This window comes from Dermacentor silvarum, chromosome 3 (assembly GCF_013339745.2).
Source record: "Dermacentor silvarum isolate Dsil-2018 chromosome 3, BIME_Dsil_1.4, whole genome shotgun sequence".
In the NCBI taxonomy this organism is placed as follows: Eukaryota; Metazoa; Arthropoda; class Arachnida; order Ixodida; family Ixodidae; genus Dermacentor; species Dermacentor silvarum.
The window spans coordinates 193,465,186-193,609,364 of record NC_051156.1 but is presented as its reverse complement, the minus strand read 5'-3'; the positions used below and the strand labels follow the sequence as shown (position 1 = coordinate 193,609,364).

Genomic DNA, 144,179 nt, shown 5'->3' with positions numbered 1-144,179 from the left:
AAAAAGTGACGTCAGGGCCTCTCCTGTTTTGTTTCCTTCCTCCATGGCGCGTCGGGAACGAACGCTCTTGTGCACCGCAGCGCCCCTAGCTACGGATGAGAGAGAGAAAGAGAGAGAGAGCGCGTCGGGAACGAACGCCATTGTGCACCGCAGCGCCCTTAGCTACGGACGAGAGAGAGAGAGAGCGTCGGAAACGAGAGAAAAAGAGAAAGAGACCACAGCAGCGCAACTAGCGGGAGCGGCGAGTACTAGCGTGGCTACAACGGCGCGACGACGGCGGACAAGGCTTGACCCTAAGGAGCTTCCCCCTAAAATGAAAATTAGCCTTCACTTATCGAGATGCGAGCTGCTGCAGCGTCGGCGCTAGCATAAACTTGTGTCGTCGCCTGCCGGTAGCTGTGGAAAGCAGCCGGTCAGGGAGGTTTGTCGCTTGTTCCCAGCATAAACTTTTGTCGCCGCCTGCCGGTAGCTGTGGAAAGCAGCCGGTCAGGGAGGTTTCTCGCTTGTTCCCAGAACAAGCGACAAACCTCCCTGATCGGCTGTTTCTCTCATCTGTTTCTTTCGCCGTGCGTGTGCTTCTGCAATACTGTGTAAATAATGTCATACCAACTAACCCACCAGCCTGTCCTTTTGAATCCGCAATGCTCCCCGATCATGATTACCCTGAAAAGATGAGCGACTCGCGGCTAGTCTTCTACACGACAGGATATGTTTCACGCAAATCAACCCTAAAGTCTGTGTGCAAGGAATGCTTTGACGAGCTCCTTGTTTCTGTCGACGAAGCCAACGAACAGGTGGCGATGTTCACCAAGTTCTGTGACAATGGGAGCCTCATTTAAAGCCCTTGAAACCAATTTTTTCGACGTGGTTCAGTTACAACGAGCTGCAGCTTGGAAGAGCTTGTCTCCTGCCTCCACAAAAATTCACAGGCCTGCGCGGCACACGCAGCACAGTCACAAGGTAAGCTGGTAGCGGCTCAAGTAGCTCCAATTTCGGCACCACGCACACCAGGGTCTTCGCGACGAAGTATCTTCGCCTCGTTTTGACGAGAACGATCTGAACTGTTCGCCCGGCGTCGCGACGGCGCCGGGCTTCGGCTTGTAATGCTCTTTGCACAGCAGTCTGCTGAGCCCGATGATGCCTCGTTGTAGCCACGCACGTAGCTCTACGATTCGCTTCTTCAGCTGCGGTTCGTACCTTGCGAGGAGACGCCATAACGTGTACACCGAAGAGGTATCCAGAATACGTGGCGCACATCTCGTCGTCTGCGCCTGCACACGCTGCGTTTGCAGGCACCTTAACTAGATGGCGCCACCACACTGGCGATGGCTGGGTGGGGATCGCGTTCTTTTTTTTTTTTTTTTATTGCGCGCCTTGATCGTCTGAATGCCATCTCGTCGTCTGCGCCTGCGCATGGACTAAGAATGGCTTGTTTTACGCGGATTGTGAGCCACTCTTTGTGCTCACAATCTGTTTGTGAGTACAAAGCTCATTGTGCTGATGGTCATGTATGTTTACGTAAACAATGTGTCAAAATAAAATGTTTGCTTCCGAGTTACCACTGGGAATTTTCTTGCTTTGCGTTCGATAAGGTGTCAGCTGGAGTAAATTGGCTAAAGCAAGCTACAAAGTCTACCATCGACGCGCGCTCAATCGGATTGTTACCTTGGTGCCTTTCAATTCCGAAACAGCTAGAATAGCTACTCTATCGCCATTTGCCGCCATGCACGATCGAGAATACGTGTTACGAACTTTTTTTTTTTTTTTTGCATGTTGGGGTGCGCGCACGTATGATCGCATTCCACACACCGCGCTTGCACTGCGGCTGCTAGCCGCCTATGTGTAAGCGTGTGGCAGCGCCACCTGGCAGTTTCCTCCCAAAGCGCCACGCGCGTGCCGCCGCGTTCAACACACTTCAGAAGTGAGCAGTGGTACTTTTGGGGAGGGAGGAAGCCAGTTCACTCTCGTTCAGTGAGCCGTGCCGAACCGTTCCGTCAGAGCCGGGTCTTCTGCTGGGTTTCGTGTTTTCGTTTTCTGGCCGACGAGTGGTGGCCGGGGTGGGCATATACGCGCTACTCGTACTCGCTCGCTGTGTGCGGTGTGCGCGGCAGTCCCTTTGGTTTTATGTGCGTCGTATAGTGTGCGACCTGATGCCACCAAAGGGAGAAGAAGACTTGATTAGCAAAGGATGGCGCCGTTCGTTGCCTACTGCTGTTCGAACGTTGTCTCTCACGACTCTCACCGATCGCGCAGCGTGCGCTGGTGCAACACTCCGAAGACGAAGTTTTCCATGTCTTTTAAAGACAACACGTGTACGTACAGTTTACGTCCTGGTCTTCATTTGTGCTAATGCGTGTAGTCGTGAAAATTTCGCCCATGTCATCCACGTCTGTGCATTTTCTGAGCTTGTATCATTAGCACGTCAGTAATACGAGCCCAATGATCTGTTGTGCTGTAATAGGACTTCTTTTTTTTTTTTTTGTCTTGGCGCATGATCGCCAGTATCGCGCGAGCGCTCAAGAGAAAAAAGAAAAACGAGAGGTACGCGCGGCAGTTTTGTGGATCTATAGCCTACGATTTTTGTATTGCACTTAAAGAAATTATTTCGGCATTCACTTTGAATGGCGTTACAGCTCACTCATATTATAGTGAGCATGTGTATGTGAATAAATGGATAAAGTTGAAATATAATTTACAATTGTTGCTCTTATTTTGACCAAAGTTGATTTTAAAGTACCACAAAAATATAAAAGTTCCTGTAATGACGATGAAGTTATCTTATTTTCTAAAAAAATACATCGCACTATGTCTGTTACAATATCATAAGCATTTTATCACCAATATCAGAAAAGAAAGGTTCATTACAACTAAAAATTCGCGCTTTTAAAATAAGTAATTGATAAATATTGCCCAAACATAGTGAAAATACATATAACACAGTTATTCTACTAATGCATAAATCTTTTTTTTTAAGCCAAATAACTGGACTATGCATAACACAGGTTAACGATTTAAGTGAACCGGTGAGCCGTTCAATTGAACCGGTTCATTTCAGTAAGCTAAGCCGTTCCGAGCCGCTCACTGAAGTGAGCCGTTTTGCCCATCCCTAGTGGGTCGGCGTCGACGCTGCGGTTTTTTCTGTTCTCAAAAAGCGTGTTCTTGCCAAATATGAACTTCAACATCGTGTTTGTTCTCTTTAAGGGCTTTGCATGCAAAGTATTGAGCTAAGAGGCTTACGTTGCTACCGAAGCTGTTCGCGAACACTGTTCTGCTTTTATCGTTTATCAGACAATGACGAAGTATTTGTCAGAAACCTGCAAAGATTCCCAGAGTGACTGCCGTGGTTATTAGCGATAACATCTAATCTTGTGCAGGTGCACTTCGGCTCCATTAGCAGTGAGGTAGTGGAAATCGGATTTCGAGATAGTGGGATCGAACCCCTGAGGCCGCATGCAAAGCAGCTCGATGTCCAAACCGTATGCATGTTTCTCTCGTGCCGACGCCAACTACAGTCGAGCACCTCCACAACGAACGCCCCCAGAACGGAATGACCTGTATAATGAAGAAACAACTCTGTCCCGCTTCTTGTGTGAGCTGCGCAGTGCGCGTAAAGGACGCGCACTGCGCGTAAAGGTCGCGCAGGTTGCCTGTATATAACGAAGGATTTCGGAGGTCGAAGCACTTCGTTCTAAAGAAGTTCGACTGCATTACACTTCTCTGACACGCCACCGGCACGTATACGTCACGTCCAACGTAGCACGACTAGAGTACTTGTGTGCGCGCAAGCTTACATTCGGCCACAGACTTCACTTTGTTCCTTGCGTCAGGAGCGAGAGCGTGTCAGTTTGTCCCATTTTCGCCTCGTGGCAGCTCACGGTTTGGGACGCTTTGTGAAAAGGTAAACCCCCGTCTTCGGGATCGGCCCTCATTTCCCAGTCCTTTCCTCGTAGCAGAACGCTACAATGACGCTGAAAAACATTGTGCCACCTTCCGGTTAGGAGGAGGTGCTACTGTGTCTTTCTGGAGTAAAAAAAAAAAAAAAAAAGAAGAAGAAGAAGAATCAGGCAAGTTTGCACTCGGTCGCGCAAAGCTTAGGCACAGCGAAGCTTGCTGGCTGCTCCTGCTAGCTATATATGAACTTGGTTGCTGCTAGGTCTTCACTTGCTTTAACTTAACTACGCATGTAGGAAGGTATTCTCGAGCGATCATTTTCGGAGGTACCTTCCCTTTCGCGACATTTCGCGTGACTAGTGCTGGACGCGTGGGCGCCTACGAGCAACAGCGCTCCTGGCATGCCACAAACGCAGGAAGGCTAACCAAGTTTGGTACAGTGCCAAGAACGCTGTCGCTTGCCGAGGCCGAACGCGTTGGCGACATTTCACGTGACTAGCGCTGGACGCGTCGGCGCCTACGAGCAACAGCGCTCCTGGCATGCGACAAACGCAGGCAGGCTAACCAAGTTCGGTACAGTGCTAAGAACGCTGTCGCTTGCCTAGGCCGAACGCGTTGGCGACATTTCGCGTGACTAGCGCTGGACGCGTCGGCGCCTACGAGCGACGGCGTTCCTGGCATGTCACAAACGCAGGCAGGCTAGCCAAGGTTGGCACTGTGCCAAGAACGCTGCTGCTTGCGGACGCCGAACGCGTTGGCGGCTAGCCGCTCGAAATCGATCGGCCAGCTTCGCTGTGTCTTGAGCTTTGCGCGTCCTAGTGCAAGCTTTCGCTTTTTAGGGGCGAAGCTCCTTAGGGTGTGGGTCTGTCCCTCCTCTGTAGTAGTAGTCGTCGTAGTAGGTAGCCACGTCTACTTTTATGAGAAAAAAAATTCCGAGAGTTGTGGCCGTAGCGGAATCGAACCAGGGACCCCTCGCTTCTGAACGCGTGGCGCTAACCACTACGCCACGAAGCGCACATGGACAGACGCACCTAGATGGCAATAAATACCCAACATTAACGAAAGACTGCGCGTTTCTAACGCGTTTGTGCTAGCGCGTTACGGCCCGTGCAAGAAGCTGGTGTAAGACGCCGTGGCCTCTCCGCCTTACCCCCGTATTCATAAACGCTGATGGCGTCGGCAAACGCGGTGCACGTTCCGGCATGTGTAAACGGCTGCGTAAGACGCTGTGGCCTCTTCCCCTTAGAGTACTGCACGTTTCTAACGCGTTTGTGCTAGCGTCCCCTTAAGCGGGAGATGGTGCAATTATAATGAAGGGCGCTGTTATAAAATAGGAATGACGTCACATATGGCGCGTGTCATTGGTGGAAGTCAATCGTTCGATTTAGTGCGGCGAGACTGGGCGAATTACACGGAAGATTCACGGTTTACCGATGATTCCCTCCGGAGCTTCGCCCACTCATCATCATTCACCCCGTGGATATGCGGTGTCTTTTTTTTTTTTTTTTTTTTTTGCTCCTGGCTCAGCGCGCCGCGGAGAGAAGAGGCAGGGAGCTGGCGAGGAAGAGACCGCGTGCGCATGTACGCGGTCTCCTCCTCGCCCGGGTTGCCATGGCTACCACGGCTACGCACCACAAATTACGGCTGGCTTAAACAGCTTCGCTGTTAAAAAAAGTTCAGAGCCCATTCACTACTGTGAAGATGGAAGCCGGCGAAGCTGTGTCTATGGTGGGTCTGAAGTAGTGACTATTGCTATAGTGAATTTATATATTATCATTGTTGATTAGATTCCTTTCGTCGTAGCAGAACGCTACGAATATGCTGCGAGACAGTGTGCCGCCTTCGGGTTAGATCCAGATTCAAACATTTTTTTTTTTCTGGACTAGAAAAAAAAAACTGTCGTAATGTCGTCTCCGTCATTGAGAAGCCTGCGAATACACGCAAAGTGCCTCGAGCGGCCAGTCGCGCGTCAATTTTGCATGTATTCAAGCACGACCTCTCATTGGTCTCCTCCTCCCCCCAGCGCGCGCCATCTCATTGGTCGTCTCCTCCCCCAGCGCTTATCTCCTCCTCTGCTGGCCAATTGACCTGCCCTCCCCCGGCGCGGCTGTCATCCTCTCCTGGTCACGTGACCTGCGTGATACCGGACAGACGGCGAAGGCTCGACTAAGAACAGCTCCGCTGTTAAAACACAGCACGTGCTCGATCGTCTCATCACAGTTGCGCGAGTCACAGATCGGTGTGCCGGGCATGCTAACAAGGAATGAGTAGACTTTCGTCAAAGCCACCTCTAACCAGAGGCGGCAAAATGAAGTTGCATCACGGCGGGAGAACTTCGATGGAATCTGCAGCTTCAGTGTAGGATCCAGCCGGTGGCGACAGAGTTCGAGAAAATCAGGGTGTTCCATGAAGTTTCAGTCTTGGTTTGAGCGACTAAACGAAGACGCCTCGCAGCGTGTGTCCTTGATAAGGGTGTAGGAACTGTCAGGGTTTCCTTATGGGCTGACCGGGTGGCATCATCATCAAGGTCATATACCGACGATGCCAGTGCCCCGGCAGCCATTGAAAGATGATGTCACGTCCGTTCATGAGGGCTTGAAGGAGAACTTATCTGGTCTCAAACACCAGTTGTTCATTGGTCTTGTGTCGTGAGGCTCACTGCAGACTCTGCAGGGCTGCCTTGGAGTCCCAAAAAATGACCCATTTTCGAGGTTTTGCTTGTGCGATGTAATTTACAGCGGCACGTAGGGCGACAAGTTCTGTTGCCGTAGAGGTCGTTATATGGGACACCTTCAACTTGATTCTGACTTGTAAGCCCGGGATGACAACAGCACCTCAGTAGTTGGTGGCGGAGACAGATTCATCGGTGTAAATGTGAGAAGCAGACAGACAGCCATCCGTCCGCCAGAACGCCTGCTTTACTTCTGCCTCTTCTCCTCTCTGTCCGCGCCCGCAGTTCGAGCGCGCGAACCTAGGTGCGTCTTTTATTGGACACTCCATTTATATGGACACTACAAGCGCATTTTTGCCGTCGCCGTCATCGTCGTCGCCGTGAGGTTCCGTATAGAATTCCAATGGCAATAAAACGGTCGCCGCGCGCTGTACGCTGTGTGTGCGAGTGAAAGCATGCGAGGGTGAGCCGGCCACCACAGCTTAATCTCGCGCACGCGAGAGAGGAAGGTTGCCGGAAGCGCGCGCTTTTCGTTCGCTCGCGGGGCACGAGGAGGAGGCGACGGAGACGGTAGGGGGGGGGGGGGGGGGGGGCGTTTTGCTCTTGCGGCTGCTGCTGAGGGAGCTTCCGCGCGGGCACCGCATCATGAAAGCGATCTGCTATGTTGCCGAAGTGTGTGCCCGCGGGGAACTCATCTTCAAGGCGATCTGTGATGGGTACAAAGTGCAAAAGTGCATGCGCCGAGTGCCGGTAGCTTCGCATGCGCTGTGCTTTCGACGTTTAGTTCGCGTTGAAGCGAGACGCGAGACAGCGCGAAGGTCAATTTGCCCGCTGCTGCTGGCGCACTTTCGCATTCCATCGTTACAGTTTCCGCGATCATCGAGCGAGATGTGTTCATGTTTACCTGTTCGCGCGTGTCACCGTACTTGTTTATTTAGTTAGTAAGAGAATATTTACACCTTTATACGGCCGTTCTTGATGCGCAGGCGGGCGACCTGTCGACCTTCTTCGGCACGCTGCAAATAGGTTGCAACGTCGAGATTTTCTTCGTCGGTGACGTCCGGTAGCATGGCGTCAAGCTTCGTTGCCGGGTTCCTTCCGTAGACCAGGTTGAACGGCGCCATGTGCGTCGTTTCTTGCACGGCCGTGTTGTATGCCAAGGTCACGTACGGAAGGATGGCATCCCACGTCTTATGTTCGAAGTCGACGTACATTTCCAGCATGTCGGCGAGGGTCTTGTTAAGCCGCTCGGTGAGGCTATTCGTCTGCGGGTGGTAGGCGGTGGTCCGGCGACGGCTTGTCTGGCTGTATCGCAGGATGGCTTGAGTTAGTTCTGCCGTAAAGGCCGTACCTCTGTTGGTGATGAGGACTTCTGGAGCACCGTGCTGCAGGAGGATGTTCTCAACGAAGAATCGGGCTACATCGGTGGCACTGCCTTTGGGCAAGGCTTTTGTTTCGGCGTAGCGGGTGAGGTAGTCCGTAGCTACGGCGATCCATTTATTCCCGCACGTCGACGTCGGAAAAGGCCCCAGTAAGTCCATCCCGATCTGCTGGAACGGTCGGCGAGGTGGTTCGATCGGCTGTAGAAGTCCGGCTGGCCTTGTCGGCGGTGTTTTGCGTCGCTGACATTCTCGGCATGTCCTTACATAATGGGCGACGTCGGCAGAGAGGCGAGGCTAATAGTATTTTTCTTGTATCCTCGCGAGCGTGCGGGAAAAACCGAGGTGTCCAGCCGTTGGGTCGTCATGGAGAGCTTGCAGTACCTCTGGACGCAATGCTAAGGGTACCACGAGGAGGTAGTTGGCTCGGAGAGGCGAGAAGTTCTTCTTTAGAAGGATGTCGTTTTGCAAGATAAACGACGCCAATCCTCGCATGAACGCCTTCGGCACAATGACGGTCTTGCCTTCCAGGTGGTCTACAAGGCTCCTTAGTTCCGGGTCGGCTTGCTGTTGTTCGGCGAAATCGTTGGCACTGGTGGGTCCCAAGAAAGTGTCGTCATCCTGGTCGTCCTGTGGCGGCGGTTCAACGGAGATGACGACGCCTTCAAGTTAGCTAGCCAACACAAGGCGTGGTGGTCGCTCACAACCTTGAAGGGCCTGCCATAGAGGTAGGGGCGAAATTTTGACGTAGTCCAGATGATGGCGAGGCACTCCTTTTCTGTTGTGGAATAATTTGCTTCCGCCTTCGATAGCGACCGGCCAGCGTAACTTACAACCCTTTCTAGTCCGTCAGTCCTCTGAACAAGCACGGCGCGGAGTCCTACGCTACTTGCGTCGGTGTGGACTTCGGTATCGGCGTTTTCGTCGAAATGCGCAAGTATTGGCGGCGATTGCAGGCGTCGCTTTAGTTCTTCAAATGTTTCGACTTGCGGCGTCTCCCACTTAAACTCGACGTCGGCCTTTGTGAGGTACGTCTATGGCTCGGCGATCCGTGAAAAGTCCTTGACGAAGCGCCTGTAATAGGTGCTCCAGAAATCTACGCACTGCCTTCTTGTCGGTGGGCGGAGGAAAGTCAGTGATGGCAGCTGTTTTCTTTGGGTCAAGGCACACCGCCGACTTGCTGATGACGTGGCCCAAAAACAAGAGCTCCTCGTATGCGAAGCAGCACTTTTCTGGCTTCAACATGAGTCCGGAGGTCTTGATTGCTTGAAGAACTGTTTCAAGGCGCCGGAGGTGTTCCTCGAAGCTTGAGGCAAACACAACGACGTCGTCCAAATAGACCGAGGCAAGTCTGCAACTTCAAGCCGGCCAGTACTGTATCCATGACGCGTTGGACAGTCGCACGTGCCGAGTAAAGACCAAATGGCATGACCTTGAACTCGAACAGTCCGGCTGGTGTTATAAAGGCAGTCTTCTCCCGGTCCCTCTCATCGACTTCGATTTGCCAGTAGCCGGTTTTGAGGTCCATTGGCAAAAAATACTTTGCGTTGTAGAGCCGATCCAAGGCGTCGTCAATCCGTGGGAGAGGGTATACGTCCTTGTTCGTGATATTGTTGAGGCGACGATAATCGACGCACAAACGTACGGTTCCATCCTTCTCCTTCACTAACACCATAGGGGACGCCCATGGACTCTTGGATGGCTGGATGATTTCGTCGCGTAGCATTTCGTCGACTTGTTGCCTTATGGCCTCGCGTTCGCACGACGGAGTGGGCGGACATATTCGTCGGTTATGATGCGATGTTTGACGACAGGGGTTTGTCGAGCTTTTGACGACGACGAGAAGCAGTCCTTGTATTGCAGGAGCAGAGCTTTTAGCTGTTCTTTCTTATACCTGGGAAGGTTCTGATTGACGTCGAAAGTTGGTTCAGGTACTACAGTCGTCGTTGCAGGTGCATTAGAATCCGTGAAGGCGAAATCACTGCTGGCTTATACTATTTCGTCGACGTAGGCGACCGTGGTACCTTTGTTAATGTGCTTGTATTCTGGGCTGAAGTTCGTGAGCATTACTCTTGCTTTCTCTTCACGTAGCTCAGCTATGCCTCTAGGGACGCAAATTTCACGGTCGAGCAGTAAGTGATGATCGCCCTCGATGACGCCCTCCATGTTTGCAGGCATTTCGGTACCGACGGAATTCATTATGCTGGAGCGAGGCGGAACTGTGACTTGTTCTTCTAGCAGATTCAAGGCACGGTAACTGATGTTTGTATCTGGTGGTATCGCGTTGTGCGTTGAAAGCGTTATCGACTTGGACCTTAAGTCAATGACTGCATCGTGTTGGCTTAGAAAGTCCATGCCTAGGATGATATCCCTGGAGCATTGATGCAAGATTACGAAGCTAGCCAGGTAAGTGCGGTTGTTTACCGTGACTCGCGCTGTGCAGATTCCAGCCGGCGTTATTATATGTGGCCTCCCGCTGTCCGGATATCGGGTCCTTGCCAGGCCGTCTTCAACTTCTTCAACTTGGCGGCGAACTGGCCACTGAAGACTGAATAGTCAGCTCCAGTGTCGACGAGAGCGGTGACGTTATGACCATCGATTAGCACGTCTAGGTCGGTAGACCGTCGTCTGGCGTTACGGTTAAGTCGCGGCGTCGGATCACGGCCGCGTCGGCTTACTCTGCTGCTGCTACGTCGCGTCGGAAAGTCGTCTTTCGGCGGCGAAGTGTTGTCGTCAAGGCTCTTGCCAGGCGGTGTACTGATACCTCGTCGTGGCGATTCGTGGCGATTCGGCATTGCGTCGTACAGCAACCGCACCTCCATTGGTTGTTGCTTTTAGTTTCCCGGGTAAGGGCTGGGAGATTGGCCCCGGGTGGGACCGGTGTACTGACGGCGATGCGGCGAAATGTAGCGGCCTGGTGACGGCAAGCGTGAGGGTCGTCGTGGTTGCCACTGGGCTCCAGCAAGGTAGTGGGCTATGTCGCGCGGTCGTTCACCTCGCACTGGAAGCGGCGCGTTACGGCGAACCCTCATAGGCCCATCTCGCGGTATGGGCATCGGCGGTAGACATGGCCGGCTTCCCCGCAGTGATTGCAGAGCGGGCGGTGGTCGGGGGCGCGCCAAATGTCCGTCTTGCTCTGGTAGCTGCGCTGGGCGGGCGTGCTGGCGGCAGCGGCGGTGGACGACGGAACTGCGGCGTTACGGGACCCTGGCGCGAGCGCGGAGGGGATCCTTGAAGACGGGCGACGACGGCGTACGTCATCGCTTCCGGCTGTGGTTGAGGCGATGCCGGAACTTCTGGCACTTCCACTGACCGCTGAACCTCTTCTTTAACTATGTAAGCGATCGAGGCCACCTGCGGCTTCGACCTTGGAGATAACTTTTGCAACTCTTCGCGTACGACCATTCTGATCGTCTCTCGCAGGTCGTCGGCGCTTAGCGCTTAAACTTCGGCATAGTTGGTCAGGGCACGGCGATTGTACTGTCTGGCGCGCATTTCAAGCGTCTTCTCGATCTTTGTGGCATCTGAAAGAAACTCTGCGATAGTCTTGGGCGGCTTGCGCATCAATCCGGCGAATAGTTGCTCTTTGACACCCCGCATCAAGAACCGAACTTTCTTATCTTCAGACATGTCGGGGTCGGCGTGGCGGATGAGGCGAGTCATCTCCTCAGTGAAGAACGCGATGCTCTCGTTCGACAATTGAACTCTGGTTTCTAGGAGAACTTTAGCCCTTTCCTTTCGTATGACACTTGTGAAGGTTCGCACGAAGTTCTCACGAAATAGGTCCCAAGTCACCAGGGTGTGGTCTCTCTGTTCCCAAACCAGGTTCGAGCAGCGTCATCCAATGAAAAATAGACATGGCGCAGCTTGTCGTCATCGCTCCATTTGTTGAACGTTGCGGTCCTCTCGTCTCCAGCCAGGTTTCAGGGTCTTCAGCCGATGATCTACGGAAGGTCGGTGGCTCCCGAGGTTGTTGTAGTAGGATGGGGGACGCTGGGGCTGCCATTGGGGTCGTTGACTTGGCCTTGATCGCTGTGGTCTTCTCGGGAAGAAGTCCGTACTCCGGCAGAAGTCCTTGCTGCCTGGAGATAGCTCGCTGGCCCTTGGCGACGTTGGTGTTGTCCTCCGGTTTCGGGCTTGGATCGCGGCTTTGCGGGGGCGCTCGCTACATGAACGCACTAGCACATCCACCAGATGTCCCGTAGTAGTGACGCTGAAGAAAACAGTCAACAGTCGTAAAACCGTGTATGACGAAACTGATTCTTTATTGGGTGAACCTGTGCCCACAAAAGCAAGCTACTCTCAAAGCACAACGATAGCGGCGAACGCTGTCGGCGATCGTCGAAATCTGATCAGCGGCGACACGCGTCGGCATTTATACATGAGTCATCGAAGGTTCCAGATTATTCCCTGGTGCCTGCGTATCTTCCAGAAAGTTCTAGACCATTCGCGTCGGTCATACGACGCGAATGTTCAGATTACGTAAGCGTCGGTGACAACAGTCAACGAATAGAAGCATCGATAACGTTCGAGAAACTTCGGAAACCTGCAGGCGCGTCCTGTGCCTAGCGATAACGTTTAACATTTGGTGAAAAGTGGTCACCGGTGAAAGATAAACATGTACACGTGTCACTATGGTCTGTAGACGCTCTTCCTTTAATGCTACCCAAAAAATGAGGCGTGGGAACTACGTCCAAGCGGCGACGACGGACTTGTACGTGCGGTCATCTTCTAGCAGATTCAAGGCATGGTAACTGATGTTTGTATCCGGTGGTATCGCGTTGTGCGTTGAAAGCGTTATCGACTTGGACCTTAAGTCGATGACTGCATCGTGTTGGCTTAGGAAGTCCATGCCTAGGATGACATCCCTGGAGCATTGCTGCAGGATTACGAAGCTCGCTGGGTAAGTGCGGTTGTTTACCGTGACTCGCGCTGTGCAGATTCCAGCTGGAATTATTAGGTGGCCTCCCGCTGCCCGGATATCGGGTCCTTGCCAGGCCGTCTTCACCTTCTTCAACTTGGCGGCGAACTGGCCACTGAAGACTGAATAGTCGGCTCCAGTGTCGACGAGAGCGGTGACGTTATGACCATCGATTAGCACGTCTAGGTCGGTAGACCGTCGTCTGGCGTTACGGTTAAGTCGTGGCGTCGGATCACGGCCGCGTTGGCTTACTCTGCTGCTGCTACGTCGCGTCGGAAAGTCGTCTTTCGGCGGCGAAGTGTTGTCGTCAAGGCTCTTGCCAGGCGGTGCCTTGACAGGCGCATGCAGGCGCGTCCTGTGCCTAGCGATAACGTTTAACATTTGTTAGTCGGTGAAAAGCGGTCACCGGTGAAAGATAAACATGTACACGTGTCACTATGGTCTGTATATAGACGCTCTTCTTTTAATGCGACCCAAAAAGTGAGGCGGGAGAACTACGTCCAAGCGCCGACGATGGACTTAAACGTGCGGTCATCTTTGTTTATTTTTTATCGGTTTAGTAATAACTGCATGACTGGTTGGACCATGTACAGGGAAGGTGAATTCGCCTTGTGGCACAACTAAAAATCTATTTTGCATATTTATCACAATGCATGTGCTACTCAACTAGAGATAACGAAGGTGCTAGCGTATATACAAAAACACCACTATAGTTTCTCGCCCCGCGGCTCGTTTTGAAAGGTTTTAATATAAAGTCAAGCTATATTGCATATACGATGCGACGCATTGCTTGCGTCGGATGCACGCAAAGCCGACGGAAGCGCGGATCCGCTTGACCTCGGCTGCGCCACTTTTTGAATTGCGAGTGCATTGAATGAGCCCTCGTTAGGAAGAAAAATAACAGCCCTCGGGAACTCTAGAAAGCGGTAAAGAAATAACGCAAGAATAATTCGGAGCGTGATAACTTTTCATCATTCCCTCTCGCAGTCATTTAGATCGTTTCTAGAGTGTGGGTCAAGTATAGAGTAGTACGGGAACTTCGCCTACTAAATTCGCTCTAATGGGGCATAATCTACTCTCGTAGGACCGTTTTATGAATGCGGGGCAGCATTTAAGGGCGACCTTTATTACGGTTGTGGTTATCAGACGGGGACAGTCGTTTATTCCTTTATAGAATAAACCCAAAAGATCCACACGAGGTCGGGATAGCCAACCTGGTTGACGAGCCCGATAGCATGGTCGACGTGCGCCTTAATTGGAATGCGACGAAGAGTGGTTGTGTTCGAAGAATTTTACCAATAGCTTATTGACCAATTAATGGTCTGTATCTAATAGCACCCAATCGCCGTAGCTGCCATGTCACAATGGCGGGTATACTGCATTTAAAGAGGAGTAGTATGATGATGATGCTTGTTGCTGGCTGATTTAACTGATTCTGATAGCAGGAGGTTGGAAATTGCGGCAATTGCCTGCAGTTGCTCCATACCAGAGTTTACGAAAACTGAAATTATGAAAGTTATGTCACCCAGTGCGTCATCATTGTGAGTGAAGTGAGAGACTGGCGAACAAGACGGCGAGCACTGCGATGCAGAAAAGCGCTCAAAGTGCCCCCTCCTCTTACCACGCGCACGTCTCCCCACGTCTCCCCACAAACCCCCTTGCTCGCGTGAGAATACGGTGCTCTCCATCGCCGCTTTCCTCCTTCGCGAGCGCGAGAAGACACCGCCGCATTAAGCCACCATCCTTCTCGGCTCACCTTCGCAAGCTCACTTGCACCTACAGCATGAACTTAAAGTATAACTGCGATGTCTTGGTAGTGGCATTTTGCACGGAACATCAGGGCGACGGCGACGACGGCGGCGGAAATTCGCCGGGAGCGTCCATATAATTGTTATCGCAATGAAATCCCGCGGGTTGGCTCGGTCGCTATATAGGCACGCGGCCTCCAGGAGCACTTTTCCATCGTTGTGTACAAGGCAGCCTGCACCAGGACACCGACTGCTTGTATCGGTACATCTTGTCGACCAACGTGACGCATGTGACATCTACCATAACCCCTGCGTCATCTCCACCTATCAGTTCATCTTTATTGCTGAAGAAGAACGCCGCGACGTTTCTTTTGCAATCACTGATCGACCGTTTCAAATCTGCGCCTACCGAAATGTTATTGCGGATGTTCGTCCCCTCTTGATGGTGCGTTACATCCCCGTCATGTTTAATCCCTGACGGCCCTGACCTTCTTCTCGTTGCGGCTAAACACCTGAGCTCGACCGTTCTGCATCTGGTTCACGACGTATACCAACTGCTGGGCATATCGGTGTATCTCGTAAACACCGCCGCGATTTACAGGAACAACTAGCACTCTAATTCTCCTTCATTTTTATTTTCCGAGATTAGCGACGGTATTTCAGCTATATTAGTGGACACGCTGCTTGACACGTTGGTATACTAACTTAGACGCATATTACCCAGCGCCAAACAAGAGCCGTAGAAAAGGCGCCAGTGACTTTATCTTATGTGCATCTCGTTATTCTGATTGTGTTTTCGCGTAGCATAAAATGTAGGCATTAAAAATTAACTATGCGGCGGAGTTTCTGCGATCCTTTCCCACACTTCACCCGAATGCCGAGTTTATCTACGCAAAACATCGTTCTTTCTGTACCACTTGAGGCTGTGCAGCGCAGCTGAGCAGTCTAGCGGGCATCTTAGGCGCGCTTTTTCTGAATGTTTCAGTGCCATGGAGATGTCTCACTTCGACGCATCTGTAGTGCGACAGGTTTGGTCGACGAAAGTGGTTTGGTGGTGCACCTCTCACAAACGAATTCCGGGAAATGCTTGTCTCTTTATTTTTCTCCTTTTTCCAACGTTGCTTGAGAGAGAATGTTTGACTTCGTCCTGAATTTAATGTACTCGGAACATTTTCAAAAGAATTTCCTTCGATAACTTCACTGGCTATTTCATATTCTATTTCTTCTTCTTCCTTTTGTCATTCAGCCGTACAGGCCTCAGCAGGAAGAAGCGCATGCAAAGAGAGAGAGAGAAATGTATGCGCAAAACTCCGAACACATCAAGTGCACCTGCGCCAGCCCCCTTTTAAATCCACAAGGATGCGCATTTGCGTACGCTTGCGTGCCACCTAACGCCTATATGCGAGCCATTTAGCACAGCACACTGCAGCGGCTGCGTTAAAATGTTCTTAAACAAGTGACTTCAACTCCATTCCTTTGTATCTTATCAATCTACTTTAAAGGCACGCGCTGCACATAGCTACTTGGCACAGACAGATGGGGAAAATACCTTACTGCGACAAGAGACCATTATTAGAACTAACTTCAAAATACATCTGCGCTGGTGATTGCTTTTGCGCTAAGTTCATTTCCTGCTATCCACTCATATGCGAGATAGACTGCTTGACTTATACGTTCCGTGTACTTTCCCCTTTTTTTCCCTTCCGTCATCTCTGCACACTCTTCCCCATTCTCTTCATATAGGTTAGCAAACCGGATCTCACGAGTAAAAGGTAACACACGTTGGCCAAGGTAATGAAATTAATAAGCATAATAAATACTTGACGTTTGGCCAGCACAGGCGCGAATTCCGAGTTCTTGTTTATTGTGAACAAGGCTTCCGTGCGAGCATGCTCAAGCGTAAAGCAGTTAACATTAAAAAAATTTTCTTCACCTTAAACGGCGTCTGTATAGTTCTTTAAGGATTGTTCCCGATTCTACGACATTTCGTCCGACTCTCGGCTTCGCAAACCAGATCTCGCTTGACGTCCCTGACAAAACGAGACCGCACGCCTTCAACAGTTGACAATAGTTGTAAATGGGGCTGCGCGGTTATGTCGAGACAAATGCTTTTGAACAACATTACCAAGTCTCTATATAATCTCTCCATCTCACTCGCGACCGGGTAACTAAGCCTTCGGTCGCAGCGCACCTACCTATATCCGGCTGCTGCTTCATCATGGTCAGTCACCCCGTTTGACTTTTCCTTCGCATTTTAGTGAAGCCTAGTGAAACGGCGTGAGCCTAACGCTGTGAATGCGTAATGCTTCGCTTGGCGCGAAGCTCCAGGCTGTGGCGTCACCTTCCGCGGTTCTTTATTTCCTATCTATTACCTTCCCAAGAGCAATTCGCTTTCCGCACAATGCCCGAGAATCCGAGAAAGGCTGTTTTGTTCCACGCGATAGCGGCTAGGGAGGACTAGTTCTGCATATTTAACCAGCGGCGCACCATGTGATTACGGCCATTGTTTATTAAATAAAGCGAGGCGATCTTTGAGGAAAGGCGTTGTTTGCCGAGCGAAAAGCGTATATATACCATATATACCAGAATCATACCTTCAGCACCATCACGACGTTTATCGTCTCGTTCCTGGACATTTTGTCGTCGGCTCAGCTCCTGTGCTTTATCTGACAACAAACAAATAAACAACTTGCCATAGCTTGTGAGAAAGCTTTGCGGGGAACTGAGAGTGAATATAGTGTTCCCGCGTTGGTGTTTTTGGACAAAAATGCTCTAGTGTTCAAGGAGTGGCTGGCTCGTAATCTCCAGCCAAGAGCTAGTGTTCTATTCAGCGGGGCCAACAGCTAGGGCAGTATAAACGCGGCAACGTACGACCCCCTTGACGCAATGCGCGAAATGCCGCAATTCGCTGGCATCTCTGCAGGTTTTCAAGGCACGCTGGCCATTACATAAATTCCTGATGAGAGCACCGCTTGTTCCGGTTTTCATCTCCGTGAGACTGGAAGGTCTGCTTCCTTGCATGGTAAATTCTGTCGACCACGTGGACTAAAACGCGAACAAGCAGACTTTTATGAAGGAACATTAAAAAAAAGCTAACACTTTCGCCATAAGGGCGAAGCAATGAATGCAATAGCGATATGTTAGAATATTACACGAAGTGTAGCACTTGTAGCTGTGTGGCAGTATGAATCGAAGTAAACGTACGCTGACTAGGTAAAAACGAGTTGTTGTGCTAGGGGTTCTCTGTATGAATGCTGCTATCGGACAATTTCGTTTATGTTTGTTAATAAAGCCAATGTCTTTCTTAGCAACTTTACCACCACTTTTTCGTATCGGGTATGTTTCAAACCGTTTCCTTGGCGCGATCCCGGAGGTAATACGCAGTCGCGCCCAAAAATTTACATCATTTTCTGTTTTGAGCTCTGTTATTGTTTCGCACTTTTAATAATAAAGTCTGAGAAGATTTAAGATAAAAGGCGCGCCTTGTCTGTGTTTTGTTTCATGACATTTGTTTGCGGGCTGCCAATCTCAACTTTCTTAGGAATAATTTTGTCAAGAATGTAAGACCTGGCATGAGAAACTTTAGTGATAGAACGTTGCTGCAATATAACCGGCCTATACCGCATGTCATATAGCAGGGCGTGGCAAATAGCATACACATGCCTAAATATATGCGGAACCTCACGGCGACGACGACGGCAAAAGTACGCTTAGAGTGTCCATATAATTGCTCTCGCGATATGAAGTAACGTTTTATTGAATATTATACCAGGATGCAATATGTATTGTGTAGCAAAGAAGAGAGACGCTAGTGGGTTCAGCGCTACTGGATCACAACGCTAGTGTGTCGAGCGCTCTTGCTCGGCTACGGCTCTCGTGCTTGGAAGCTGTGACTCCCTTATCGTTGACGTTGAGCTGCTCCGAGCTCTGCCAAGTAAAGACCTTTATAGAATTGTCATGAAGGAGGATATATTGTCGATTCTTCCTTCTGAGGTTTTACGTGCCAAAACCAGTTCTGACTGTGAGGCACGCCATAGTGGAAGGCTCCGGATTAATTTTAACTACCTGGGGTTCTTTAACCTGCAATGCAACGCAAGCACACGGTTTTTTTTTCTGTTTTTTTTCATTTCGCCTCCATCGAAATGCGGCCACGCCGCGGCCGGGATTCGATCCCACGACCTCGTGCTCAGCAATATATAGTCGATGTTGCCCAAATGATGAAAATACATTCACTCTTTGATATGATGAGCGTGTCTTTTATTCTTGACTTATGGTGCTAATAACCCGTGGCTAAAGAAAACAAATTACACTTCCAAAGTTTCCCGGTATCGGCGCAACCCACTTGTCCGGTCTTTGCTGCCGCTGCCTTTGTCGAAGCTCTCTTTGCATCTTCTTCCGATTTTGCGTGGATGGCTGTTTGGCCGAGTAGACTGGGTAGATCCCGCTGACAACGTAATCAAAGATGGTCACTCGGTTGGTCGGTACTTATTAACACTGAACAATGTGGGTCTTCTCGCGAGGATTTTACCGTTATTTGTAACACAGGTCGATCTCGCAGGCAGTGTTATTTTACATCAGCCACATGCCTCATAACATTAACCAGTAGGTTTGGTGTCTAAAACGTGGCGTCTGTGACGCGTTCCCGGCTCTCGAATTGGTTCCGGCGCAGTGCACCCAGCCTCCAAATTCAATTGCGTCCTCAAAACTAGATTAGTTAAGGCCTCATTGGGTATCTATATCTTATTTCCAGCTTTTTGTACAAAAGCCTTATATATGTTCGCGAACACTAGCCTTAATTCATCTGCTTTTACCCTGATTGCTTCTAAATTGACCTTCTTTGTTCTTTTTTTATCAAATGAAGAGCAATCATTGACCTGACTAATCTGTAATCACAGCTTTTTACCCTTCCTAATATTCCTACACCTTGCACAATGCATGCGTCGGGACTTGGTATGAAATCAGTTTCATTTCTTGTTTCAGCGTTAGGGCTTTTCCAATCCATTTGCTGTTATTACGCTTCCCAAATGAAATTGTTAATTATTCGCAATCGATTCCCTTCCGCGAATTCTACCAGCCTATCTCCTAGAATCGATGGCATAGTAGCCAACTGCCTCTGCCTCAGCTTGTTTCTAACCGACTTTCGCATTCAAGTCGCCCAGTGGCCACAGTATATTGAGTTTTCACCTTTCTCAGCTGCTAATTCAACGTCCTCATAGAACAGTTTCACTTCTTCTTCATCATGACTAGTCGTTGGTGCGTAGGCTTGTGCTAACGTTTATTAATGTATCCGATATACCTTTATTACTATCACTGTTACCATTTCATTATAGCTGTAGAATGTTGCCCGCAATCACCTTACTCTGTCCTACATGTAAGGCCTTTGTAGCAGGGAACGTTGGCCTTACTGAGCACTGTATAAGACTTACCAGTTATACTAACCGCACTAAGCCCAATGATTGTCAATGACTGGCAATGCCTCAATAAGCCCTGTTAAGATAGCTTTACTCGAGAGGGTTCGCGTGTAGAACGTTACCAAGTTCAGTTTCCAGGTGCCAGCCTGCCCGCATCCAGAGATTCTTAGCACCCTTTGCTACGTCGTGGCTCTGACCGCCGCCTTGGTTAGGTGTTCCGCAGCCGCTGGGAACTGAAGGTCAGGGGTCAATTGTAAGTTTCAAGGAAAGCCTATAGATGGCGTCAAAGCTGTTCTAGATTGAGGTTGAAAGGCTCCTAACTTTACCGAGCATCGAAGTTCTTAGGAGTTAAGCCACCCTCAGCCTTATACGAGCCTCAGTCTCATGGAATCATCTTGTCTCAGTGAGCAAGTTTATGTCACAGTGTAAGCGAACCTAGATTTTCTTTAGAAGTTACACACCTACTTGGCCAGCCGTATATTCCTGCGCAGGCGCTCCTGTATGTGCATAGGTGTACCCGGGCGCCTATTCCAGAAAGTGCCCATACCCGTACTAATCAACAAACTTGGGTTGAGGTGATCGTATATCGCGTACTTTTTTATCATCCCAATTTTACAGATGCACCTATGAATGAGTCTTGTAAGTATCTGTATATATTTTTTCGAACCAGAGGTAGAGACGCTTGGACTTATCTTACTGTTTTTAACTTCCTGATGTGTCTTATCTCGTTCCTCAACATTCAAGTTAAGTGGGTAGATTCGTGGAATCCAAATATTTTTGTACGCTCAGCTAAAGCAGTGTAAGATGTACCATTCCCTTACCTCTATGCTCTCGTGTACCACAAATCCCCTCCAGGTGTCTCTCACTACCCTCCCCGTCAGATCTGCATCAGCCTTTCGCGCGTCACCTTCGCGAAGCCACCGTAGTGACCCTGGTTCAGTGCATTGCCCTCGTAAGGCAGAAGTCGGAAAGCTGAAGACACGCAAGTCGAGCCACCGTCATCGATTTTATGGCGGTGCCTCGGCGCACAAAGAGGCGACCTTGTGCGGGATAAAACGTATCACTGAACGTCGAAAGATGGCGAGATACGAGCCAAGGTCGAGGCGCACCGGTGGCGGTGCTTCGCGAAATCCTACAGCGCGTGCGAATCGGTGGCAGCGCATATCAAAGAGCATTGCGTACAGGATAGGGGAACACTCGGGACGTCGGAATTAAGACGCCAACACGCGTTGGAGCAAAGCAAATGCGCTTTCTTGCAGTTTAGGAAAACTGTATGGCTGCGCGATTACCAATATTCGACACTAGAGAGAGCAAGTACTTACCAGTTGAGCTCTGTCTCTCGTGATCTGTCTTACTGCAAAAGCGTGAGGTGGGACTAAACCTTGTGTCCAAGCTAACGCTAGCCAAGCCGTTCGAGGAAAAAAAATATATTAACACACAGGGTGCAAGATACAATTCTAAGAACGGCTGTGTTCAATCATTAGATGTCTGACGACCGAACACGGTGGGTTATAAAATGGTCTCTTGCACAATATTTTTAATCCATTTCATTCCGTTGAACAGCTTGGCCAAAGTTAGCATGGGACACCCTATCGAAGCAGTTTGTTTTTCATGTGCGAGCACTGCCATCAATGCTAGTATGTCAAACGTGTTCGTACGATTAGCTTTGATGCGTATGAATTGCTTCAAAGCGTTGCCTGAATTGCCTGTTCATGGTGTTATCGCAGTATATTTCCGTGTTATAATACATGTGTATTGATGATGCCCGATAATAACATTTGTACATAGTTGCAGCCTACTGCTTTAGCGATGCTTATCCAGTTCAGCATGTCCGAATTCCACTTGAACCGTCCCTACAAAGTCAGCGCGTTGGGAAGCGTCTCAAATGTCACAACGCTTTGCCGGCACTCGTATCGGCTGTTGCAGTGCGAGCTTGTCAGTACGACATCGTAAAGTAAAGTAGCAACTCAAGCACAAACACAAGGCACGAAAAGAAGCACATCGCTCGTGTGAATGCGATACTATACCGAACTGAATTTTTCGAACGCTATCGTAGCGTTACATGCTGGGACGTATACGTGTTGCATCTCCTGTAACATGGGCAACATTTCCGGACCTCCTGACTGTAATCCGAACGAGCGGGTACACCAACTGGCACGAGAACTCACATTCCGCGTCTGCGGTCCGCCCCCTCGCTTCAACCCAGCTTGCAGGGATCTAGACAACAAAGACCCGCTCGTATCATACCACGAAATCACTTCAAATCATAGGTTAGCACGAAGAATTCTTCCTCCTCCTCACCAAAACCTCAAAAAAGCACACGCCGTCACTTACAGGCAGTTGCAGACTAGGACATACATTACACCAACAACACTAAGCAGGATCAACCCTGACCTTCCTACTGCATGCCCACACTGCGGCCAGGAATACCACAACTTCGAACACATGCTCTGGCTGTGCCCTGCCAACGCGGGCACGGACTTTTCTGACCAGTCCTCCTGGGACTCAGCGCTCAGAAGTACAGAGCTCATCGCTCAGCTCAAGGCTGTCCAGAGGGCTCGGGCCGTCGCCGAAGGACTCTGTCTACCGGCCCCGACCTGGGTGGAGCCACCGGATTGATTGGCGGGGCCTCCGGCCCCGCTTTAATTCTTTCTCCTCAGGACCTCAATAAAGTTCGTACTCACTCACTCACTCTCCTGTAATGTTTATCTCATAGCTCCTCATTTTTATCCTGCGAGAAAGAGTAGGCGGCACCGTTCACCCAACATTTCCTTACCTTTCGTGGCAGTAAACGAAGAGGTCATAGCCCCTCTCTCCTCCAGGGAATCTTGTCATGAAAGGCATGACGCTCTCACCACCTCCATGCTCTGCGCCATTTCATCGTCATTTCGGTACTAAATGAAAGCGCCGGTGCGTGCCATCAATAGCGCAGAATCTTCGTTTGCGCATCTATTAGGGTAAATATGCGGTTCAAGCAAACAAGTAAAAGACAGAGTGCGAATCAGAAGCCGTCGCCCCGCCTCCGCTAAATCAATTTTCCCTACCAAACCTCTTCAATCCGACGAGATAGATGCTCGAGCAGGCAGCTCGGATGCGAGCTCATCTATATATGGCCGCCTATATTTATCTACGTGCACGCTTTCTACACTGGACAAAAGTGCTGCAGGCCTCCTGAGCCTCAGACGATTGCACAGTTTTTTTTTTTTTTTTTTTTAATGACTAAGTGCAACCTTTCCCGTATTTGCCTGCACATAAGTGACACAGCTTCTGCGTAAAAGAAAACTATAACTCGGCGGATTCAAACGATGCTTTCGTGCAACGATATAAGAAATGTCGTTTCGATGCCACGACCATTAAGCTTTCTGAATCGCGAGACGCTTTTGTTCTTGGTAATTCCGATTGCTCGAGGGCTGTTCAAGGACGTTCTTTCATTGAAGTCCTTGCAGACCAGGATACTTAGATATTACGCATCTCGCCCTATACGGTCGATCTCTTCCCATTCTTACCACCTTTCAATATATTTTTGAGCAGCGATAAGAGAAGCGGTGTAGCCCGCGTATGCAATCAACTGAAGTGCTCCGTAAGCGCTGCATTATTTAGGATGAACGAAGATGCCGGTTACGAAGACGGATCATTTGCTTGATTCACAGGGATAGGGGAAAAAAAAGCGCTCGACGTCTGCGCGGTAAACGTCTCACAATGCAACAATGACCGAGACGGAAGATTTCAGTCCTCCGTTGTTTGTGTTTCGCGTAATACCGGCTGATCGCGTTTTTTATCGCTCGAAACAGCATCGCAGGCGAGGGGCCTTCCAAGTTTCGCAATACCAATATTCATCCCTGGGCGCAGATGAAAGGAACCTCGAGCTATCCCGCCATCCATTATCGGAGAGAGAAATACAAACACGAGAGGAGTTTCCGTGGTCATTAGCGAGTGACTGACTGCATGGTTATTACGCCACAGAGCTACTTTCACGCTTTGAGGAACGACGTCGTCGAAGGCTGCCGATTAATTTCGGCCAGCATACCTCCTTTAATCCCTCCTGGTCCAATGGTTTGCGAGAGAAACGCAAGGCTTTGCAACAAATATCCTACATGGAGAAATACAAACAACAGAAGTAATCTAAAAATTTGGGCGTTGGCAACTCGGAATGCATAATTTGGTCTATTTGGTGCCACAGAGAAACGCGGTTCTCCGATATTTCGCAAATATTCGCGCGACGCATCACGCTGAGGCTCTTTACTGTATCGTTAGAACATGCAGCCCAAGGCGTATCGCTTGTCCCGTATGGCACATAAATGGTCAAAATATTTTATGGTCATAGTTCCCACAGTTAACATTATGAGATAAAAAGTTAAAAAGAAAACGCTGCCCGCAACAGCTTGATTCGCTAGCAGAAAACTGCGCTAACAAATCTTTTTTCAAGCGAAGCACGTATTGGCCCACACGTTTCGGTGGCGTTGTAGTAACGCAAAAACTCCCGTGTGGAGCATACCCGCATTGCATATGCGGGTATGAGGCAGGGATATTTGGGTATGAGCCAGGGACAAGAAAGAAAGAAGGAATTAAAGAAAGAAAGAAAGAAAGAAAGAGCAGGGGAGGGGAAAGCTGCGCCGTAGCCGGGTCTCGTGACGCCCGCGACCAATGAGGGTCGTTTGGTGTGCCGCGGGGAGGGAAATGGAAGGAAAGGGGGTTGGCGTGCGCTCCGCCGGGCTTCCCTCGACTCAGATCAGTATGGGCGCCCGGTTGGGAAGGCTGCGCGTGGTGCGTTCCCCCGAGAAGCAGGCTGCGTTTGAGCAACGGAGCCGGGACCACGCTTGGGAAGGACAACGGTGGTGCACGCCTCGGCAATGCTAGCGCCAACTTTCCCGGTGCGACGGCCAGGTTTCAACGCGAGTTTTTCAACCGGAACTTCGGAGCCAACTGCAGTGCGTGTGACCGGTTGTGGTTCGAGCACAACGTGGTACTCGTCAGTGCAATTCGTTCCGAGGAACACCAAAGAAACTCACGACAAGCTTCGCTTACCCCCATTTTCTCTACAGATGAGGGGCTACTGATTTTTTTTTTAGTTTTGACTCTTTTTGTGTCATTCAGATGCACGAAGTGCGAATTTCTCACTTCACTGATGAACCTCAAGTCAGAAAAAAGGGTGAACACGCAAAATTTTCGGGAGACCACTGTTCTTGCAATACACTTGCATCGCGATACTGCCGCGAAACTGAACCAAGGGTGTAATGTTGAGCAGTCGGCGAGTCATCGGTTTTTGGTTAGCATGTGGGCAACTATACAAGCACCAGTAACCGCGAGACATACCGGATGTTAAAAATTAAGCTTTACGGAATTTTTAAAAACCGCCTGTGGCAGGTAGCATAATTCTTATCACTGAGCTGGGTTATTGGAAGAGGCGGACATTAGTAGCATCAGAAATGGAAACGCATATTGAACTAATTAACATACATTGACTAATGAACGTCTTAGTTAATTACTTTACGGTACATATTGGAATTTACGAATTCTAACCGGTGAGATTGCAAGACGCATCCACTTGAAATGAATTTCCAGGATGACGCGTTACGAGATTTTTGCCCAAAGTGTGGGACGAAATACATTGGCGTTCCAGTTAATTTTGTGCTTCAATGTATAAAACAGCATTTTGGTGAAAAAGTAAGTGGAACAACAGTGCACTTTAACGGCGAGTTTATGGCGCATATCTCCAAACTGGTGTCATGCTGGAAATTCATTCCAAGTGGATACGCCTGACAAGCTCACCGGCTACAATTCGTAAATTGCAATACGTGCCGTAAAGTAATTAACTAAGAATTTAATCAGTTGAATATGTGTCGATTTCTCGTGCTACAAATGTGCGCCTTTTCGAATAACCCAGCTCAATGATAAGAATTATGCTACCTGCGACAGGCGATTTCTAAATATTTCATAAAACTTAAAAATGAACACCCTGTATAGTTGAACCGATTTTAGAGGAAGCGAGATACTAATTGTCATCGGGCAGTGGCTCCTCAAGAACAGCCAGAAAAGAAACGGAGACAAACAAACACAACGTAAAGAGAACCAAGGATAAAAGGCAGTGGTACTGTACAGCCATCTTTCTTTCTTTCTTTACAAAAGAACGTCATTCAGAAATAAAAGAAGAAAAATCATTCGCGCAATGACGTTTTCTTCTCGATGCCACTCTTCCTCCAATGTCCCTGCGTAGCTTCAGGATACACGCGATTTCGACATGAAGTTTGAATGAAAGCTCACGCGTATGTACAAGAGTCAATGCATTCGGGTGTGGTATGGAGCTACGGGCCACTTGAGGAGAGAGAGAGATGGTTTGTAGAAGCTGGCGGGGGATTCCTTTTTCTTCGTCTCGTTCTTCGCTTGTCCCCAGCCGCCTCCTGACGACTTGATTCTGTTACGCAGTCACTGGCTCCGCCGCCTACAAGGTCCTGGAACGAAAGTCGTCCGGACCCCGAAGTAGCCATGGATTCCCAGTGACGAGAGTCGTTCACCACAGGATGCACTTGTGAGTCAGGTTCATGGGTGTTCCCTCCGGGCATCCAAAGGCGTGCGAAAACTCGACCAAGTTGCCCATGGGGATGTTAACCCTGCAACAGAAACAGCGCGTATAGCAATGAACAATTTTGCCAGAGAGAGAGAGAGGGAGATGAAACGAAATGAAAGACAGGGAAGTTGGCTACCCTGTACCGGGGAAGGGGGAAAGATAAGAGTAAGAAACATTAGGAGCCCTTCCATTACTGTGAAGATGGAAGCGAGCGAAGCTGTGACTGTGGTGGGTCTGCTGTAGTGAATATTGTTATACTTAGTATTTACATTATCATTATTGACTGTACTGAGCGTCTTCGGCATGCTCGTCAAAGAGCAAGGACACCGGCGTCTTGTTTTCGCCCGGCGCGATGGCCAAATAGTGCGTTTGCTGCGCCAAGTCCGCCCCATCGTCATAGATTAGCGTATGAGCCACAGTGGTCATAGCCGCGGTACATTGCATGGCATCGTCAGGATCCTGGAAGATGTAGTTAAACGAGCGTCCGTCCCATGGCGAGTCCACAGGCCAGCTGCTGATAACCGCGCTAGTGCGATCTCCACGTCACGAGACAAAGGGGCACAACGATTGGTGGGACGTGCCGCCGCCGAGTATCGCGACACTTGTGTAAGAGGCATCGGCGGTGGCGAGAGGTATAATAATGGGCCATCCATCATCTATTTTGACACATGTGCTAAGGCAAAACTGGCGGAAAACCGCCACGCACATAAAGCCAAAGCTAATCCTGATGATGATAGTTTTTGTTTCTACTCGCGGACACGATCCTGGGGAACCTAGCCCTTAACAGCTTCGCTGTAAATCAGAAGTTAGGAGAGGTTAACCCTTGCTGGTTCGAGCTTTGTTTTCATAGTAATACATTTATGTTTTGCACATCTGAACCAGCGAAGAAAGGAAATAGTACGAGAAAGCAGTTTCTAGCGCAGTTGTACAGAATAATTTCGAACCTTTTTCCATGTATCAGCACATACCAGAGAGCTATATAGCGCTTCGGAATTAGAAGTTTGTCACCATTAGTGCCTAAACAAGGGCTACATATTATTGCGAAACTATTAACAAGCCGCTTGAAACATGATATACGGATTATAGGTGGCAGGCAGGCTCTAAAGACGTGGTAAACCACGGGCAAAATCTCATCGTACTGCAAAGTATGGACGTTTCACGAAATTTGCCTCAACAAATATTTTGTATTTAACAAATCTACCTAAAATACTCTATTAAACTTGGTGGCGCCCTTGTTTCTCACATTATACGTGTGTCTTTCGTTCTCCCCTGCGTCAAATACTCTTTCCAACACATCACGATATTCTATATACATGAATCAGTGGACCAGGAAAAGTTCGAACAGTTTCCGCAACACACACTTTTTTTTTTTAACGGAGCCACTACACAGCGAACGGAGTTGAAGCGAACTCCTAGTAAGCCCCATCGCTTGCGCGCACCCATGACCACTCCGAATGAAAACCTAAACGCCTGCTCCGGAACAGCACAATTCCCAAGTGCAACTAGCTCGCCTGTCAGTGATGGATTGGGCCTGCGCGGCACACTTCGGCCGGATCCGGGCTCCAAAATTTTTTCACGCTCTAGATCGATAATTCCCCTTTCTTTCTCTCTCTCTCTCTCACGCGCACACGTACCAAAGCTCCCTGCGCGGTGTCAAGCAAACGAACTCGCACACGACTTTCGAAGGAAATGTCGCCAAGCTAAACAATTAGCTTCTCATTAAGTGGCCGCTCATAAGAACTTATTCGCCCACAACGGCAAATAAGTCCTCTGAGCTAACCATTAGCGGCAGTAACCTTGTAATGCTCAGCGTAATTTCACTTGCCGTGCGAGATTATGAGCTAACTCGCTGGGGTTACGACGCTGGCGATAAGTAAAGATCTGGGAACGAACCGAGGGTTTCTATCCTTAATTTCATCACCGGCGTCTCGACTGACAGCGTAATTCTGCTAACTGATGCTGACTTTACCATTCGAGTAGAGCATAACACGTCTGATGCGTAGAATAAGAAAGTATGCAACGGTCAAGCCGATGGAACTGTCTCTTTTTTTTTTTTTTTTTTTTTTGCGGACTGTCTTGGCAACTCGGCAAGCTGACTGCGTGGCACGTACGTCAGGCCTATTACTCCTTCAGTGCTGCATACATTCTGGTGGGGCAGTGTGGCTTCGAAGAGGTGAAGGCCTCAAGCGCACAAAGCAGGAGTAAGAGAACAAGACCCGCTATTCGCTCTTGGGCGACGAGTTTCCGCAATTACTCGAATGCAGCCCGATACATAAAAAAAAAAGACAGATGTACGAAAAGTCAGGGGTCGGCTTATATAGAGGATGCGCTTTGGCCGCATTCACGAAACGCTTCACGTCATCTCGCAGCGACAATATTTTGAGGCGAAAGCCCTACATGTCCCGTTTTGAGGTGACCTTGAAAAAGTGGAACCAGAATTCGGACAAGAAATCTGGTGAGAAATATGTACAAGAAATCGATTACTCAATAATGTCATTATAAACACCATAACACTATATATCAATCGATAGGTAATTACATGACGAATATAAATATCGATAGGTGATCGTATAGTCATTAAACTAATTATGATAATTGTCATAATAAAGGGGGAAAATGGGTCGAAAAAGCCGGCAAGTGGTCAGGAACCGAGCATTAATGATAGTAATGGGTAATGTTGGTAATGATAATGATTAAAAAATTGCTTTACAGAGAGGTGAATTAGGTGAATTAAGAGTGAATTGATGGTGAATGAAAGGGGTTTAGCTGGGTGATAGTAGTCAAACGAAAAGTTTTGATTAGATAGAGTGAGGCAAGATACTGAAGAGTAAATGAGAGTGAATTAAGAGCGAATGAAAGTGAATCGAGTGAAGATGGGGAGTAACATAGCAAACCAATTGTGATGGAAGTAAAACCGAGATTATATAGTGAATGAAGGTGAACCAAGCCGTGATGAGGTGAATCAAGAGTGAATAAAGTGTGAATTAAGAGTGAATTAAGGGGTTATGGAGTAGGGGAGTTACATTGAAAAAAAATATATGCGAGATTTGAGGGTCCAAATGGGAGTGACTCAGCAAAAAAGGTGCTGAGTCATGGTTCGAGTTCGGTGAAATAAGGATGACTTGCAAAATTGACTTTGCAAAATATGTGTTCGGAGTGAAGAGGACTAAGAAAAAAAAAGTGGTCGTTATATTTCATTGAGTTAGCGGCGCTCGGGCTTTCGCTTTCAAGTCGTCTTAGTCGTAGCATAAGGGACCCCCAGTAACCTTTATGGAGGCACTACATTGCAGCATAGCCTCTGAAAAATGGCGGCGCGCTATTTGATCTCGGAGGCCACGATCGCAGCTGATAGGTCGGCGCGCACCATTGCACTTGAGCATAGTCTCTAGTCGTTCCGAGCAGCCGTGTTTGCATGCGTCGCGCCGTTTGACCTCGTGAAACACTCGCGGCTTTAAAGCGGAAGGTCGTTCCGCTAGCGGACAGCGAAAACAAAAAGACAAGAAAAAAAGTACTTAAATCTCTAAGCCCAGCGCGAGTTTCATTCCGATGAAAAGCACGTGCGTCGATGGCGGAAGACAAAAAACAAAACGAAAGGCCCTAGATGTATGCGTGAAAACGACTACGAGTGAACCTTGCCCAAGCTTGCGACAAACCTCTAAAAGCGTAATAGAATGCCATGTTTATATATGCATAACATTTCATAAACAGCTTATATCTGACGGAGTCTCTTGTTTGTTTGACCAGGAATTTAGAGTGTCGGCCAAGAATCAAGGTTGGCCTAGGTTCTAGTAAATACAGTATCAAGTTTTAAGAGGAAGCGTCTCCTCGGCAGCTCCTATCTTAAATAATTTTGAGGTTTTACGTTCCAAAACCACGACAGGAAGTACGAGGCACGCCGTTGTGCGGAAGGTAGGGTGGGAGTCCGGATTAATTTTGACCACCTGGGTATTTTTTAACGTGCACCCAAATTGCATGGTTGCTTGGTTACGGTGTTTATTACAGACGGTGCCAAGTGTACACGAGTCCTTTTGCATTCTGCCCCCATCGGAATGAGGCCGCCGTGGCAAGGAGGCGAACCCGCGACCTCGTGCTTAGCAGCGGGCTCCTATATCTAATACAACGGAACGGAGAAATTGATTTGCTATGCACACACGAATTCGAATAAGTTTGCTGCGTGTAAAAGGAAAAGCGGAAATACCTACTGCAGGGAGTATGTGTTTACTTGAGGCCTTCGGAATATTAAAAAAAAAATTCTTGAGAATTTCAAAATATTAGAATTCTAAGACGAAGCTTGCAACTCCCACTAAAGTATATATATATATATATATATATATATATATATATATATATATGTGCGACATCACATTTCTATAAACTGCACCTATTGTGACATCTAAAGCTGACAAATTGTTGTGTTATATGCACCGCTGTGAATTCTGCCACAAATCTGTCATTTCCGAAAATCGCCGTGAAAATTGTAACACTGTCACGTAATCTGGACACATATATATCGTGTTGGTCCGCTTTAGATGCTCGAACCAAGCATAGAGAATCGCGATATCTGTTTTTAGCACCATGCTACGGATCTGTAAACAGATAGCTTGAGTTTTTCTCATGTTGACCAATATCTCAATTATTGCAAAAGCAACTGACGCCCCACGTTATTATTCTACTTACTACAGTGTGTAGAACTCAGCTTTATCTCTGAACTGCAATAAATTGCATTCAAATTTTTTTCGTGTGGTTGTTTAATTATAATTTCTGCCTTTCACGTGTGTTTTACTAGGGAAATTGAAGCTTACCCGAAAGGCTTCCTCTTAAGCTTTAAATCACGATATACTCGAGTTCTAGGGTCGCACTTTTGCTGAAGGGCCTCGTAAGGGAAAAAAAAAGGGGGGGGGGGGGGAGGGGAGGGCTGTGTTTTTCAACTGGGTGGAAAACTTTGCATTGTATTCACAATAGACCGCAATGGCGTAAGGCACACAGCAACACTCCGAGTGCGTCGAGTGCCTTCTTAAAGCGAAATTAAGGGCCCCGTGTCACAGAAATTCCGGTGTCGGTGTCCGTGAGCGACAATTTCCTTATATATTTAGGTATATGTATATGTCGCGCCTTACTATATGACATACGGTGTATGCGGGTTACATTGCTACACCATTCTATCTCGAATGTTGCTCATACCTTGTGGTCATTCTTGACAAAGTTATTTCTCGGAATTCTGAGAATGATAGCCCACAAACTAATGTCACGAAACAAAACACCGACAGTGCATGTCTTTTATCTTAAATATTCTGAGAGTTAAATATTAAAAGTGCGAAACACTACCAGAAGCCGCAAAATGGTGTAATTTTTTGGCCGCGGCTGTGCACTACCTCCAGGATCGGCCCACGCAAACGGCCGCGTTTCTACCTGAAAGCTCGCCTTCTTGCATAGCGTTTGCCGCCAGCGTTTTTCGGTAAACTTAACAGTTAGATAAGCTACAGTTGTCGGGAAGCGTGAGCAGCAGTCAGGGATCTTTGAATGCTATCTCGCTCCACTATTAAAGGCAAAGCTTAAGCGTCCTTCAATTTTAGGAGCTCTGTCACGTACTCTTGCTCTCAATTTCGCCAGCACGGCGAATTGCCCACCGATGTTGTGTACTAAGTGCGAATTTCGTCATTTGCACTGTTCGGCGCAGACGGAACCTGTCGGCGGAGCTAACAGTTGTAGTGCGTCTGTGACGTTGGACCATGCCAGATGCCCGCGGGAAGAACTACCCAACGCGAGACGATAGAATAAAGATACAGGGAAACAGAAACGCTGAGAAAGTAGCTGGGATGGTTTAGACAAGGAAAACAAAAGCTGAGACGGAAGTTGTGCTGGCTTAGTTAATCACACGGCGTTCGCTGATAGCCGGTTTAACGGTTGAATGACTCTGCGAATACACTGAACGAAGCTTATACGCTATTTTCGTATATCCTAACGCGCATCTTTGTGTTTCTTTCTTATACAGCTCGTCGTTTCGTGCACCGTCGTATAGACAGTAGCGTTACACATCACGCAATGCCGGGAGGTCGGGAGCACCCCGACCTGGGGTGCTCCCAAAGACGGCGCAATGTCACGTAGCCTGTCAAAGCGCTTGCTGCCCCATGCGGAAGGAAGGAGGCATGCGCCAACCCCCAGGTACGCAAAACGTTATTAGCATGTTATAAGTTGTACTTGGTAAGCCTAGCTGAACGCCTGGCATATTACCCGAGGTGCCGGGCGATGTGATCACATAAACACACAAACAGCTAGCACATATAATCAAACACGCACTCGCGTACGCAATAGAAATATTTGAAAAGTTAACAAGGAGCCCTATTATATGGAGACGAGGGGGCACTTCATATTAAACTGTGGCAGCGCAGGAAGAAAGTGGATAACACGAGGCTCAAGATCCTCTAATTCGGAGCGGAACGTTCACGCGACCTTCAGAACTTGAAACTGATCACACGTACAAACCGAGCACGTGACAATTCAGACATTATTTGAGATGTTGCATTTTGGTTTGCTTGTATTTTCCTCTGCGATCACCTTAAAGCTTATAGATTGTGTTATCGCTTTCATATATAGGTAAGCGCGCGGTAGTTCTCGACATAAAATCTCGTCAGAGTCAACGCTCCCGTTTATTCTTTCTTAAGCTTCGGTTTGTTGCTGTCCGCCGTGTAAATAGAAGACGAAATAACAAGAAATTGCAATGTGTGTTAAATTTTAAACAAGGTGTTAATTCTAATTTCTTCCTACGTAACTAAAATAGTTGTCAAAACGAAAATGAAACAGTGGGGATGCCAGACACTGCCTGAACGTACAGTTGTATAGAGAGCATGAGAATCACTGTGGTGGTTACCTGTATTTCGATGGACTGTGTGTGTCGTACTGGATGTCGTTCTTAAGTTCTTGCGTTCTCATGTTGGTGCACCAGGCCTGCAGAGAGAGAGAGAGAGAGGGAGAAAATAAAATAAACGCCGTGGATAATAAATTTCATATAAATACGCATAACACGCATTGATAGTATGATACGGGGCTGACGCTGCGTCGAACAATCGCTTGTGTATGCTTAAGAAACTGCAATTGTGGAATACATACAAAAGGAAGAAGAGCAAATTTACAACAAATGAAAATATGCAGTAATACTAAAGCTATTCTCACACAACATTCAACTTATAAACAGCACAGGATTGCCATGGAACAAAACGCGGGAAGATTCCAAAACGGGGTTGTGTGTTTGCATTTTCGGTCAAAACAGGAGTAGGCAGATTCTGGCACGGCTTTACGTTGTTTCTGACTCTGACAAAACTGGGAAGAGACTAGCTTCGCATTCAAGTTTCAGTAAGCTTGACATAATCGAAACAGGAACACTTAAAGGTATTCTAGCAAAGATTGGAGTCGACGTACAGTTTGATACGCTTTGATTGACATGGAATTCCAAATTCACTTTGGTACAGGTAAATGTCTGTAGACTGACATAGTGATGCCGCGAAAAAGCCTTTGCGCTGATCGCTTTAAACACAAATTGCACGTACCGTTGCCGTGGAAATGAAGAACACCTGGTCGCTGGTGAAGCGCTCGAGACCCGGCAGGGCCACGCCGTTTGGCTTTCCCAGTTTGGCCAAGCTGATTCGATAGGCCTGTCAGAGAGACAACCAGGTCCATTAACAGAGGAGAAAGGGAGATAAATATCTGTCATGTAATGGGGCAATTGTGTTACACTATAAAACACCGGAAATATTGGTTTTGAAACAGTGCATTTCCATATTGTTCTTTTTTCTCAGTTTAGAAGTGTTGTTCGTTCATTTCTTGTTTGATAGATGCTACATGCATGAGTGATAAGGACACCTTAGATTCTGTCATCCCGAGGCAGAGTTAATAAAACATCGCTTCCCAGCATACGTCCCCTCCTTCGCGTCCTCTAATGAAAACACAAATGTGTTTTTAAAGCTGTCGTGTTAAACAAAGCACCAACACACTAGCGTACCAAACCTCCACAAAATAAAAAAAAAAATGTATGGCTGGTATCGAGCTAATTTCACAGAAGAGGACGGCATAGAAATAACGAGGTTTCCTTAGGACTAGATACTCGGATTCTGATGAAACTGTAACGAGCTGCGGTGGTACACCGAAAACATTATGTTGGTAAACTACGAGAACCTTTCGTAAACTACATGGCAGGCAATTCATATTTAGCCCATTACCATATTACAAGCTGTTGTTTGACAAGTTTAGGGTTTTCAAACTTACACTAGTGATCCCCGTTAGATACTATATGATTAAGTTTGTCCACCTTAAATGGCGTAATGGCTCCAACTGCTATACCAGGAATTTTTTTTTCAGTGCTCCGAATATAAATTCCAATTCTTCGTTCGTGTTTTTTCGTTAAAAACAAAAATAAAAAGGACGAAATCGTTCACAATACAAGAAAACTACACTTGCCTGATAACATTTCGGCCGCTGGTATGGAAGCAAATTCGTTTACAACACACAACTACAAACTGAGGGTTCGGCGTTGTACCCAAAAGGATAAATATTTAAGAGATTCTTCGCAATCGTTCAAGAAGTCGCGTGTCTTCCTACAGATCTCACTCACCCGGAAAGCTTCCCGAATGCCACCGTTATCAGCGATGTTCTCCCCTTGCGTGTTGATGCCATTGAGCTGCGAAAATGAAGCAAAAAAGAAGAGAGAGGGGCTCTCTAATGTATCCTGGAGTGGTTTTGCCTGGCAGAATGTCTAGCGCGCCACTTCACATAAAAGGACAAAAAATTAAACGATGTGCACAGTCGACAACATAGATACACAAAACACAACACTACTAAATCGTGTCATTGAGACCAGTGTCTCCAAGGAAACACAAAGGTGCCCTCGTTGCGCGAGATGCACAGGTAGCTCTTGTCGATGGGCCGAGGCCGTGTCATTACCCAAGGGATGACAGTCTTTGCAGACTGTTGAGCGCGGACATTATGGCCGTTCTTGGTGGTGTAAATATATCCTGCAAGTGCAGATTAGGTATGGGACAAAAAAAAATCTATATTCGTAAACTACATCGCTAGCGATAATACTGCAGTTGTGTGCACAACAGTGTTGACGACGACACTCTTTGATGACGTCCCTGTCAAACAGTCATTGTCCAGTCGTGGTTCTATGGGATAACGCTGTTTGCCTTGTAATAATTGAGAGGGCTATGTACATCAGTACCAACTCAGATTTTCGCATTCAGATATATATGTAAAGCGCAAAAATGTTCTGATCAGACAATCGCTGAACCAAGTTGAATGAAATTTGTTGCATCTGAGGAAGAAAAACCAAGATTCTACCGATCGTGGAAAGCAGAATTTTTACTCAGAGACTCATAGTTTATGCAAAATTTGCCGAATATCAGTAAGTTGAACTAGAAGAAAACTGCTGGCTTTCCCGTAACCGAGAGTAGATTTAAGCATGAGATGGCTACCGGCAAAGCATACTGGTTGGAGATGATACTAGCCACAATCTTAAAATGGGTGTAGTGCATGTTCGCAACGGCACATCCCACCACATCACACCGCACCAGCGCCATACTGTGCACTGGTCCATATGAACGCAATTGTTTCCTGTCACAGACAGTGACAGGAAGCAATTGCGGTCATAATGGCGTCTTTGCTGCCTGTGGTGCCGCCACCTTCAACCGCTTTCTTCTGCCAACAGTGCAGCGCGCTCAGCGTCTGTCGCTACTTTTTCCTTTGGCGTCAAAGTGGCCGGCTGCAAATGTGCGGCCTTAGGTAGGTGGCTGCGGTCCATGGCGGTGTTGTCACCTTCGCGAACGGCCGCATAATCCTGGCGTTGTCAGCACAGTCGAGCAGTCTTCTGCCCTGGCGTATAACTCGCTAAGCGATCGGTTTTCGGAAGAAGCTTCCTACTTCTCCTTTCATTGCACTGCGTTGCTCGGCTTAAGCATTTGTGACGTCGGCCTCATTGAAATGAACCGATGCAGAAGCGTATGCGGCCACGACGCGACGCAGGCCTGAAAGCTTACTGAGCCGGAATGAACCTGTTTTGAAGCTGAACCTCACTGCAAGTCTCGTCTCGGCCAAACAACCATCCGCGGCGCGCCGGACGCTGCCGGCTTGGTCACGCAGCGTGGCGCCATCTCTCGAGGTGGTGCAAAACCCGCGCCGCGGAACTCACGGACCGCTGGCGTTGAAAAGAGCACAGGCAATCCTGTCTCAGCGCCAAAAGATGACAATTAACTGTATGGGGCACTGTACCTGCCTTTTGAACGTCGCCATTGAAAATTACAAGTTAAACTTCAGCGTACTAGAAGTTACAGCTTGATTGATAGTGAACAAACATTAGGAAGAAATCGGAAGCAATTTTTTTGTAACTTGTTTGGGCAGTAACTAGCGTATGTAATGCGGTCCTGTACAAAGGGTTGGGGGCCAGAGACCGCATTTTCTGAAGTTTTGACTTGTTGCCTGGATAATCTCATTTTGTTCTCGCAACGATGCCCTGGATGTTCTCGTTTCATTCTCGTCTTGAGTGCCCGGGTAACGGCTCTATCTTCTCGCTCAAGGTCTGTTGAAGGTCGCTAACAACGGCAGCTAAAAGCACTTCATTCTTAAAAATACTAAACAACGAAGCCTTCAAATCCGTGAATCTGCATCAAAACAAATTTGGCAGTTCTGTAAACTGCACCTGTTAGGGCATCTAGAGATGTGGCATGTAAGAGTTAAAGCTTACGTGACATTGTTATAATGCTTACGAGGGTTTTGCAAAAGCCCTACTGACGAATTACTGGTACTTCCGGAGAGTTGTATAATAAATCAATTTGGTCCGCTTTAGATGCCTAAAATTTTTAAAGAAATGTGATATTTTTTATTTTTATTACACATTTATCAACACGAATCGTCCGTTTGTGTCAATTTTGCAATTTATAGAGATTTTTTTTCACACTTGGTGAATTAATTTCCAGATATATTCATGCAACCAGGAGATTTAACATCTATTTTTAATACAAGAAACCTTATTAAAATGAAGGTCTAGAAAATGCCGAGAAAAACAATTTCTCAACTTCCATGTATCTGGATGAAAATTTTGAAGTAAAGGCTCCTGTTAAACAGGGCAGAAGTTTTCTGCTAATATGTGCTTTCAGATTGCACTGAGCAGTGTACACACGGCGGCTGTTACCGTTATGAAGGCTTGAAGTTGGAAGTTTGTTTATTTCCGGACAATCATGTACAGATTTTCCGGGGACGCTGGCGAAAAGGCAAATAAATGCCTGACAAAGCGCCAGCTACCCAAAGCACAAACACTCAGTGAGATTAACAAAAAAAGCTAAGAATCATCACTGGATACAAAAGCAAAAAAAAACGGCAATTCTTAGTGTAAAAAGTTAAGAAGTGGTGTAAACTACAGATAGCACAATATGGAAACCACAAGGATAACACAATATATGTAAGATATGTTGGCTTCAAGAGTAGCTATACAAACACTAGACGATATAATGAACAATATTGAAAACATGACAACAACAATTCCGTACCACAAAGGTGATCATTTGCTTACCCAGTCCGTATCCTGCTGAATTGAAGGTAGAAGATATCAGCACTAAACATTAGTACAGTATTGATGATGCATGGTATTTTTTGGCGCAAGGGCCAGGGATGGCCATAATACAGTATTGAAATGCAATGCAACCTATTGGCAAACAAGAAGACAAATGCTAAGATGAAGCCATTCAAGAGGCTGTATCTCCAAACTTAAGCAACTCACTATGTTTATTCGTTAGTCTTGCAACAAACATCTGCAATAAGGAAATAGCGTCTTTTCCTCGAGGTCATCGTTTGCGCATAATGAAGCCTTTAGCTCGAAATGCTTCCCTGTAGCAATGACGTTCTTTGAAAAAAAAAAGAAGAAAAAAAAGGGAAAGCAATGTATTCTTGGGAGCTGTCGTTTGTTATTCAGCATTATGAAAACTTCTCTGTTAGGATTACTGGTCTCGAGAAAATGCGAGAAAGTGAGTAAAATTTGAAGTCCACCCTGTATATTGAACAGTGCGACGTGCTGGTCATGGTTACTGCCCAAAGTGTCAGCGACATGGAATTTCAGTTTATGGCTCCCAGCAACTATTTCAAGCCTATAGGCAACAGTGCTTCTACATGAGAAATGACATGAGTCTTTTATATGCTCTTGACGCTCAAGGACAGTAGCTCGTGCATGTCCTAGGTCATTGCATGCGATGTCTCTTATTTGCATGTTTTCACCGAATAAAAATTCAGTCAGTAGCGCAGGGTTTTCTCCTCTTCATAGCGTTGGTGCCTCCGTGCGTCTCTCTGGTGTGCCTTTTGTGACAAGGATCACCGCGTTCTGTGAGCTTAGGTGCACCGAGCTATCGTTGTTACAGGGGAGTTGATGTAAACCAATAGAGAGTTGTACCTACATTCATAAACGTATTACAGTATATGTAATACTGTAATGTAGAATACCACAACACAGAAGACATCAATGACAGCAGCTGCACTGTATTACAACACAGAAGACATCAATGACAGCAGCTGCACTGTTAGCGTCAGATTGCCCCACTCACATATTTAATCAATTACAACGTTCAGAAACGTTGTCTTGCGTTATTTTTTCGCAGAAGGGCAAAGATATATAGGCTAATGGATGTTGTTGTCAACGCCTGTGCACCGAGAGAGGTAAAATGTCGCTCCATTTAGAGCTCTCAGTGCTCTATGTATAGTTTGCGTGAGCGACACAAGATACACCAGAGCGACTGCGCCCGTCTTTGGTGTACCTGTATTTCTTAACGTGTAAGAGCAATTCTACGGCCCGGTTAAAACTGCTTTAAATACTTCTAAACGTAACGAATTATCTCTCATTAAATACCGGTTTTCGCATGTGATGTGCGCAAGTGTATCTTGTTTTTATTGTGTTTTAAAAGCGTTGAAACTGAAATTATTGGCGTTCGAGCCGCTTGCCCTATTCAGCACCCGGCATGGGCGGTAACCGTAAAGCGATATTACGCAGCCATAAGATGTTTCCTTGCGAACTGCCATCTTGAAAGCTACTCGTACTTGCTCCTGAACGCACCTTCCGCGGGAGTTACGGCGGATGCTTTCAGCACAGAAAGTTCTAACGCCGATTCGCTATCGTGGCGTACGTCTTGAATCGACAGAGGTATTCGTGTGAGTTTCCCTAATATTCGGAATGGGGACATACGTTCATGCCTGCTTGCGGATCGACGATGCTGCCGTACTGCTCGATGAAGCACTTGGCACGGTCGAGGAACTTTTGCCTGGTGTCGTGTGTCCACCAGTTCCGGAGGTTGCCTTCGAAGTCGAACTGGCTGCCTGCACGACACGGAAAGAGCAAAGCCCCGCTGAGGAGAGTACACTGACAAGATCAAATGCTTTGCGAAATAAAATATCCCCAGAGAATAAAGGACAATCCTTGTTTCATGCATTGACGTTCCCTCTAGTACTTGGCGCTGCAGCCTGCTTTTTTTTTTTTTTTACGAGTGGACAATGTTCAACTGTCAGATGTTCGCGTACCAATGTGTGGGTATTTAGAATACTGCGATTGGACTGTCTTATTCGAGCAAGAAAAAGCCAGTGATAATTTGAATATGACGGTCTCTTGTGAAAGTATTACGTACCTGTCTAAAAGAACGAGCTGAAATAGTTTCGGATGTCTTAAAAGCGTCCGCTTGGAGCAGGCGCATCGATATCGAAAGACGTAGCTGCAGATGTTGCCAAGTTAGGAACCATTAGGTTAGGTTGGTTAGGTTAGGTCAGTCGACTTTCTACCGAATGTCGTCGGCGCTTAGGCAATTGTCGTGCACGCAATGGACATACTCCCCTTGAGCACCATATTTTAAATGATTAATGAGCTACGCCAGCGTGACAGCGGTGGCCAAAAAAAGTGGCGAAAGTTTGCTTCTTGTGTAAGTATACGCAACCACATTCGGGGAATTCCATATCCGTGGTTCGTTTTCTTGCAGTTGTATTGATACATACATGGAGAAAAAAAAATCCGGTCAAGATCAGACGATGCACAGGGGCTTCAGACTTTGTAAGAACTCCATTTTCCTGTGACCTTTTGTCACCCCTATATATCACCATTGCTTTTCTTTCTCCATCGAACTGCACTAATCGGTAGTCAGCTACAGAAATACTTTACTCTTAGAGATGAAGCACAGATGAAGCACAACAGAGTCCTTGTGTTGATACTCGAAAAGCATTTGACCACTTGCATAATCTCGTCAGCTGTAAGTGCCCGTATTGCGGCCATGATTTTCACAAAGACAAAATTGAGGTAAGCCACGTGGAGGAAGCAATCCTCACCTGCGTCGTCAAAACCGTGAGTGATTTCGTGGCCAATAATGGAGCCGATTGCACCCATGTTTACAGAGCTGAAAGACCAAGAAATAAACATGAAGACGACTGCAATAAGAAATGCACGTGAACAAGATCCGTAAAACAATCGCTCCATCGTTGGTGAAAACAGATCGGAAACTGTACCTCGGCTGATTTATTTAACTGGGATTCCCTGGTAGGCAATTCTTTGGCTAAAATTGCGCTATGGCGTCTGCTGAATTCAAGGGCCTACAGATACTCATCTTACTCTTGCTCTGAAAGCCCGAATTCTGAACAAACACAACGGTTATATAGGAGTTTCATTTGTAAATATACCCGCTCTTTCACTGTGGCTAGGGTTATTTGATTAGATATTCAAAGGTCATTTTTCTCTAAAATATCGATTAGATTAGATTCGGAAATTTGACAATTCTAACAACCTTGTAGGTAACCAAAAGTGATGTTTTATTACTTCTTAATAATAAAGCATTATTCGTTCCTATTTACAAAAAAGGGGGGAAAAAGAAGAAAAGAACTACTGACTGTTTATGAACAGTAAACCAAAATTTGGTTTCTGAGCCCCTTTGGTGAATAAACCAGTAACACGAAATGCACTCACGGAGGCAGGCCGTATCCGTAGAAGGGACTCTGAAGGATTCCCGCAGGAAACGCTGAAACAAGAAACCAATGACTATTAAGACGAAAAAAAAAGTTTATTTTTAATTTCTGTGGTCATTATATCCGACAAAATGACGCAGTTATAGGCGCAGTTTTGAGAATATGTTAGGCGAAGCGATACCTTTGGGTTCTTTATCTGTTTATGTTTCGCTTGCCTGGGTGCTATGTGACGCTTGTAAGCTAGCTTGGCGCGAGCATATTCACTCCGAGGAGGCGCGACTGCATTAAGCAATTATTAAAATGCAATTCTTTCTTTAACGTATATTCTTCACGGCTAGTAACTCACAATACACGGGAAGCAATGACACCCAATACCACTAAAGCATGCTGCGCACGTTTGTACAGGTAGCATCAATGTGAAACGGAGCACTTGAACGACGGTTAAAGAACGATTACTCCTGGAGCTCGAGTTCGAAATTGACTTTCCGGTGTGTGCTAAATAGTTTTCGTGCTCGCTGAAACAATGATGCGGTAATTTTTTGTTCCTATGTAAAAAGTCATCGGCGTTTAATGGGTTTCAAATACGTTGTTCCATTCGACACAAGTCGGCGGTCTGCACGGAACGCCACCCTTTCTCGTTACAGCTACTTAGAAGTGCTTCACCGAACAAGCATCGAAAAACCACCAGTTATTCTTTTGACGTTAATCCATGGTTCGAACCCAATTAACGTGCGTTTATTTGGGTACTTACCTATAGAATTGGCCACACGATTGTAGAAGGCATTCACTACTGCCGATCCAACATATCTGCAAAAGGAGCATACGATTGACTGATTAATTGATTGACGCGATTCAGTGAATAATTAATTGATTGATTGAGTCATTCGTCGATTTATTGATTATTTGATTCCTTCATTCATTCATTCGTTGATTCATTGATTGATTCCTTCCTTCAAACATTCGTTGATTGACTGATTGATTCCTTCCTTCATTCGTTGATTGATTGATTGATTGATTGATTGATTGATTGATTAATTTTATATGCATTTAACGCCCCTAAACAACTGAAATACAACAACCGTAGCAGTGGGACGCTCATTCGATGATTGTCGCCTGTATCGCTTTCTTCACGTTCACCTAAATCTAAGTATCCGGCCGCTTTTGCACGCCGCCCGCATCAGAGTGCGGCCACACAAGATGTGAATCGATCCTATGGCTTCAAGCTGAACAGCACAATGCTGTGTAGCCTCTAAGCCATCAGCCCCGAAGAAGCGTTCGTCCACGTTGGGCCATCAGGCCAGCCACTTGTTTGTGTTAGTTTTCTGGAAACCCCCTGTCGAGTGTCAAGTGAGCTCCTGAACAACACTTTGAAATGTGGTGAACGCTGTTCAAATCATGCATCCAGGGCCTCAAAGAAGCGCGACGTAATGCTAACACATTTATGTCACAGTGACTGCTAAATCGCCACAAAATTTTCTTTTCAGATCTACATTTTGCGATTATCTCGTTTGTGTTACATTGGTAGTTACTACTATTCAGGTTGTAAGCTAAAGCGCGAGAGAAAACTAGATTTTTAGCGTAACATGATCCGGGAAAGTGGCAATAGTTGTCGTTCAACATGTTTTCAAGACGTCACAGCAATGGTTACACCATCATGATTGCATAAGTGTGTTCTTGTGACGCATCGTTTTCTGCCACTTGGCTCTCAACTTCCGCCGCGCCAGTTGGACAATTCTTGCAATTATGTAGGTGAGATGCCTCTTCAGTAACGAAGCGTCCAATATATGACAAGCAATTTAAGTTAAATAAAACGCATATGCTATTCCCGTCACGGTTTCCCTTTCATCGCCGTAAATACCGAAAAAAGTAAACAAAATATGGCTTACTCCTCACTTCTGTTGTAGTTCGTCCGTAGTTTCTCCAGCCTCTTGACCATTCCGTTATACCGAACGTTCAGGTAGACATTCAGGAAAGGTGTTCCTGGCGTGATTGGCTTAATCTGAAGTAAAGAAAAAATTGGGTTTGATAAGAGAAACCAGCGTCATTTTGGCATCAACACGGCGACGCATTCCCGACGGTGATGCGCGAATCAGTTGAACAAAAGGAGCGCGCGTCGATGGACAACATGCACTTTCTGAAGCCTCGGAACGATGTGCGTCGCTGGATATATTAACTGGTCACAGAATATTTTGAATATATTATAAAGCTTATGAAAAGCACCTACAGCTATCCAGTTACATATCAAGGCTTTGTTATTCCGTAGCTGACGTCTGTGTAACCTGTTTTCTGTCAATCCATGCGTGATCAGCGAACAATTTCACAACCAGTTTGTTGATTCACATAAAACAACATCACTACTGAGAAAATCTCGCCAAGAAATTATGCTCACAATGTCGTAGCGGCTGTTGAGGTGCGTGTTGTTCTTCAGCCAACTCGGATAGCCAATGTTGTCCACTATGGCGTTTAGCTGAAAAAGAAAAAGAAAAGGACACGAAATCAGTTATCACTGCTTTGTAAGCACGGAGGCTTCAGAGCGAACACGGATACATTTGTCCACGTATTCAACAACGTAGCAATAGACACTAAGTCTTGGGTTGTGGTGATGTGTGGCGATGTAAACCAAGAAGCTGAAAAAAGTGACTAGACATTGCTCAACAATAGATAAAAAAAGAAAAAAAAAAACACTTTCCAAGCTTCTGCAGCATTCTTTCAGTCTAATCATAGCCCTTGTCTACTTAGGTATTCTTACATAAACCGATTTATGCATTTAACCTTTCGGAAAGTTCAATTTGCCCGTCATATACAAGAAAAATAACATCCAGACTTACGCATTAATTTAAAGTGGCACTTAACAAGCGTAATCGATCTCCTCAGTATGCTAGCATGTGTTTCGGATTCTGTTGCGTATTTTCGTTCATTACCATTATTGTGCAATTAAGAACATAGCTGTGTTTACTATTTCCCTCTATATAAGACTTACGCGCATTTATTCTATGGTAGGTATATGTTGCTCCAATGTCAAGGCTAAAAAGAAGGCAAGGACTTCCAAAAGCGTCTTGGTAGCGTTCGTAACGTAACAAGTTGGTCAGAATGTATTAATGATATTTCCGGTATTAATTGTCGTTGATTAAACATATTTGTTCAGCGTTCTGTTCCACTCACGGGACGTGCTGATTATGCATTCCTGAAATATGAATGCAACAATCTTCCATGGGAACACTATCGTGTCCCAGCTAAGCACACCAGAAAAGTGGGAACATTTCCATGATCATAAGCCCAATCCACACAAATGGGCGAAAATGACACGTTCTTGCATGGCACCAGATAAAAGAAGCACTAAGATGTCTACCTTGTTGGCAGCTTGGTCCTTTGTGTAACCGTCCATCCAATCGTTCTGTTGGAGGAGTGCACTAAAGGCAACTTTGAGATCTGCGACGAGTGAGTCCATCTAAAGAGAAAGAACATACAGGTCGTCTTTCAGAGTACCGATAGTCAAATATTGAATTTATTAATCAATAAGCTCGTCAGACGCAATACAGCACTTTTGCCTATAGGGCCGGCAATCATTCCAGTTTTGTTATCAGTATGTGAAGAGCCTACAAGTTAATGTCGCCATCACGGGCCAGCTTTCTTACAGTTTTCTGCTTCTTTTCACATTCAGATTAAGGCGTGCGCTGTGTCCCATTGAACTGGAGGCCCTGTTTCGCTAGCGTCAGAGTTGAGACAAGGCTCCGCAGCGTGTTCGGCCTCCAGTTCAATGCAAGACCCGGTATGCTGCATTGAACTGGAGGCCGACAGCGCTGCAAAGCCTTGCCTCAACTGTGACGTTAAGGAGACGAGATTGACGAACCTCTAATTTAATCCACTCAGTTCTGTGAATGCACATCGCGAAATATGCGCAATAAATGTAACACTAATGTTATTAGGTGTGAATTTTTAGTACAGAAACCTGACGCTTGAAGAGTGCGTCGGTGGCGCTACAGTGCTCCTTAATAGAAATCTGTCTTCGTGTGTTGATGTAATCACTGCTACTTACGCTATCACGCGAGCAATGGTAGTTCAAAACGAATGCTGGAGTGCAATGAAGTATGAATACACAAGTGTACAAAGGAAGCTAGCATGGACAAGTGTTGAAAAGAGACACTAGAAGTGTTATTTTGTGCACTTCTGCTCTCCTACGTCACTAACATTTCTATTAAGTCCCCATGTGCTGCAGAAATGGAGTCCGACTTGTAGAATTGAACGGGCGGGTCTGACGGATGCTCACTGGAGCGGGTACCTGTCCTTGCATAAAGTGACTGTCGATACCCTAAACTAAAAAGTGCGGTTAGACGATCACGTACTGACGATCACGTTTGCAGGGTAAATAGTCCGTCAATGTGAGTTGCAAGAAAAATCTCGAAACTCACACGAAACCCATCGAAATGCGACCTCTAGAAACGGGGCTGGTGCTTGTCAAGTTCCATCCAACGTACAGCGAAAACGTTTAGATGCGTGTTGGTGAGCGGCTCTTTAAACCACTTCTGACCAGAGACGTCAATACTGCACTCACGTCGTCTTTCGCCTGTGGGCTGAATTCTCTATCGATGTAAAGCCTTCCCATGGGGTGATCGAGTATCGCGCTGATACTGCCGATGCAACGCTGCCATATCGGCAGGATCTTCTCAACTCCCTGCACCACGCGCACGAACTCGAATTCCAACTTGCGCAGAAGCTTGGACGAAGTTGGCCCAAAGTTCTGCATCAGTCGCCATCCGACGTAGTTGTAGATGGTGGACCTGCAGGAAGGCATCCGGTAAGGAGCTAACGATTATGTAGTTAGGAATAACGATTATGTTTAACACAAGCAGTATAAGTTAGCCGACATTTAGTGAACGAACCAGGCGCTACTCGACACCAATTCAAACACGAGAAAATCGTCGTAGAGACATTCCTTCATGTGTATTACATTAAATTGGCAACAAAACCGTATGGTCACTGAAAACTGCATTACTGCAACGGGCAAAAGTTTTTAAGCAGCTGTCACATGTTGTATTCGCACTCACCTTTCGACCGTCTTGAGAAAGTCGAGCGTGGAATTGTAGTATTCAGGCTCCCTCATGACAACACCTTCTTCCTCCGTCATAGTTAGGTTGATCGGCTCAAAAATTCTGTTTAGTATAGTTAGCCAGTCCACCTAGAAGCAACAACATACCGGACACGATTGTGATTTCCGTGCGAAATGCAAAGCTTGCTAGCGTTACTAATGTACGTACCGTAAGCCTAGCATGAGCGGCGTCAAATCATGCAGCTGTGTGCGTGTCAGAAAAGGGACACATACTCGTGTGTATTGCATGGAACAACGCTTCCTTTCATTGGGACCATTGTGTTAAGAATGAAGCGTACGACTACTGTTCCAACATCTAACTTCCCCGACAACGTCAGCGTATTATAATTTTTGTTTAAAAATTTCTCACTACACAAACGATAACCTTTGACTCTTGGTCAGGCTTTTTTGTAAGCAGCAGTTACGCATTCTCTTTTAGACACATAACCAAGGTACACCTCACAGCTTTCGGTACACCTCACACAAAATACAGTTGGTTCTGAGTGTCTTCATCTTGATTTCCGCTCAGAACAGCGTGACTACTTTGGGCTTATAGATAATTTAGTGATATTAGGAAAATTGCAGGCTTAAGATATTTACGTGGGACAAATGGACGTATAGTTAGATATCTTATATCACTAAAATGTAAAAAAGAAAGAAAAGACGTACGCGAGTCTAGCACTGTAGGCCTTTATGGCCTAAGTGCCTACACGCCGTAAACTATCACCTAATGTGTGCAGTCGTGCACAAACGAGGTCGTCATTCGAAGCCCATTTTCATGAAAACTTGAAGATAAAAAAAGCCAACAGGACGCTCTTAAGTTCATTCTACACGTTACACACACATCAGGGCTAAAATTCGAGATAATCAAACGTGCGCAAGGCGATGTTTACGAATCAAGCCAATTTTCTTGCTCAGCGTTTCACCAATCGACGATGACTCCCCCCCGCGCTTCAGCAAGCGAAACGCGAAACGATTATGCCTTGCGTAACGCTTATTGCTTGCGATTTCTTTCGACGCATTCTTCGTGGCCGCCCGAAGCATGCAAAGGTGCGCAAGCGAAGAACAACACCGCAGGCAACGTATACCCGGCGTTTTTGTGGCATTATGCGAACTACCCAGACTTATGAGAAATGAACTTGCCTGCGGAAACTCTGCGCTCAAGTTGGCAATCGTCCGGCGGTTGTACATGGAGTCGAATACTCGTCGATCTTCTGGAGACCTCGTGCGCTGCAAGAGAAATGAGAAAAATGTCGTGCGTTATGATTCTTCGCATGAAACCACGATTGAGTAGCGGTGTTGTTTTCTTTCTATACCTTCTCTGTTTTCGGTTTTTATGTTCGCGCAGCAGGATTCCGGAAGAAGGCTCGTGCAATGTACTAGCATATCCTTTAAGTCGAAATTAGTTGCTTTTGTTATGTTTCATTTTTTTTTCTATGGTAGCTAAGTTCATGACTCAGCTGGCTCCTACATGCACTTCCTTCTCGTGAGCAAGCTGGAGCGATGCGGAAAAAAAAGATATACGTCTGACCGGGCACCGGGGTCAAGGCTTCAGCAACTATTACGCGTCTCGTGAGCACGCCGTTCTTCACGTTTTGTGTGCCAAGCTCGTGCTGATAACTTATTCTAAGCCGAAAAATATTATCATGCTTATAATAAATTGAACGATTCCGAATTGTGCTGAGCTCCTTTTCCGCGTGTTGTGAGCCACCGATTCTCTACGGGAGACCTTTTTGATCCTTAGAATGATATAGGACCGATGGCCCACGATCTAGCCCGCGCTATAATTGTTCTAGTTTGTTAGCGTTCGGCGCAGCCAGCTGCGCAGGGTACGGGAAAAAAAAATATGCACACAGATGCACTACATTTCACGGCACACCGCGCAATGCATCTGTCGTCTACATGACGCCTGTCTCGTCGCATTCATTGCTTTTCATGCTGTCTTTCTGTGCGTGCAAGTGAAAGTTACTGGCACAACGGCCGCTCAAGCTAACCTGCGGCAAGGCAATTAAGTAATGCGGAGGTCATTTATGGGCCATTTTCAATCTTCCGTGGTCATACCTGGCACAGATTTTACCTATGCCAGCCTGTAGGCTCTAAAAAGATGAAAACTTTGTCAAAGTGGACTAAGTGTTTCTTTTTATTGAGTAATTGGGCTGCGTGAAGTGGAAAGGACCGTCGGCGAATCGGTCTCATGTGCTAGCTCCTGCCCTGTTGATCGAGTTTCGAAGTTTCTCTGAGAGAATGTGTGACACTTGCGAACAGGCGCGTGCTTACCTTGGCGAGATTCGCCTCGAAGGTGATGATGTCCTCGACGGCGGCGTCGACTGCGCTTTCGCTGAGGCTCGGTTGTATGAAGCGTATCGACCCCGCCATGTACTTCTTGTATGCCCTGACGATGGGCTCGTTGTTGGGAGTGGTCATGTTGATCAGCTGGTTGCGGCCGATCCCGAAGCCGGGTTGATCGAACTGGAACGGGAGTGGGGGGAAAGTTCGAGGTTCGGTTATACGTCGTGTTTTTTTACTACTTTCGATTGTTTCAGAGTACCTCTGTTAAGCTGAAGCAGCTGGTAGTGGAACAATGATGTCGCGCTTTTTTATCAAGTCGGATGACCGTAGCAAACCGGGTGCAGGAGAGGATAGCAGTTAGACTTCAAGCGCCCCTAGTAATCGGAGGTTATTTCTTATGATCGATGCACGTACCGTAAACAGGGTCCATGTTCGTATAGTAGTAGGTGGCGTTCTCCAAAAAGAAAAAAGAAAGACTTACCCTATAATTTGGAAAAAGGTCTCTCGCCTGTATGACACCGATTCGGTGAGCGATTCAAGACATTTACTTGTGCTAGAATCACACTGAGAATTTATTTCCGGCACAGATGGCTATACATAACGTGCCTGAAACAACCATTCACAGCCACCAGTATCTATTCTTTGTCGATATTGCAGAACATCTAATTTGCTACGTTTGCGCCGTCTTCATCTCTAATCAAAGGCGTACGAGATAACTGACTGAGGCAATTGTTGCTGCCTTCGCCATATTTCAAGATAATCTGGTGAAAATATGTTTACCGTTCTCGTGCTCTCCGGGACTAATATGTATGCCGTGCTCTCATTCGCAAGAAATATTTCCGCGCGCTGTAACTGGCGTGGATACCAGCCAGTCGGGGCGTCAGACATAATATTAATGAAGGTGGCTGGACAATGGTAAACTGCACTGAAGAAACGAAAAGCTTTGGGAATGAATTTCAAGGACCTGCATTCACAAAAATAAAAAGAATGTTCTATGCTATTATGTATGTATACTAGTATGTGGTATGCATGATAGTATAACAATAAAAGCAGGCTTCATTTAATCGCGATAGTGTACGTATCACAACGATAGTGGACATAACGCTTCAAAACATAAGCTGACATGCGCGCACTTCTGGCGATAGTTGGCGCCCCGCAGAAACCGCTGGAACGAGTTTATCAGTACGGCTCGTATATACCGGGACGTGTAGTCAGAAAAACCTCTTAGGCTGTAATTGTTCGTAAGAGCAAATTACAGCCAATCATGAAGCTGCCCACATTAGAGAAGGACACCGGCCAATGGCAAAGAGCACTTAAGAAAGAAAATCTTCGTAAATCCGGATAACAATCTTTTACATCTCGCGCACCATTTTAGCGTTTTGAGATGAAGCGCACCTAATCTCGACCCCGTGGCGAACGGTATTCGAAGACCACGCTCGGTTGTGGGTTGGAACACTGGCGATGAGCAACTCGGCAAGAACAGACTGCGCATTATCGCGTTTTTTTCTTTCTTGCCGGGTTCTACAGCCCCCCCTGCAAATGGTGGCTGCCCACCCTAGAAGCGCTGCACGTTCTGGTCTATGTACTCACACTGATGACGTAGACGGAAGTGTTCTTGAGATCGACGCCCACACCGGTGGCCATGATGAAGCTGAGCCCGGTCTTGGTGTAGGCCTGGACGAACAGCTCCTCCCAAGATGGCGCCTCCTGCCAACCAACGGGCCGAGGCCAATCGTGGATGCCGACGCTGCTGAGCATGGTACGCAGGGCAGCGTACTTGGTCTCCTCACTGATGGCTGCGCGAGGGCGGAACTTGGTTAGTCGAGGAGAGAGAGAGAGAATAGAGGAAAGGCAGCGAGGTTAAGGAGACGCACGTCCGGTTTGCTACCCTGCGCTGCCAGAAGGGGATATAGGAAAGGGCAAATTAAACCGCTTGAGATTCGTGTATAAGGAAACAGGCGATAGAGGGGCGACAAATAATAAGATGGGCGGTGCTGCGAGGTACCTATATGAGTGGGTGATGTCCTGAATCAAGCTTCAGCTTGCTTCAGAAGCACCGTGATCAAATCACGTGGCTTTAAAAAAAAGTAAGGAAGCAGCGGAATGTATATAAACGAAACGGCAGTAAGAGTGCGCGCGAAGTTTTGAAACACCGGACGTGTCGTAGCGATGACGCGTACAGGCGCTGCGGGTTCGGCGCGAAATTCATGAACTTAAACGTTGGCCTTCATATCTATTTTGTGACAATCAACTTACTATTACAAAATTAACGACACTATAGTTCTCAAACAAAAATATGCTGATCACACGACTGTGAGAATCGATGTAAGCGGAGCTTTCGATGCTGTTTGCTTTGATTGACGATAATTATTGTCCTGCTTGTCGCTTCTGGTCGTGGTGCTCACGACGCTCGTCGCCTTTCACGGCCGCCACGCGTCGTTGCATTGCCTCACGTCTTCGAGTCAGCATACATTCGCTGCCTGCAGCCAAGCAGGTCTAAAAAAAAAAAAAACTTTTCCGCGCGACGCTTCCTTCGGGCCTGGGTGTCCTCGACGCTTAGTGCACGCTTCGGAGCCATTTTGCTGGCGTGTGTTTACGTGCTCCTTCTGCATACGTGGCCAGCACGCTGTTGAGACGCTAGCTCCCATCACTCTCTTCAGGCTATGGACGATTGTAAGGTTTACACTTTCACAGCCCAGCACATGCATTTGGTCGCATAGGAACGCAAGCACAGCACGTGCCATACGCACGAACTGTGAAACGCTGCCGTGGCAGCACCGGCGGCTACGCGCGGAGGCAAGCGCCATCTGGGAGTGTTGCAAGAAACCCAGCGGTACGTGCGAGCAAGACCATAACTAGGGAGCCTACATGCAAGCGCCGTTAACGGCGCTTGCATGTAGGCTTCCCTAACCATAACATCAGCAGCAGCGCCCGCAAAGTTGGGAGAAGAGGCAAAGAACGCTTCGCTTTAAATACATTGTCAGTCTAAACTTAAGTGCTTTGCTTTAGTGTCCCTTTAAGGCTCCCTAACACGCGAGTGTTTCGAGGCGCGCCCAGCTCTGCGGGGCGGCTGTTCTTCCTGTCAACGACAGCATTTCGCTGTCTGAAAGCGCAGCAACTTCTCTGCTTCTGCGCGAGTAGCAAAGGCGTCCGGTTAAAGGACGAGCGTTGCAATCAACGCAGTGTATCACCACTTGTCATGCTTTATTGTTCTGCCTACTATTGAAGGAGCACTTAGTAGACACTGCGTGCGTACCTACAGCCACTATTGAGGCTAAGCGAGAAGGCAGCGAGGCGACAACGCGTGATGACAATTGGTTTCGGAAAGTTTGCATCAATCGTTGTGGTTGGCCCAGTGTGTGGTTAAATAACAAAACTCCGTAGAAATTTTGCTCGAATGCACTGCACTTCCCTTTTCGACATCGGCTACTGTACCGTCGTTGTGCTTAACAAAAAGAGAAAAAAAAAAGAAAAAAACATATCAAAAATGAATTCCCGTTGCTATCTCGGAATGCGTTGAACATGCTTTAGGAGCAAGTTACCTGTAGCGCTACCTTGCACAATCTCTGTCAACACGTGTTACGGGTGGTGCTCCCTGTTACCACCGAGCCTTACCAGTACACGGGCATCAACCGGTACTTCGACCGCCACTTTCTTTCAGACCAGTTCTGAACTGCGTTCAGCGTCTGTGACCGCCTCTGGTCGCACTCCATGACCAGCGAGGTGGTAATAGTGGAGCCGCAGAACCATGGCAAGCAAACAAAATTTCATAATTATAATATTCATCATTATTATTATTATTATTATTATTATTATTATTATTATTATTATTATTATTATTATTATTATTATTATTATTATTATTATTAAAATGTATCCACTGCAGCAATATACTATATTTATACTGCCATGCCAACATCTCATTTGTAGTGAAGGAAAAGAAAAACTGGCGCCTATAGTCGGTGACAACTTAACAATTACGCTCAAGCTCCACCTAGACAAAACACGTTGCACCGGCCCTTCATCTCTGAAAAAGAGCCGAGCCAACTGGCACAGCTTAATGACTTTGCTCTGCTGATGTTATTGCTCGGCTAATTGGAAAATAAAAGCTCGCCGTTTCAAGCTCAACTATTTTTGTCTTTGGTTGAGCCCTGATATCAGGATAACCCATAAAATTTGCATTTACGTTTCATCTTGAAGCCGGTGACCCAAAGACAGATCTGTACAGAAGCAAAAAGAACAAAAAAAAAAACAACGCAATTCAGGGCTTACAGTGACAATGATCGAAGGAGATATACGCTGATGGCTGAATTACTCTCTATGGTCTTGTTCTACGTTTGTTACGCCACAAAAGGTCTGTCAATAATAGAAAAAAATTCACGGTTGAGAGCCGATCGTGCCGAATAGCGGTGGCTATCAAGTATTTCATGACGTCATAGTTACCGCGTTCTCCTGGTCTCGTGGAATAAAGTTGAATGTCATTGAATTCTGGTTCCAGTGGAGCTGGCATTCTTTCGCTGGAAACAACTTACTTTCGAAAGCTCCTTTTATGATTCAACAGCAATCTAGCCGCACGCACAGTCACTGTTTCGACCAGTCACGGAAGAGCGTAAATCTGCGGCAGTTGTATGATGGCGACGGTCCCGTGTATGACTTTTCCGCCAACTTCTAGTATACGATGACTCTGGCCTTCATAGAAGAGAGACACCTGCTACATCAGAAATGTTATCTATGAAATACGAAAAAAAGAATAATTACACCCTTTGTCATATTTGTACACATCCTTTACACATGTTGTCCGCAATAGTCATCGTCAGCCTTGCTTGCCTTTCCTTCCTTTGAAATTCTGCGTCCTGTCAAAACCTTTCCTGTCAAGAATGCTATGTCGCGGTGATAACGCGAATGGCGTTAGTGACCGTGAAGTAAAAAAATTCACCGACGATTACGATACTCCGTAATGCGAATTTTGAGCTCAGCTGTTCAGGTGTTTTGAATTGGCGATATATTGTACAACGCAAAGAATTTGATTCTGAACGACAGGGTCCTCTCGGCGGTGGCGCTGAGCCTCTGCTCGGGCAGCTCGTTTAACAGCAGCGACGGACGAAGTATTTCCACCGGTTTTGTCGCTCATGGTTCCGAAAGAAAGCGTGAACACGGGAACGCGTGGCTCGCGCGCAGCGCATTCTCTAGCAGCAGCAGCAGCGCAAGCGAAGTAGCGCAGGCGCAGTGTGTCGAAAGTCCACGCCAGCGCTTTGTTTCCATATATGGTATCGGTGGACGCGCACGCCGCATGCCTGGTCGCCGCCGTTGAGCTCGTCTCGAGCGGCACTCAGCCTTCCGCCTCACCCTTTCTCCATACTCTCCTCCTCATGCTTCCGCGGCACCCTCCTCCTCCGCTTTCTTCCCTCGCGCTCGCTTCGCTATCGCCGTCTTTCATCCCCCGCTGCATTCCGCGTTCGCTCTTTCATCCTTAGCTCTGCTCGTTCGCTCGGTTACGCCGAGGGACGCCGATGCTCAACACAGGAACGGGCGCCTATGAGCTGCGCTCTAAAAGAAAGGCAAGATGCGCAACGTGTAGGCTACGATTATCGTTGAGGACCAGATAAGTTTCCAAAGGCTGCAATCTTTTCTTAGTGTGGGTAGCTAAGATGTATATTTCACTTGCGCGTCTGTTTGTTTTTGTGCACGCAGGAATCGACGCGAGCGCTGAAAATAGGCTCACATTCATTCGTGCAGCAGTGATAGGCGAGCACCACTTGGTCGGTGACGTTCTGGTCGTCCACCTTGTACGGCGCCTTCTCCAGGATGTCTGCGTGTAAAGAAGTGTTTATGAGACACGATGTTGTAGACTATTTCCCGCATGCTATCAAAACGTAAGCGCTACATTAACAATTTCAGATGTCATTCCAACGACGACTAGCGCCCTCTGCACGTCACTTGTCACTCTCTTCAACCGCACCCATTTACCACAGCCTTTTCTTTTTATGTCGATAGTAGAAAAACGACGCATTTTGGTAAGTTTGTGGATATCAAGTCTACGCGAGCCGAAAGTCAGAGTTAAAGCTGCACAAGCTACAAACTAGCAAGTGCTAACCATTTTCAGAAAACGTTTTGTTGTTATCAGATCTGCCCTATGACTCAGTGCCGTCTGATACACCTGTATGGCAACGGCAGCGCTCATAGGTTAGTTTAACTACTTCCCAAAATTGGAGGACGCTTAAGCTTCGCCTTTAAGCTAAGAACGCGATAGCGTTATCGGGACCCGTTCGCATCGCATCGTTCGCATACGGCAAGTAGGCTTCGTTTCACTGCAACACTCAACGTGGGAAAGCCAGCTTACAAAGACCAAGCTTACACCGATCCCCTTAAAGTCGGCGTCACTTTTAAACTGAAATGCATTGGTGGAAAGACGTTTTTCCAGGGCAATATAAGTGGTCTTATATTAAAATGTGAAGGCCCTAGCACCTTTTTTTATTTTTTATTAATTGTTTGCTATTGCCCCGACGCGCGCAGGTCTGGTAGAAATGCTGGAAAAGGGGTTTGTGTTTCAGTTTCCTCGTAGCAGAATTAGGTTTTCTCGTACATTCAAATTACAATCCGACGCCGATTGGTAAACAATCCGACGGCGAATCCGACGCCGAATGGTAAAGTCGTACTTTACCATTTTTCTGACGGATTTCACTGTGAGAAATTAAATTTTTGTTCACCAAAACCTTGCACCACGTGGAGGGCCTGCGCGGTTGATATGGTTGGATGATTGTTTCCGCCACCCGCGATCACACGCCAGTTGCCGACGCCAGATTTTCTGCGACATGGGGCCCTAAATGCTATCGCGTTAAATATTTCCTGGTGTCTTGAGACCCAAGTTGATTCCGAGATTGTGGGAGATGCCGTAGTTGTAAAGGTCCTTGGGTCAATCTTAAGCGTACACGTTTTTTAACGCAGAAATATCGGAAATGGCTTTAGAATGCGGCCACTTGCGCTGTAAAATGAACCCGTGACCTCCCTTTGAGCGGAAGTGTGGTATAAGTGCACTTCTTCAGCCACACTCCGGTGTCAGCGTCTGATCGTACTGCCGCCTTGTTAAAGAGAACGAGACTATATGTCCTGGTGAGCTTATCTGCGCAGCAATGCTGGAACATACTGAAGTGTGCGACATCTTTCAATATCCTAAAATATTGCAAAAAAGACACGCTCTGGAGGCAAAGTTCAGGGAGCAATAAAACAAGAAAAGGGGTCAAGTAATTCGCTCTCGTAATTTTTGAAGAAAACGGTATACGGTACGGGGTGGGGCGTTGGAAAGGAACACATTAGGTAGGCAGCCTTCATACACGCAGATGCTGAAGGGCTTAGGCGTGCGTACGAGCCCTGCTGTAAAACCCCCGTATTCCCCATAACTCCTATATCCAATGACATCATATGACATATCGGGAAAACGGGTTTTTGTATGGGATCCTATATGTTTCATATCGGATTATTCGATATGGTTGTTATGGGGCATATGGATTTCTCAGTAGGGACGGCAGCCTGACTGATTGTGACGGTTGTTCTTCGTGTCAACGAAAACCGCTCGCTATCTGAAGACATCCATTTATCTGCTTCTTCTCAAGTATAAAAGGCGTCCGGTTAAAAGACGAGCGTTGAGAGCAACGTAATGTATCACCACTTTTTATGCTTCTTGTTCTCGCTGTTACTGAAGGGACACTTGATCGACACCATGAGCGTAATGGTAGCCACTGGGGAGGCTAAGTGAGAAGGCAGACCGGCGACACTCCACTACCACCGTTTGTCTTAAGCAATACTGGGCGTTGACAACACACGAGGCAAGTTGCTAAATGTTTGCTGCAAATGTTCTTCAATTATGTAATGTTAATCAAACGTCGCAAATAAGAGCATGTAAGTAGTGCGACAGTCGTGCTAAATACACGCTTTCAAGTGAAAGTCCAGTCAGCAATAAACCAAGAAAAGGCGTCCAGTTAAACATGTTGGTTTTGATAGTTGGCCTTTGTAGCCGTTTATATATACTAGTGAATACAGCGTCACTATAAAAATATCTTGCCTCTGAGTTGGTGAAGCACCTTCAACCGCAGTCGATCGAACTTGCTGAACCTGCAAAGAACCAAATAAAGGTTTCATAACTACATCCTCAATAGTGCGAAACCTGTTTCAAGCCGCATCTGACGCGAAAATGCCTGTATTATGTTGAATATTCGTTACAAGCGCGCGCTTCTTGCATATGCTGATATTGAGAAGAAACGTTTTAGATAACTTCGTTATATCCGATGATTCCTTACATATGTGTTCGTTATATCATGCTTTGACGGCGTCCCATTACATGCCCAAGTAAACAGCAGTGCCTCAAGCTCAGCGTCTGGATATCGTTTGCACAAAATACTTGTCTTGCGAGTTATCCATGAGGTGCGATACACAGTTTACTCCCCTATTAAACTCTTTAGACAGTGATAACTTTCCTCTTATATTGACCGTGCAAATGACAAAAAATTGTACTTGCTTTTTAATAATACGATCTCATTACCAAGGCCTCTGCGTTATGAAATAGAGTTTATGAGATTTCCAGCGCCGCCCTATTCGACGACAAATTTTTAAATAAGTCTCCCTTGGAATGCAAGAGCATATATGCCTCTCACTCGACTTTTCTGTGTATCGCCATCTATTTGATCACCTGTAGTTTGAAATAGAATAGAGTAATGATTGTATTGCTCATCATCTATCGGAAAGAAGGAGAATTTTTTTTTATTCTGAAGTTTTGCGCTGTTTCATTGAAACCATAGCTCGCTTTAAAAGGAAGCTTCGTGGAAACGCAACAGCTTCACTCCCGGTTTGTATGGAGAAAATATAGACAGACGTTTACATTTACAATCAGCTGGATACGTTAGCTTGACAGAGGGCGTGGCACGTGACTTCATGCGTTCGATGAGGAATGTGACAAGCACTGGAATCACATAAATACCCAAACGGTGCATACGCCAACAAGGGGGTGCCCCGACATACAGGCTAAAGTCTCAATTCACTAAGACTCATTGAGACCCCACCCCGTACAGCCCACATGAAAAAGAACAGCCGCACGACGTATTCGCAGAAACATTCTTACGCTATGCGACTGTTCGTAAGAGCAGACGTCATGGCCATTATTAGCCAAACCGGCCGGCCAATGGGAATTACCGCTTCAGAACGAAACGCTTTGCGCATATCGCCACCGTACATGTGCTCACGCTCCACCAGAGCACAACGTACCGCGGTTAAAAGATGTCGTGTTGGCAACACATTTTTCGAACGAAACGACAATCGGCCGCACGACCCAGCCCCATTCGAGTAATACAGCATTGATCTTGTGATGCGCTTCGTACAACTGAGTAAAACTACTAACAGCCACGAAACGCACCAGACAAGGACGACAGACCGCAGAACATCGAACGGCCCCGTTGGTGGTTAGCGCTCCGCGCCCTTGTCTGACGTGTCCTATCGTGGTTACTATTTTTACTCAGTTGAGTTCCGCCGCGCATTAGGAGGTGAACAAAGAGCAGCTATGCCAATTTCTCGCTTTACTCAACCCGGCTTTCTTCATAAGAGCGAATTTGTGAAGGGAAAAAGATAATCAAGAACAAGTAGAAGACTGAGGTCTGCCTTTGCCCAAGCGGAATCTTGTGGCGATCACAGGCCGAAGAACAAAATGTAGAAAGAAGTTGTAAAAACCACACTAGCACCAACAGAAGCGACAACAGCATTAGCACCCCTGACTCGGGATAACCCAGACTCCATAACGTAAGCGAAGAAAGCCAGTCACGCCAGAGGCCCGTACAGAATCGCTCGTTATCCTCGGCCTTGACAGCTTCGCCACGCTGTTCGCGAAAGGAAAGCCAATTAGCGTATCGCAGGAAGCGCGCGATCCGTGCTGCTTTGTCGTACGGGTGCAAATTAATTTAATCGCTCCTTCTCTTCCATAGAGGATGACGACGCCAACGGCGCGAGAAAGCGACCGACTCCTCTTTGTATGCAACTCCGTGTCTATATAACGTTGATTCTCTCTCTCTCACTCTGACCTCTGACCACGCGCAGCCGCAAATCGCGACGCGAAGAGCCATCAATCTTATCGGTGGGCATTCGCGCGCGCTTTTCACGGCTTGAGTCATCGCCGAGTATTCGTGTACCTCATTCTTCCCAGGCTACCGTGTCTAGGTGCTAATGGCGATGCCGTTAACGATGCCTTACCTTCACCACGACACCGACTTGGATCTCCTCAAAGAAGACTCGGTTCCCCTCAGTGAAGCTTACTTCTTTTTACCAGTTACATATTTTTTTAGCATTTTACGTCTATGCGTCGCATCAACTACGTCTTTGTCTTTTTTTTTTTTTGTCATGAAGTTTATGATAGGTTGAAGTTACTTCGGTTCAAATACTAATTAGAATATTCTGTCTAACACAACCATAATCCACGCTAATCTCAGAATTTCACTCTCAGCAAGCACGAGTTTGAGAGGTTTTCCCACTGACGGTAATAATAACGACGGTTATTTTACAGTACACACTCCGCTTAACGCCCTTAATAATTACGGCAGCAATAATAAGGACATTTGAACCCGAGGAAATATATTTCAAAACATGGCTTTGGGATAGCTGGTGATCATCAAGATTGGATGCATATTGAGCGCTCAGGAATCACCAGTACGGACGCCAATGCGGTTGCTCTGTGGTGTCGCTTCCGCGCTCAACGTGTCCAGTTGTGAACCCTAAAGAGTTCCTTCGAGTGCATGTTACAAGTTTTTATTCCAGACCAGAAACCCTCTCGACCGCTCATCGTGGCTGTAAAATTAAGTGAACACGAACAGACGGAGTCCGTATAGACTGCTTTTGTTCCGTTAACACGCCCCCGTTTCAGCTGCTTTTCAACATCGCGGTCGTATGGCTTCGCTGACCTTCCCCAGACATTTTATATTGCTTAAAATGTGTCTAAAACAACTATCACACGTGGAACGTGTGCGTTCATAAGTGCTTTAAGTGGTATAGCCTCTGCGCAAACTGAGATCGTAGCGACGGAATGCACGCTTCATTACTGAACAGAGCGTTGGCTTTCATGTGAAACCACACTTGGGTATCGAGAAAAATAATGGCAAGCGGTTTCAGCAACGCCTTTACCGCGGCGCATTGCCCTATTTCAACGCGTGTTTACCGCTTGCAAGTACGTTCACCTATAGTAGGGTGCTTCGGTTTAGTAGGCACGAAAGCAGCACATGAGTTAGTTGCCAGGAATGTAAATGGCCATCCACGTGGCTCCAAATCTGTCATTTTATACTACACGAACGTGAGCTTACCGCTTCGCAACGCGCACATTGTTTATTAACGCCTACTCAATGTTCCCGAGCACGTCGGTCAGAAGCACATCTCGCCTATATTTCCTTGATTGCACACACGTGATCTGAAGCCTTAAGGCATTTCAGTATTGCGGTATTTCCTCAAAACTCGAAATCCATTGGAGCCCCCCTTTTTTCTTTCTTTTTTTTACTATCCGCCGGTCCATTGAGCTGATTACGTCTGACAGCACAAACAGGAAAACGCGCGTTCGCGCAATTAAAACGTACTAAAATATGACACAGTACCGCGCTACGTACTATGGCCTACGCACATCGTCCTGTTTATTTGCCGGGGCCACCACAGGCCACTCGGAGAAACCAATCGCTTCTTTGAGCCACAACTTCATCGTTTTCTTGGCGCAGACGCGTCGCCAGTTACGTCACACAGGCACAGGCCAACGCCTGCATCAGCTTTCCTATCCGAGAATGCCATGCAGTTGCACTTTTTTTTTCAGTTTAAGGCAATGACGCCATACGCAAAAGCCGAAAACATTCATTCGAGGTCCTCACAGTCACCTGCCCTTTCTCCCTGTTTGTGCCACCACGTGCTTGTCACATGGCCACTCTTGGTCTCCTCTTTTGTATAGTCCAGTATACGGGGGGATCATTTTTATAAGTTTCCCGAAATTTTTAAATATTGCCTATCGCAGAGAGCTTAATTCTCGTCCTTTAGCTGGATTGTTCGAAGAGGCGGACATTAACTAGCGCGAGAAATGGAAACACATATTCAAATAATCAACAAGAATTCACTAATTACCTTATTATTGATTAACTTGCGGCTCCTATTGCAATCTACGATTTGTAGCCGCTGATTTTGCAAGATGTATCCACTTGAAATGAATCTCCAGGATGACACCAATTTCGAGATATTATTCCCATAGTGTGGGACGAAATACATAGGCGGTCCTGTTACTTTTGTGCTTTAATGCATAAAGATCGGTTGGTAAAATAGTAAGTGAAACAACAGTGCATTTTTACGGCGAGTTTGATAGCATATCTCCAAACTCGTGTCATTCTGGAAATTCACTCCAAGTGGATTCGCCTTGTAAACTCACCGGCTACAATTCGTAAATAGCAATATGGGCTGTAATCTTAATAATTAGGAAGTTAATTATTGTATTCTTTATTTAGTTGAATATGTCTTTCGATTTCTCGTGCAAGTAATGTCCGCTTCCCAGAATAATCCAGTTCAAGGACTAGAACTATGTTAGCTGCAACTGGCGATATTTAAAAATCCCGGAATTCTTAAAAATGATCACCCGTATAGCGATATAACATTGCGAAATCGTATGGCGACAAATTCGGTGACATAATCAATGGATGTTGAAATTGGAGCTTTCCCTATGTTTCTAAAGACGCTATAATAGCGCAAACTGCTATGCTTAATAAAGTACATTTATACCCGACGTGAGTCGGTTGCGTCGTCTTAAGTTCGTGCTCCGACAGTCTTAAAATTCAGACAGCGTCACGCGGCACGATTTCGTGTGACGGGCACCAAATGTTAACAATACAGCACGTGACTTAATTACGTAGGAGCTCGATGCTGTGTTTTCAATGTCTTCGTCTCTCAACTGACCTCAACCCTAACCTTTCACCCTCTACTTTCCCTCGCCTTTTTTGTCATGGAACGGCTCGCTCCTTACGCCACCGTATAGACGCAGAGCGTCTGCTTTTCAGATAAGCAGACGACGCAATCGAAAGCAACCAGAAGTTCAAGAAAGTGTCACCGCCCCGAGCGATGCCTGCCGATGAGCGCACGTGCTGGGGTACCCCGGTCGACTTTGCGTCAGGATCGCCCATGTGCGACCGGTGTGACGCAGCTATCGGGGCGCCTGACCGGTCGCTGGTTTCCTTCGGCGTCGCGCTTGTCTTTGACGGCGACGGCGGCAGTGGCGGTATACGAGACGGCGACGCGGCGCGTTCAAGGTTAGCGGAAGCTGTGGTCACAGAATGGGCGGCTGGTGCGTTGGCTGCGCTGAGGTGTGTCGTCTGTTCTTGCGAAGTTGGCCAGACGGAGGAGACACGGATTGGATCTTGTTCTCCGTCGCCTCTTCTTCGTCGAGACCCTCCTATGTGTAGTTGTTCGTGATCGCGATGCTAATGAGCGACGGAGATTTAGACTGTCGGCCGGGATGCTGCGGAAAGGCAATACTAGCAAAGATAGATGCGTGCCGAAAAAAAAAAAAGAAGAAGAAAGGACCGTAAGTGAAGATAAACGATAAATGGCGGATGCTTGGGGCGATGGGGCAAGTGCGCTTATTGCTCTCTGTTTGGTGGGATTTCAACATTATTTTTCTATCGGCTAGAAAGCTCGTGATCTGCGCGATATGGCGTATAAAGCGTTTGTTTGTTTTTGGATCGAAGGCGGCCGATGATGACGTCTCTGATAACTGGATTTCTGTTTTCGAATGTGTCCCCGTTCGAGCTTTAGCACCATTAATCGCGACGTCGTGGCCTGGCGTCGTCACGAAAGTATCGTCTGCGCGAATAATTTGGACGCGGCTGCAGTTGCGTCTGTTTTCATCGCTCCTGTTTAATGAAGCGAGACTGATGGAAGTGATTTCGCTGGAAGTAAATCGTTTATTATGAAGCCTTTGAAAACGATAGGCGAGCATGAGCGCTGACAGAAAAAGCTATTTCTTTAAATAATTAGTTTTGACGTTGTCTCAACACACAACACGAAGCCCACGATATTAGTTTCAGGCGTAGCAAAGCACTGCTGTTCTCTTTTTGACAGTTTACTCGCACTGTTTTTTTTTCTTAAAGACCTCAACCGGTTAAAATTCCACGCAATAATACGCATAGAAGTTATACGACGCAGTCATCATCCTTCATCCTGAGTTACTAGTTTTAATTTTACATTACCGCCGTCATTAGCATGAACATTATTAACGGAGCGGCGCTAGGTAATCCCTTTCTGAATACAATATTCTAATTTCCTGTACAAAGCCATTGTAATAGGTTATAGTGAATTAACTGATCACACTTATCATCGTTGTATCATCATTGCCCTCCAAATTACGGCACTATATACAGGAAAAGAAGGTCCCCTCGTAGAATTATCGAATGATTCCTATCTTGCAGCAACCAAGCCCGAGGCATACCCGCAATTTACCGAATTTATAGTGCATCAATGTCAATCTCTGCCATCATGCACTGCCGTCCTACACAACACTGAAATCCATTCTGCACCCCTTATCCATTCTAAGCCCTGAGCCGCCTGTCCAATTTCACTTCATTCTGTTAAGAACATCAAACCGGTGGTGCGTCCTAATCAACACTTCCGCCTTCTCATTTCTCAGCGTCACCGAATTTTGTCGAGTCATCATATTTCCTCGGAACAAGATTGCGTACCTGCAGGCGTTTACTCTGCACTCTCCTAAGCCCATGTTCACAAATGAGGAAAAAAACGAAAGAAAAAAGTTTTTACACCAGAACTGCTTACATAAGGGAAAGCCCGCAGCAAACCGTGATGATGGACATATCAACGAAGCTGGCCGGCGAAAGACTGTACCGAACCAAAACTTTGCTAGTTCGGCCCCTGAACTGCTAATTTTGTCATGACGAAAGAGCATACATACGAAAAAACTTTCGCGACTTCAGCAAAAACAACACGAAGTTATTGCAACGTGCGCTAAAGAGAGAGAGAGAAGAGACATTATGCCTCGCAAGTCTGCGCATGCGTGTAGTCTCGGGCCCACTACCACGTGCGCTATCAAAGCCTGTTCCGTATGCGAGAGGAGAAGTGTGGGTTTTATAAACGTGGGGTGCACGTAACTCTAACCCATGCTCTTCTTTAATTCAGCGCGCGTCTTAATAATAAGGAAACCCGAGAAGCGGCTGAGTTACGCACGCTTTGAGCAGTCCGTTGTCGCTGTTGTTCGCGTTGTATAAGGAGGGACAAAGTTACACTCGGGGACGGCGCTGTATATAGTAAATCTGTCTCTTGGCGGGTGTTGAAAGCAAACCCGCAAACATAAACTTTCGCGCAAACGATCGGAGACTTGAAAGGAAAGCTGAATACAACGCTAAAGACGAGGAAGCGGAAACTGACAGGCGAGAGTGTAAGATGTAGAAAGAAACAAAAACAAAAGTGACGCGAGCTGGCGAAAAAAAAAAAGAGTTAATGCGCTTCCGGCGGAAATTGAGACGCAGAAACGGGGGCGGGCGCATGTTTTCATCTGCACCACGCGGCGCCCCCGACAGGCATTCAGGAAGCATCATTATCATCATGTCCACCGCAGTATACGGAGTAATCTCGAAGTGGTTTCGAAGTACCTTGCGTCAGCCAACGCCTTAGTAAGCCTCGAAATTTTCCAGTTTTATCGCAGCAACCTAATTCTCTGCACTAAAAGTGTCGCTTTATAGTTCGTTTTGCCGGTCGTAGGTGGCGAGACAGTCAGTAGACTCTCCGGCTCTCGCTACTGGGCGCTCACTGTGCCCGGGGTTGAAACAATGTACCTACGGGTAGTTTCGCCACTGGTACGTGATTGATCTCGAACTAGTCTATTAGAGTTTCAAAATGGGTGCCAAGGAAATGGAAGCGCAGTTGAGGAGGGCCGAGAAATAGTTGGTGCGAAGAAATTAGGAAATATCCAGGCATAACTGGAATCAGCTAGCGTAAGACAGGGGTAATACGAGATCGCTGCGAGACGACTTTATCCTGCAGTGGACATAAACATAGGCTCACGACGATGATTTGATTGAAGAGCTCTAGTATTGAGTGCGCTTAACCAGTGTAATGCTTAACCCGCACGCTCGCTGGCCGTTGCATTTGTATTTCGTGTCGGCGGGTCTTACCTGGCCCGTTCGTCCGGTATAGGGTTGTTGCGCATCCAGTTGTTGCACACGAAACCGTAGAAATCCTGGCACGGGTCGACGCTCTCGTCCATCGACTGCAGAATCAGTTGTGCTGCAAAGAACGCAATCGGGAAAGACAAATTTTTGATGAACAGCGTATGTGCAGATCCAAAACAATAGTCCGAACTTAATTTGTCTTGCACGTTTTTCCTTGCTTCCAGCTGGCAAGCTTGTTCACCTTGTTTCAAGGGGTAAGCTGAAAACCTCGTATTGCCTGTGGAATTGCTCTGACTATCCTAATGGCCGCAGCTGTTTAATAATGTACTACTTAGGCAATCTGTCTATATCCTTCGTGCTGACTACTTAGCATTTTTTTATTGCTATAGAGACGAAGATGCATGAAGAAACCGTAACCGTGTGCTGTCGAAGGCTTCTCCTTCTCACTCGGTTATTAAATTATATAAGATAAGAATCTCAAGCAAAATACATGAATTCTTGCACTATATTTAATACAAAAATAAAACGGAAGAAATATTAAGAGTTCTAGTTTATTATAGAATTGTCCCTTTGACAGTAATATCATTCAGTCTGTAATGAAAGAAGCTAACAAGCTCATTTTATTTTTATTTTTTCTGTATTATGGTTTATAGTCTGTTGGGGGTAGGGGAGCCAAACGTTGTATAGAGAGAAAGTGAGAGAGGCATAAAGGAGAGGTGCCTCAACTTGCACCAGTAAGGTATTGCAAGTATAAGATAATTAAGTATGGACAGTCTAATAGCATTAGACTGTCATTAGACAGCAGTCAATAGGAAAAGTTTTTTTTTTCAACTCGTAAGCACACCGTCTTGTCTTGCGCTGTTCGCTCGCTTATGTAGAGACAGCTGTCCCTCGGCACAATAACTTCTACAATAAGAAAAATTAAAAAAAAAAGGTTTCGCTCGAACAATTTACTACGTGGAAGTTATATACCGGAAAACAATACGGGAGAATAAATTACCAAGGTCAATGGTAACGGCAGGCACTTAAGGTAAACTGCTTTCGTTGAGCACCGCACCATATTTCCTCATGGCCCTATCCGCTGCATACTGGTGAATTTCAGCGCAGATGTACACAAGGACTGAAGAAACCAGACGACAGACGAGCGCTCCTGCGTCGTCTCGTTTCTTCTGTCCTTGTGTATATATGCGCTGAAATTCGCCAGTATGTCGTTGCCCGACCAGCCATGTTACCTATCACTGCAATTGAATTGATTCGATCTTCGATTCTTCGATGAGCCTAAGCGCTTGTACGCGCGCTTCGCGTCCGTATTTTTGATTGGCGTGCGTATTCAAAATACGGCCAACCGCTGACGAATAAGAACAGCTGACCTGGCGCTGGGCCGCGGTATAGGACATAGTCGCCGGGTCATCGACGCTGGTCAACAAGTTTCGACGGACATTGCGAAATGTTCATTTGTCTTCTGTGAGCAAAGCGGTTCGTTTATTCGTTTTTATCCTCAAGTGGGCAGCCTCGATACCCATTGAGCAGTAGAATTCGGATCAAAATATCAAAGTTCGTCCCTGCTGATGTAGAGCGGTTTCTTCTCAAAAAAAGTACAAGTTATCGCAAAAAGACGTTCAAAAGCAAATATTTGAAATCGAAACTGATCAACTGACAGTTATAACATTAATCGCTGCGACGATCAGTGATCCAGCCCGCGTGACAATAGTATTGCAATAGATGCAACACTCTTTCCACCTCCGTCAGAATGGGCCGCTGCCTTAAGATATCGTATATAAACAAACGCTATAGCTGTAGCTCTTTTATTTTTATTTTTCATTTTCTTGCCGTTTTATATCATTATGCTTTGAAGTTATTAAAAATAAGTGTTCAGCAGTCTAACTAGAGCGCACATTGATGTTGTATCCTTATAAAAATTGCACGTCATTTTGCCTCTAAAATTTCGCTTTTGCATTTCGAAACAACGCAGTAACAGAATAGCTAACCATTGGCAAAAAGCTTTCTATACAGCTATGTTGTGGAAATAATATCGAATCATCTGCAAGGGGAGTCAGCTTCTGGCTTCAACAACCTTTTGAACTTTAAAACGTTTGAGATATCGTTCATCTACACGGCAGTGAGAAACGAAAGTTTACTTGACAAGATAGGAAGGAAGGTTAGCCTGAGATAAACAGTATGGTTCACTCATTATTGGATCACCTAATAATACTCGCCATCATTTACAGCTTAGCTATGCGTTGAAAGGCTGGGATTACTTTTTTTCGCATCAATATATCTGCCTAGTTGTTCATGTCAGACACTTTTTCGCGACACGCATCTGTTTTAAACAGTTTGAAGTTGTCTTTAATAACAGTGGACGGTAACGGATGCACAGTCATGTTCAATACGAGCTGCAACACGTGGTCCTTGGTCGAATGCACTTCATGACTGCGCGGCGGCGTACGACACATAAAGAGAAGTTTGAATAAGTACTAGTCATTGCAACGATGTCTAGTTCTCGCGTTTTTCGTATGTCGGCGCCACCGTACAGTCTTGGGGGCCCCTTAGACTATGGGCATCATGCTGCAGTTCATATTAAACGCGACTGCGCTTCTAGCCAGCTACTATGCTCTGGTGCAAAGTGAAAATAGAAAGAAAGGAGAAAAGGATGGTAGAGGACGAGGAAGAGGTAATAGGCGAGGCGTAGAACTAGGGGATTATTCAAACATTGTACACCCCAAATATTCATTCTAAATAAGCAATAAAGCAAAGCAAGGTAGTTGATGTGTGAAGTACCAACTTACCTCGCTCATGACAAACCGTTGAGTTGCAGACCTCTGTAGATAGCTCCTGGCTTCCTTTTTTAAACGCTGCAAAGCAAACGTACAGAACGCGATGTTATTTATTGTCCTCTCAACTAGCCGTGCAGTCAAAGTCACTCCTTAGTCGGCAGCTTGAGGTGAAGTTTGTGCTCCGTATAAATTATTTTCGTGCAAGAAAATGACATGACACTATGCACGCCGTGCACACAATGCTTCTTTGACATGTGTGCCTACCCGTGATTGGTCATAGCCTGTGTTTAGAAAACTGTCTTGAGGCAAGTGTGTTTAGGAAACTGTCTTGAGGCAAGTGTTTTTAGGCAACTGTCTTTAGGCAACTGTCTTTAGGCAACTGTCTTTAGGCAACTGTCTTTAGGCAACTGTCTTTAGGCAACTGTCTTTAGGCAACTGTCTTTAGGCAACTGTCTTTAGGCAACTGTCTTTAGGCAACTGTCTTTAGGCAGCTGTCTTTAGGCAGCTGTCTTTAGGCAGCTGTCTTTAGGCAGCTGTCTTTAGGCAGCTGTCTTTAGGCAGCTGTCTTTGGGCAGCTGTCTTTAGGGCAGCTGTCTTTCGGCAGCTGTCTTTCGGTAGCTGTCTTTCGGTAGCTGTCTTTCGGTAGCTGTCTTTCGGTAGCTGTCTTTCGGTAACTGTCTTTCGGTAGCTGTCTTTCGGTAGCTGTCTTTCGGTAGCTGTCTTCGGTACTGTCTTTCGGTAACTGTCTTTGGTAACTGTCTTTTGGTAACTGTCTTTTGGTAACTGTCTTTTGGTAACTGTCTTTTGGTAACCGTCTTTTGGTAACCGTCTTTAGGTAACTGTCTTTAGGTAACCGTCTTTAGGTAACCGTCTTTAGGTAACCGTCTTTAGGTAACCATCTTTATTTTAAATGTCTTAACTGTACTTAGGCGCCAACAGAAATTTGCACAAATAAATAAAAATTGGTGGCTAAAATTCTTCCCACTCTGCAATGTAAGGAATCTGGCCCAAACTTTCCCTCCTTAGAATCCTAATACATAGCCATAGCGATTGTATCTTTATTACGCCGATAGCTATCATAACTGCTGGGTGCCCGAAGGCTAACCAATAAAGAAACGCCATTTCACCGGAGAAGTATTGTGAATACCGCTCCAGTACACCTGTTGTGTTCAGGAAGTGCAGCATTATTTCCAGGGTTAATTACAGCAGCTATTTCAGGTTTAACGAGCTTTTATCGTTATCGTCGCAGTTTACGCTGAGCACGAAGGGGCACTTTGCTACACTAAATCTTTGTCGGTTGGAAACTTGGACAGTTGTGTGCACAATGTAGATTCTTTCCCAAGGTTCGGCTATTTCTCTCTTCCCAGCGGCGTATACGTGTAAACAGGCAATTAGCAGAGGTTGCAAATTGTAATTTTTGACAGAGCTAAAAGTGAATTACTTGTCACAGGACACCAAGAAAGGGCCGCTGTGGTAGGGTACACGGTGAATCTATATGCTTATTTGTGGGAACTGTCTCCGGAGCTCAGGTTACTTGCGTTTAATCAGTAACTCGAGAGTGCGTAAGTTACGCCGCAGGCCATGAATACAAGCAGGCGTTATTGGCTTTCAATAGCTTAAAAGTGAAACGCGACAGTGCGACTGAGTCGTTACATCCGTTGGTATTTCTATGATCACAAAGTTAGAAACGCTCAAAGAAAAAAACACTGCTTGAGACAGTTGTCTTTTGGCAACTGTCTTTTAGAAAACTATCTTAGAAAACTATCTATAGAAAACTATCTATAGAAAACTATCTATAAAAAACTCTTGAGCAATATTTTTACAAAACTGACGTGAAGTATACATGCAGCTCTTGTTTATCTCTATACCGCTTTTTGGGAAGTCCAACTTTTTCCTGCATCAGAATAAAGAGTTTCTGTGTCGCTTTTTTACTAATGGTTCCTTCCGCAAACACAGCTACGAATGAGTTAGCTGAAAAACCTGTCTCCACTTGCATTGATATGAGGCGCCGTGTCAATTTGGCCACTGTTCAAACGCCCCGTCTCGAGCCTTCTGCTTTGTATGCAATGAGGCGAAAGAACGCAGAAGGATTCACGTCTTCCTGGAGTGTTCATATTGCAATTGCAACGTTTGCTTTCATTTTAATGAGGCCTTTGTCTTAGACGCTCAACTCTCTTACTCTTTGTATTTCGGCTGCAAGTGCATGAAGACGACACAATCTGGACAGGCTTTGGACAAGACAGAAAAGGGACTGGATGGGCGTGCCGTAACCGCGTTCAAAAAGATATTTAATTAGCCATCGTTATTCAGTCGTGGATCAGCATTATAAACAACATAAAGTGGTCTTCGGAAGCTGGAATTTTTAAGTGATTAGCATTTTTCGAAAAAGGGAAGCCTCGTTCCTCGTGTGAAAGCCATGTGAACAGTGTTTATCGACTCTCTGTAATCTTGTTTGAAGATAAGCACCTGGATTTCAGCGAACCTTTTCCACCTCTGCAGTTACAACAAACTCCAACTATGTCTTCTGTGGCATTTAGCGCATACTATGTGACGGCCGCGGTTGCAAGGATGTTCCACGTCTACCGATGTGACCGCGCGAGGCGCTGACTAACACTCCCACCGCTAGCATAAGCACACAAATAACGAAGGAAGTGGACAAATGCTTGGCGGAACGTCACAAACGTAATGCAGCAGAACTGAGTTCGGCTCCCGCTTGCAGCGAATGGTCTTTTCGTCCAATTTCATTTCATTTTCCTTTATAACTTATACATTTGAGTTACCACATAATTAGTTTCCCCTTTGTCATTTTCTGGCTCCATCATTTCTTTTCTTCATACGACTCTAACTAACAGACTATCGAGCCCTCAGGAATTCCTTTCTCGCTTATTGCCGCAGAAACTGAAGATTATAAAAGGCAAAGAGACAGCCGATTGCGCGTAGTTTCCGACTAATTAGATTCGACTAATTATTTGACTAATATATGGCTAATACGAATAATTAATTCGACCAATTAGACTAAAGCAGATTTCGACTAATTGTTTCAGAGCACTTCGGCAACGCTATAAGGGGAGAATAATACAAGTCCTAAAATTACCTTTCAGGTTACGCGGGTTCCAGTAACGATATTGAAGTGTTATAATCGCTACTAAAGCTTCCTAGATTTATCGATACATCTATTACGCTGTCTTACGCGGCCTTGCAGTCTTGCCTGAGCACCGTGAAATGACCTGTCAGGAGACCCCTTAACTGTTGCAAGTGCTTGTGCGTATACTACGTGCTTGTGTACTACGTATGAATGTGAAAGTTCACAGGTCACCCTCGTCACCTGGAGTACCAGGCTTCTAGCCAGGAAAACATCTCCAGAGTCTATTAAAGAATGTCTTGGTCTCTCTCTTTGTCCCGATGTATCATTGTGTCTATATACACCCAAATAAAAGAGAAAAAGAAAGACGCTCCATACAGCGATCCGGATGATCTCCGCGTTTTCCTCAGTAGTATCTGTCGACGACGGTGCAATATTGCAGTGAGTTCCATCAACGTACACTTAGGCAGCGTGCTTAGCAGCTCGTTTTCTCGTACTTCGGTTTCTGAGCGCGCTTGGCGCTGAGCGCTCGTCTGCTTTCACCGATCGCTTAGATAGTTCCGTCTGCGCGCCGGCGGCCATTGCTTAAATGCCGATCGAGAAATGCCGCAAGCGCCAGAATTAAGTCGTGCACAACCAGCGAGCCGTGCAGCTGTCTGGCGAATAGTTGCACCGTTGTCTGCACGCACGCTCGCGGATTTTGCAAAATTTCCGGTTTTTGCGTCGCCGGCACATTATCTGTTCGCTTCGGGAAACGAGGGTCAAAGAGGAGGTCACGGATCCATTACGATCGCCAGCTTGGTAGCGAGCGTCGTGCCAAGGTCTTCGCTGATGAATGCGAGGCATAAACGGAACGGTATACACCGCCTAAAGCGGGATATCCCCAGTGATATCCATTTAGTTACGTAACCTAACACTCCAGAGTATTGCTAGGCTATCTGCCATTACTTTTTTTTTTTACCGGTACATACCACCTTACGCGTATGGATCCCCTTTATATGCAGAGTCTTAGTGCAGAGACACTTCGGCGTTATCGTTTCCCTCTGTAGCCCGTCTCACTATTTAGTCCGTGTCATTATAAGAGGGAACACTAGATTCTCCATTTTAAAGCCAGATATTTGTCTTGTCCCATCGTTAAAGTCAAACAAAACGTTGCATCTTGGGGATTGTTTTCGGGCTTGCAAACGTTCGCGGTAATCGTTGCTTGAACACACAGTAAGTGTCCCCTTTTGAAATTGTCGCCGGCTGCAACGCTCTTTGATTCTACTGTAATTCAGGTCTCAACGTTGAGCATAGCCAACCTGAGGTTACCTGGCAACAAATTCAAAATGCGGTCCAAATGGAACCAAAGGATCACATGAGTCGTTCACACTGATCTGGTAATTGTGAATTCCTTCAACCTAACTATGGCATGGAAACGAGGGTGTTACACGTGTACACATTAGCTCCGGAAAGACAAATGTTTTGAGTTTTGAGAAGGCCATCAAGTCCCTATCGTGCAAAAACATGACAGTTTAGGAGAATTGTAGTATGACTCGTCCGTTTGGAGACATAACTATTTGACGTTGATGCTGAAAGTAGGAGAGCCGCATATTAGCCAAATATTTTGTAGTGAGTGGGCCCCATAGTAGCCAATTTGGCACAAAGCAGCCAAACCTGGCAACTGGCGTAAGCAACCTAGACGCACTTACAACAAGCCGATGTGTTTACATTTTCTACACTGTAGTCCCCCCCTGTTTGTCTTGTTATAACGCCTTTCATGTCTTCGCGCCGCGTTTCCGTGATCTCGAGTGTATTCAAACTTGTTTTCTGCCTAACGCGTACATTTATTAGCGCCAATCTCGGTACGGAACTGACAATACAAGTATTGAGAGTGAGTGAGAAAACGTTGGCACGCACCCGAAAGTAACACGAAGCTGAAATATTGCCCACTTTCCTTTTTTTCTTAGCCTGTCTTTCCAGCTCGCGCATTTACAAGGAAATCAAACGGTTAATAGATGTTCCAGAGCTTCGAGTTGTCGATTAGCTCGCCCTCGCCCCACCAACTGCTAGTCTTCCAGTCAGCCGAGTTGGCAGAGCGATCGTCACGGAACGATCGATGACGATCGTCACGGAGCGATCGCTTAGGGTTGCCAGACCCAGGAAGAATTTTCCTTAAACTGCGAAGCTTTTCTCTCCTAAGAACCTGTTGAGTGGTTTTCTTCGTGGCTTCAGTCTATCTTCAAGTAAACGCTTCTCTTTTTATTTTATTTTTTTCACAGACCTACCTGCAGGTGTAGGTTTTCACAAAACTCGTTAGTTTAACCGTGACCGCCACTATCATGGCGGCGCGCTAGGACTTTCGGCGTGCACGGTGATCTCGGACGCCGGGTTTAATACAGCTTATCGAAAACTTCGAAGCACGACTGTCCCGCAAAGTATTTTGAGAAAGGTCAGTTCCGCATCATCTACCGATCGTTCAGAGGACGTCACCGGAGCAGGTCTTTACACGTGTTTGCGTTCGAGTGGCGTGTATCGCACCTTTAGGCTTGGCCATGGCCAGCGTTGTGGTCGCGATGAGGACGATGGCGATGACGATGAGGAACCCAACGCTGAACAGCAGGCACCGTTCCATCTTCGTCCGCCGGTTCCACCAGGAACGGCCACTGCAAGTGCGCAAAGTCAGTATGAGTTTATGACGCTGCATGTGTTGAGCACAAGTGGTGATGAAACTGAGAACTAGCACCAAGAAGTAGTTGCTATAAACGCCTCTTAGATAAAGTAAGGTGGACAATTCAGGAACCATAGCGTCACGATGTCGGTGCGGTAGTCCATGCATTCAAAAGGCAGTTCGAACAAGCGAATGACGGTTGTTATCGCGATAATAAACCTGTTTTTAGGCAGTATACGCGCTTTTCTTTGGAAACGGTCGGTCCGTTGTCCTTTAGGTTACATTTTCCTTTAACCGAAGAAACTAGAGACTTCAAGTCAGTGAAGTTAGACGCTTCAGCTCCCAGCCTTATTGACCCTTTGTCGCCTAAAAGAAGCCTCTGTAAAGCTATTCATGCTCGGTTTAATAAATTTGTATCGCCCATCGCACCTATTGTTAAGTCTTGTCGATAACGTGCCTGGTGAGCCACACTAGATGTCACTGATGAAGCGTAAGAACTAGTCATGATAGATTTTATTTTGAATTATTATTGATATATCTTTATCAAACTGGCCACGAACATTACTGCACAAAGCGCAACACATGGCACAGAAAGGAGAATAAAGAAATGAAACCAAAGAGAGAGAGAAAGAAATATAGAGAGAGAGAGTAAATAGATAAACGAAAGGCAGGAGGTTCACCAGGACTGAGCCCGGTTGGCTACCCTACTCGGAAGAATGGAAAAATGGGAGAAAAAGGTCAATAAAAGAATAGAAAATCCCCTATTGATATCGTTGACGTAGTGATAGTTATCTGCTTTATATTTATATAGACAGTCATTCTGCCTGGTAGCATTCAAAAATCGCAGTAGCGCTTTTGTGGCCTTTTGTAGCTGCAACAACGCGAAAATTAGTGCGCGAAACAATACACACAAATTCCATGAACTCGCAGCAAAGGCATTCCTCGAAAGCATAAGCAAATGCAAGCACCATAATTTCTAGCCTTGTGGAAATAATGCATCCTATAAGGAATGCGGCAGAGTTCGCCGCCCATTCGCCTACGTGACATCGAATCCCTAGGCAGGCTGCTAATAGAAGTGTGAAGTCAATCACTCACCTAATTCTCATTAACGAGAGAGGAAGGAACAGCAACATGAACCAGAAGAAAAACAGCTACAATAATAAATTGCCAACCTAACGGAGCACAGGACATGACTCTATATACACTCAGTGACCTGTCCCGGTTGGTCCTGTCTTCTGTGCTAATTTCTGATCTCCAATGAGGTAAAATGAATGCTCAGAAAGTTATGACGTACAGGAGACAGCAGACAAAGGAAACTCGCTTAAACTTAAATGCCGGATAAACGAAACATTGGTATCAATTGTGATTGGCCGCCCATAGTGTTCGCAAGCTTGGGTCAAACAAAACCCAGACTTTTTTTTATTTTTTTTTTGTGAACTTCGGTGCAAGAGACCTTTAAGCAAAACTACCACCTACATCATCGGCTTATGGACCAGGAAAAATTCGACATACATGTCAAAGTGTGATGCTATAAATAGTGAAGAAAATCCAATCCATGAGGCGGTTGCAGGAAAGTTGTTGCAAATTAACGCGCTCGAAGTAGCAAAGGTCTTTCCTTGATGAGGACTTCGCTCGGTGACTAATGATCCTTGAGGGGCAGAAGAGCACTAGACGGAGTAGGCATTAGGCTACCAACTTCAGCTTCATTCACACCGCTAGGAATAAGAGACCTCAGATAACGTTTTCATTACCTGCTCTGAGGAGGCAGCTGAAATATGTAAAGCTCGTGGCGAAGAGTCATTCTATAATCGAATACAATGGTATCACTGTCCTAGAGCGCACTAGTGTTTTGGACCACATGGCAATAGGTGCAGTTGAAAATATGAGGCGCAATTTTGAACGCGAGGATTGCCCAGAATAATATTTTTTTTTGCGCACGGACACAACCTTGCACTAAACAAGCTACAATGTTAGAAGCACAGTGGATTATTTTTACCACAGTGATATAAAAAACGCTGGTACACTTTTTGAGTAAAGCGATTCTTAGCGGTTCTTGTGTGATTCGCTTAAATGAAACTTCGAATAATATCTACACATTTCTCTGTGCCGTCCAGTTCCCTTTAAGCCACGTCTATGGTATAACGAGTAAGTGACTGTGAGGCTCACTTGCATTCTGCTTGCTAGCACGAAGAACATATCAAGCTTACTTAGGACGAACTGGTGGGCTAGTTGGTTAATCATGATGAATATGGCAGCTCTCGTGTTTGTTCGCGCTTTGTTGCGTCCTTGTTTTGAAGTGCGCTGCCACATTCCATCATATCAAGCTTAACAATTAATTACAGCCTTTGCCAAACGTACACGGGCAACTCCGCGCCATCAGCACATATGTCGTTCTAGTGTGGGGTTTGGTTACGGTGTGGTACGACACTGCAAACTTCTAGATGATGAGTACGAAAATTGGTTTCGCAGTCCCTAGGGTTTTATTAACTTAAGGTATACCATAGAAACACCCTTAAAGAACTTGTAGTAAACCTAGTCCGTATAGTTCTTATCTTTTGTTTTGTTTATACATATAAAATCGTCTACATAATTTTCTGTGTGACATTATTGGTCCATGTGCATTTTTTTTTCAATTATGAAAATAAAACTCATTTATGATTGGTTACTAATATATAGAAATTAATTAATTGAACTCACGACACTGTGCAGTAGTTCTGCAACATTTTTGATCACTTACAAGAATGCTTCTAGCATGATGCTTACATTCAAAGTATTTTGCTTGCCAGGGAATTTATCATTGGCCATTTAATTTCGCTGACAACATATGTTCGCTTTTACGATTGGCCGGCACATGTTAAGAAATGTTGTAAGTTACGAACTCCTTTGTGAATACGAACCGAATATTGGCAAAATCGCTATCGCTCACGTTTCACAAATGGCAGAATACAAGAGGACGGTAACCTACAAGGAAAACAATTTTTTTTCCCGAATAGGAATGCTACAAAGAGGCGGTTGCATGATGCAAATAGTGACGTTGGTCAAGCTTCATCCACCATAGCGTGTTTTCAAAACAAAGATAAATAAATAAATAAATAAAATTTGAAGGTCAAACACCGAGGAAACGTTTTCCTCACACTTAGGCCCGCACATGGATGGTCGAACGCCACTCAGGATGTTTTCGAATAGATGTTTTTTATCGGGCGTCGATTGCTCCGCAGAAAAGCAAAGACGTACCGGAAACTTTCTTTTGACTGATCTATCGGTCTTCCTCGCTGCCTATTGGCGCAAGCGTTTGGTGTGTATCTAACACAGTTCAGCAATGAAAAAGAAGAAAAAAAAAAGTTACGAAAAATGTGCCGCAAGGTTTCCGGGCTTACTTTCGTAAGATATGGCCTCTCGCGAGTACATCCCAACGTTTACAAATCCGCCGTCTCATGCGCAAGTGTTCTTTTTTTTGCCATTTTGATGGAGCACCACCACATTTCGCTGGGCAAGCTGAAAGTAGCGCCTCAACCGTTCACCTCCCAGTCGCGCTGTTTCCGAAACACGGATTCGGCGCCATCTCAGACCTCGAGTTGCGTCAACTCAGAGTGGCGTTACACACGGAGAGAATCTTTACCTGAGCAACGTTAACAATACTTTCGGAGAATTGGTGCAGTGTAGAACTAGCCCTTACGTTTCACAGCTGCTGCTGCTGTTCCTTATGTATTTTGTTGATTTCACTACTGCATTCCGCACGGCTCTGCTCATAGCTTGCACTGTAGTTTGCGAGCAACCTTCTTATATTCGTTTCTGTTTTACATGTTGCAACATCCAAATAAAGAATCGACAGTATTTATTTCAAGTGTGTTCCTTGTTTGCAATGTTTCTTTTCTTTCTTTCTTTCTTTTTTTTTCTGTTTGCAGTTCGCGCCACTGCTCAGATAACAGCCTGGCTAACAACAATAGTAACATCTGGAAAGTCGGAGTTGTTACTTCGTATGTTCAGGTCTGGTAGGAGGTCTATTCTACTTTGCTGCAGCGCTGTTGAAGTGTTTCTCGTGGTGAAAACATCTGCGCAGCTTTGTAAAGTGAAGCACGAGAAGGTACAGTCCGGCACAGAAGATCACGGGACGCGGTATTCGCGAAGGAGTTGAATTGTCGCGAAGCCTAAACAGATATCCTCGAATCAGCGTCTTTCTCTCCCCCTCCCCCTCTCTACGTGTAGGGTATCATGCTGTACAAACTCTAGTCAAGCTACCTGCCTTTTTCTTTTTTTCATCTATCTCTCATCAGTGTGCAGTAAGTGGCCTTTGCAAGAACAAGGCACGATGTATTAAACTAGAAGCGACGTGTTTTAGCAGAGCAGAAATTCACAGTTTGCTGCGTCACCCACATTCCGTACACTTTTGTGGCCGTATATAAACATTTGAAGACTACAGAGTGCACGAGCAGCTTCGAAACATTGTATCACGACAAAGTTGGGACGAGAAGCAATGGCATTTTCTCGTATTTTCCAAGGATCAGTGATGTTTGATTTTCTCATAACGATCCACTTAGTAGGCCATGGCGGCCGCATTTCGATGGGGCCGAAATGCGAAAACACCCGCGTACTTAGATTTAGGTCCACGTTAAAGAACCCCAGATGGTCAAAATTGCGGAGTCCCCCACTACGGCGTGCCTCATAATCAGAACTGGTTTTGGCACGTAAAACCCTATCATACTTTTTTTTTTTTGTAGTCCAAGCACTACAACAGCGAATGTCGGTCAATCCGGAGACATGCAGCCAGTGAAGCGAGTCACACACTTGAATTCGCGCGTTGCGCGCAAATATATTTCTCGGAGCCCAAAATGTTTAGAGAAATACAATTTCATTCCCGTAATTTGACGGCGTGAACATATTCGGAAAGAAAGTGTAAATGACGCCAGAATGCGTATAAGCTTGCTAATTCCGTCGTTACAATAAGTTTCTTGTCAACGTGGACCCTTGATGTCCAAGCAGGTGTATCTCTTGCATTTTGTCCGGGTGCAGCGTGTCGGGATTTTCAGCGCCGGATAGTTTAAAATTGTAAGCGACGATGATAAAATTGTAAGCGACCATGAAAACGCTTTAGCGGAGTCCCCGAGCCGGCGTCTCATTTCAGCATCTTCCGAAAGTGTGTACCCGGCGGCTGAAGGAGACGTGTTTGCATATCTTTTCCCAGTGGACGTGTGTAAACTCACCAATGATTTTGTGCAAAATGGAGCTCATGCTCTGAGACGTGAAACCGTCTCGGCACACACTCGGCTGAGTTGCGCGACTTTATATTTAGACTATCGACTGCTGCTCAATCACGGGGCACGCAGCGGTATATAGCTGAAGAGCCAACTCCGGCGAATACTGATTTTGGGAAGTGCCTATCATCAATAGCCAAACTAAAAAAAAAAAAAAGGATGGATTCAGTATTTGCGAACTGCACTTAAGTATGCGACACTGCACATATGACTCCGTAACGAGGGTTTTCGTATTGCATATGCATCCAGTGTGTTCTCTTACATACTTCTATACGGTCGACTGGAGAGTTGTCTTTAGGAAGCATTCATGTTCGAGCTATACAGGGTATGGCATGCTTATTTTTGGATGTCGTAAAGCGTGCTTATAAGCTCGCAGGCACCGCGATATGCATCGCCCCTTCGTCATATGTCTACCAGGCTTATCCAAACTAAACAGAGCTTCAAAGGAAGATGGAGACGAAGTAGGCGGCAGTGGTCGAACAAGGAATATTCGAAAATGGAGCCAACGTTTCGGCAACGGGACTTTGTATTGGTCAAGACCTGACATCAGCTCATCAGGGCCTGACGAAGACAAGACACGTCCTGACATCATCTCGTTATGGCCTGATCAAGAAACTCTAGTCTGAGACACCTTTTGTTGAATCACTGTCGATCACTTCCACGGTTATTCATTTTCTCTAAACGGGCAAGTTTACCTCTATGCTTAAAAAGATTAACTCAAAGCAATAAGCTCTCGAATAGTAAGTACGCGTCATGTGCGAAAAAGAAGTGCAATTTGCGCAATAATTTTTGTTCTACTTTCACTTTCTCGAAAACTGTCCGTACGAAAATTTGTGTAACTTTCACGACGCCCTTCGACCAATGGTAAAGTTACCCATGGTTAAAATGATCTGGTGCAAGTGGCCCCTGGTCTACAGTCTCGCGACATGAACGTAGCAACCACTCAGAAGGTTGCGGAGTTTGATTTTCTTTCTTAAAAGATTACTTTCACGCCCGTGAGCACTAAGTATTACTCGTATCTTTACAATGTGAGAAAAGTGCCCAACATGTTGGCCCGGCATGCATTAATTATGGGCGCGATTTAGGATACGTAAATCGAGGCATATCGTAAATTCAGCGAAGTGCGACATCTCCCGTAGACTTCGAAGAAAGGCGTCCACGGGTTTTCTATAGACTGCCTGAATAAGTTATTGCTAGAGAAAACGAGCGCCAGTTCTCGAGAAAAGCAAAGACTTAGTGAAATGCGTTTTTCACAGTGCATTACTGGACGCGAGTACCTCGTTTGGAAGTTTTCTCTGCCTCGGGCGCTTGTCTAACTTCAAGAATTCCATTGTGATATAATTCATGTACAAAGGTCGTCTATGTTTCTGTCTATGTCATTTAGATAGCCGGAGGGCCTTTATCATGCAACAGAAAGCATAGTACAAATGTTTTGTTATAATGTACACACAGTGCAGCTTCTTGCTTAACGACGAAACACCCTATCCATGAGCTGAACGAAATAATCTAAAACGCTTCTAGAACGTGCTTAACGACGCTGTGGTACTTGAACAGGGTGCCTGCGGGCACTTTGTTCGTTTACATTGGTTTGCTACACTGTCGGTGGCAGCTAATCGAAGTTTCGCTTCTTACCAGCGCTGAACTCTTACTTTTCTCTATTAATCGCTTCTTTTTAGGGTTATGTTTAGCTACTTTAGTATAACACAGAAGTTTATTTCCTCTTGCGGCAGCTTGCTGATAAAGAAAGTAACCTTAATGACTTCACCGTTCGCGAATATTCGAAATGATGTGGAAAGTATAAAGTCTGCTGTACAATGGGGCTCGAACATTGTTGTCTTTGTTCGGTTGGTGGCTTGATGGGCCGAACAGAAACTTTCCTAACAATTCGCCAATTGTGTTCCTCCTTCTGCGTCCTTTACGGCCTGTACCTCGCGCACTGCGAGGCATCTTCGTCTCCACTTCAGACATGAATGATTTAAAGTTGTGGATTACTATTTTAAATCTCGAAGCTTCTAAAGCTCTGGCGACTTTCCATCGAATAACTGAGACGGAACAGATCATGGGCTGCTTGCGTATCCGCTTGAATCATCGACGTCCACACAGAGTACAAAAGGATGGAGCACAAAGGGATATGCTTCGAAAACCTGCACTCAAACTCCCAGCTCCTCTTTACACAACTTGTTTCTTTGTGTCGTTTTAATGGCTTCTGGTTTTCCGCCCAACTATTGAGTTCGTGAGTTTAAACTTCTATGTGTATAACTGTTGATGTTGCCTCGTCTACTTTCATTGCTTTTTCCCCACTATGACATCAATATATCTCCGCTCATTGTTTGTTTTAGTCTGCGAGCAAGTTCATTTTATGTCTCTCTCTCTCTCTTTTTGCATGTTGCGGCATTTTTATCTTTCGAATATTTGTCAGATTTGAATATAAGTGATGCCCGAGTGCGGATTTTTATGGAGCAAGGGCTATATGGAAGTTCGGAACCTGTACTGCCTGCAGTTGATCATCATTGGCTAGCACCCAATTCTATTGGCGTTCACTGCTGTGAAGCGCATTCGCGCCAGAATGACGCATATGGTCGAATGGTCATGGCCACGTCGGTCGGATGCATTGTGCGCCCACGTCTACATGCCTTTTTTCGTCGTGTGTCACGTCGTAGTAGTCATAACTACTTACTGACATGAGGATTGACCGACTGCAGGAGCACTTTTGCATTCCGACCGCATCGGAACGCGGCTGCCGGAAGTTTAACCTCGACCTTGTAGAGCGGACGAAAGCCCATGTCACCTATAGCCACACAGGCGGGCACTTATCCTCTTTCATGCCATTAGGGCACGCGATTCCTTGTTGGGAAAAACCAGCCGTTCCATATGCTTCGCTACTGCGACAACCTCTTCTGATTAGGCTCGGCTTCGCAAGCAATACTTGTATTTCAGAAATTCTTAATATTCAAAAGGGTCCATCACAGCCGTTAATGAGACCTGTCTCAGAATCGAAAGTATGTTTAGAATCTAGAAAATCCGGCTGCGACACCTCATGGCGATAGTTGCAAGCACGAACGTTGTGAAAGACACCTACAGCAAGCATGTCCCTTCCATGCAAAGAACTGTCATAATGTCCACACATGGGAAAATTCATATACTCGGACCAGGGACTATAGTGCCGAGTCTGGGTCCCAAGGCGCTTTAAATTTTTCTGAGACACGGGTCTCAACTAGATACTTTAATTATGTTTCTTATGTGTATATTATGCGTATATTGTATATCACGTGCGTATCATTTCATTTATCATCGCATTAACATGGATTAGCGTCGCAGTGGTGCCGCCAGGCATACCTATCCAATTTTCATTAAAGAGCCTTCCCGTATCTCCGCAACACGCAAAAAATTTGCAGGTTTCCTTCGAATGTGCGTGCAGCAGCGCAATAATGTGATGCGCGGGCATATTCAGGAAACATTGAGAAAGTTGTTTAACATTAAAATTTACAATAATGTTTCCGTTCTCTTTACATTCAGGCATTCGTTTTTATCCCAGCGCACCATCGCGCCACATATCATCGCGCCTCCATTCACAGTGGGATGATCTGCTCGGCCTAACAACACTGTAGGTGGGAACGACGTTGAACGCTCTCTGGCACGTCTAGCTCGCATTGACGTATCGACATTCGCACACTTTTCGCGCTCGGCGAGCCCAGGTCTGTACCGATAGATTTCTTACGCCCGCCCACAGGCCCTGCCCAAGATCACCGAAAGTCATCGCAGCACCAAACCTAGCATAACGTACCATAATAAGACGCGATAACTAGCATAAAAGACAGGGACTAAGGAAAGAGCACGGGACCACGCTAGGCGTGTTCTTTCTTTAGTCCCTGTCTTGTTATGCTAGTTATCAGGTCTATTTAGGCTCGTTACCAACTAGCCCAACTTTCTGCCTCAACCAAACGTAGTTTGTGGACAAATACGCCATCACATCACTGTCATATATCCGCCATCCATTCACCAAGCGCAAAATGAATCCCGTAGTCTCCTCGGCACCTCCGAAGGACCTGTCCTCCACAACGTCATCATGCATTCACGTTCTCCCCGGCCATGAAATAGCGTCTTCGAGGAGGGAACAAATTTCTCTAATAAGCGACCAACCACATTTATCGTTGTAAACGAGCGTGCCATCGCGTGAGCAATACAAAAAAATGGACACCCTATAGTACGCACAAAAACCGAGGGAGCGATTGAGCAGCCCGAAGCTGGTGAGATCGTACTCACCACCAACACCAGCTTAGCCGAGAACTCGCACGTGCGCAACTGACTACCGCCCAATGAGCATCTCTGCCGATCGAGCCGCATCCAGCAGCTTCGGCGAAGGCAGGCGCCGTCTTGTGATCGAACATCAAGGAACAGAAAACAACGCGTAAGCACCACCTCCGCGTTTGTTTTGCGCTTTTATTGTGCCTTGATAGGCGTATATACTTGAAGCCGCCATTAGGTTGCCGAGTGCCTGACAATAACGCGGCGCCTTTTCCTTTTTTTATTTATTTTTTTTTCTTTCCATCTGCGCGGTCAGGAAAGAGCCGCTGACGCCGATGGACGAGCGATACGTGTTTGCATTTCCTCTGTGGCCTTTATGCGCTCCGTTGCTGATATGTTGCCGCTTGCTCGGGCCTCGCGGATCGGTAGGACTTCGCGTGCTCGCCCTGTCGGCGGATGTGGCAGTGACGTCGAATGCGGTGGTTACCGCGGTATAAACGGGAAGAGGGCGATGAAGGGAGCGGGTAGGCGCCGAAATGGAGATTTGCAGCTGTGAGGAGTGTTAGGAGGTACGCGCCGAACGTGACGCCTCTCTAAGTGGGTGGCGTATAATAGAAATGACTTATATTCGTTTACCCGCCGCGGTGGCTTAGCGGCTATGGTGTGGCGCTGCTAAGCCACGAGGTCGCGCGATCGAATCCCGGCCGGGGCGGCCGCATTTCGATTGGGGCGAAATGCAAGAACGCCCTTACGTGTCACGTGCAATGGGGGCACGTTAAAGATACCCTGGTGGTCAAAATTAATCCTGGTGGTCAAAATTAATCCGGAGTACCCCACTAAGGCGTGCCCCATGATCAAATTGTGGTTTTGGCGCGTAAAACTGCAGAATTAAATTCAATTCAACTGTTTCATCCAAGTAGACTGAGTATAACATGTTTCATTTAATACTAGCGCCCTTGGGCTTGTTGATTTATTTCGATGAGTCGCTTGCCACTGCTTCCCAAAGTTTCAGACTTTTGTGAACTTTTCTTTTTTTTGATGTATTCTTGCGGGTGTTTCCGATGTTTTCAACTGCTTATTTCATTCTCACACGAAAATCTCAAGAAAAAAAAAAAAAGGAAAGCGCTTACCGCCTTCATTTTCTTGTGCGCTGAACAGAATACTGGCCCTATCTGATAAAGGTGACGCATTATTAAAAAAAAAAGTGCGTGATCACCATCGGTCTCTTTCAGCTTTCTCCATGCTTAACTTTAATACCGATGGTTTACCTAAAGTGAAACAATGCTTATTCAATAAATATGCTTAAGCTCCAACTCCGCGTTATCTTTCTTTTTTTAACAGTCTTTTCATTCTCATACGCGCAGAATCCTTATACCTACCGCAAAGTTCCTCGCTCATTTTTCCTGCACATTTCGTGAATCTCAAGTCGAGACAATAACCCTCTCACCAGCCTAATGGGACTTTCACGTCAGCAGTCCGGCTCATTTATCACCGCCGAGTGCGAAAAACAGTCTCCTTCGTTTATGTTTCTTTTCCGAAGCCGCGAAGAACAAAACAAATATTATGGTGCCTCCACAGTTTCGACCGGTCGTATATACACTTCAAACGAAACACCCTGTCAAGTGCGAGGCCATTACGGCGACACCACGGACGACTACTGGCTCTGGTCCAATAATTCAAGGCCGTACACACAGCCACCTGCTCAATAAAGAGGCATTAATAATTAATAACAAAAATGAATCATCGCTTACGATAGCGCTTCGATGTCAAGCGCGTGGGACTCGGTTGTCGTACCGTTGCGCAAGCCAACAATCAGCCTATTAGCTCTTGACACGCTAATCGGGCAAAGGAACAAATTATGTCTTCATTATCTCGCAATGCGTTTGAAAACGAACATGGCGCTTCAGTGAAACATGAGGATGGGGTCAAGCACGGCAACCCTACGTGCAACCTGAAATGGCAAACAGTGCAAGAACTGGACAAATACTAAGAGAAACATATGACGCGGGCGGCGCTGTCGTCCGCTCCCTTAATCTTTGTCCCGTTTTTTTAGCTATGTTTGCCCTGTGATATTATTATTATTATTAATATTATCATCATTATCATTATCATTATTATCATTATTATCATTATTATCATTATATTATTATTATATATTATCATTATTATTATTATTATTATTATTATTATTATTATTATTATTATTATTATTATTATTATTATTATTATTATTATATTATTATTATTATTATGCGCGACATACTGACGTCAACGGTCACTTGAAAAGCGTGCCGAGCTCGATAAATCGCTCACCAGATTTATTAAACTCGGTGACATTATTTTTAATTTCACTTTTCAGACAAAGTGACTTATCTCATAGCATTGATCAGACTATGATGGCTGACAAGACGACGACAGCGACGAAGTGACCCTTCCCGACCGTCCATACCGCAAGTCATTTTCTTTCTATCTTTCCTTTTTTTTTTTTTTTTCTTGCAGCAGCACTAAGACTGTACATGCGAAGCCACTCTTTTTACCCATCGAAACCGCTGTGAAATGGGGACACATATGGACTGGACTCTGGCATTTTACGTGTCAAAACCACTATTCGCTTACGGAGCACGCCGTAGTGGGGGACTCCCGATTAATTTTGACCACATGGGGATATTTAACGTGCCCCCAAAATGCACGGTACGGACGGACAGAAAAATCTTTATTGATAAAAGCACCTGCGAGGTTGCCGGCCCGGGCTCAGGCCACCCCGGCATTACGTGCGGTTAGGCATAGCCTTTCCACCGCTGCCCGGGCCCGCTGGATTGTCCATAGTTGGTCTTGTAGATATGAGCTAGTCAGAGCGCTTAGCCATCACTCCTCGAGAAGGTCCGGTTATATGTTGTCCTCTCTGTATATTGGGCTCATCTCTGTGCATTTTCATAAGACGTGTGCCATGTCTGCGTGTTCGTGCTTGCTGAGCTTGCAGCTCGCTTCTGGGTATTGTGTGGAATTTACTCTGTTTAAGTGTACTGGCTTTCTGAAGGTTCTGGTCTGCAACCTCCTCCAGCCTGTTTCTTGAGATCTGTCTAGTTGTTTGTGCGGTTGTGGGCATGCTTCTCTTTGTTTGTTATAGTGTGTCAGTATGTCGTGGTGCCCAGGCGTTCTTGCATTTCTGGGGGACGTACATCGTCGTAGTGATCGCAGGAACCTCAGCCTATAGAGCGGTTATTCGGGGCAATGTCCAAAGTGGGCTGCTTCCGCTACAAAATTTTCACAGCGAACCACAGCGCATGACAGCGGAGGAACACGTGAAAAAGCATGCTTCTTTGCCCTGAAACTTCAGAGCGAAGCAAGACACCAGACTGTGCGCTGATGTGGCAGCGGGTCTTTCCAACCGCCTTCGACAACTAGACAGCACGAGTACACTGACAACGGCAAGCCGAGTCGGAGGAGTATACTTGAAGAAAAAAAGAAGAAGAAGATGGAGTGAAACAACACCGACGCGCCTTGATCGGCCTTGAGAGCCACGGCCGCATCGAGAATGAAAGCCCCGGAGAGAGAGAGAAGAGAACCTCCTACGTGCTCGACGACGACGGTGCAGTTGCCGTGGACGAGTCGTCGTGTCATTCAATGCCCATTTAAGATAGCGTGCAGAAAGCGGGTCTTCTTTGTCTGGACGCTCGAGAAACTGACGGTCTCTTTACAAGAAGCTGGTGACGCGCGGGGGGGACCACTTTCGGACTTCCTCTCGAACTGTTTGCGCATAACTGGCGACGTCGTCCCGGCGCTTTTGTTCGGTTCGCGGAGCAAAAACTTTCGGCGACCGCTGACCGACAGACGCGGTTTGAAGCATTTAGTCACGTGTCCGGGTTGTCCCTCCCCCCCCCCCCCCCCCCCCTCTCTGGCCGCTGCGGCAGCGGCCATTCGTCGGGGCCTACACAATGGGGAAGTTTGGTCCGTCGCTTTAGCTGAGCCCTTGAGTTATTGTTTTGAAGAAGCTCGAGCCTTTTCATCGAGGGTGCCCGGTAGGTTCCGTTAGGCCAATTAAGGCTCACGTTAACTGACTCTACCAAGCCAGTAGGTATACTCAAGCGCGCTGTATAGCCTTCGTTAGTTGAAAAGGATAGCTTATTGAAGGGCCACCGGACTCTGCGTTGCACTTGTGCAATATTGCCCAGATTTGGGGGAAACGTGCGGGTTTGCTCTGAAAGGGTTGCTCGAGAAAGCAACCGTTGACGTTTCAACAGCAGCTCAAAAAACAAACGAACAGAAATTAGAATAGAAGAATTAGACAGAATATATCGTCTGGGTTTATTCAGATAAAGACAGTCGTAGATACGTCCCAGGTATTTTCTTGATTTCAACAAACATTTCATGTCACATAGTAAAATCACTCCACACGTCGGAAAAAAGATCATGTTTTCAGCGTATGCCTTAATTTAAGTAAGAAAAAGAAATGTTAATTTAGACAAGGTGGAAAACGCGGCTAATGCAATTTGCACGATGTCCCGAGTTTGTAACAACGTTATAAGATTGCTACAAGCTTCCACGCCTTTTAACATTCTTACACCGATCCACATCATAGACAACATTGTAAATGGAAATAAAATAACTTTAGTTTATTCTACACACTGACAGCCCGATTTAATAAACGAGTCCCTTGGCTTTTGAACGGCAAGCCTATGAATGATCCTAATTTGGCGATATTTTAATGCAACCTTTGATAAATATTTTCAAGAACATTTCCATGACGCATTTCATTGTTGTTTCGTGTATATTTGCGTAGTATATCTCTCCCCCTTTATCCTCCCTTTCTTTTTTTTTTCTTTTTTTTGGTATTTGCCGTCACGTTGCGGCAAAATTACGGAGTGTGGACGGTGTTAAAAAAAAACGAAACTTAGTTTCCCGCCGTGCCAACAAAGTCAAAACGTAAACCACCCACGCACTAACTTCAGTGATAAAATCGGTGGAAGCAGAACTACGGAAATCCTTCATGGCGAGAAATTTTAAGATTTCCGCCCAGTTGATGATCGCCTCGATGGCAGTGAGGGAAAGCTTGAAGGTGTTGTGGATGTCGCGAAGTCACATTACTGTAGCCAAGGCTGTGATGCTGATTGCAAGGGGTTAACTGTTTATTAAGATGAAATATGGAAGCGATAGAATGGAAACTATTTGCACAGACATCTAAAGACCACGAGTTAGAATTAGGTTACAATCTCGGTCTTCTTTCAGTCTCAGCCGAATCTCCATCGAATCCCCTTCCAACGGCCCTGCACTTACTCAAAAAGCACCCCCAATATCTTCCTCGCCCCATCGTTCGTTCAATCAGACTGCGGTGCGCGCAGTGTGTACACAACGGCCGGGGCTCTAGGGTGACACTATCAGGAGTTCCAATGTCTCGAGACCGTTGCCACAAATCGTTTCCAGTGCAATGGGTCTCTTGTCCCACAACCTCGCAAGGCACAGCCCCCCCCCCCCCCCCCCAAAAAAAAAAAAAAAAAAAAAAGAAAAAAAAAAAAACTGCCACGCATGCTGGGGCATCTGGTTCCTTCGAGGAATGTCTCGGCGTGGATGCGGTCCAGTGCCGATGAGGTTGACTTCAAAGCCACACAGCACTGCTTCCGCGAACCGAACACCGGAAGCCCCGAATCATAGTCAACCCGCTTACGCACTCTCCGTAAACCGCGAATCCGCACCCTCCAACTGCTATAACTCTCCGGCTACGGGCTCGTGGTCGGGAAGCGCGTCTCCTTTGGCAACCATGTACGGTCTTTACATGTAGCCGCCCGCATAAGCAACTCTGAAACTCCACTCGCCCCATCGTAGGCTACAGGAAAGAAACCTTGGGCAACTTCGTTTAGAAAATTCAGGACTGATAAAGCTGTCCTCGGCGCTTGACGCAACACGGACTCTAATGAGAAAGGTGTCCCATTATATACGAGTGCCGATTTTTATTGCGAGTGAACCCCCTTGCCGTCATTGGGAATCTCCATGGAGTTAGCAAGTTGGGTGATTCATTTCTGTTTCTCGTTCCTTGGTGACTTCTTCGAGGAAAAGCTAAGAATAAGACGGCGAAGGACGTAATCAGTGCCAACTTCGTTATGAGAAGTGAAAGTATTGTGCAACAGCCGTAAGCGCAGGACGAACTGGGCGCATGCTGACTATAGTCACAGAGAGGATGGCATTTCCTCGCAGTACGCTAGCTCCTTCAAGGCTTCATTCTTAACCGCTGAGGCTCCGGGACCAAGTTTTCCTGGACACGGATCCAGGGAAAGTACATATAGACTGAACGCCCGACTGCGTCGGTCCATGTGATATAATTCAGAGCTGGACATGGATGCAAATATAACGCGCCAGTTGACACCATTCGCGGACGTTCACACGTCCCAAACTGTGCTTCCGCGTGAACTGCTGTTTGCATTCACGACATAACTCGTGAACAGTGTGGTGCGTAAACGCATACATTGCATGTCTTTAATGTTGGTTCCTGTCTGGTGCATAAACACTGCATGAGATTAAAAGTTGCACTGTATTAAAATGAAGACAATTGCACGCAGCGAATGTAGTCATATGGCAATCAATTAACAACGTCACGAACTCTTCGCTTCACAGATTTCAACATTGCGTTGGATCTGCCATAACTACTTATCTAAACAAAGCTATTCTTCCTCTGATTTTACATTCTTTATAATTATGATGTCAATATTGATTCAAATATTTCACTCTTACAGATTCTTACGGGGATTCTAAATATTTCATTTCTTTTTTGCACGTTTCAGGGGATAGAAAAAAAAGCTTTGCGTTGATAAATGCTCGTTAGGAAGAGCTCGCGGTAGAGCCAGGAAGCGTTTACACGTGTGACCGAACAAGTGTTACGCGCCAACTCTTCGTAAACATGCCCACAAAGTGACTACCCCAGATTGATAGATAAATACAGGAAAGCCGAATTGAGTGCTTCTTCGGTCGCGCAGCCGAGACGCAGATGGAGTAAATGATAATGTTGGTGCATGGCAGCTCTTATAGAATCGAGTTCGACGTCACCAAACATTGCCGCTGTCCGCCCTGTGCGACAATGTAAAGACACTGCCACCTTAAACGTATTACACGAAAGTGCAAAACGCGTTCTTGCTCTTAAAAGCGTGACCGTACAGTATTGAAAGAATACGTGAACGTGAATTGTTACTCGTTGACTTGTAAAGAGCCTCTAAGTTGTTAATCATGGCCTCGCTTCTTAGAGTTGCAAATTGGCAAGCAGCACAGTAATTATGTCGTGTGATCTGGGATAATGCATGTGTCTTTACTCCCTTCAGAGCAAGTGGGCATTGACTGAGTCAACAAATGCAGAACATAATTGCTTAGGACCCACCACGGTGACTCTGTGGCTGTGACATTCTGCATCAGAACCCGAGGTCGTGGGTCCGACTCCCGACAGCGATAGTTGCATTCCAACAGAAGTGCAATCGAAAAACGCTCGTGCACCACACATTGGGTGCACGATAACGAACCCCAGGTGGCTCAAATTGGTTCAACCCCCCCCCCCCCCCCCTCCACCCTCGACACCACGACAACTCTAGTAACCCAGGCGTTGCTTTGGGACATTGAACTCGATCACTCGTAAAAATGATCGTACCTAAAAGTGATCGTACCCTATCTCTAGCACGCGGTTATCCTACCGAGCGAAATTAGAGACAGATACAAAGTCTCACCGTTTCCCAGAAACGTCCACCCACAACACAACGTGGGTAGGTGCCGGGCCCGCGCGATTCTCGACCGCACCGATGCGGATCGTGAAGCCACCGCATTTGTGGACGCGGCCCAGTCCGACAGCACATCGACTTTCGCGATAGCAGTCGTGGACAGCTACGGAACGTTACGATTATCCGCATAGGTTAAAACAACCACCAGCGCTAAAGCAGAACAGATAGCCGTAGCCATCGCCATGGCAGATCCCACATTTACCCATGTCCTCACGGACTGGCGCGCCGCAATTCTGGCCTACGAAAGCAGGCAACGTAACTAAAGAAGTAGCGCGTATACTAATAGCGAACTCAAAAGAGAGCAAACGATGCCTCTCCTGGTTCCCCGCTCACATGGGGATAAACATTCACCCGAAAAAACCTAACTTCAATGAAACGGCCCACGACCGTATGCGCGAGAACTTGCCCGCCGCGACGGTCCCACGGGCTCCGAGGGCTGGACCATTCAGCTTAGTGACCCGCTACTCACTTACCACGAAATCACCTCACACTATCGAAAAGGCAGAATCAAATACCCGCTCCCGCACGCCAAACTCGAACGCGCGCAGGCGACCACGTTTCGAATGCTACAAGCGGACTCGTATCCGTCACGAGGCCTACTAAGTCACTACAACTCAGACATCCCGGCAAATTGCCCAGACTGCCCAGAACTTTATCGCTCACTCTCGCACATGCTATGGCAATGTACCGCTTTACCAAAGGCCCTCTCCAGTGAGCCCGAATGGGAAGAAGCTCTCAAAAGGCCGGACCTCAAACTCCAACTCAAGGCCGTCCAGAGGGCCCAAGAACTGGCGGAGCGTCACCACGTTCCCGTCCCGACTTGGGCGTCGCCTACGGTTTCGGCCAGAGGAGCTCCCCGCGTGGAATCTCCAACAGCTTAAAACTCCTCAGGACCTCAATAAAGTTATCGACTGGCTGACCTAAAAGTGCTGTCGATGACAGAGTTGGAGTGCGAGATGTGTTGGAGTGCGAGGCAGATGCTTGTTCCATCATCATGGGGTCTTTCTTTGCCCCGTATCTTACAATATTAAACATTGCACATAAGGTGCGCACCCCCACGGTGTGACGTTCATACATACAACTGTCTTAGGAGCGTGCCGCAACCTAGCGTATACGCAGCACGCCCGCTCAGATCACCGCGGTGAGCAGTCGTCGACTCACGCCGGGACGCCTTCTTCGTTCGCACAGTTTGTAATCTTTCGCAAGCAGGTGTATCGCGCCACGCACTGGCTGCATATTCAACAGGACCGGCGACGGCACTGAGCCGTGCCCCATTAAAGCTTTACTCGAGCCTGTCGACATCCATTCTAAGTTGATGCTTTCTTTTTATTTTTGCTTTTTTTTTATCCGTCAAGTCGCACCCGTGGGGGTCCCTCGCCTGACCAGTGACGCGTAAAACAAGCGACTCCCTCGACGTAGCGAGGAAGAGAAGGAGAGGGGCCGAAGGAAATTGCCGCATCCACGACGTGCCCTGTTGGAGCGGAGCTCCCGGTATGCAAGCGGTGAACGAAGTGCACGCGACTGTGTATGCAGTCACGCGAAGGAAACATCGGAGGTTATTCCGAGCTATCAAGAAGTGCCGTAGCCGCAGCCTTGTATTAAGGCCGGCGATAAGGGACGCGTTCAATATGCTTCGGTAGATTTCTCGAACGCTAGCAACATTGGGGGGCACGAGCGGTTGTGGAAGTTCTTGGTATCGCGGGGCGGCGTGTAATAGTTTTACGATTACCGTTGGCGGTCGCGTGCTTCTGCAGATCGCGCGAGCCGAATGAAAACGCGCTTGCTACCAGCTTCCTGTCCCTCAAGCTTTTCAATACACGAAATCGTTGATATTCTGACATTTGATGTTCCTGTAGTGAGTTTTGGCATGGAGTCCTATGGGTTACCCCATGGCCTTGCAGGGCCCAACAGTGTTTTTCATCCATCCATCCACATTCTGTAAACATGACAAACACTCACTAAGGAATTGAAAGTTCTTAATTTGTTTCTGCAGCTGTACACTTTCTGTGATCCTGAAGATGCAAGAAATGTGGTGAAAGTAAGTTTTCAATCAACAGGATAAAATGGCGACTGAAAGGGTTGAAGCACTGTACGCTTTCATCCTATACCAAACGCGAGATCTCTGTTTGCGCGGAGCCATTTGTCGCACTTTAAAGGAACAATTAGGTGCCGAGTGAAATTTTTTGCTCAGAGCGAGATTTTCTGTCAGGAAATCCTGTCCGTATAGTGAGCGCTGCATGTCAAAATTAGTTCTCGTGTATACACAAGAAGAGGCACATGCAGAGCGCACACACGTGGGCGCGCGTTAGCTGGTAGCACATCGCCTGATGAGACGTCATTGTCCGTATTTCGAAGAAAGCCATCAGCCAGCGGGTGCTCGACAGTGATCGCGAAAATTCAGAGATGTCCTGTTTAATATCTGAAGAAGAGGAAACCATTGGAACGAGAAATTTAATCGTATATGCGCAGTTTACAACGTCTGAATGTTATAAACGCCACGGGAATTGAAATTGAAAAGGTGCTCGTGGCGTTACATCTTGTCGGTTGAGGCGACGCGCATGCGTGAAGCGGTACTTATCGGGTACTTTATCTTCTGCAGAAGCGTGCTCATTGAGGAACAAAGTGCGACTTGCTAGACAGTGTGAATGTCCGGGGCAGCAGCTCTGCAATCTGAGCCGACCAGGAGGCTAGCTTGAGGTGGTACGAAGGTTTGTAGGTTCTTGCTGCTTTCGAGCGGATGGAATTTTTTTTTTTTCATTTCATGGAAATTCTAACATTTTGCCGATTTCCCCGAAGTGACTCTTGATATATTCACAGTCCCAGCTTTTCGAGTTGTCGATATGAATTCACCCTCGCCCTGCAATCTCTTCTCCTGGTTAGCTCCGATGGTTGGGTGACCACCCCCGGAAAGGTATGGGTCCCGGGTTCGAACCCCTGAACAAGACAGATTTCTCTTCAACTCCGGAGCATTCTTTTCGCGAAACTCGCACATTGTTTTCCTGTGAGCAGCTCGCGGGTGGATGACAATTGTTCCCCTTTCATGAAACTTCGTCCACTTTGCGGATTTCAACAAAAAAATGTTCACCATATTAAAGCGCCCTAAACTGACGCATGCGCATATGAGAAACTACGGCGTAGACGACTCGCCGACGAATTTCGACCAGATCCTGTTCTTTAGCCCGTCTTCAAAACTCGGTACGCGAGCCCTTTTTCCATTCCGTCCCGCTCGCAATGCGGTGATCGCGGCTGCGGCAATCGAACACACAATCTTGCGTTGAGCATCCGAACGCATCATGCTCATGCACTAAAGGTTGCAAGCTTCAATGCTTCATATGTCAAAAAGGGCTCTCTATTCCTGCTATGAACGCAAGCGTTTGCGCGTTGTACTTTCTATTCTTCTCTTAATCTCTCTCTCTCCCCTTTTCCCTTCCCCCAGTGTAGGGTAGCCAACCGTGCTCAGTCCCATGGTTAACCTCCCTGCCTTTCATTAAATCATTTCTCTCTCTCTCTCCCGAAAGCTTGGGCAGGATAGATGTCAACCGAATCATTTCCTTCTTTCCTCCTTGATTACAAAAGACTCATTCCTGTCAGCACTAAAGCACGCGACGACTGCTCAGAGCAAGGCTCCACATAAGCCAAATGAGCGTATGATTTCTTTTCTTTTTCTTTTTCGCCCGCACGACTTCCGCAAAGTCTTTATCGCATTACAGGAACACAAAGACAAAAGAAAGCAACGTCCATAGAATACGAGGAAGTGGTGTTCGTTAACAAAGAAACATTCCACACCACCCTCGCACTCCACATCCTTTCTTTGTAGACATTTTACACGCGAGGTCGCGCTAGGCAATCGGCAGTGTGGCGTGACTATTGCGACGAGTCACGAGTCGATATAGTGTCGCCTCCTACTACTCGGTGACCGCTAAGGCCTATGCAATTACAAACGCTTATGGCGCATTCTTCGTCAGCCATTTCCAGCAACACTGTATCGCAAGGCTAGAACCGTTCCAAAAGCAGGAACAGAATCCTTATTCGTGCATTCACGCAAAAAAAAAACATTCCTCGTGGACTACCCTTTGCAATTTCCTTTCGAAGCATTGCCGGACGCCTGATCGAAGAGAACGCCCTTCCTTGATGGGCGAGGTCAGTGTGGGAAAAAAACGTGCGCAGAGTGGCATTCGAAGAACGACGTCGGTATAGCGAGTCGATTTGCCGCGCAGTGTCCGTGACGGCTGTGATGCGGCGGCTGTATAGCCTTTCTGTCGCGGACAGCTGACACGCGAATACAGAAGCGGGAAGCCGTTTTTGGTTGCCGAGGGTATGTAACCAACGGTGCCCGAATGGTGCCAAGAAAACGTTCTGCGCGACCATGTTCAAACGAACCCTGGTGTGATTTTGTGTGCCACAATCAAAGCCACGCGAGTTTGACGTTAATGTCCGATTCGTCTTGATCTATTCTCGGTCATCTACAATTCTGCCAACAAGCAAGCAAAGGTTATTTGCTTTGTTAGCAAAGCAAGCAATTAGGCTGTGACATTATAGAAACTCAGTGGTACCTTCAAAATCAATATGGACATCGCCGCAGCTGCAACAAAGGTAAAGAAAATCAGCAGTCCGATAAAAAAGAAAAAAACGTAAACAAAGATGATTTTGCCAAAAAACACCAAAAAGCTGGCATATTCTTTGTTTTTCGTTTCCCTACGAGTTGAGAGCACTATAGCGCAATACGAGCAGCCTAATATACTGGAGGAACCCGCCGAAATAGTTTCATCTCAGAACACAACTCGCAAGCTCTACTTCAACGGAAACACTGGTACCAAAGAAAGCGGTGACAAAATAAAAACAAAAATAAACGTCACAGAGTAAGAAAGAATGAAAAAAAAAAGAAATCAAGACTGGAAGCAAGTAGATTAAACACTGAGAGACATAGTTTGTGCAAGAACGAGCACCAGTCGAAGCGGAAACTAGCGATGGACTTTTTTTGTCTACATATATTGAAACTATTACTTTTCGAAATGACCAATTCTATTCGCTTACTTTTATTTACGTACAAGAACACAGTATTGTAAGGAAAACGCGAACGACAGCAACGTTTCTATCCCCGCGATATCGGAAATATTAGATCATTAAAATCAATTTCACAAACATTCGCAATACGTGCCTCTTCATTGTTGCCGATGAAGGAAGTCGACAGCGCAAAACGAAAAGTCACAAGCTCCCATAGGATGCCGCGCGCTCAGACCTCGAGCGGCTTGTAAGAGCACAGCGTTCAGTACATGGTACCCTTACGCAGCACTCGACCTTTTCGTGTCATTAGTAATACACAATGGAAGTCCCTTGTAACGTCAAGAACACTGCGAGACGAAGCGGAAGCCTACGTTCTCCGCTGAATTCAGCGAAGACGTCGTTGCTCTGGAAACACTCTCCGTGGAAACGATCCGTGGTGGTATTGCCTCCAAAGACTGCCTGGTGAAACTGCGGACCAGATCTCTTTGCCGAACACTGTCAATACGGCCCCAGATGATTGAGTGTATATCGCGTCCATGGCAAAACTCTTTAGCGATCAAAGAAGAATGATAAAACAACGAAGAAGTAATAGAGTATGGGTTACAAAGAAAAAAAAAGAAAATAAAGCGGATATATATAAACACATACTTTGGGTCCTCGTTCACTCTTGCTTGCACAGACAACTCGGGTTTCATCGGGTCTCGGTGGAAGTCAAGGAAAAGGCCGGGAAAGTGGGTAAATCAAACTTCTCGTCTGAAAGCCAATCGCCCGGTGCCGAATCGTCCCACAGACGCACGCCGAAGCACAAACACGCACGCACGCGACACGTCGTCCCCTGTGCATTGCACGGCAAAGACAAACAGGCTGCGGAGAACGAATAAGCTCTCTACGGTAAACAAGTGCGTTAGTTGCTGGAGCGAGGACCGATATTGAGGAAGGGTCCGGCAATCCTTCTCACGTGGTATGAAGGAAACGAAAACGCAATGAAACAGGACCGTGAACGAAAGAAATTGGGTTGGTTTCACCCCTCTTTTCCCACACCTATTTTTCCACCTTTATTTGTCGGCTGACAAGTTGAGATGCCGCAGTGCCACCTCCCTTGGAAACGATGCCTTGAGGCAAGACGACAGGAAACCAAAACGAGTCGCCCTGGCTTACCACTTCGAGGCACTGGTACCGGACTCTCACCTAGCTTTTATCTTATGTTTATCTTTCTGCCAATTGTCCCGCCGCCAAACCTTTCTGTCTCAAGCACGGAGGTACAGCAGTCGCATACGCAGGGAATCCAAGTAGGTTAGCAAGGTACGGTAGTGTCCTCGCCAAACAGGGTTGCTTTCATACCGGGCGTATAGTTCTAGTGCATAACTGCATGCCGAAGAACAAGCGGGTGCAGGAAAATGGCGACCCAACCAAGGCATTTCCTTCAGAACGAAATGGTTCTTTTCGTCCGAACGAATGACGCGCTATTGACAACACGAGGCAAGCGAACTCCTGACAAAGCGGAGCTGAATGTCCGACGGACACGTAACCAATTAAGCTAGAAGATGCTTCACCTAACTATACAGAACCACCATGGCACTGCCAGTTCCACTATTCCTGTTGGACTGAATGGCTGGCCGACAACTATAGTACCGAAACCAGCAAGACAGAGAGGACAAGATTGGGCCAAATCCAGCAGCATTCAGCAGAACAACACATGCCAAAACAGCATATGACCACCAACCCCCCACCGCAACCACCGCCTGTCAGCTCCAAGGGCCCCAACGGGTGTCTCCTCGTCTCATTATTTCCTGTTGCCTTCGATCAGTAAGCCACACAGAGTTCCCTCGGCCAAACGCGGCAATGCCTCTCGAGCACGGACAGTCGTCCATGCAGTGGCGACAGCAAAATCTAGTGGCAAGCCATTCACGCATACATCGTGTCCGTGCTTACCAGGATGACCTGGTACTAGAGCTAAGAACCTTAGCGAATGCCACGTGGCCGTTAGAGAACGGCTTGGAGCTCCGGCTAACGGCTTCGCCCCCCTCCTCCGCTGCGTGCAACTTCTGGGAGGACCCGTGGCATGTAGGGCCCCCGAGGCGGAAGAGAATGGGAGTCGTGAAGAGCAGCTGCACTTGACGCGGCCAGCCCTGCCATCCGAAAGAAGAGAGGGAAGCGGCCAATAAAGGACCTCCGTTGTGCAAGGTTGCCGTGCGCGGCGCACCCTGCTTCTCCCAACGACGACGTTCCGTGAACGAAAGTGAACAGGGACGGAAGGAACTTAGCTCGGCGAAGGCACCGTTCTTGTTTGGGGCGCTGTCGACAACCGTGCGAGCACCGAGCGCTGCTTTTGTGGGCCCATTTCTTGCTCGACCCCAAAAGGAGGGGTAAGGGAGGGGGAGGGATGCGGTGGGGTGCTCCTTGTATACACACTAGCTGAAACCCCTTTTGCCGGCTGCTATTTGCACTGCTCTTTCGTCGGTGAGCGCGTCGTTCGCTTCTATATTTTGCTAGTTTTTAAAGAAAGTTGCAGCGACGAGCAAAAAGGGATAAGCAGTTGCAGGGTTCTAGTGAGTCTGTAAAGTGACTCGCCAGATTCTCGCAGTAAAAAAAATAAATAGAAAAAGAAGAGAGCAGATATAGAAGGAGAAGTATATATGCAGCCGTGAGACGGTATCACGATCAGTTAGAGCAAGACATTTTGCCAGCAATCTCAGAAACAGCCTTGCGTTTAGGAGCTTTCAAAACGATGCTTCGTACAGTTGCGTACGTTCAGCAGTCGCGCCTAACGCTGTGCCATTGACAAGTGGCGGATAGAAACCTCGCTTTATGCTACTTATGTTGTCTATGAAACATTTGACACTGAATCGAGATTTCTTGTCTTTCTGCGTCTTCAGCAGCCTCCTGCTCTTTTGGGAAGCGTGAGAGATCTAGTGTGATACAGCGGACGCGGCTAACTAATGAAGGCAACGGCCAGCGAGTTTCTAAAAAAAAAACTAAAAAGAACGAGTGTTTTAAACTGGGTTAGTTCATATTGCTTCAATTAATTTCTTGAATATACTTCACAATAAAACGCTACACACGGTAAGCAAGCACACACACAAACAAAAAGACGCTTTTGTGCCTTGTCTCCGTGATCGTTTGTTTCGCATTTGTATCAAGCTAAAATCTCAAGACCACTCGGTCTTTCACGAGCAAAAGGTCTTTAGCCACTGCTACTGTTCAGTGATTTTATTGCACTTCGTTTTATTTACACAAAGGACCCGAGTTGGGGCGATTAATGAGGCGTGGGCTAACTCAAAGAGAGAAACAACTCGTACAGGATAGAGGAGGCTCTTCATACACTGAAAGTGCGTGCGCCCATGAAATATTACGATATTACAAAGCTACAAATGGTCATTACAGTTAGGAAACACGTTTCGACCCCTCCAGTGATCAGCGAGCACTTAAGCAACGATATCCTACTGGCGCCCATGATAGATGGCTTTACCATGGAATGATCCTGCAAAAAAAAAAAAAAAAAAATACAAAAAAAGAAAGGATACCGAAACAATGCGATATGGGAAATGACGCAAGTGACCAAAGACGAATGAAAATCACTTTCTCGCCCAAGTATACACTGCTACAGAATAAAACCGGACCAGCATATTATACAGCATAGCAAGGTCCTCTCTCAATGCACGGGTTTCGGCGCTGTGCATTTGGACCGCAGAAGGGGTAACGCGCTTTCGCAGTCTCGACCGTGTGGGTGCCCATTCATCCGTAGAAAAAGAAAACGTGGGTTTCGCAAAACACCGATGCCAACCGGTGTTTTCACCCACGCGGAATACGAGAAATCCGGGTCACCGGAAATGGCTCGTTGCTGAGCTTTTTTCGAAAGATCAATTTGCTTTTTTTTTTTTTTGTCCCCGCTCTTGTTCGGCGATCAAGCACGCTATGAGCGGGGAAACGTCACTTGGATTTGGCGGGTGCACCACCGTTTAAACACTGCCATGAAAGAAGTCTGATCCGGTAACACACGCTTTGACATCTCCCAGCTTGTTTTCCTTATTTACGTTGAGGGTATAGTTTGCGCCAGAAAGCGACGAAGCAGAACCTCTTCCTCAGCTACTTGAAAAACCAGAAATCGCGAAAAACCCTGTGCGAAGTCGAAGGTGCTGCCCTAACTTCTAGCTTAGTGCTTCAAGATTGCTGTGCAAGATTCAAGATTGTTGCATATTGCTATACCACTTCTAATGGTGCTGCTCTTTAGTCATCTTCTCTTTCTCTCTTTCTGTGGAGGGGACAGGAGTTTTCAACACTGATCAACTTCTTCAGTGCGATATGACGTTCACACCGATTCATGTTCGCCTTATATTGCTATTGCAGACCTAACGGCACAGATGTTCTTTTTATTTTGGTGGACGTAAATAGGAGTGACGAGTCTTCTATGCTCATGATGTTTAGAGTTCCGAAACTATGTGTCGGCTATAAGAGACGTCTTAACGGAGCGCTCTAAGTTGACGTATATACCACCTAAAGTCCATCAACATCCCGAAATATGAGTACACAGGCTTGGAAGCAATTTCTTAAACTCTGATCAGGAGAGTGATACCTGAACACTAATGTGGTCGTGCGTTGCGCATATCAGCCGACTTAGATTTATTCAATGTCCATCTTTCAAGCTGTTGTATAACGTGTATCTTCACTTCTTGCTGTCGAAGGCATCACTGATGTCAGCGCGGCTGCTTACTAAACCCGTCTGTACATCGCGACAATCTAATACATCGTGTAATCTCTGTTAAACCAATGCACACATGGGAGTGTGACACACATCCGTCGCGTTAGCCCTTAAACATTCACGCCTCATAACGTCGCAACAATGGAAAACATTGGGACATCCCTGCCGAACAATGGCACGTTTGCTAAAGAAAAAAAAAAAACGGCACAGTTAGCGCGCGTGTAAAACGCGCACAGTCAAATAGTCTGGCCTTGAACGCGCAGACCCAGACAAGTCCACCGTGTGTTTTTCAGCCTTAAATAAACAATTAGTGGAACAAAAATAGCCCGAAAGGAGAATGGAGGGAAGGGGCAAGTGGGAAGAAGAAGAAGGCCGTGGGATCAGTGTTTTCATAGGCAGCCACATTCAAGGTTGAGTCAAGACGCTCGGCGACGGCGCGCTCTTCGTGCAATTCGATCACGTCCACCGAGTCGACTACGCAGTCGGGGCGTCGTCGTCGTCGTCTGCGTTGTGTTCGGCGGAACGCAGGCTTAGGGTTGGCCCGCGGAGAGCCGTGGGCCGACATCGTTTGCCACAGGCATTGACGCACGCGCGCGGCTCGAACTTCCGCGCACGTTTTCGCAGCTCGGCGGGAAGCCGAACAAGGTCCACGCGAGAGGAATTCGGGGCGTGACGCGGTGTTGTGCGCACAGTGCATATATATTCTCCAGAGACCAGACGGCAGCTTAGTGAACATAACCGCTTTTCAAGCCCGACTTTCTTCAGAAACAATGTTATACGAACATCAAACCACTTTCCTTTTTTCTCTAATTACTATACAATTAGATGCTGAAACCGATATCTGCATGTGCACACGTGAACAAAAGTACCGCGACCAGAGCCTCGCCGAAACAACTGAATTCATTCCTAATTCAGTTCAGCCACACCAACTGAAGTTGGCGAGCGCACTGGCAGGTTGGTAATGTAAAGTTGGGACTGCAGTTCGCAGTTTCAAGTTACATTCATAGGTGGAGAAGAAAGCTTTTTCGCGGATTTCCTCGTCTGTGTGCTTTTGCTCAGTGGCGCTCGCGGGCAAAGTAACCGAAACAGAGACGAAAGTCCGATATCGTGTGGCGAGTTGTCATGTTGACACTGCGTCCTTGATTTTCATGTTATCTCGCGCTATGCGAAAATCACGACACGATTTATTTCACGTTCTCCGTTTGTGACGACACAGCGGCCTATGTCAAATTAGTGTGAACTTTATCGAAAGCTGACCGGCTAGTATATGACTAAACGTATTTCATACTGTGCCACGTGCATCTTATGTCGTATCCCGGATGAATATATTGACTAATAGCTTCCGAGATAGTGTTGAAAAGCAGCGGAAAAGCAGTGCGAGTGAATTGGCAATGTACTGGACAAGGGGTCTTCGGAACACCCCCCCCCCCTCCCATCTTTTACTCATTTATCTGTCACGGGTTAGTTAACCCGCTTCCCTCCATTATCACCTCTAAAGTTCGAGAGTTGACATAGGCAAGTGTTGGGTGGGACGGGGTGGCGAGACGTTGGGGGTAGAAAGTTGCACAGGCTGTGACGCTCGAAATCGGAGAGCATCATCATCGGTGGTTTAGTAATGCACGTCGAAGGCTGGGCGCACCAACCGTTTAATGCCGCGTCGTCACCGCCCGTATTTATACTCAGTCATCGGCCGCGGTAATCAGAAACGATGGCCTTGGAATTAGCGGCACAAGGCGTTAACTGTCACCAGACCGTGGCCGGATAGGACCGCTTGATAGAAAGTTTCTATTCCACTCACTACCATTCGCAGGAGACACTTCTTTTTATGTGTTTTCTTCGTGTATAAAACCTACGTGCCACTTTGGCTAGACAGAGGATGGTGGTGTAATAAGATGGGAGACGACATATGGGTGTAATCGGTACATTGGCACCTAGACATCTAGAGGTGTGCCTTGAAAATGGGTGCCTTGAAGAAGTCTTGCTTCACCAACACGCTGCCAGTGGCGTCGATCTTTATGGCCCGTTTGCACTCAAAGCTCTTCTTCGACTCAGGAGAGTGGAGCGCAGCGCTGCCCCTTCGCTGCATCAGAAGTGTATTCTGCAATTGAACAGTGCTGCAGAAGCATTTGTAGTACTTCTGTTGCAGAAGCGTCTGCAGCACTTACTTCTGCTGTTGAAGTGCCAGCAGCACTTCTACAGCTACAGCAGAAGTTCTTTTGGAGCATCAAAAGACACTCGGCTTCCATGGCGCTCGTCGTTGATTGCTTCGACGTGAGTTTAGCGAAACACACCGTCACTCGAGTGCATTCGAGGAGATTCTAAGATCATCTGGCGACAATCTTTTCGCCCATGAATTGCCTTGAAGTATCTTTGAAGCATAGTGACCACTTTAGTGTAGAGGAGGTGCTGCCATCGATTTTCTTCAGTCGAAAACCAATTTCACGGGGAAGAACGTTCCTTAACACGGGGCCTAATGTGTAACCGGAAAGCTTTGTCTACTTATCTTCTACTGTCGGAGGGATAATAACAAGGAAAAATCTGATGTATATATATAAAAAAAAACATTTTGCTCAAGAAGAGTCCGCAGATCGTGGCTTGAAACGCAGTCTTCAGTGTTGCGTAATAACTATAGACCAATGAGAAGGTAGGCTTCATTAGGGCCGGCAATCACAAGGCACAGTTAAAAAGAAAAACACTTCGGCTACCCCTTTCCCCATATAAGCGCACACACGCACCCCAAACACAAGCATACTTATTCGACAAAAAAATAGTATGGTGTGAGTCATCGTTATTCACGATGACTCGCCGGTGGGGTAAGCGGGAAAAGCCTGTATGATTCCCTCGGCACCTTAAGTAGACATGGGCGAAAGTTGTGTGCTAAGTAATGAATATTCAACGAGCGACAGGCCACAGCGCCTCATCCCGGTCACGGGTTCCTCGCACGTGGACTGGAGATCAGATTAAGCCATGTCGACGGTGTTGCTGCGGGCGCGGTCGAGAAAAAAAAAAAAAAAACAGTGGGCGTGTCGACGCTACCCAGAGGTCGTGCAATCTCCGGTGTGTGTGTGTGTGCAATTACGCCCGCGCCAACGTTTACATGCTCGGCGCAACATTGAATACTAAACCGTTAGCTCGCGCCTGTTACTATGTTTCTCAAGGCGGTTATGTTTAGTTTTTTTGTTTATCCTTATTTTCCTATACTCAGTATTATTATTATTATGTGGTCTGAAAACACATACACTTCAGAAGTTACATGTAACCTCGCGAATGTGGCGAAAACGCATAAGTGCAGTAGAAATTGAAGTCACGGTAATGTATGACTCGTACTGTAAATTCTATACGAATCAGTTTCCAGATTCTAGTGCGTTGAACCGCACGTCTCGCTCAGAATGAGTATTAAATCCACCGATTTCTTTCGCCACGCGTAAATATTGACTAGATTGGCTTTAGTAAATTCCTCGTATCTGCATGCAGAATTCTTTCGTTAAGTATATAGCTAGCATTTCGACAGGCGAGCTTGGTACGGTTATTGTCGTGTATCCAACTGGAAACAAACTTTCTTTGTCAGTGAATGCACCCGAGTTTGATCCGCCGTTAAGATTCGCCGTTAAACAATTGTTTATCATTGAACACCGCAACTAAAGACGCAGACTAGACTAGACTATACTAGACTCGACCGATCGATCGATCGATTTATCGAGTGATTGAAATACAAACTTAATGTCCGATAATGTTCAACGAAACTTCACGGAGATTGCTTGTAGGCAAGAAAGCGGCCTGATTTAGAGCAATATATCACAGTTCTTGGGATACATAGACGTAAACTCGAAACGGAAATGAAAAGAAACCGAAGTTTAACGCTTTTCTCACCGAGGCGTTAAACTGTGGCGACAACTTTACAGGAGCGCCGAGCGTAACGATCACGCTTGTAGAGAGAGAGAAAAAAAAAAGTTGTAAGCGGTTGACCATTTAGATTTTATTTGTTACAGCTTTGACCCAAAATGAGGTAGAGCCTGGAGAAACCAATGCGAAGTAGAGCGGCACAAACACGCACACTATACCGTTGATGGAAGCAGCTGGAAGCGTTTACTCGCAACGACAAACGCGAGGTCGGCCAGTCGAGTCGGCTTCTTTCTTTACATTAAACTAAGTCTGGAGCCGCTGTGACGCTGTCAGGGAAAGTACACATACGAGCTGAATTTTGCCTATATGACACACACGAAAACAGTTTTCACAAAGTCCGCGAGCTCAATCAGCCAAGACGATCGGCGAAAGTCGTCGAACTGCGTCTCGCCCCCGTACGCGCATGCGATTTGCGCGAAACGCGCAACGCGAAATGCCCGGGTAAGTTTACTGACTGCGTACAAAAAAAAAAAAAAGAAAAGCGAAAAGCAAGGCAAGTGCCATCGTCTGTACAAACAAACGCACACGGACAAAATGAGAAAAAGAACAAAAATGCGTCGTGTTTCTGAAGAATTGTACAGGAATTTCCCTTTCCTCGAACAAGCAGTGGCTGTAAAGAGTGTGAAGTCAGCGGTCGTCTTTTTATTTCTTTTTTTTTTTCATCTCACATCGCTCTTGCTTCTATAAGCGATGACTTCCTTGTAGCGCGGTAGAAAGCACAAAAAAATAATAATAAAGAAATAAAAAAACGTCGTAGCAGTAGTTACGTGAAAGGTTTCGCAAGGATTCTTTCAACCGGAAAAGGCAAAGGGAAGGTTTCGAACTGTGTATAGCAGGGGGCAGGTAACATCTAGCAGGTCCCCGGGGATACGGGCCGGCACTGCACGGTAATTCGTTTTTGTAAAGAATAATCTGGCGTGTCCGCAAGCAGCCAAGTTCCGTGGAGGCATGCGTGGAACACAGGGACGATAATAAATAAGACCTTTCTGTCGGGACTCTCGACATCCGTGACAGACGTAAGCAGACGTAACCGGACGTCTACGGCTTATACGTGACCGTGACGTACTACACAGCAAAGGTAAACTATTGGCGAAAGAATACAGCTGTAGTGGAATAGGAAGCGAGCAGACGGCGACTTGTGGCTGGCTGTTCAGGTGAATAGTAAACAGGGAAACGACGACTTGGCGTCTCTTGAGTGACGTTCGTGCCATGTCCATGGTGCGCACGTCACGCCTCGTAACAATATCTGCAGCTTTATAAAATAGAAAAAAAAAGAAAGAATGAACGAACGAAAGAAAGAGTTGCCTAGACAGACACGGCGCTTCGTCTGTCCAGCTTATTCCGTACACCTGTCGTGTTCCGCGCTGTAACGTGACTTTAAAGGTGAGCTGGCGTGACGTTGGCGCTTTTTTTTTTTCTTTTTTTCTCTCCTTAAATGGTGGTCTTCGACGTCGGAAACCTAGAAAATAAGCTGGCAAGTTTCAGAGAGACCTAAATAATTTGTTATAAGAACCTTTCTACGCATCAGTTTCGATTTTGCTGCCCAACAGGTGTACGAGTCATGACGTCATGACTCTGAATGTGGTCACGTGGGAGGAAAAAAAAAAGAAAAAGAAAGCAACGTCACGTTTCGGTAATACTCACTCCGGCCAGCTCCATCGGCTGCGATCCTGGTATATCGGGCTTGGGGCTCTATTAGAGCAAGGATCACCTAAACTGCAACGGGAGTCGCAAAACAAAAGCAGTAGAGAAGCAATTAAGGAGAACATGGCAGCAAAAAAAAAAAAAAAAAGAAAAATGCAGGAACGGGGACGTATACGATGATGTGACGACGGAAGGAAGAGAGACAGTCACGATAAGCTTGACGCACGATCACGATCGATGGACAACAAAAACAAAGAAATAAAACAAGAAGCATGAACACGAACAACGAGGAGCAAGACGTGACGGCCGAACAAACAAAATAAGAGGGACAGGGGAGACAAATCTCTCGGCGGCTGCGCAAATCAAAACCGCGAATGCGTGCCCGTAACACGCGAACCTATAATAGAGAACGAGGCTTTAAAATGGCCCGCGGCTGTACAAACTTGCCCGCGGCGGGGGCGTCGTCGTCGCCCATTTTGACCGCCATTGTTCACCGACTATGGCGCGAGTCGGTGGGGCGGCAGAAGTGAATGACACGGTATAGAGGAAGCGTGTCTTGCTCAAAAGCCAAGTGTATAGGTCTTTCCTTTTCTTGCCTCCTTGCGGACAATGCCGATCACCTTGAGCTTTTCAACTTGCGTGCACTTTCGATAGCGTTTTGTGTACTACGTGCTGACAAATAACGGGCCGAGGGCAAGCGTACAAGCACCAGGAATGGACAAAAGAAAAAAAAAATGTGGTTGATCCCTCTTATATAGGAATCGGTATAGAACACGAAAGTGAAACGTGTCTTCACAGAAGTAGTGTAATGTTTATTGCACATTGATATATAATGTCTATTGGTGTTTTGTGGCTAAAGCGCCCTTAGGCGTTGATGCACCCACGCTGACGCCTGGTGGCACGTCTCCTCCATCACGACTACCAACGTCGATGACCATGAGCAACCGTCGTGCATATGGAAGCTGCACTACGCTGCACACGCTAGCACAACGCGAAAGACGAAGCACGTAACTGAATCGTCACCGAGTCAAATCAGCGCGTACAGCGCGTCGTAATTGCAGCCTCCGCGATCAACTTCAGAAACATTTTCAGAGCTAATTGCGGAGGCCACGCTCCGCTGTGCTGAGTACGGTGAACGCCACCCCTAGGTGGCGTTGGTAGTGCTTCTTGATGCCAGCGTCCCTTCGAATGCTGGCATCGAGGCGTCGTAGTGCTGAGACCACCGAAGCGTTCACTGTCGGTGCGCGTTAGTGTCATAACATAGCCTCCTCTATACTTTTCGTGCCCGCGCGTTGGCGCGGAATACACAGGCGCCGTCCGTCCCTCATAGTTCCGGTGCTTGCCGCTAGAAGCCGCCCCGATCCCACAATAACAGCAGACGACGTGGCCTATGTGCATGCTTGCATTGGTGATCGTCTAGAAACGTCTTCATGGCATTAGACTATGCGTATACGCTAAATAGGGTGCACACATAAAATTTTTAACACAAACACTGTATGCTGAATGCAATGCGAACTTTTATATTTCATTTCGCGCTCATAGCTTGAGCACTTTTCGAGACAACGGTTTGGCGTGGAAATCTTTCGCAAAGTCGTGTTTGTCAGTCACGCTCGTCAAGTTCACAAAAAGTGGACGGAGAAACTTCATAAACACAACGTCCAAGAGTTTTTCATGATGGCCTGGGGCTGACCTTGAGTTGTTCACGTTTCTGAAGTACTTTCGCGGCGTTGTCAACGGCAGCCTTTAGTGGCTGCTTCATCTTTCTCGCTTTTGCGAGGAAAACTTCCATGTACTTCTTTAGCGAATGCAGAAACATTACAAGCTCAGCAGACGGATAGAGGAGTCCACCTCTGTCCTGGTGCCTAATTAAGGCATCCGATGGCGTAGAAGTGTTTGGTTTCGTTACTAGAGTGAAGCATTCATCACAGGAAATGGTTTCGTGGATTTTTCGTGCGATATATCCACCAGCCATTGCTAGTGCAGCAACATCTGGTGTTGGGAGCAACGTCTTCCCCCTGTCGAGATGCTCCTCAAGGGTCGTGGTACGTTTCCTGAGGGCTGCATCGCTTCTTTCGGTTTGCTTTCGAGGCTGCAAATATGATGGATACTCTTGGAAGACGCTGGGCACAACGCCTTTCTTCGGTCTTCGCGTCGTGCACCCTTCTTTAAAGTCGGACGGGACGAATTAAGTGTCGGCTACAAACAGTGGAATAACAAGATGTGCTATTTGGGGTCCAGTTGTCTCGAGATTACCTTAAGCCACTTTTCGCGAAGTTCTTGGTCACTGGGAATTTCGTGGAATGATACTCCGGTTTCTTTCCGGCCGCTCCATGATTTGCAGTGCGGTACGCAGCAGTACGGCATTGTGCAGCATTCGGGGCGCAACCAAACTTCTGAGCTTGGACAGCCGCCTTTTCTCTTTATCGGTAGTGCTGCACACAACAAAAATGCCACTTTTAGGCATGTTGCCTTGAAACAAGCGAATTTTCTTTACGATGTAACACATTTAACAGAGAACTTACCCGAGTCGACCAAAAGTTGGAAGAAAGCGCACACAGGCACGGCTGTCTCAGTGAGTGCTGCAGTTAGCAAAGCACTTTGGGGACACGCACCACACTAGAAAGAACATCAACTGGCAAGCAGAGTTTTAGAACAAGCACGTAAACTAATTTTGCACGCGGCGGGAAAACCGCAGCGTAGCGGTGTGCACCTGCTGTTGCAGCGAACGCCGAGTGAGCTATTATGGGACGCGAGCGCCCCTAGGGGAACGCCGAGGCGTTCAGGGGACGGCGGTGAGGGACCGACCGCGCAGGCACAAAAGTTATAGAGGAGGCTATGGCCAGGAGGAAGACGCGAAACTTTCCTACATAATGCAGTACTTCTCTTTTGTGCTCGTAGGCGGCGGCACCGCCCCGAGCAAGAGCGCGGGTACACGGAGGAGTGTTAGATATATAAGGCGCGTCTGTGTAGCTCTCTGCAAATGCGTTAATGGCGCAATGGGTTAAACGCTCGGCGATCTATCGTCGCGGACCGAGAGGTCGTGGGTTCGATTTCCAAATTTTGCATGTTTGTGGAACTTTTTCTTCTGGTTTCTTTCTTTGTATTATGTTCTATGACGTATTTCCGTGACGTCAGTGAAGTCTTGGTGGACCCCGGCATAAAACACTTTCGTGTTAAAAAAAAACAGGAAAGAAATGGGAGGTGGTGTTGGTCGGGTGTGGGAGGTACGAAAAGCGAAATTCGATATAGCTAGTACTTGAATAGAGGCTCGCGTTACAACGCTTGTTTCGTTTGTCTATTGTCGCGTGATAGGGGGTCATATTTCCCGAGCGAACCTCGAGCCGACTCGCGTTTCCGGAAGTCAGAGAGACAGCCATATCTGGTCACGACACGAGTGTTTCAACTGAAGTTTACATTCCTTTCAAAAACGAACGAGTGTGAAAGCAAAGGGCTAGCAAGATCTCACGAGGCCTCGGTTGTATACAGTAGACTGCGCGTATTATACACAGGAGTCCGTATACTGTATACGGCGAGTGGCGATTAGTTTGGTTCCTTACAGACGCGTATATTGTTCGCCAATCCGTTTTTAAAAGTACTGTGTCGTACTTAAGAAGTGCACCGTGAGATGTTCGTTATCCACTTCGTATTATCGGAAGTGTTATGTAATTGTATTGATTTTTTATTTTTACTTTTTACTGGCAAGATGCAATAGAGGTTGGCACGTTTAGGTGGAACCAGTTGCTCCTAGTCGCCTCGCAAGAAATTTAAAGAAATGTCATTACAATTAATGTCGAAAAAAAATTACCATTGAATACAGCCAGACCGCACGAGCTCAAAGCTCTGTACATGAATCCAGGAACCGACAGAAGTTAGTTGGTGTCATGTGTAGTGACCATTTCCTCGCGTGAAAATGTGGTAACAGCGGCGACTGCGGGCATGAACATGAGCGATTCTGTGGTGCGACTGCGGGCATGAACAGAAGCAATTTCATCAAAGTTTACTATAACGCTCTGAAATCGCGACTGATAACTTTTTTTCCCCCATTTTAAGAAGAGCAGGAAGACGTGGGAAAAGCCCGCGGAACATTTTCTTGCTGCAACCTTTCCACAGAGACCCATTTATGAGAGATTGGAGACTCATATTTTTATGTGTATTCGCACTAATTATTGTAGCCTTACACTCATCCCTACTCAAACAGGCGTTCACTCATCGATATTTCATTCATATTCACGACAGTGAATTTTTTTTTCTAACGATAACGGAGATGGCGCTTTGACCCTGCGCCATCTCTTCATTGCCCCGTAATAGTTTACAACAGTTCATAGGTTATTAGGCTATATGTTGAGAGGTTCATAGGTTGAAACGGTATGAGTTTTTATTCCCAAAGCCAACGGTGAAGGGCAAAGTTTCGTATTCCTTCACCAAATGCGAAGGAATACGAAATTATGTCGTTACCAGGGAGGTGTGGCTGATAGGTAGAATGTCCTGACGGCCTGGCAATGACGTCGACGGCAAGACAACGGTGACTTAGCGGAAGTGACAATGAACTGCGAGTCGGGCGAGTTGGTAATGCTTTTCGCGGTGGTGTGTAATCGTAATGGTTGTCTGCGTCGTTATATATGTCCGTCGAGGTCTTTTTAAGTGCGCCGTTTTATATCCGCATAGGCAGTGAAAAAGCATCCGGACACGACATACCTATAGTTTCGAGCTTTTAACCATGCAATGTCTAACGAATCATGCACGCTTCGGTGAGTCTCGTGTCTCAAAATGCTCAATCGAACTTGAGAATTAGCTTAACGCAAAGGCCCATACTTGCGTCTTCGATACTCTGCAGTAGTGAGGTTTCAGCTGCGTATAATTCAAAATGTAATTAATCGTGAGTGATCTCGCATGCCTTCGCGCATCCTGTTTCTACGATGGCAGCACATGCCCCACTTTGTGCAACACATGGCTAATGCCAGACCGGAGTCTGCTAGATGAGGTTTCAAGTTTTTGCAATTTCTCTGCACGCTGTACGAAGCAGCCAGAGCTTAATTCCTTTGGCGTTACAGTTATCGACAGACGTGTTACGCAATAATGCAACGCAAACAGCAAGCTCACCGAGACCACTGCGAGTTTCGATTCACACGACGTCATCGAAAAATGTTTCGAAAGCCCTCAACCTAGCGGGTACATGTTGACACGGTGTGTGTTATCGCTGGAAATCGATAACAAGACGTCGCGGAGGTTTCATCGCAATCGCTTGCGGTATAATCGGATTGTCGGCAATTACTCCTGGCATTCCTATCGGATTCTGAGGGGCGTTGAACGTACTGGTGTTCGGTGTTACGTACATCTGCGTGTTCGTTGCGGGCGATGCTGTTTCAGAGATTGGGGGGGGGGGGGGGGGGGGGATGTAGATCCCTCAGATTTCGACGTCTAATTCACAGCTACGAGCGGCGGCGCTCTTTCTGTTATCACACGATATAGCACACTGTTGAAGAAGTTACACCAATTTCGTTCATTTACTTAAGGTCGATGAACTTCGCATATTCTGACCGTAACGTTTTAGTGCCAGTCTTGGGGAGATGAAAAAATAAATTTAATAATAATAATAATAATAATAATAATAATAATAATAATAATAATAATAATAATAATAATAATAATAATAATAATATAAGACGAGGTGTGACGGTCTATGTTTTACAAAATCGTAGAATCTACAATTGGTATTTCATTTGCTTTATGTTTTTCAGAAAGAATTCCCGAAAAGCATCTGGGACATTAGTGCATCACTTGATCGATCGTCCTAATTTGTTACACTAACTACTTGCGGATCAATTTAACGGCGACATCATGAGAGCAGGGAAAGTGGGCTTCTCAGTGATGTATAAAAACCAAGGAAGAAATCATCAGTTGCTACGTAATAACCCAGAAGATTTCCTGGAATGAGGTGTACCGTTTGATGCCAACTCATTACGCATTCAATGACGTCACAGAAAAAATTGAGGGTTTGCTTAATTTGCATCAGGTTGCCAATCCCGTCCTAAGGTGTGTTTCCCTGAGCTGTGTTCAATTTCTAGGAGCACATGCTTGGTTTGATGTTATGTTGATTTCAACTTCACCCCCTTTCATTTACCTCCAGCTTTTTCTTTTTTGCTCGGTGTCTTGATTTCAAAATTTCGCTGAATAGAGCCTTATCACCTTTCTATTTTCATATCATACGTCTGTCGTCACACCATAAAATTTGAGTGTGAAGTCCGTGCCATGATCTATTTATAAGATGCAGTCATTCCACACAGCACATTAATCTGCAAATCCTTATTTCGCAATTAAAGAAAATGAGGGGGGGGGGGGGGGGTAACATGGTTATTCCCTTCTTAAAGAAAGTTGCGTCCGCTGCTCTGTAAATTTTGCAAATCGAGTGGGTACTATACTCGAATATGTGTTTCGAGGTATAGCCATGCTCAGTTTCGTACATGTTTATCTTCGATCGTCGATCCTCTGTTTATTGCTACCACGTAATTGAAGTGTCACCCATGTGTATATCTTCTTTATATTTTTTTTCTCTTTATCTTCTTCATTTGCAGCTGAAATTTCTAAAGCTACACTTCGCTGGAAAGGTTATCTTTAGTCCGCCTTGCTAACGTAAATGGACTCCGCGCGCCATACAACTTCTGTTTCACACCCCATTGGGACATTCTTGTTCTGAACTGCGCTGTTTCTGAAACGTTGCCGATGTGATAAGCCCAGGCACCCCACCGACGTCATTTGCCTGCGAAGCCATATTGGCATACCACCGAACCACCACTTTAAACGCTCGTGTAATTATCCAGGCGGTCACACTCTATAGCAGCACAGGAAAGATAGCCAGCGTAAGCCCAACGTTGGGTAACATTGGCCGGACATCGGACAACGGTCGCCCCAACGTTTGCCCCTTGCCTGCATCAGTGATGCCAGCGTCACACGTGCACTCCCGCGTAATGATGAAAGCCAAGAACACCGATGCGTTTCTCCGCACGTTTCGGTATGGATATATATGTTGAATATGGCGCTGTAGTATCGGCATACTAACGTGCCTCGACCGACGGCTTCAAGTTCGTGGTTTCTCTCGTGTTCAAATTTGCAACATGTGCCCTAACGAAATCAGTTCAGGAGACGTTATCTCCGTAATGTCCAGCCGAAAATACGAGGTCCGTAGAATATTGGTGATAAATTAAGGCGTCTCTAACAAAATGGCTCCATTTGGAGTCCACTTCAGAAAGTGCAAGCAGACACGAAAGCACTCGCTTAAGCGCGCGCACACACACAGGCACACACACACACACACACACACACACCGATGATCAAAATGCCTATAGTAAACAAAAAAAATATGGCACAAATGAATAAACTGATTCGCTTAACGCTGTTCTGTAACGAATTATGTACGTCCACAAACTATCTCGCGCGCACAAGGATAAACATACGCACACGTTAATCCACAACACGCACATTATAAAAAATGACTACAAAACAAGAAATGCAGTCGAACCCGGATAAATCGAACGCACATATAACGAGTTATTGCGTATATATAACGAACCCGCAGTAAAATCCCCCCCCCCCCAGAAAAAAAATTTATCAACTTTTTATTTTATATATAGAATTACCTATACATCGAACTTTTCTGTGACCCCCTTCAGAGTCGATATACAAGGGTTCCACTATTTCCCATAAAGAATAATCCGAACAATGATTAACGTCTTCTAACGAAACCGTGCGCACGGGTGCGCGCGCACACTAGTTCAAGTACATACACACAAGCACGCACATACTGCAACGCGCACCAGCATATATGCACAGTCGCTTCTATAGAGACACATTCGCTCACAATAGAAATGGCTTAAAAAAAAGGAAAAAATTACGCGAGAGGAAAAAAGAAAATGCGTCGTGCGACAAAGACCATGCTCTGTGCGCGACCCGGAAGTGCCACGGAGTGGAAAAAAAATATCCCTCATTTAACGAGCAGGTGTCGCGCTAAAGCTCCCGTAATTTCGGGGGCACCCACTCTTCGCGTTCACTGAGCCACCAATCATTCTGTACTTGTGTTTATTTTTCTTTTCCTTTATTTTTCTCCTTTCTTTCGTTTTTGCAGCTACTCAAAGAAATCGCCCGGACGTTTCTATCGAGAGCAGCAAGTTATTTCTTCAAAAAAAAAAAAAACTACTGGTTGTGTCATATCTTATTCTGTGCAATGAAAAAAAAAAGAAAAGAAAAATCTGGAAGTGCAGTCGTCATACGCAAAAGCCTTCATCCAGCAGTGCACGCCGGATCTCCAATGAAAGCGAAATCATGTCTCGTCGCGCCCGGCTGGCATGCGAAGCGGAAAATAATCCGATTATTTTCTTCCGTATCGAAGCGTGGAAGTCCCTCGGTGGATTATGCTTCTTTTCTCTACATATATATATTCCTATGTGCGCGTAGTCGCTTTATTTTATTTCGCAAGATGCCTTCGCTCATACATTCAGTGCGAGCGAACTGTCCGTTCGGTTCCCAATATTTCGAAACATGGAGACCGTGTATTTTTTTCTTTTTTTCCTGTATGCGTTAATAATTAAGGCCTTCCAACCCAAGCGTGGAAGCAAGCAAGGCTTCTTGCGATTCCTTAGTAATATTTCTATCACGCCGTTTTAGTCTCCCGACCGACGCTGGCCAGGCCACGAAAGCAACTTTAAAAAACTACACGATAGGCTTATCTGCGATTGTGGTAGGCAACTGCCGTGCCGTAATGAAATATTGGACGCAATCTGATCGTTGGAAGGGATCTCAAATCATAGTAAGTAGATAGAAATCAGAACGCCGGCGGCTGTGGTGCGGTTGAAGAGGTTAAAGGACGTTCCAGCTGTCACACGGAAAAACAAGGCTTCCGTGTTGACAAACGAAACATATTTTAACCCCCTTTTGCAAAGGCACTTTGGTAGGCTTTCTGCCTTTCATTTCCTTGATAAGAACTTTATCATTGATTTCCATTATTTCATTTCGTATTAACTATTTCACGTGATGAGCAGCTAACGTATCGATGATCGTAAATACTGTTCTTATTTCGCGGACACAACTTGCAATAAAACATACACGCGAAGTTGTCAGAAAAAAAATGAACATTCGGTGAACGATTGTGTTACACCTGCCAAGTGAGGCACTTTCGATCGCGATCGAGCCCGGTCAGGGTCGAAGTTCTCGACCGAGATTGGCTCCCGTTCCGCAGCTTCCGTAAAGGAGCCAATCGCGATCGAGTAATTCGATCTCGATCGTGCTCATATCGTCATCGAAAGTGCCCCGTGGAACCGGGGCATATGTTAGCAGATGAAATCGCCCGCCCCCTATCTCCTCTAAGTTATCAGAAAAGCGATTTATTGCAAGCAGAAGGTTCGTTGATGAGACGTGCAGTATTAAATGCACAGAGGCACTTCTCCAAATTTAACGCCGTGCAACACGAGAGCGGAAGATGTGGTTGACTTGTTGTACGGTACGTCGCCTCTTCCGCTTCATAAATGCAAGTGCACCGAGGATTCTGCCAATTGCCTTCTGGAGTTCTTAATCCGTGAAGCATACATTGATCGGGCATTGCAGTTGCCTTGCAAACGCTGTTTTCTCGAGGTTGTAGATGATACCAGCTGATACGGCGAGTAGTTGCTTCTTTGCTTCGATTTCACTTCGAAGATGCAACAGCATAAAAAGATGTTTTAAAGACGGAAAGCTGATTCTACGAGTCACTCTATCGTAGACTGCGGATAGCTAATTCTCTCCAATTAGTTATTGATATCTTTACGCATGTTTCGCGTTGCACATTCACCAAATATGCGCTATGCACTTAAGTTTTCTTGTTCCTGAAAGGAATGGAATAGCACTTTGATATCTTTAAAATCCTCTTCCATATATAAAAAAAAACAGAACTTTGATCAAGACAGACTGTAAAACTGACATTCTGACATGTGACCGGGTGATATGTTATGGCCATTGAATGACCTAACAGAGGAATGAATTCCACTGGGCAACGGTTTATAAATATAAGAAAAACTAACGGACCGCGCATTCATCTTTGTGGTGCTAACGCATTAACCATGTGACGATTACGAGCCGTTTATTACAACGCATCGCTTACTCTCATGAAGATAGATTTTAAGCCATTCAAACAGTGAATCTGGCGAGCCCAGGAACGTGAGTTTGAGCAACAATAAATCATGCCGTACTGCATCAAATACCCTCTTTAAAGTTTAAAGATAAAAATCATGTCTATCTATACGTACTTGCTGAATCCCAATGCTATGTTATCAGTGAATTCCGTGAGCAACGTTTTGCAAGAAAAAGCTGAGCGAAAACTATGTTGAGCGGGCGTCAAAAAGCGGTTTTCCTAAATGTGCCAATAAGACCTGAGTACACTACATATTCGAGAGTTTCACAGCAGAAGGAGGTAAGTCACACCCGTCTGCAATTGAGCACACTGCGTACCGGCAAGCAACTGTATGTACGGATGCGACATTGGCTAATATTCAGTCCTCGAGTAGTTTTTACACTGAGAGTTTGCTAAATAGGTGCCAGTTGCACTTAAGTATACTGAAAAGAATCTCTTCGAAATATAAATTTATAGATTTTTTTTTTCTAGGAGAAGCAAGTCACAACTCTTTCGTCCTGGGCTGGACCTAGTGTTCCCGGCAATCATTGCATTACCTAGTCACGCGTTACGTTATCTGTATTTGCCCTTTCTCTCGATAGCTGCAGGGAAGCAGAAACCGCGAGATGCTATTTCCTGATAAGGCGTACGTGCCACTTCACTCGATCCGAAAATAAAATATGTCCGAAGATGCCCCCGGGAAGATTTCTTCTTGATCTCGCAGCGACCTTTGCGTCACAGATGAAGTTCGTCGAAACAGGTGTACTGCAAAGCTAATTTTCTGGCGAGACATGATGCCTTACTTATCGCAAGCGCAATTTCCTGCAATGCTTCTGGGAAGCTAACTTCTTACTGATCAGATGCATCTCAGTGGCCGCACCATTTTGCCTCTGCGATGCTAACCACCCGACAAAATAAATATCTTCTGTCAATGACATCGCCTCATTCATTAGTTCTATCTTGCGCACACTGCAAATCGATGACATCTGTAGGCACAACATTTCTGCCTTACAGAAGAGACACTTCGCATATACTCTTGCTCAATACGCGCTACAGCCGACTACTTGCAACCCACAAACCAGCACAAGCACAAATTGCTTGACAATAAAAAAAAGCTGATTTGGTGAGCGTTCATTGTTTAGCGGCAGTGCTACTGAGACTTAGACAGAACGGAGTGTACAAGCAGGACCATGCGCTGACTGAAAAAGTCTTCTATTAAAAAAAGCTACCATACACACAAATACAAAAGGGTGTGTTCAAGAGGTATCAAGGCGCCACAATTGCAACAACGCGGCAATAAAGGTTTCAACTTACGGCACTCTGAAAGTGCTAGCTAGATATTAAAAATTCCTTGTCACAGAGCGAAGAACACTTGGGTAACCCAATTGTCCCCCTTTTCTTTTCATATGGAAGACTCCAATGAACTCGCTGGCCAGCCATCGGCCGTGATGGAACAAAATAGTCGTGTCAGAATATACCAGAGGGTGCAACAGACACATGCGTCAATGCGAGGTGAGATTGGAAGGGTTCGTCCAAGAAAACAAAATATGGGAATTAACGCGCCAAAATCGCGATTCAAAATTCGTTACGTGCGCAAACAGCCTAGTGCATCAATTATCATTAACTTGCGCCAAACGTACTACGTTGGCCAAAGGAAAAGATGTGGCAACATCAGATTGAAAGAGCACAGGCGTTCATACTCTGGCTCGCCAACTCGCCGCTTATTGACGTATATGTGTGGATGTAGCCCCGTCTTTCGTGACACGACCATTTTGTCCCGGCATGGTCAAGAGCTGGCGAGTTCGTCGAAGCATTCCATATTATAAGAAAAGGGAACAATTGTGCATCTCGAGTGACAAATAATTTGAATACCTAGCTATCATATGCAGAGTACCATGATTCCAACTTCTTTTGCCGCGCAGTCGTGATTGTGATGCCTTCATATTTTTCACACGCCCCCTTTTTTCGTTTGATTGTATGTTTTTCTTTCTTTTTTTTTCTTAAACAAAAGGTAAGTTAAGAGTAAGCGCATGTGCTGTTTCTACTTCCTTATCCATTCGTCTCAGTACCACTGCCGCCACGCAATTCACGAACGAATGCCTACGTCGAACCACACTATACCATTGCTAAATTTTCAGCAAGCATTCACCGGGAGTGCCAGTTAAGGAAGAATTCAAAAATCAAAGCTCACCTGATATCCTCCGGCTTCTTGGTGTCCATGGCGACTGCGAGCTTGCGGCGGGCGACACCTCCTTCCGTTCCAGCGCTGCCGTCTCACCGTCGAAATCGGTCTGTCCGCTGCACTTTGGACGAGCTCGTTCCACTTCGCGCCGCAACCGCGGTAGTCACTTGGGCAAACGTTGACCGTCCGAGCGCCACGCTGCCTCTCTGAGTCCTTGTCTGGAGAGCCCGCGCACACTCTCTCAAAGAAACCGCGCTCCGAGAGCTGCGCCAACCAGCGTTCGAACGATCGAGTCGAAGCGCGTAACGGAAGGAAAAAAAACACGATAGCCCAGCGGCTTCTACGAGACTAACGAACGAACAACGAACGAATCAGCGTCAAGCAGCAGCAGCAGCACCACCACTGCGCAGCCGCTGAAACAAAAAACCGAGGAGGTGTTCTTTTGAATCTCGGCTATGATGTATGTCGCACTCTCCGGGTTGATGATGCCTCCGCCGAATCCAAGGACGAAAAGCACTGTTCGCGATAACAGGCCGAGAGAAATGAGTAGGCAGAGAAGAGCAAGAAGACTTTGTAAAAGAGAAAGGGACGAACCACCAAGCCGAAGATGAGGAGCTGCGGGAGCAGCGGGAGCAGACGAAAAACAGCGGGAGCAGCGGAAGCAGACGAAAAAGTGCCTTCGCGGCGGAGCAGACGACGGAAGCAGACGACGGCGGCGAAACCGAAAGGAGCGCGCCCCTCTGGCGACGGCAACGGCAGCTATCGGCGCGGAAAACAGCTACGCGCGACGCGCGGAATCAAAGAAAAGCACCGACGTACAGACTTAAGCTGGCTAGCCCGCGTGCTTAGAACCGTTTTCTTCTTCTCCCGGTAATTCCGTGCAGCGCGAAACGCGCCTCTTTACACCTAATGCTACGCTAACGGCCCGAGCGCTGAACAACAAAATGGCAAGATGGACGGACAGGAATCGTTGCGCGCTTGTTACGAGGTGGTAACGCGCGCACTCAAACTAGGTCCCTTATTGTTTTTGTTTGTTTGTTCTTTTTTTTAATCGCGGCGGCGGGTGGCGGCGTTCTCGCGGTTGTCAACGGTGTCGTGCGGTTCGGTTGCGGCGGCGGCGGCGGCGCTGGGGAGAAAGAGTGCACAGACAGCACCGGAGCAAGGCACAGCGATTTCTCTCGGGCGTCGGGGAATCGGTCCTTGGGGCGCGGCGTCCGCGGCGGCGTCTCGGTGGCGTTTAAGCGAAGCGCTCGCGTGCCCGCGCCGGTATAGCGTCGCGCCGACGTCGTCGGCATCTCCTCCGCGCTTTTCCTCTCATCTTCGCCCCGCGGCAAGTGGCGATGGCAAAGATCCGAAAAAGGGAAAGGGTTGTGGCGCTTGCTGCTGCTGCTGCTGCTGCTGCTGCTCCGCGACGTCTCCGCACCACTTCTTTCTCACTCACCCCCTCTTCACTTTCTTGCGCGCTCTCTCTCTCTCGTCTGGTTCGGTGCTTCGTTTCCCTCTTTCCCCCACGTCTCTCTACTGCTCGGTCTCTCTCTCTCTCTGTCTATCTATCTCTTTCAACATCTCCGATCTTTCTTTCCCAAGTGGCTCACTTTCCCATCGGTTTAGGCTCACCGACACGATGACAAAATGTCACACTCACTCACCCCCCCCCCCCCCCCCCCTTTTTTTTTTTTTTTTTCACAAGGTCTGTACTCGCTTTGAACATTCAATAGCGCGCGGACTTTACCGACGCCGACGCTCGCCGTTGCTGTAGGTCGTTCCTTCTGCACTGCGGGGAAGCGATACGCCAGGGCACCACTCCTTTTTCCGGGGCCCTTATTTCGCAGTCTGCTTGCCCTGTTTTCCCAGAAGACATGGGTTTGTTTATTCGCGCCATTGATTTTCGTGCCGAACGCGACAGTGGAGCGCCCGGGGTTCTCCAAGAGCGGGGATTCCTTCGCGTGGATCCTCCGAGGGTTTTCTTACAAGGTCGGCGCAATGCAAGCTGTCTCTCCTTTTTGCGGTCTATCGCTGTCTCCGGAAGCAGCGGAGCTCTTGAGATGGGGATAAAAAATAATAATAAAGCATATGGAAGGTTAGGAGCAGATAGTGGCTGAGAGACAGTTGGTAGAATGGCGGAAACAAAAAAAAAGACATTCAAATATAGAAAAACTTATTTGGAAATCTTGCGATCTCACTTGCTAACCTTTTTGAGACGTTCGTCGAAGCGAGTGGCACCTATGAGTCAGAACGTGCCGCTATGCCGGAGAAATCGTTTTATGGGAAGCACAGGGACAGCCTGGGAAACTGTTCGTAAACTGTTCGTAAACTGTTCGTAAACAAAAGACGATACGAACACTGGGTAACAATGACAGCACAATTCCACCAGGTCGATAACATATACAAAGTACGGAGCATTGCGTACATGTAAGCCAATTGTCACGTTATATAAATGATGCTGAGTATACACGGTGTACACAATGGTTATTTACAACGATGATGTGACAGAGGCACTTTACATAATCTTGTAGTGATGCTATGAGATTGTACTGATCCTACTAGATGTTGGAGACAACTTGTGTAAGATAGGGGAATACTGTGAACAGTCCTTCGTTTCTTCGTTTCTAAAAAGTGAGGACACCCCCACTTTTTCCCGATATCTTTTCCGTACTGGTTCTCCTTCCGACCAAGTGGCGTACTATCATTACAAGAGAATCTGGTCATCTTTATGACACTCTGTTAACATTAACATGGCAGTGCTTGAAGCTGGCGCTGCAGTGGCTCCCTTCTCGTCGGCGTCCAGGGCAACGAGGAGGCTGACGCCCTGTGGGAAATTGGGAAAACTATGAGAAATTCTATCATCTTATAATCAAGTAACAAGCCAAACAAAAAAAAACAAGAAAAAAGAATAGAAACGTACAATGGATTACTCAACGTTGCTGATAAAGATGATATCCACAAATTTGAACGTGCGTTAGATGTGCATGTTCAAGTATTGTGTAACTTTATGTGTTTCTGTATCTGAGTGTGTTTATGATTGTGTATGACTCTGACTGTGTGCTATTAATAAGACTGCGCATGATTAACTGTGATTGTGACCCTCCCTGTAATGACCCTCAAATAGGAATTGACAGCATCATTAAAATAAAAATTAAAAAAGAGTTCATTTTACCAGCGTATCCGGAAACTACGCTGCTCTTGTCACTACGCCACGCAGTTAGCAGGGCCAATGTAGCCTAAGCGTTGGCCCAAATTACACTCTGCATTGAGTAACAGGCTAGAGCGTGTTAACTCGGACCAACGTGTCTGTCTTCATTCAGGTAAATTTCTCCCTCTCTCTCCCTCTTTCTCTCGGGCAGAGTTCAACCAACATTCGCGTGCTTACAACGATACCCGCGACAGCCTTGCAGATGGCAACGATGTTTGTTCCTACTAACTGCTGTAGATGTAGATCGTTTGGAATTACTGGCACACTGCCCACTTTAGGGACTAACCAAGAACCGGGTAGTTAAAAATAAAGCAATACAAAAACAAAATTTTAAAACTGGCATGTTCAGAACAAATTGATATAGATTGGAGAGAATGATTTTGTGAAAACATAGAAATAAATGAACAACGTAAAAAAAAACATTGTTCAGACTCGATTTGTTTGAAAGAAAAGAAAAGTTGCAACACTGAGTGTGACATTTAAATGTCATTGACTCGACAAGGAAGTCTGGGCGGCAGCGCAAAACTTCCCATCGCTGTGCCCGCGAGTAGTTGCACCCGAGCATAGTAAATTTTTAACAGTTGATTCTAGCCTAAGAAGGCGGAGCAGTGTTCTTAGGGTTCTTTTTCTTAAATTAATAAATTTTCGACAGGAAATGAAAAAAAAAAAGTTTCGTGACATCTCGTGTATCGTCATGATGTTGATGGTGACGCCATGTTTACTCAGAAAACAGGTATAGCCAAAACAACACAACCGGGATTTAATAACGCTCCTTCTCAATGTGAGCCGTCGTGTGTTCGTTGTGCCGTCATCCTCGCTCCCGCGGTGTTTTCCCGTCCTTCCTGAGCTGTCGTCATCGTCGACGTCGTTGGTTGGGCAGTTATAGCGCTGTCTTGGATGTCAATAAAAGTTGAAGTTTGTTCAAACGGCGACTTCGCATACAAGTGCACTTACGTGTCACAGCAATGACGTTGTCGAACTCGATCATTAGTTCTGGAACTCGTGATTGATAACCTGCGCCATTTACTAAGAGTCCCAAAGTTATAGTAAACTGTCTCGAAAACTGCTCCACTATTTTTCGAAAGGTGATCGTCTAAACGCTCGTTTATGCACCCTTGCATTAGCTGAAAATATTTTTTAGAGAGGTATAGAAAAGCGAAATAAAAAAAAATAGAGGACGCTTAAGCTTCACCTTTAAGAGTGGAACGCGATAGCAATCAAACATCCCAGAATGTTTGTCAGGCTACCACGTAACTGTCAGGCTACCACGCTTTCTTTTTTATCCACCTTCGCCTCTGCGCGCCGATGCCGTTTTACGCTCCCTACGCTGCCGAGGAGGCGGGCGCCATCTAGATGGTGTTCTTGCAAGTAACCTACCCGGGCGCGCCGCTGTTGGTATGGTAGAAATGCTCGAAAAAAGGGGTTTGTGTTTAAGTTTCCTCGAAACATAATTATGTTTTCTCGTACATTCAAATTACAATCCGACGCTATCTTGTCTGTAGGTTGTGGTTACGTCGTACTTTACGATTTTTCTGACAGATTTTACTTTGAGAAATTGAATTTTTGTTCACTAACGCCTTGCGCCACGCGGAGGGCCTGCGCGGTAGGGGTCGTTCGGGATGATTTTCTCAGCCAACGACTCCGGCGCGCCCACGCCGACACCGACGCCTGATTTCCTGCGACACGGGGTCCTTAATGCTATCGCTTTAAAAGTAGAGTCTCACTAATACTCACTCCCTTCTCATGGATCTGCGCGTGTGTTTAAACCGCGTCAAACGCACGAGGCGTGCACGCGCCAGGGAACGTGGACCCGTGCCAAGAACGAGCTGTCATCGCCCCGAGGGGAATACGTAAACTTGACCCTGTACGAGAGCACGCCTGCAGGGGCATTAGAAGTAAAAGAAAAACAGTTAAGATGGTTGCCGACGCGTCGGGGTTATGGTAAGTGCTCTCTGCGGACAGAAGCAGCTATAGGTCCCCCGTCCAGAAGCTATGCCTAATGTTCACCGCAGCCACCAAGCAGCTAGCGCTTCCTTAAATATCGCGAAAGGCTGCATTCCTCTTTCGAGCACGTTCGATTGAGCGGTAAACACGGCCTTCGGTTTGCAAACGAATAAACGAAAGCGAAGGAACCCCATTTCCTTCGGTAAGCGCCAAGATCAAAGAGCGTGTCTCCGGGGAGTTAGCGGACGTGCAGAAACAATTTGGATCATCGGCACGTGGCGATTCTTTAAGGTCGTCTGTATGGACTTTTGCTTTTGACAATGCCTTTTCACTGCCGGTGGGCGAGGGAACTGCGGAAGGAATCGTGTATACGTATGTATTCAGAGGTTAACAACCTGTGGAAGAAAAAGAAATAGAAACCCCGGCTTTTGTGGCCCTGTCTAGCAGGAACAATGCGACGCTGTTTTCCCGGTTTCAGCTCATTGTTCTTTCGGCAGGAAATTTCGCAGACGAGCGATTAACATGCGAAGGAAAGGAGCCACGCGGCGTTACGTGCAAGTGAAACGCCTGGTATATAGTGTTAGTAAGACAACTATTAGAATTTATGACTGGACGGCATTCGGGCCCGTCGTGGTATATATGATGGGCATGATAAAGATAGACTGTAGCTGCGGCGGTTGCCAACTACGAAAAATAATGACGTACGGAAATTTTTTCTATTATGCGCCCTTGGTGTCACACGCGCGCGCGCGCACGCACGCACGCACGCACGCACACACACACACACACACACACACACCGGCCGGCCGGCCGGCCGTCAGACAGACAGGCAGGCAGGCAGGGAGGCCGACAGGCAGAAACCCGTAAATGCGTTAAGTATCCAAAGATTGCTAATCGCATTTTCAATTAACCCCAAGTGTTCAAAAACTGCCCGAATTCTTCAACTGCGACGTGTATCAGCCACTTTGTATCTCTGAAACGACCGACGGACGGTCGGACCTATTTTATTTACAAAATAATTTCTGCTCTAGCCATGCATGAGAGTGGTGTATCGCATTGTCATGCAGTGATGCTTTGATATCTTGGAATATTCCCTGAATGTACTCAATAGCTCCGCCGACAAAAAAGTTGCCAAGTTGCCAAGAAAATTAAAATAGAGAGAGAGAGAACCAGCGTTGAAGAACTTGGAAGAACGCGTACTCGAACTGAACTTAACGACACAGTCGAAAGTGTAACGACGAATGAAATGAATGAGTTAGCAAACTGCGTGATGACAATTGCCCGAAAATTGAGTTATTCTTCACATAAATTAATTAGTGACGACGGATCTGGTGGCACTCATTTTAAGGTTCGAAGCACTCGGGGGCAGAGATCACGGCGATGCACAGACTTAATAAAACGAGATAATTTCATCGACTAAGAAAACGTGGAAACAAAAGATTGACGATGATGCGTAGTAAAGCAATGAAAATCTTCCAACTATCCGCCAGTGGTAACAATGCTAAAAGCAGTTCTCTGACGTTCATATATATGGACAACCTCATTATGTCATCAGCAAATCGGGTTTAGAGCAGACGAAGAGGGCCACGAGATTTGATTAGTTTTGAGTTCCCAAAATTTTAAAATTTAACCACGATATACTCTTACGGGTATCAATGGCGGGCGACATTCGTCAAAAATATGCATCCCGCACTATCCGAAAGAGGCAAAATGATGCGAAAAGAATAAATGTCATTTATTATTCAATGAATTAACTATCAATCTGGCCAAATTAATCCGGAGCACTTCACTACCACAGGAAAACATTCGCGAGATTATGCATATATTATTTTTCTCCTGCCAACTTCAGACGTGGCAAATGACGAAGAAGGTGGGGAACATCCTTAGAGCCACCTTATCGCCGCCGTTCCTCCTCTGATATTTTCAAATCACCTAAATTTAAAACATACGCGTTCAAGCGAAACTAAATATGCATGATCTCAAATGAAGGTGCGAAGACGACGTCGGACAAAGAGAGAACACACACACAGGGCGCCACTTCCAACAATGTTTATTCAGAAAAAAAAAAAACGCCACTACTTTATGCAGGGAGTGTTATCACAGTTTCTCAGTACGCATTCGCGTTCAGGGGCGCTATAACTTAAAGCTGTTCCAAACTGTTTTCATTCCAATCCCCAGACGTCAAATTTACGTAACCACCGGAGAAAGTATTGGGCGGTAACCCGCAGCGTTGTCTGAACAACCCAATCAAACGCTGTCCTCGTTTATAGGAGGTCACCTTTGGTCGCTTTCAAAACCTATAACATTGTCTACACTCAGCTGTTTTTGTTATCTAATTGGCTGACAAGAGGCGAGGAGCACGCTCTAGTGGAAAGGGTTTCAATGGGTCCGAGCTAGCACAGTGAAAAGAGATAAGCGCATGAAGAGGGTGGTGCCGGCTTCTCCGATTGGTCCGCTTCGCCTTACTTAGCTTGCGGTGGCTGGTCGAAAATCGCGGCGGCGTGCAACGGTAGTATAAGAATGCCGCTAAAACGGATCCTCAGCAAGGAAAAGTTGGCAGAGCGATGTCGTATACGTGCCGAAAGGGCTCGATAACGTTTCACTGCCACGCAAAAAGGTTTACCATGCTCAAATAAATACATGCTCACCGGCAGGTGCGGGTAGCGGGGGCCTGAGCGATCGGCGGGCAGCCATCTTCTATTCCTTTCGGAACGCGGCAGTCTCTGGCTATTCAGAAAAATTTTCAGTTTTGTTCGGCATATTAATGCATTTTTTTTTCGCATCACGTCACTTTGACGCGGTGAATTTTCGCGGTTTTGTGAGGTCGCGTGAACGACAGGCAAAGTAGGCGTAGCCCGAAAACATTGGACCAATAGCAGAGGGCTAATTGTGAAAAGGCGTCGAATCAGGAATACTCATTTTTCTTTTGTGCGGCTTAATCATGCATAATCAGTGTGTACACGTTATATCAGATGGGGAGCTATCGCGGTTTTCGTGACGTCGCGTGACAGACCGGCGAAGTTGGGAGCGGCCCGAAAACGTTTTGACCAATCGTGGTGGGCTGATTGCAGAACTGGAATAGAAAAGTTTGGAATAGCTTTACGTTATAGAGCCCCAGGTAAAGCAGTTATTTGTGCGATAATGATATAGATGCAACACTTACGCACTTATCACCTGCTTCAATGATCCTTCTGGCTTCAATTATTATTCGAACCCATTTGTCACGGCTTCTGGCAACCACAGCGCAGGCGTAGAAGTCTGGCGTACATTTGTAATCTCTACAATGATTTGCCAGGTGGCCCTCCCTTCTAATGCTAACTTTGTTATTATGTTGCCTCAGCATGTCATTCAGGCATTGCTTAGTTTGACCCACGTACTTTCTACCACAATCTAAAGGAATCTCATGAACGACTCCTACGCATTTGTTATCGTGTTTTGTGACAAAGGCCGGTGCCTTGCGGAAAAAAGTGTCTGACCAACCCTTTTTAGAAAGCACGTGGGCCAAACTGAGTAATGTCTGAATGACAGGCTGAACCAGCACGGGAAGATCACTCCTAGACAAGATCATGATCAACCCCACTACGGATCAAGATAAGTACACTGAAATTCAACGAGACTTCGCAGGACAACGTAATTGTCGCTGAACAAGTTGCCATTGCATGGGCACTAACAGACGATAGATACACAGAAATATATAGTGACTCGAAAACGGCTGTCAGAGCTTTCAACAGGGGCAAAATTGCCCCACAGGCTGCGAGGACAATTAACGCAAGACAAACAAACGATACTCATTACATTTATTGGTTCCCGGGCGCACCTTGGTTGACTTGATGACCTTCCCCTCAATCCAAGTGAATCGGCCAACAGCGTCGCCCGCGAACTTACAGACCGGGCCGCTTTTACATATATGGCTTTGATTCTGCTGGATTGGAGAACCTACAGAGAGATACGCTCATGACATGCCATGAAATTGCAAAGCATTACTACATGGGGAGGACTGAGTGTGCACCCCCTCACATTAGACGAAATAGAGCACAAGCAGTTACACTTAGCAATTACAAACACAGTCATATTACTCACCTGCGCAAATGAAGGCATAGTATAACATTGAGGACATGAATATTATATGTAAAGCATGCAAAACGGGAAAAAAATGTTAAGCTACTAAGTGAGGGCACATATGCTCCCTATATATATATATATATATATATATATATATATATATATAGGAGGTCGACTTAATTAGGTAAAATCTTGGGTGCATGGGCCACCGGCACGACTAGTAGCAATCGTTGCGAAATCTTATTCTGCTGCCTTTCATCACGTTAAGGTGTTGTGTTTCTTTCCCACGCATGACCACGCCCATATCGGTTGAGCCGCAGCCATTTTGACCTATTAGGGAGCGCTGATGGAGGAATTAGGAAAAAGACAGACTGCAACGTTATCCCATTTTGTATGCTTTCTTGCAACGTGTACATGCAGTATTGTGAAAATACAACTGAAGTATTATTTAAAATCTTTTTTTTTCTCAATTGATGGCGTGATAAAAAGCAGATGTTGGCTATTCCTTGTCGCATAAAGAGTTGCCGTATTTCATATACGGCGCTATACACTTTGATACTATAGTGTGCGTGCAACTTTAACATGGAACATATTGTACAGGGTCGACCACATCTAAGGTGAACACCTCATTAGTATTCAAGCCGATAAAGCTACAGCGTTTATTCTACTTCATGAGTGAAATGTTCGTTATACAATGTTTAATCATGGTGTCGCTAAACACAATAATGATTTTTCGAATTTTGAACTGAACATCAGCTTCTATGATGTCTTGAATACTAACGAGGTGTTCACCTTAGATGTGGTCGACCCTGTACATATGTGACAATAACATGTAGCGCACAGTACATAATAAGATACCTATGATATACTGCGCGTATGTGCATGACAGGCACTTTCGAACGTAACAGTATAAACAGCACAGCATTGCTTAGAAAATATTTCAACACGACAGCGCTTCCAGTTAACATACAAAGCTCGGGATGGTAGTAAAAGTGAAACACTCATATTGTGACGTAGGTAAAAAGTAGGCAAAATTATATTAACAAAATATATATACAGAGAAGTCACAGCCAAGGTGGCAGAATAACAACAACCACGAACGCGCTTCTTCGGTCGTCATCTTTTTCGTCTTTCTGAGAGCCTTTTTCAGAATGCGGGAATGGCCTGTAACAGTATGAACAAGACTTTCTAACTTCCTTAAAAATAAACGCATGGTTTACGTTAACTTGCTGCTAGCGCGGGCTATGCCACTGTACTCTCTCTCTCTCTCTCTCTCTCTATATATATATATATATATATATATATATATATATATTTTTTTTTCAACGCAGTCGTATACAGCCCTTTGCATCGCATCTGTTGGCCACAATGACAGTTTTTTTTCTATTTTATTTTGTGACATCCGCTGCAGTTGAGCTTTTCATATAATGGCTTCTGAGATTCAGCTTTTCCGAACGCTGCACCCCTTTTACCGAAACGGGGAGCAACAACACTCCTTAACGAATATATGCGCGCTACACCCGGTCCGGTCCCCGTCGTGGTTCTCTTTATCGCTCCATCATCTATTTCCTCTCGCCACGTTTTTTTTTTTTTTTTTTTTTTTTTCGCGAATGATTTCTCTTTCAAACCGTCGCCGACGCACCAGACACCATACTGTACCGTCTCCGTTGGCTATGTCGCAGTAATCGAAGTCAAAGCCAAGTTGGTGCCACAAGTACACGTCAGCGAAAAAAAAAAAAAAAAAAACCCTGCTCCAAGTCTCAGTACGAAGAAAGTGATTGCACTGCATGTTGGCTCTGCGGCGCAAGCAGTTCTCTCTGCTTTTGTTTTTTCTGTTCCTTTCTTTTCTTTCTTTGCTTTCTTCTCTCGTAGTTTCCCGGGGCCGTTCGGCGGTTTCATGAATGTCCACGAAAGAGTCGATTTGAATTTTCACGCGCGTAATCAAGATAAACAGCCCGGCTGTCGGTGTGTCCTCTGTGTATAGGCTTTAAGAGGAAAGTCGGTATCTTTAGCAAGACCATTCGTCAAACTGCGTCGTCGAAAAGGGGAAAAAATGAAAAGAAGAAAACTGAATAAAAAATAAAACGTATCATTCAGCAAAGGCTGGGTGGGCGTACTTGAACAAAAATATATTAGACCATCTTTATATTATACTTCAAAATATGTATCACATCTAGTAGCTGGTGAAATATGTGTACCAGTTAAAAAAAATAAAGCGCGTGATTTGGCAGCAGTGGTGCACGTTTTAAAAAGACAAATTAAGAAAACTTTTCATGTTACAATCAATAATTTCGGTGTAGTTGTGGGAGCGAGCAGTGTGCTAGTTCTAAATAACAAAAAAAAAGAAAATAAATCTTGCAATAATAGGAAAAAGTGGTGGTAATTTGGGGAAGTATAATATTTCGTTATGTTTTGAAATATTTCAAAATAATTAGTTCAATCCTGGGAGCTGGTATGATCAACGTTAGAATGTGTAGGCTTTATGATGCATTGCTTTATCTTCGCTAGTTTTGCTGCGGTGGCTTCGGAATTCTTTAATCTAAGCATTCATAAATCAACGGCGACAGCTAATACATGTCGGGAAGTTCAGTGCAAGCAAGTTTTTTACACTCAGTTTTGTAACGAGAATCGACACTCCATTGTTCCTTTCGTTTTTCTTTTATGCTCAACAGCATTGAGAATATATATATATATATATATATATATATATATATATATATATATATATATATATTGCTTTCGGCTAGAGCGTTGGAAGGCGTAATCAACACTTTCAGAAATTCAGTGTATTTTACATTAGCCGCTTCCGCATAGGACAGTTATAAACGATGGTACCGTGTAAACCGCAGTGTACCGTATAAATAATGTCCTTGTTTTTAGCGTTTCATATTGTATTGTTTTGGGGAATATCAGATACTACTTTTAAAAAGCAGCAGCGGGCATAAACTGGGATTTTTGTTGCCTGGCAGCTTAAAGTTCGAGACTTTCCTGGGAACATTCGAAAGCGATTCGTTCTTCCAATGTAGTCCCCCCTTCGGACACAAACGTTTTTATCGGAGTCCTATAACAATTTTCGACTTTATTTAAAGAAGCGCAATACATGAGAGGAGCATGCAATCAAAACAAGATAGCTTCTCAGAAGTAATGTAGGAAACATGTCTTTAGAAACCTGGTTGACCAGCACTATTTGCACTTTTAAAAAAAATCACGTAAACACGAAAATTCTGCCTGCATTCCACTCTGTGAAAGTTTTTTAACACGAAAGTGTTTTATGCCGGGGTCCACCAAGACTTCACTGACGTATTTCCGTCACGGAAATACGTCACACGAGCATACACGAACATAATACAAAGAAAGAAACCAGAAGAAAAAGTCCCACAAACATGCAAAATTTGGAAATCGAACCCACGACCTCTCGGTCCGCGACGATAGATCGCCGAGCCTTTAACCCATTGCGCCACAAACGCTTTTTTTTATTTATTGAATTGCGCCACAAACGCATTTGCAGAGAGCTACACAGACGCGCCTTATATATCTAACACTCCTCCGTGTACCCGCGCTCTTGCTCGGGGCGGTGCCGCCGCCTACGAGCAGAAAAGAGAAGTACTGCATTATGACACTAACGCGCACCGACAGTGAACGCTTCGGTGGTCTCAGCACTACGACGCCTCGATGCCAGCATTCGAAGGGACGCTGGCATCAAGAAGCACTACCAACGCCACTTAGGTGGCGTTCACCGTACTCAGCACAGCGGAGCGTGGCCTCCGCAATTAGCTCTGAAAATGTTTCTGAAGTTGATCGCGGAGGCTGCAATTACGACGCGCTGTACGCGCTGATTTGACTCGGTGACTATTCAGTTACGTGCTTTGTCTTGCGCGTTGTATTAGTGCGTCAGTTACGTGCTTCGTCTTTCGCGTTGTGCTAGCGTGTGCAGCGTAGTGCAGCTTCCATATGCACGACGGTTGCTCATGGTCATCGACGTTGGTAGTCGTGATGGAGGAGACGTGCCACCAGGCGTCAGCGTGGATGCATCAACGCCTAAGGGCGCTTTAGCCACAAAACACCAATAGACATTATATATCAATGTGCAATAAACATTACACTACTTCTGTGAAGACACGTTTCACTTTCGTGTTCTATACCGATTCCTATATAAGAGGGATCAACCCCATTTTTTCCCTTTTTTCTTTGTTTTCTTTTTCTTAACAGTGAAGCTGTTTAAGCCCAGCAGTAATTTATGGTGCGTATCAAGAAACTACCACGAAAGTAAAACAAATTAAACTTTCTTGTCCGAGGCGAGATTCGAACCCGCGTACTCCGGCCCCGTCCGAAAGGAAGCGCCGTAACCACTTCGCTATACAGCCTAGTATTTACGGCGCCTTTCCGCATGCATTTATGCGAACCATATGATTGCGTTCGAGCGTCGTCGTCTTCGTCCACAGTTGGCGCGTTCGTACGCTCGTGCTCTGCGAGGTGAAGAGGTTTTGCGAGCTATGAGAGCGAGAGAGAGACGCATTCACCGCGCGGTCTTTTACGGACCGCAATTTTTGGGTTCCGTCAAAGTCAAGTCAAGTCAAGTCAAGTCAAGTCAAGGAAGTGCGGCTGCGGTACCGATTTCTGTGTATTAGTTTGTTCAGGGGGTATACACGGTGAAAGGCGAGCACATAAAGAGTCAATGACCGAAAGATATTCAGCATTGACGCGTATTGATCGCGGGAAAAGTAAGCCGAAATAATATTTTAGCCTCTATTTTATATCGCGGTTCTTCATGTCACATCCATCGACACCGCGAAGCGGACATGTTCTTATATGATGGTTAACCTTAACTTTAATTGGCCACTTAACGTTTTCAATATTGTGAAAAGAACTGGGTAAGCAACTAAATCCATCAGTTTCAATTGCTCTCAGAGAGCCACGTACGTCAGACATAAGAGGTGTTTGTAGAAACAGTAGTATCGCTAACCAATCTAGGCTTTAGAAAAAGAGAAAAAAAAAAACCAGTAAAACAACGGTTTTTTTTTTTTTTTTTTTTGCGGATATACGCTTGGCAGTAGCCACATATTACTGGGGCCTCGAAGCAACTTATTCTGATTTCAAGTAACGCCGTGGTGTCGGTGTTGCAAGCTGCGCTATGCAGCGCGCAGTGACGGCCGTAAATCAGTGACCCGCGAAAAGAAATTGTCATCATCATGAGTAATAATATGAAAAGTTCGCGCGCACTTCCGGAAAGTGCTGGGCTACGATCACCCAGCTTCGCTTTTTCAAGCGTTGCGCGGCCGAGTTAAGCGGTTTTTTTTTTTTTTTTACTAGCTCTGGTGACGAAAATATTTCTTTGTCGACGCGACAGTGTACACGCACGGAAGCAGAAAATTTGCCGGGGTAGCCATATATACAGCTTCGCGGTAAACACTATCCCACCGACATGAAGACATTCACCTAAAGCGATATTTTTCTTGCAAATGAGGGTCGGCGTCGACGTTGTGTTGTTTTTCGGCACTCAAAAAGCGCGTTCTTGACAAATATGACCTTCAACATCGCTTTTGCGCTCTTCAAGGGCTTTGCATGGGATGTATTTAGCTAAAAGGCATTTGCTCCAACTGAAACGGTTGACGAAGACTATTTCACTTTTCCCGTTAATGAGACGATGACGAAGTATATTCCTCAGAGGCCTACAAAGATTACCAGAGGTACTGCTGTGGTGATTTGCGATAACATTTTGGCTTGTGCGTATGTTGCTCGGCTCCCACACAATTCTACCGAATCCTAGTATTGGAAGTGAAGTCTAAAACCTGACGCCGCAGACAGAGCCGCCCGATGTTAAAACCTTTCGTATATATGCATCTCTCATGCCGACGCCGACTACAGTGGAGCCCCTCTGCAGCGAGTGCGTCTAGAATATGACCTGTATAACGAAGCAATAAAGCTGTCCCGGTTCTTGTGCGAGCTGTGCGATGCGCAACCTTTACAAAGAGGTGACCTCTATAACGAAGGATTTCGTAGGACGGAAGCACTAGCTTCGTTTTAAGGCGTTTGACTATATTACACTTCCTGGACACGACTATATAGCACGTACGTACATGTTCCACATAGCACGAGCTAGAGCGCTTATATGCGCGCTATACCTGGCGACAACACTGTGTGGCAGTGCAGCGAAGGCTACGTGGGCGGAGCCTATGAACATGTATTACTGCGCCAAGTAGTCCGTACCTTTCGCTGGAGGTTTCGGTTTTTCGGTTCTGCCAGCGCTTTCCGCAAATGGGCGTTTTCGATGACTGCTTTCGTTCATGCATGTGGTGGATATGTATTAGCCGTGTTAAGGCACTGTAAATGTTAATCATACGTATAGCGCACCAAATTTATGGAACTATATATATATATATATATATATATATATATATATATATACTTAAAAATTGGTTATTTCGCCAGCAACCATAAACTTTGAAGAAATCGCCGTTGTAGCTACGTATGAACTCAATTTCAGTTTATCTCTTCTGCAAAATCCGCTATTTCTGTAACTTTTCGAAAATGCCTGCGACTATGCGCTGTGCATATATATATATATATATATATATATATATATATATATATATATAGAATGCGCGGCATGTCGTGCTGTGACATGCCATGCGATGTGTTTCATTGCAAGGAGCAAATTCAACGTCTTTATTTATACAAGCTTTCTTTCCAGATGATTGCAGCATTCCAGAAGTATTATTAACTATTCCCACACCTATTATGTCTGGCATCAAAATGCACATGTCCTGCACCCACCACGACTGCTTAGCAGATATATGCGCTGCTAAGCGCAAGATTGCGGGTTCGATAATTGCTGCCAAATTTCCATACGGTCAAAATGTAAAAGCACCGGTAGAATAAATTTCCATGCAAGTCAAAGAACGCATTTGTTCACGCATTTGTCGCGCCAGCTTTGTTAAGCCTAAGGGGACGCTTTCAAAATTAAAATGAAAAACACAAAGTGGTACACATTGTTCCAGGGTGGAGCGGGATCATACTGTGGTTTTCGCACGTAAAACCTCACAGTCATTTATTTCATATGCCGGGTGATTAGTAAAAGCTTGGTGCAGAAGCCCCAGCACAAAACACAATGTTGCGGAGGCTTCTGCGACCTTGCCCGCATTCAGAGCGACTCTTCCATTTCGCGCTCATCTCACTGTCACTCGCATCACTCTGGCTGCTCGTATCTGATACGAGTGAAATTTCAAGCCTGTCGAGGCTTGCGTCAGTAATGCCGTCACGTTGCCAGAATTCCTCTTCGATTCTCTGAACATGAGAACACGCCCTAAGCCACTTGTGTGCCGTAACAACATTGATTCTTTCCTGCAGCCACTTTTCGACTGCTGCAAAGGCGAATGTGGTATTGTTAGCCGCTACATGATTCTTCCACCTGGCTCCAAATCAGTTCGATTGGATTCAACTCGCAGTGGTATGGAGGAAGCCTCACGACGTCGTGACCGGCTAGCCTTAGCAACCACATCCACGCGATAGGCCGAAAACATGTTCTTGTGTTGGTTGACGAGCTCCAGCAACTCTGGCTTTAATTGACCCTGAGAAAACGCGAGGCCTTTCTCGGTTAGCCAAGACTGAATGTCATCCTTTCGTGTTGATGCTGTCGCAACTTTGTCGGGGTGAACACTGTGGTAGGGTGTATTGTCCATTATATAACGCTGCGTGGTTTGGTGTTTGGTAGAAGCTGCTCAGAGAACCACTTCTTTAACCGTGGCCCATCCATTTCTTTGTGGTAGTCACCAGTTCCTTTCGCTGCTCGGAAAACGAGGCAAGCACCATTCACGAAGCCATCCGCGCTATCGGCGTGCAATAGGATCAGCCTGCCACGTTTGCCGCTGGTAGCGCGAAGGCCTGATGTCAAACCTTCCCGTAAAGCATCCTCGCGTGTAACAACCTTCACGTCCTCCCAGACCTTTCCCTTTGTATGTCCAGCGTTGACCGACCCAAGTTTCGTCAAGGTAGTATATGTGCCTGCATAAAAGAAACAAATAACGAAAAAAAATTGAAGCATGTCGCCAGGCATACACAGGTCGGTATTTCTCAAGACGTGCGAAGGACTGAGTGAATTTCCACTGCTCAGCTATTATGATCAAGCAATATCCAGGCGTTCGTGAGACGCAAAAAAAGCGAAGCCTATTGTTACCAAGCAATGCTCGAGACAAAGCTGAGGACAATACAGAAGAGGACGACACTCTCTGATGTCGCGCGGACTGGTTTTGCATCTTGTATGCCTTGTATGCCAGTGGGCGCTTTGTAAATATTCAGTAAATATAATTTAAACCTCCCTTTCCATGTAACAATATTATTCAGCGCAGCGTACAAACGCTGGCCAGGTGCGAGAGCTTATCAGTTTGTGAGTCTTAACTTGGTTTAACTTAACTACGCATGTAGGAAGGTATTCGGAGGTACCTTCCCTTTCGCGACATTTCGCGTGACTAGCGCTGGACGCGTCGGCGCGCCTACGAGCGACAGCGTTCCTGGCATGCCACAAACGCAGGCAGGCTAACCAAGGTTGGCACAGGGCCAAGAACGCTGTTGCTTGCCGACGCCTGAATGCGTTGGAGGCTAGCCGCTCGATATCTAGCGAAAGTTGAAACGACTATAGGCGCAGCCCCTTTTATGGCAACGCGGGCGGCGTCGGCTGCAGCTCTGCGCATTGCCTCGTTGGTGCTGCTGCAATTTATTGTAGCGATAGCTACATTACGCCAGGTTTTAGCCTCTTCGCCATCGCCGCACTTCGAACCGTGGCCGCACTGTGACGTCACACCACGGCCCTCGATTATCCAGCAACTCGGCTCGTCGCGGTCGCCGCGCGGCCACCGCTCCTGCCGTTGGGCGCTCGCCGCGCCCTCTGTGTGACGTCACAACACGGGCTTCGATTCTCCGGGAACTCGCCTCGTCGCGGTCGCCGCGCTCCACCGTAGCCCAGTAGAACTACGCAGTGGGGAAGTAGTTTGGACCTAGTTTTTCAGCGGAACTTTGATGAGTCTAACTACGCCATTGCCGATGTCGCCACAAAAGCCCATTGCTTTACGGATCATAAAAGCGTATTCATTGGTGTGAAAAATACAGTTTTACCCGTTGGTTGACCACAACGTCTCTCCTTTCTTAGTCTAGTGGGAAACCAATAAGTTTAATAACAACGTGTCTAACTACAAGCGAAGCCCAAGCGCAGCCGTGGGTCTGCAGCTATCGCTACTCGACCAGGTTTAACCAGAGCTAAACCACAGCCAATTTTTCTCTCTCTATCTCGCTCTCATTTTCTCTTTCCCTCTCCCGAGCATTGCGCTCGCCGCGCGGATGCTCTCCTTTCCTCTCATTAACGCTCCCACGTCAAGGCACCAAGTGCACGGCACGGAGAGGAGGCGGGGCACACGCCGCTTCGCGAGGTGGTTGCTAGGCAACGCAGTGGCAGGCGGCACACATTACGGCCGGCTAAAACACCTCCGCCTCCATTCCACACTGTGGAAGTGGATGGACAGCAAAGCTGTTGCCGACGTTACACAAGCGCCACCACCACAAGGCGTCGCACCGTCAAGATCAATGTAGCGTCCACGACCTCGTTCGCGCCCTTTCTGTCGGTGGTTCGACGCCGCGGTGCACGTTCACGGCGTGCATACGCTTGCGCGTAACCCGCGTTCACGAAATGAACGTCACTGTAATTATTTAACGGTCCTGCCCTGATGTCGATTACGGTTGTAGTACAGTCTGTTCGACCGATGCAATGGACAGAGCGCCCACTCATCAAGGACAGATTCACCGTGCGCACACGTTCGTCACCCGCGGACGCAGGTGTGCCGGAGTGCAGCATATATCCTTGTTCTAGTACATCCTCCCGCTGGCGCAAGTGCGTTATTGAACTAATGGAATTCCTTAACGTAATGTACGTCACAAAATTTGTAAAGTGCGACTTACGCACAACCTGCAGACATGATAGCATCGATTGTAATTTGAACATACGAGAAAACGTAATTCTGTAACGCGGAACCCCCCCCCCCCCCCCCAAAAAAAAAAAAAAAAAAAAAAACGTTAGCTCTGGAGACGAAAATTTGCCTTTGTCGACGCGACGGTGTACACGCACGGATGCAGAAAATTGGCCGGAGTGGCGATTTACAGCTACGCTGTAAACATTATCACACGGATGTGAAGACATTCACGTAACGCGATATGTTTCTTGCAAATGAGGGTCGGCGTCGACGTTGTGTTTTTCGGCGATCAAAAAGCGCGTTCTTGACAAATATGACCTTTAACATCGCGTTTGCGCTCTTTAAGGGCTTTGCAGGGGAGATATTGAGCTAAAAGGCACTTGCTCCTACCGAAATGGTTTACGAAGACTATTTGATTTTCCCGTTAATGAGACGATGACGAAGTATTTGTCAGAGGCATACTTAGATTACCAGAGTGACTGTTGTGTTTATTAGCGATAAAATGTGGGCTTGCGCGTTTCTTATTCGGCTCCAATAGGCGTTGTAGTCTTGCACCTGGTGCCGCAGACATAGCACCGCGATGTTAAAGCCTTACGTATGCTTCTCTCATGCCGACTACAGTCGAGCACCTCGACAACAAACGCCTCTAGAATGTGACCTGTATAACGAAGCAATAACACTGTCCCGGTTCCTGTGCGAGCTTCGCGGTGCGCAACCTTTACAACGAAGTGACCTCTATAACGAAGGATTTGGGAGTCCCGAAGCGCTTCGTTTTAAGGCGTTTGACTATATTACACTTCCTTGACCCGACTGGCACGTACGTGCATGTTCCACATAGCACGAGCTATAGAGCGCTTATATGCGCGCTATACCTGGCGACATAGAGTTTCATACAACTACTAGAGAGAACTGCGGCGCTTGTGTCTACATGAGCTGCAAGTCAGGCCCTTCAGCCGGCATGGGAACGAAAGGTAGTACTAAAATTCGTCCTTCTCGCTTTAAATGGCTTCGTGACTTCGCAAAGTGATCATACTTAAGAAACTGCTGCAAGGGCCCGTGAACGAGCGGAGAGGCACGGCCTCTCTGTTCCGACATGGGACTAGCCAACGGCTAGCAAGCAGGCCCCCCTGCCTAGCTTCTCAGGACCTCAATAAAGTTGTTTACTACTATACTACTGCGCTACAAACACCAGACGGGGTGGCTCAGTCAGCTAAGACGTTGCGCTGCTCACCACGAGGTCGCGGGATCGAATCCCGGCCGCGGCGCGCCCGCATTTCGATGGGGGTGAAATGCAAAAACGCCCGTGTGCTTGCGTTGTAGTGCACGTTAAAGAATCCCAGGTGGTCAAAATTAGTCCCGAGCCCTCCACTATACGGCGTGCCTCATAATCAGAACTGGTTGTGGCACGTAAAACTCCAGAAAGAAAAAAGACTGCGTCACAAATCACTAAATAAACATAATCGAAATTGTCCGATGGCAGCATTCGAACAAGGGACTTCTAGTGCACAGAAGCCCCCATATTGAAACCATCACGCCACGGATGCACGGACAAGCGGAACCACTGCAATTAGCAGCGATTACGCGTGCTTGCAGAGTCTTATTACCGTCTGCATTAAAACAAAGTATAAACTGCTTTGAAATTCACTCCAAGTTAGGCCCAGATAAAGCGGAATAAACGAAGCCGCAGGAACGTCCGAATCCACAAGTATACGAAGATTAGACAAATCCATGTATACTACCCATCATACCAATGGTGGCCGACTGATCGCATCGTCAGAGTTCCCTCGTAGCAAAATCTGTGCAACAACGCTGGCGTGTTGAGCATCGCCAGTGGCGCTGCAGCCATCGCACCCTCGATGGTCCGCGGGACGAGACTTACGGGAAACCGTCGGCCTTACTTCAACACTATACCCAGCGAAATATTAGGTAACGTTAAGCTCTGCGTTTACTTCTCAGACCAGGGCAATATATTGCCCTGGTCTACGCATAACATGAACGCTAGTGTGCTAATGAACACAGTTCATCGGGCAACGCCACGTGTGCTTATAGTGTACGCGCGCAACACAAGGCCGATGCCCTACGATCCGTGATTCCATGCTACCTTGCCCGACTGCCATATTGAATCTAATGGGGACGCTCCCGAGTAAGCGGTGGTGATTTTGACGTCACCGCTTTGGTCACGCCTGGCTTGGCAACGGAAATTTAGGTCCAAGTAGCGTGACGTCATAAAGACAGAGCGCACAGGCCTGCTGGCACAATCCTCGGGCCAGCCGCGGAAGGTATACTGAATGCTGCCCCCAGCTCCGCCACCGAGGCGATGGAGCGTAGCATTGATGGTGCGTCAACTACGCTTCGTCGTTTTTGCAGCCAAACGCCACTCCGCCGTCTCTGGATGCCCTCTAAAATACTCCTCGTGCCTGTCGCGCATGCATCGTCAGCGGGACAGAGTGACGACAACGGCGCCGCCTAGGGAATGAATGCGCCACGAGCGTTCTTTATAAAAAAGCTATAGGGGGTTGAAATCAAATAGTCAGAGTCCCTTCAGGACGGCGTCGCTCATAGGCTAACTATGAAGCCCGGTTATACGTGAAAGAAATGTTAAAACAGTTTTGAACTACCCTATCGATCCAAATAAATTCGCTCCTTTTATGGTCTCGTCTCATCTATTTATCATGGTTGAATTTACTTTCTTTAACGCTCCGGATATGCACTCAGGTTACGAACGGCATGTGCTTATCAGCGTGACATGTATGGTCCATGACAGGAATGTTTATAGCGACCGTATAGAGCGTTCAAGAAAACGCACGCAAGGCAGATGACGATTAGCGTTTGGGGACGAGATAATATGCAAATGGTGAAATAATTTTCAGAGTGTATTTGAATGGAGTTATAAGAATTCAGTCAAAGTTACTTGTGCGTGCGTCGTAGAATTCCTGAAATTCGCATTCTCAAAAGATTTAGAACTTCAAATTTCTGCCCAACGTGTGTTTAGAACTGTGAAAATTTTCAACAAAATTTCCCTTTAATCTGCCTAAATATTTTGCTTTTAGTGTCCAAAGCAACGAGACAGGTTTGAGTCTTTCAGGTCCGTATCATCAGGAAATATGTTGTGCCGTTTTATTTCGAAAGCGCCGCAGCTTTGAAACCGCCGATGTTGAAGTAATTTGGCAGCGTCACGCGCCTCTTCTTTGGAATTATTCCAAGTTGGATAGATGCAGAGAGGCTTGGAGAAACGGCGCATAGTTATAGTGCGTTCGTTATATAATGATGCATATCATTAAAGCCGAATTATAGCTTTTCTTTTTTTACGACAAGATTAACCTTCTCGTCGGTGCCAAGTATTTCTCGCACAGATTCTAGCATTTGGCGAACGCTATGGCACCGCCTGTCACCGTTTTGTGTTGTTAGGTGCAAACAAGCGTAAGTCACCGCATATTGCGTCATCATCACAAACGTGCTAACGTTACCCGAACTTAATTATGGTGTATACCACGTGATTTGTTTTCTTAATTTTTGTTTCCTACAGTTTTCTCTCTCTGGAGTGTTTCCTTAGTTTATTCTTGACGTCATCGCTGTCTTCGGGGCAGCTGACAATATTTTGTATTATGATTAGGTCTTCTAAGTGACTGCAAGACTCATATGGGGAAAAATACAATAAACCTAGGGTCAATATACAACTGAAACAATCAAGAATAACCGTATGGCGTTTTTTTTTCCTCTAGTTTGAACAGCTTTAAGGAAGATCGGATTCATTCGGTCATACAATATACTGCTGAATCTATCAGGAATATGGGTATAAAATCCACTGGAATATACCATGCATTATTTTCTTTTTCTTTACTCTTAATGGAAGATCGCATTTATTTATTCATTTATTCATTCATTCATTGCCTAACCCTCAGGGCAATATGGTATATGAAAGACGGGGTATATTATGGCTGTCAAAAACATCTATTTGGATAGAAATGCAGAACATAAATAGGAATTTACATAAATAAAAATGACAACAACGTAGTGCAGATTGCTTACGCGGGAAGTTCATAGCGCGGTTCAATCTGTTCATGTAGATTACCCGAAGAGGTGCCCATTACTTCCACAAGAAACAGCAATATCCAGATACTAAATTACGAGTATTTATTAATTCACTTGTTTTAAATATTCATTGTAGAGCACATGGTTCAACTGAACACATGAAGTAGCAGACAGTAGTGAAGTCATGTATGCTTAGCATAAATCCTAAACCTGGCATCACCTTCTAGGCATCCGTCCTTAAAGTGTGCTACGAAATGCACTTACCTTTCAATTGCCCGTTTCCAAAAAACCTCCTCAGATGGATATCTTAGAGTGCTGAAAATGTTAAGATTTCTCTTGAGCGTATGTGATTTCAATACAGCGCAGCTTCCGCTTTACACTTATTGTATATTCCAAAAGTGATCAATTCAAAAAGTCAAGTAGTGAAACTTTTCAATTAGCTACCTGGGCCTAAATGTTCACCCATTTACACATTTTACCTGAAGTGGCGAAATTCACAGGCGGCTTTTTTACAAAATCAGTGATAACTTAAAAAGAAAAAGACAATCTATATGAAACTGTGTTCGTCCCCAGCTGTGAGCGCAGCGCACCGTCACAATCACTTTCCTGAGATGACCGGGTGAGCTCTTCACAAAGTCCACTCGTTCAGCTTCCCTTACGCAATCAGTCTTACAGATACTCGATTCCAGCTTAGCCAATATGGGACGACCTCGATATTAAAACTCCCCAGAGGGTTCTAAACCTTTTTCTTTCTTCTTTCGTATCCTTCCTTCTAGACTAGACGAACTTGCACACTCAATTCAATTGAACATTCTTATTTGGCGTAGCGCTTTATGTTTGCCATCGAAGACGAGCAGAGATTCGCTACGATGGACGGAAACTGAAGAGGCCTTCATGAGCCGAGGTATATTGCGGAAGCTCCAACGAGGAAAATAAGCGACACCTGCCGAAAAATCTTAGTGCCCACTATAACGATTGGCGCCCCATTTTTTTTTCTTTTTAATTTCCTTTCGCAATCACCTTACGCAACGGCATTGCGAAACCACTGTTTACCCAGAAGCTCGCGAGATAAATCTGATTTCGATCGCCCTAAGGCAAGCACGCGCTCTAAGGATCGTCGGAGCCTGCGGAAAGAGTGATACTTACGTGCCTGAGAGGAAAGATTTGTCGAACAAAAGTGTGGAGGAGCAGTTTTGAAACAGTCTCGTTTCGAAATTCGCGTCTGTTTCACGCTTCTCCGACGCTTTTAAACTCCCACTCGAAGCGCGGACTAGATACTTACTTAGCAAATTCCGCGAACTTAACGAAGTCGTCCAACGCTGTGTAATACTGGTTAATCCATGAGCGCGAGGTAATTAAGGGGATCCTAGAGGCTCTTTGTTTTTTGTTTTGCGAGTCACAATTATACGAAGAAACGGTAAATGCAACCACAGAAAGCACAGAGGAAGTTAAATTTTAAGTCTAATAGACATTTAAAAATAGTAACATAAAAGGAAATGAAAGCGAACGATTAGAGAGAGAGAGATAGAGAAAGGATGCATAGAAGGACAGGGAGGTTAACCAGCGGTAGTTCCGTTGGTTACCCTGCACGGGGGCAAGGGGCTGGGGGCTAAGAGGGCAGAAGGGAAATAGAGAGACGAGCACAAAGAAAACTAGCACACTAGAGAGCGGTAGGGGGCGGCCTTCTTATAGTCTATCGTGAAAGTTCGTAGACCGCAGGAGTGAACGATAAGGTAACCGTCCGCAGGTGCCAGCTGAACCCACGTATTCCGCATGATGCGTGCCTTCACCTCCCAGATGAGTGAAAATTGAGGCTGGTGTTATAACAAAACGTTATAAACCTATTCTGGTTCAGTGTTGCTTGTTAGTATCCCTTTAAAGCTGTTAATCAGTGCAGCTGGTCGATGAGAACGTTCCTAGGAAGCTATAGAGCATGGAAATTAACGAACCGCAAGGGAACGGGAGCCTTGTCTGGAGCGTCGGAACGTGCATTTTTGTCAAGTTTCGCAACGTGCGTTACAGTAGCGTTATTCGTTATCGTACGACCAGTTTCGAAATTACACCTTATCCTAGCCGTCAGATATACGTAGCGACGCCGCGTCGCTTCTTTCAGTAATCTCGTGCTACGGATGTTCTCACTCGCTCGTGCACTCTCATCTCCGTTGTTCTAAAATCCTATTCCCGACACTGCGTGTTGCAATTCGTGCTCCGTAACTTTCGGGGGCGTGTAGAGCCTGCTAGGCTCGCCTAAGGAGCTTAGTTCAGCGCTCCGTCTCTGCATCGATAACAGAGTTTTCCGAGACCTCCTTGAATGGCAGTTACGTGCGTATATTTGTTTAAAATACGCTAAGAATCCCATTTTATGACTGCGTAGGTGAAATGGAGACGATGTAGGGAGGAACCGTTGCTTTCATAACCAGCACGTCAATAGAAACAAAGAAATAAAAGGCTCAATTTACGAGCCACGACGAAACTTGGACCCCAAAACACATGCACTACCCGACAAATACACGCCCTACCCTACATACACAATATACAAGCATAATACACACACACACACACACATACAGCAAGAATGCC

At 46.3% G+C, this 144,179-nt stretch overlaps 1 protein-coding gene across 2 annotated transcripts; it reads right to left on the bottom strand.

The window, feature by feature from the left end:
- Nucleotides 1-26,110: 26,110 nt before the first annotated feature.
- Nucleotides 26,111-119,698, bottom strand: LOC119446385 (neprilysin-1-like). 2 transcript variants are annotated; one of them, XM_049664104.1, is made up of 23 exons: nt 118,422-119,698; nt 106,096-106,167; nt 73,468-73,592; nt 67,878-67,943; nt 65,095-65,206; nt 56,985-57,034; nt 54,648-54,734; nt 50,516-50,721; nt 48,914-49,105; nt 47,780-47,866; nt 46,596-46,726; nt 46,103-46,328; nt 44,900-44,998; nt 43,940-44,017; nt 43,437-43,549; nt 42,302-42,357; nt 41,552-41,603; nt 40,921-40,988; nt 39,797-39,927; nt 35,192-35,257; nt 34,131-34,235; nt 33,455-33,531; nt 26,111-26,629 (listed from the first exon to the last, which is right to left on the bottom strand). In XM_049664104.1, the coding sequence occupies exons 1-23, from the start codon at nt 118,448-118,450 to the stop codon at nt 26,530-26,532; spliced, it is 2,328 nt and encodes a 775-aa protein (XP_049520061.1). In that variant the 5' UTR covers nt 118,451-119,698; the 3' UTR covers nt 26,111-26,529. The 2 variants fall into 2 exon arrangements, with proteins under 2 accessions (XP_049520061.1, XP_037566736.1); XM_037710808.2 differs by lacking the exon at nt 106,096-106,167 and having other exon boundaries at nt 118,422-119,695.
- Nucleotides 119,699-144,179: the final 24,481 nt, after the last annotated feature.

Excerpts from the sequence above, each read along its gene's own strand:
- LOC119446385 (XM_049664104.1), bottom strand. The coding sequence starts at position 118,450 with ATGGACACCAAGAAGCCGGAGGATATCAG. Across the intron at positions 49,106-50,515 it reads CTTCCGTCTACGTCATCAGT|TTCGATCAACCCGGCTTCGG; the intron begins GTGAGTACATAG and ends CTCCCGTTCCAG. Across the intron at positions 47,867-48,913 it reads TCGAGGCGAATCTCGCCAAG|CGCACGAGGTCTCCAGAAGA; the intron begins GTAAGCACGCGC and ends TTTCTCTTGCAG.